This window comes from Bos taurus, chromosome 12 (genome assembly GCF_002263795.3).
Source record: "Bos taurus isolate L1 Dominette 01449 registration number 42190680 breed Hereford chromosome 12, ARS-UCD2.0, whole genome shotgun sequence".
Taxonomy (NCBI): domain Eukaryota; kingdom Metazoa; phylum Chordata; class Mammalia; order Artiodactyla; family Bovidae; genus Bos; species Bos taurus.
This window is the reverse complement of record NC_037339.1, coordinates 20,332,380-20,474,063: the sequence shown is the minus strand read 5'-3', so window position 1 is coordinate 20,474,063 and position 141,684 is coordinate 20,332,380. Positions and strand designations below refer to the sequence as shown.

At 43.7% G+C, this 141,684-nt stretch overlaps 3 protein-coding genes across 13 annotated transcripts; 1 reads left to right on the top strand and 2 right to left on the bottom strand.

Moving 5' to 3' along the window:
• The first annotated feature begins 12,199 nt into the window (after positions 1–12,199).
• On the top strand, positions 12,200–32,866 carry LOC112449027 (guanylate cyclase soluble subunit beta-2-like). The gene is made up of 7 exons (XM_025000013.2): positions 12,200–12,924; positions 14,538–14,686; positions 15,427–15,573; positions 19,444–19,598; positions 22,566–22,717; positions 24,757–24,849; positions 32,505–32,866. Exons 1-7 carry the CDS (start codon positions 12,609–12,611, stop codon positions 32,648–32,650), a joined length of 1,158 nt encoding a protein of 385 aa, XP_024855781.2. The 5' UTR covers positions 12,200–12,608; the 3' UTR covers positions 32,651–32,866.
• Positions 32,867–50,639: 17,773 nt separating this feature from the next.
• Positions 50,640–127,122, bottom strand: RNASEH2B (ribonuclease H2 subunit B). 11 transcript variants are annotated; one of them, XM_059892014.1, is made up of 13 exons: positions 126,790–126,909; positions 105,232–105,393; positions 103,354–103,545; positions 103,135–103,206; positions 101,120–101,227; positions 98,238–98,314; positions 94,002–94,125; positions 84,298–84,362; positions 82,408–82,513; positions 79,634–79,715; positions 78,120–78,162; positions 67,038–67,118; positions 64,189–64,622 (listed from the first exon to the last, which is right to left on the bottom strand). In XM_059892014.1, exons 4-13 carry the CDS (start codon positions 103,178–103,180, stop codon positions 64,515–64,517), a joined length of 840 nt encoding a protein of 279 aa, XP_059747997.1. In that variant the 5' UTR covers positions 103,181–103,206; positions 103,354–103,545; positions 105,232–105,393; positions 126,790–126,909; the 3' UTR covers positions 64,189–64,514. The 11 variants fall into 11 exon arrangements, with proteins under 11 accessions (XP_024855598.1, XP_059747998.1, XP_059747997.1 ...); XM_015473765.2 differs by lacking the exon at positions 103,354–103,545; XM_024999826.2 differs by lacking the exon at positions 105,232–105,393.
• Positions 87,563–93,978, bottom strand: LOC101904962 (U11/U12 small nuclear ribonucleoprotein 35 kDa protein-like). Its single transcript, XM_059892219.1, has one exon. The coding sequence runs from the start codon at positions 88,802–88,804 to the stop codon at positions 88,235–88,237; it is 570 nt and encodes a 189-aa protein (XP_059748202.1). The 5' UTR covers positions 88,805–93,978; the 3' UTR covers positions 87,563–88,234.
• Positions 127,123–141,684: the final 14,562 nt, after the last annotated feature.

The following is a 141,684-nucleotide window of genomic DNA, read 5'->3' as shown; positions in this document are numbered from 1 at the left end:
GGCTCGGTGGTACAGAATCCACCTGCAGTGCAGGAGATGAGGGTTTGATCCCCAGGTCGAGAAGATCCCCTGGAGAAGGAAATGGCAAGTCATTCCAACATTCTGTCTGAGAAATCCCATGGACAGAGGAGCCTGCTCGGCTAGTCCATGGGGTCGCAAAAGAGTCAGACATGACTTAGCGACTAAACAATAATGCGAGAAGCAATAGACTAGAACTTCTCTGGTGTCAGTGAGGACATTTTGCACATAATGAGATAAATGAAATATATAAATGTTATATGAGCTGAAATAAAATGTATGCAATGGTGTCTGATAGATTTCCAGGGAAAAGATTATAGATTATCTCTTTAGGCAAAAATACAATAAGATAAAGCTGACTTTTTCTTTATGTCTATCTCTAGTAATTTGGTAGAATCTTGAGGTTTATATTTTTGGTTTTAACGGTGCCATTAATCTTGTTATTTTTTAGTTGACTTTCATTTGAGCGCCAATTATGAGACAGATGTTGGGCTAAGTAGTGTATAAACATTGAATTATCCTCTTACCCCTAAGATTCAGTTCAGTTTAGTCGCTCAGTCGCGTCCGACTCTTTGCGACCCCATGAATCGCAGCATGCCAGGCCTCTCTGTCCATCACCAACTCCTGGAGTTCACCCAGACGCATGTCCATTGAGTCAGTGATGCCATCCAGCCATCTCATCCTCTGCCATCCCCTTCTCCTCCTGCCCCCAATCTCTCCCAGCATCAGAGTCTTTTCCAATGAGTCAACTCTTCACATGATGTGGCCAAAGATTAGGCCCTCTTATTTTTCCCATTATACAGATGAAAAAACTGAGGTCCAGAAAGGCAAAGTAACTGTTCCAAATCACCCAGGTTGTGGGGGCTGAGTCAGGACGCATCCCCAGGTGTGTCTGTCTCCAAAAACCATGTTCTGGTTGGCTTCTCAGTATTTTCCCATTTCCCTGATTCTCCACTTTTATAAAACCACATTTCAAGTAAAATATAAAAGCACAATCTTAATATTTAGAGAGTTGGAGACATGACCGGAAGGATTAAAACACCAGCTTCAAGAACTGTGTCTAGGAAGTAGCTGAGGCTTGGGTGCAAAGTGAGGGTAGAAATGCTAGAAAAAGCTTGTGTTTCATTTCAGCCCTTTTGTATTCTATTATTATTGTTATTTCTCACTAGGTAGGATTTGGATATAATTTTTTAAAGTAACTTTTTCCTGTTTTATCATTTTTTTACATTGCACTGCCTCCAATCTTCTTCAGATTACTCAAATGTAAGCATGCCCATCCATACTCTATGTACATGCTTTTGGAAAGATAGATATTCAGGGGAAAACCCTCATTTTAACCAGCACCCCCTCTTTACCTCCTTCTGACTCTCTCACTCCCACCCTCCACTACCACCACCACTGTGGAAGAGAGCAAAAATCTCAGAAGGAACCCACTTCCTTAATCTCTTCCCTCACTCAGGCCAAAAGCTGTGAACCTGGGTACTGAGCTGCTTACTACCCAAGCGAGCAAGAAAAGAGCTTCTTTCAGGGATTCCCCTAGACATCCCCGCCCCCCAAAAAAACCCCCAAATTTTCACACATCCTTAGGGATTATCCTGACATCCTGGCACCATCTATCATGAGATGGTACATACTTGGATGTCAACATTTATTCCCAGAGCAAGATGGTCTCTTCAGATGTAGCCTTGATTTTTCAGATGTGCAACACTGCAGCACAGATGGCCTTATGTTTCCAGAGCAAGAGATGAACTTTATCCATTTGCCAATTCCTCCAAGCTCCTGATCATTCAGACTGAAGATTCTCATGGTCACTTGGTCACAGGCCAAGCACGCCTTGGAGTATGGATAGAAGCAGCATGGCATGGTGGAAAGCCTCATTTGGGGGTCAAGAATGTTCTACAGTGAATCTGGCCTTAACCTCCCTGAGCCTCAATTTCCTCCTCTTTACACTTGGCTTCCCTGGTCCCTCAGTGGTAAAGAATCCTTCTGCCAATGCAGGAGACATGGCTTCAAACCCTGGGTCGGGAAGATCCCCTGGAGAAGGAAGAGGCAACCCACTCCAGTATTCTGGCCTGGAGAATCCCACAGACAGAGGAGCCTGGCAGGCTACAGTCCAGGGGGTCACAAAAGAGTTGTGCATGACTTAGTGATTAAACAACAGCAGCAATAATACTTGCATATAGAGTTGGTTAGGTGATTAGGTATAATATAAAATTCCCGACTTTAAGGGGCTGAAAAATCGTGGGTGTTTTTTTTCTGGGGTGGGCAAGGCTTTATTGGAGCCGCTACTGCAGCAGGGGAGGAGGGCACGGCAACTCACTCCAGTATTCTTGTCTGGAGAATCCCAGGGACAGAGGAGCCCGGTGGGCTACAGTCCATAGGATCTCCCAGAGTCAGACACGACTGAGCTTATTAACACTGAAGCAGTGGGGAGCAAGAGCAAATAACAGGTTCCCTTGCATGCCTACTCCCCAAAGAGAGCAAAGCTTGTTCCTCATATGGGGTGAGGGTAGGGTGTGTGTCCAGGGGTCGAGCTGGGGCGGGGCTGGCTTAGGCATTTTGCCCACCCCTCTGGTGGTGTTGAGTGCAGAGGCATGCTCAGGACCCTGCTTTTGCTCCTGACACCCAGTTTTTGCTCCTGGCTCTTCAGAAGTGGCAGTAGGGGATTTCTGGTCTCTGTATCTTTTGTCCAGAATTTTCCCCAACCGCTTGCATGCACATGGTTATTTTTAACCCCATACAATTTCTTTGTATTTTGTTGCTCGAGAAGTGGTGTGTATAGGTGTAAGCATTGTAGCAACTGGAGCAAAGGGTCCCAGCTTGTCTCATTCCCCTGGAGAGACTCTATACCCTTGTTCTTAAGGGGTATGGGGATGGAGGTCTTTTCTTATGGAACCTCTTCCTGCTAGATAAGGGTCAAAGACCCGAGCCTATCCTAGAGGTGTAGAAAGTTCCTCCCTGACTGTTCTAAGGACCTGTAGGGACCTAGGCCACTCTCCACTGGATGTGATTGGAAGGGGTTTGGGGATACAGTTCTATGTGACATGATAAGTAGGTACTGTTGCTTCACAAAGTCTTAAGACCATAGTTATATAACCTGTATCCACCGGGAAAAATGTGCTGTGTCTTTTAAACAGGAGATGAATGCACCATCCTTTCGTGTGGAGAGAGGGGCAGAGGGGAAGATGCTTCTCCATTACTACTCTGATAGAAGCGGTCTGTGCCACATTGTACCAGGTATGGCGGTGGCTTAACCAGACCCAGAGCTGTGAGGTCTATGGAGTAAGGATGTCTTTCCCCATAGATTCCCCAGGATGAGTAAGAGTCGGCTGTGGGTAGGAAGTTCAAGTCCCATCTCTTTCGTAGCCTGACTTTTTGCTATCGTGACCATAACTCCCAAAGTTGAGCCTTAAAATAAGTTTGCAAGTACCAGATGAAGGGATGATTTTCGTTTCAGCATTTTCATCATGGGAGTTTTCACATAATTGTGATAACCGTGCATATTATTTTGTATCCTTTTGTTATATTCAGTATTATAGAAAAGGGATCCTTTCAAATTTTCAGTCTTTATTGTTTTTCAAGATTTTTTTTTTTTTTTTTGCTGTGGATCATTTTTAAAGTCTTTATTGAATTTGTTACAATATGGCTCCTGTTTTATGTTTTGGTTTTTTGGCCAAGAGGCATCTTAGCTCCCAGACCAGTGATCAAACCCACACCCCCTGCATTGGAAGGGAAAGTCTTAACCACTGGGACCTCCAGGGAAGCTCCTCACAGAGTCTTTAAAGCCACGTCTTCAATGGCTGAATCATATTCTATATCATAATTAATAGTCACCTATTGTTGAATTTTCAGTGGATTCTACTCTTTTGCTATTGCAAACAGTGCTGAAATGAACATCTTCATGCATGCTTTTCTGATGTTTTATATTAAAACCCTGGGATAGATTCCCAGAGGAACACTTTAAAAAACATGATCGTTAATACTTTTATAGTTGACTTTTTCTTACATTTTCTCTAGTTTATTTAATGAGTTGCATGCCTTCCTGGAAAAAACAAACCAATGAATAGATGCCAAACTAGAAATTAGAGTGGTGGGAATATATTTAGTACCTAGTTATAGAAATCACCACCTTTAAGTTATTATTTTTAGTTTATTAATCTGTCATGTGCTGCCTGCTTTGACACAGGGCCTAAGCTTGGTGGACTCGGGAATATTTATCAAAAGTTGTATAACTTGATTTGCTTTAAGATTTTGCCTTCTGCCATCCCTCACCTGCCCTTCTGCTGCAGGGATCATTGAAGCTGTGGCCAAGGACTTCTTCGATACTGACGTGACCATGGACATCCTTGACGTGAATCAGGAGGAGGAGAGGATGGGGAAGAAGGAGCACGTAGTGTTTCTGATTGTGCAAAAGTCCCACGGACAGATGAGAAGGGCAAAGCCAAAGGGATCACAAGACAGTCAGGACAGCCAGAGAGACCGAGAGGTACTGGGTGTGCTGTGTTTTCAGAAAGCACAGTTTCTCTGGGGAGCGACCAGTCTCAGAACAATCGATGCAAAGAACTCCACTTCTAAAAGTGGAGTTAGTGCGGGGTGTTCCAGTCTCAGCCCTGCTGACATTCTGGACCAGATAATTCTTCGTTATGATGGGCAGTCCTGTGGGAGTTTAGCAGCATCCTTGGTCTACTCACTAGATGATAGTGGCACCCAGCTCCCCCCACCACCCAGGTTGTGGCAATCAAAAATGTCTCTGGGCACTGCCAAGTATCCTCAGGAAGGAGTGGGAAACAAAGTTACGGTTGGTTGAGAACCACTGGGCTAAGGTCATTTGAATAAAAATTGGGAGGGTCTTTGGGAATGGACCTTAGCCTGGAACATTTTTGCCTGTTAAAAAACTATCAACGTAAAGGCCTTGAAATTTGGAGCTCGTGGCTTATTTTGCAATTCCCATGATGCAGATTGACCTTTCAAGTCCTGAGTGCCCATTTCTGCAGCTGGGGCCAGACTGGGGGCTGGAGTGAACTCAGAAGCCTGCGATTGGCTGTCTCGATTGCAGCTTGTGGAGTGACTGTTACCAGTTTAGGTACCATATCTACCAGGTGCGTGGCTCTCTGTGTCCACAGAGCTCATAGAGAAGTCTGTGATTCCTGGAGCACACAATGTCTGCATCTCAGAGTGTTCAAAGCTTGCTTTGCTCACTGCAGAATCTTCTCCCACAGGAAGAGAAGTCACCAGGTGATTTTCCTGTCACCAACACCACCCCCCTTGAGATTTTATAATCCCCTGCCTTATATAATGGTGCCTTTGGTGGAGAAACAGCATGAGGATTAATTGGATAACAGCCTTGGGGCTTATGAAATCTAGCTAAAGTTGACCTTGCATTGGCCCCATTGTTCCTCTAGCCCCATCCTAGCCAAAGGGGCTCATGCACCTCCTGTCACATGACCAGTCACATGACCAGTGGTGTATGCTTCTCTCCCTGCTATCTGCAGACCCCGGAGGCAGCTTTCCTTAGGATGAAAGAGAAATATTTGAGTGTCACTATTCATGCCGTGAAAAAGTCCCGCTGGGAAGTTGTGAGGAACATAGTCATGTTCGGAAAAGGTGAGCGGGCTCTTCTCCTGACCTCAGCTCTGAGACCAGGGTAATTGTTTCCTGCACACAAATGGGCCAAGTCCTCTGTCATCAGGATGTCACTGATTTCTTTTTCAACCCTGGATTCATCTGGTTTATTAAATCAATTGAAAGAATTTTAGAGGAAATAATCTAAAAGAGAGGGGATATATGTATGTGTGTAACGGATTCGCTATGGTGTACAGCAGGGTGGCTCAGATGGGAAAGAATCTGCCTGCAATGCAGGAGACCTGTTTAATCCCTGGGTCTGGAAGATCCCCTAGAGAAGGAAATGGCAACCCACTCCAGTATTCTTGCCTGGAGAATTCCTTGGACAGAGGAGCCTGGCGGGCTATAGTCCATGGGGTCACAAAGAGTGGGACACGATTGAGCGACTTTCACCCCACCTTGTGACAGCAGAAACTAACACATTTTAAATCAACTATACTCGAAGAAAAAAAAAAAAGACTTTTACTGAGAAGCAATGGGAAAGAGATACGGAAGGTTATCCTATCCTTTGGGTTAGGGTACAAGCTGGTGGAAGACCCACCTAGCGTGAATCCTGAGGATGGTCACTGATTTCTGCAGAGCTTGGATTTGGTGGGCGTGGATTATAGCTTCAAAACACTAGCTCTAACTTGCCTTCCTTTGCCCCTTTCACTTGTGCTGGGGGTGACACGGAGGCACAGTCTCCCCTGCAATCAGGGGAAGCTGCTGGAGGGGAGACGACTGAGCTCCCATTGGTGACTATGTTGAAGAGGAGGCAGATGAATGTTGACGTATCAATAAGAAGAGTTTGTCGCAGCTCCTCAGGCCTTCGGGACTGCGAGGCATTTCTGGCCCGGAAGTCTGTAGATAAAAACCATGATGTCCAGGAGTGTGAAGGATAGTGTGTCGGGACCCCGGATCGCAGAGTTCTGGCCGTGTCCCTGGGGAGCCTAAGTGCTCCATCTTCCAACTGTGAAGCGAAGGTATCAGGCTCTCGAAGGCACGACCCCGCTGATATTCAGTCTCATGATCAGCACCTAAGACCTGAGTCAGAACAGGGGGCTGGAGACCCCTGGTCATAAACCATGGGTCATGATGACATGTGTCTGGGAGAAGATCAACTGCGCTCAAAGGACTGCATTTTGAGTCCTTCAAGCCTCCGCAAGCGAGTCAAACATGCAATTGACATCCTTTGTCTAGGAGATTTTCATATCAAAAAGGCTCCATTTCGAATCTCCACACCCTGCCAAATAGGGCTGTTGGATGAAATTTTCATGTGCCACCCAAAACTGTCAGTCTGCAGAGCTCCATGGCAAATGTCCCTGACGCCGGCCGGGCGCGCACGCTGCGCTCAGCGAGCTCATTGTCTAGCTGTCAGCGTTTCAATGCCGGCCCTGTTTTCATGGCAAGACACACTCAATTGGCCCAGGAACCCTTGAGCGGCGGGCAGAAACTTGGCAGGGGGCAGGGGGGCGCTTCTCAACCTGGTAGCAAGTTTTCTGTTTGTTTTAATTTGGAAGCAGAATTGCCGCGGCCATCTGGAGATGTTGAGGGAGCTTGAGATGCTGAGGGGCAGGACTGTGCTTTGCCGGGAAAACATTTGAGATAGTCTCTGGGGTTGGTGGCCCGAGTGTTGTCTGTGAATGAATGGGATTCTTTTTCTCCATCCAGGGCATCTCAGGGACACCTTTGAGCCGATTTATCCCGAGCGGCTCTGGATAGAGGCGAAGACCTTCTGCACTGCTTTTCCCTTTCATGTGATATTTGATGAATCAGTAAGGGGGACTTGTCTCTCTTGAACGGGGGATAGGCTGGGGAGGGGAGTAAGTCTCATAGTCTTCGACAGCTGGTGGAGACTTTCAAGTCCCCGAGGAGTACCCAGGGTTTGGGAGGCTAGGATTTAGCCTGGTAGGACTGCTTTTCATTGTGGCATCTTCCAAAAATGAGAATGCAGCATCTTCTTGATGGATGCGGAAGGGAGCAGTTCTAGGGGGTTTGAACCAGTGGGTGCATGAGCAAATTTGCCATTAGAGAAAAGAGAAAGGACACTGAAGTCACTCCAGCAAGAGGCAAAAGCCCACAGCAGCAGTGGCAGGGTGGAATTCTAAATGTGACCACTCCCCGTCTTTACGGCCACCATGGATGGCTCAGTTCCACCAGGCTTGTCTTTCTGCATCTTGAAGGAGGAGGGAGAGGCCTGTACCCACTGTTCTGTGGGAGGGGTGGTGGACAGTGATCATTTAAGTGTGGTCAGTTTCCTTGGATAAAAGTGATTGATAAAATTGAATTATAAACTCATTTAAGGGCAAAATGAATTTGGTCCCCAAACTGCCAGTTAAAAATGCCTTCAGCCATTCTGACTTCCTCTGATATTTATGTGAATGCATATATATGTCACATGATCCCTTACCAGTAGATGCTGGATACAGATTCTGTGATGTTTGAGTAAACATCACATGAGGGTCATCTCTGGCTGCAGAGAATTTGTGATCTGAGAAAATCAAACACCCCTGGGTGAAATAACTATACATTATAAAGCTATGTATTGTGACTTTCCCCCAATGCCATGAGGATATTAGTATTAATTATTATTATTACTGCTACTATTAATATTTAAAATTCTGATCTACTTAAACACTCCCTTTCTTTTTAGGTTTTGGGCATAGAAATAGACAATTTAATGACCCTTATTCCATATAGTTAGGTTGATTTCTATAGCCTGACAGAGTGAAGTTAATTTAAGTGTTCCTGGATAACCTTGGTTGGCATTGGACTTTTTATGTAAAGGACACTTACTTTGTTTTTTCCTTCTGTGTGTTTCCTGGAGATGGCAGTGAAAGGTGACCCCATCTCCATCATGAATTCCTTTCTTCATCCAGATCTGGGTGTCAGGTCCAAGCTACAGAATTTTCTCGTTCCTTTATTAGTTAATTCCAAAGAGACAGAGACAAAGACAGAAGAGAGGACTAAAGCTCGGAAAGAATTATTATCCCCATGGACAGCTTTAACCTCTTTCTTGGGAGCCAAGAAATGAATGTGCTCTCAGGCACTCCCATGCTGTTCTTTCCTCTTTCAGAGGTCAGCTGCAGGTTTGCCTTTTAAATGTTTCATTACTACCGTGGTGTTTATTTCATTCCCTTCACCCCTGGCAAGTCACACAGCATGGTGGGGTGTGTCATTTCTAGGGGAACATTTACTGTTCGGGTTGCTGTCTCTTCTGCGGTCTAACGTGTGTCCCCTGTGGATAGCTGCAGGTCAAACAAGCTGGAGTGAGCCTTCAGAAGTACGTCCCGGGTCTCCAAACCCAGAAGGTTCGATTAGATGAGTACTTCTCCATTGTCCATCCCCAAGTCACCTTCAACATTTTCAGCATCTGCAAATTTATCAACAGTCAATTTGTCCTGAAGGCGCGCAGGGAGATGTTGCCTGCAGCCTGGAGAAGTCAGCCCGCGCTCAAACTCCGAGGTAGTAACTTGCTCCTTCCTGGTTGCTGTCTGCCCTGGGAGACCAGACAGAAAGGGAAGAGGCAGTTTTCTAATTTCCTCAAAAAAGTTGGCTAAAAAGTAGGGGACTACATTGACAGCAGCGTATGTTTTTTCCATTTGGCTTCACCTGGTAGCAATATATTTTATTTCTTCAAACCATGTCTAGTTTAGGCATAAAGGAACTCTGATTATATTTACATGTAATTATAAAGTTCTGGTTTTTGTTACCAGAATTTTCAGAATACAGGTGGTACTATTTGTACTCAAGTAGTGGTCTGTCCTTTATATGGTAACGTGATCATCTGCCCTACTGTTATAATAGGGCACACATTTTTGTTTTGACTTTGTTTCAGTTATAATAAAATTTACAGAATGTGAAGTTTACCATTTTAACCCTTTTTCAGTGTACAGTTCGGTAGTGGTAAGTGCATTCACAAAGTTGTGCAAACACCACCATCCATCTCCAGAAGTTAATCATCTTGCAAAACTGAAACTCTGTGCTCATGAAACACCAACTCCTTGTTTTCCCCAACCGCACATCCTGACAACCACCACTCTGCTTTCTGTCTCTATGAATCTGATTAATTTAGGTACCTCATGTAAGTGGGATCATGTAGTATTTGTCCTTTTGTGGCTGTCGTTTTTCACTTCGCATAATGTCCTCAAGGTTCATCCATGTTGTCACATGTCAGAATTCCCTTCCTTTTTAAGGCTGAACTATTATTATTCCCACATGTATAGACTATACTTCACTGATTCACTCATCTGTCAGTGGATTGTTGCGTTGCTTCCACTTTTTGAATAATGGATAATGCTCCTGGGAACATGGGTGTGCAGATGTTTCATTGAGTCCCGACTTTCACTTCCTTTCAGTTTATGTCCGAAAGTGGAATTGCTGGATCATACGGCAATTCTGTTTTTAATTTATTGAGAAACTGCCATACCCTCTTCCATAGCTGCTGCACCATTTCATATTCCCATCAGTAGTTCACAAGGGGTCCAGTCTGTCTACTTTCTCATGGATACTCGTTCTTTTCTGTGATTGTTTTTTTTTTTTTAATAATAGTATCCTAATGGGTATGAAGTGGTATCTCACCGTGGTTTTAGTTTGCATTTCCCTAACAATTAGTGAGGAAGGCAATGGCACCCCACTCCAGTACTCTTGCCTGGAAAATCCCATGGACAGAGGAGCCTGGTAGGCTGCAGTCCATGGGGTCGCTGAGGGTTGGACGCGACTGAGCGACTTTACTTTCACTTTTCACTTTCATGCATTGGAGAAGGAAATGGCAACTCACTCCAGTGTTCTTGCCTGGAGAATCCCAGGGACGGGGGAGCCTGTTGGGCTGCCGTCTATGGGATCGCACAGAGTTGGACACGACTGAAGTGACTTAGCAGCAGCAGCAACAATTAGTGATGTTAAGTGTCATTTGTATATCTTCTTTGAAGAAATGTCTGTTCAAATTATTTGCCCATTTCTCAATCAGGTTGTTTGGATTTTATTGTTGTGTTGTAAGAATTCTTCATATATTCCGGATATTAACCCCTTATCCTTTGCAAATATTTTCTCCCACCCTGTGGGTTTTCTTTTCACTCTGTTGATTGTATTGTTTGCACACAAGCTTTTAATTTTTATATTCTCCAATTTACCGATTTTTCCTTTTGTTGCCTGTGGTTTTGGTGTCACATCAGAGAAATCATTGCCAAGTCCAACATCATGAAGCTTTTCTTATGATTTCTTCTAAGGGTTTTATTGGTTTAGCTCTTATACTTGGTCTCTGACCCATTTTGAATTAATTTTTTAACATGCTACAAGGCACACATACTTTGAGCTTCCTGTTGGGCTAGTAGGTATTGTAGGCATAAACACAGGCAGAGTGGTGGGGACATCTGAGGGGAAAATGACATGTTCTGGGAACCCTGATTGAACTTTAGAGTTTATGATGGGAGAGAGGCTGGTGAGATGAGGACTTGAGCTTTATCCTGTAGCTGGAGACATTTTTTACGTGTCTACCGTGATCAGATTTGAGATTTAGAATGGTCATTCTGGAGCCACGTGAAGGATGGACGAGGGGTGTTGAGAAGATGGAGCCTGGGAGGCCAGGGGATGCTGCCCCCAGAGAGCAGGAGGGAAGCTCAGAGTGCTGAGTGCAGCCAGGCAGGGACTCTGGGGTGGTGACAGGGGAACAGACTCATGAGGGAGTTAAGGCAGAAATTGGTGACTGGATGCACAGGTTAAAAAAGAGAAGATTTGGGTAATTATTAGCTTTCTTGCTGAGGTAACTGGTCATGAAGCTGTGATTAAGGAAAGATGGTATTGACAACTTGAGTGCAACTTTGTCAGTTCGAGTCACTGCTGTATCCTCTTCCACACCTACAGCAGTGTGCTCGAGTCATGGTAGGAACTAAAAATGTCTGTGATAAAAGAGTTAAGAAAAAAGAGATTTGTAGATGGGACTAAAGGTGAGTCCAGTTGGAGACATCCATGTATAAACACCTAATAGACAATAATAATAATAATAAGTCATTGTAACAAGGACTGTAAACTGTCACAATTTAGAGGGCAATTTGGCAATATGTATCAAAAATCTTAAAATGAGCATATTTTTGCCTAAGAATATATCCTTTAACAAAATAGCCACAATTATGCACAATGATGTACTTTAAGGTAATTCACAATATATGGAATGATGAAATAGACATAATATAATCAATGTTAGCTTATTGCTTAAATACAGTACAGTATAATCCATGTACCCAGCAAACAATGACACCTATCTATATTTAATGCTATGAAAGAATACCTATTACAGAATTTAAGTGAAAAATTGAGATTACTCAAAGAAGATGGCTGATAATCCCATTTTTGGGGAGTAAAAAGATATACCCCCAAATAGTAACAATAATTATTGGTGGTGTGATCATGGGTGATTTTTATTATTTTCTTCCACTTTTTTGCATTTTCTGCAGTGAATGTCTACTGCTTTTATAATAAGAGAATAGACATCAATTGTTAAAAGTAATAGGTATCTTGAGCCCAGGAAGCAAGGTTTTTCCACAAATTCACTGTGGGAGTGCAGTTGGGGCGTGCTGACGCCAGCATCTAAGGGATGAGTGAAAGTCCTAAAGGAAAGATGGAAAGAGGTAAGAGAAATAAATGAAAGAAGGGTCAGAAAAGTCCCCAGAAGTGAGATAGATTCCAGGAAGCAGGATTAGCTCTACGCCCTTAAATGGCAGAAGGGCCCAGCGAGGAAAACACTTGTGTTACAGGAGAGGTAGTTTGGAGGTCATGGACGGGAGTCCCTTCAAGGTAAGAAAAGCAGCCGTGGAGAGAGCTGCTGTGGACAGAGCAGGAGTGCAGGACATGGAGACAGACAGAAAGGAGAGGACTTTGAGGACCTTCGGCGGAGAGGGGAGGAGCACGAGCAGGGCGGGCCACGGGGGTGACGGTTGGGCGCCGTGTGACATGCCACCTTGTCCTATCTCTCTCCCGGGCGGGAAGGCCAGATGATCTGGATGGAGCCCCTGCGTTGCATGATGTACCTGTGCTCCCCCAGGCTCCGCAGCCTGCAGGAGCTGGAGGAGCGCCGGATGCACCTCTCCGACATCGCCCCCCACGACCCCACCAGGGACCTCATCCTCCTCAACCAGCAGCGCCTGGCAGAGATTGAGCTGTCCAACCAGCTGGAGAGGAAGAAGGAGGAGCTGCGGGTCCTCTCCACGCACTTGGCCGCAGAAAAGAGGAAGACCGAGACCTTGCTGTACGCCATGCTGCCTGAGCACGTGGCCAACCAGCTGAAGGAGGGCAGGAAGGTCGCCGCAGGTGAGGGGTGCCCGGCCCGCACAGGGCGCCTTGATGGCTGGGGGCGCCAGCTCTGAAACCAGGAGGATCAGGGTTTGGAGTCTGTCTCCATTGCTTGTTAGCAACTGTGGTCTTGGACTTACTACTTAAGCTCCATAGCCTAGCTTTCTTCTTTCTACCTTGAGAATAATAATACAGTGACCACATAGGGTTCTTCACCACAACTGGAAATGACGTGGTAATGAAAGTGTCAGTGGCTCAGTCGTGTCTGACTGTCTGTAACCCCTGGATTGTAGCTGGCCAGGCTCTCTGCCCATGGAATTCTCCAGGCAAGAATACTGGAGTGGGCAGCCCTTCCCTTCTCCAGGGGATCTTCCCAACCCAGGGATGGAACCTGACCCAGGTCCCCGGCATCCCGCATTGCAGGCAGATTCTTCACTGTCTGAGCTACTAGGGAAGCTGATACATTCACGCTAAATAAATAAAGGGATGTCCCTAAGGACCATTCTGGGAGAGCAAGATTTTCTAGAGGGAAGAAGGCCATGTTCATTCCAAACTCACTTTCCGCTGGTCACCAGCGAGTGTTCATTTCACCAGGCAAGCATGGGAAGCTGAATGCCAGGGTGCTGTCCTGGGTGCTGGGACTCAAAGAAGCTTATAGTCTTGTGAGTTTGACTGGTACCTACAGAATACATTAATGGGGTAACCGAAAAAAAAAGGAAATTTATGTGCATTAAGGAAAAGTTATCTTGCCAGGATCTCTGTTAGATAGGTTATATATGCTCTCTCATTTAATTTTCTGAACATTTCCGGAAGGGAGGTGTTATTAGCTAAAATGGTGGAGCAAGTTCACTCCAGTTTATCAGTAAAAGAGCAGGAAACCCATCAGAAGTCCATTTAACTCCAAATTTCGTCCTTCTTTCCCCACCATGGAAGTTACTCTGGAAACATAGATAACACAGAAATTCATGGTTTATAAATGTCAGAAGAGAAAGAGACAGGGGTTAGGCGTGGGGGTGAAGGCTGATATATAGTGTGTGGTACCTGAGTTGGGCCACCTTGAGTTCTGCAAAAAAAAAAAAAAGGAAAGGCATTTCAAGAGAACAGCATAGCAAGAGTCAAGGTAAGGCACTCCGAGGGTAAACACGGCAGGGTGTTGTGCCTGGCACACAGGGGTACATGGTGGAGGGTTGCCTGCTGAGTTCTGAGCGGGTGCACCTCTGGGAATAATCTCCCCTCCATGGAACTCTCCCTTCCCTTCGTGTCTCCTGTGGTTCAGGCTTTGCTTTAACTCACCGACCTCTCTGTAAGCAGTGCCCACCCAGACCATCCTGACATCCCCGGTGGTCTGCACACCCTATTAAGTGTTTGCACTCTGTCTGCTTCCCTAGACCAGGCACTCCTTATGGGCAAGGACCCCTGTCTGCTTCATATCACACGATTCCACCAGCATGATGACCAGCTCATAACAGACACGCAACAGATGTCTGGTGGGTGGATGGTGAATGGTGATGCGGACCTGGCTCCTTCTCCCTGTGCCACGGTCAAATTTGGTTCCTAAAGGCTACTCGAATCCAGAATTAAAAGAATTGTTATTCTACATCCTTGGCTCTGACACCTGGTTTATGTTGCAGGAGAATTTAAAACCTGCACGATTCTCTTCAGCGACGTGGTGACGTTTACGAACATCTGTGCTGCCTGCGAACCTATCCAGATAGTGAACATGCTGAATTCAATGTACTCCAAGTTCGACAGGTTAACCAGCGTCCATGAGGTCTACAAGGTAAGCGTGTGGTGCCTTGGGCTGTGTGTGTCCCTGTGTGCCGGGGCAGGGTGCGTACCTGGTGTTGGGTCTTCATTTTTCCTCTCCCCTCACTAGTCTAGGGTTTGGTGTGGATGCCAGAGGGGATGGGAGGAAGAGCTAAAAATTTAAATTTTTCAAAAATCCTTCTATACTGCCCAGTGCTAAGGTTGCCTTCAAGAGGCATACTGAATACTATGCCTTCATTTCAGCAGCAAGTCTAACCTAAATGTGTATCTAATATATGCATTATATGTGGATCTAATAGACAGCTTCGTCCTCTCTGGGACTTGCCTCTGCCAAAAGCAGAAAGAACTTTTGGCTTCCTCGTGGCACCTCCTGAGTTATTTTTTTTCTCACCTCACCCTCCCTCATGCTCCTCACACCCATAGAAAATAACCACCAGCTTTTAATATGGTCCTTCCATCAATGTGTGTGTGTTAGTCGCTCAGTTATGTCTGACTCTTTGTGACCCCAGGGACTGTAGCCCACCAGACTCCTCTGTCCATGGGATTTTTCAGGCAAGAATACTGGAGTGGGTTGCCATTTCCTTCTCTGGGGGTGGGGGGCGGGCAGTCTTCTCAACCCAGGGATCAAACTTGGTTCTCCTGCATTTACAGGCAGGTTCTTTACCAGAGAATGACCAAAAAAAAAAAAATGTAGTGTTTTATTTAGCACATTAAGAAAACCCTCTGAATTCCCTCCTATTTCCCCCCTTATAGGTGGAAACAATAGGAGATGCTTATATGGTGGTGGGGGGTGTACCAGTGCCCGTTGGAAGCCACGCTCAGAGGGTAGCGAACTTTGCCTTGGGGATGAGGATTTCTGCAAAAGAAGTGATGAATCCTGTTACCGGAGAACCCATTCAGGTAAAGAGCAACCAAGTTCTTTGCTTAATACCTGTTACCTCACACAATATAGTAGAATTCTATTAGTCTGCTCGGATGGCTCCTGGGTATGTGACAGTAATTAAAATGGATCATTTCTCCCAACTCGTCTCTTCTTTTGCATACATTAAAGTAACAGAGATATTAGGGTGTTATTTCCTCTGCTGCTACTGCTAAGTTGCTTCAGTCGTGTCCAACTCTGTGCGACCCCATAGACGGCAGCCCACCAGGCTCCTCTGTCCCTGGGATTCTCCAGGCAAGAATACTAGAGTGTGTTCCCATTTCCTTCTCCAGGTTATTGCCTCAGCTTCTCTCAAATTTGAGAAGAGGCTTCAGAGTTCGGGGTTATGATGGGGTTAACGCAGGCTTCCTTTGTCCCTAACCCTGGCTTAGTGGATTTCCATCCTTAGGAAGCCAGCTCATTTCCAATTCCTGCCTTTTTGCTCGAGCATTTTCAACAAGTGGTTCAGGTTGACTAAACAGCCAACTTCTCTTTGCTTAGGGAAGTTGTGTATCCGACATGCCGTCTGACGGGTTCGGAACTCAGGCTGAGGTGTGAAACTGCCTCCAGCCAGCAGGCCAGACACCATGGTGCCGTAAGATATTCACAATAGCTTTCCCTCCAGCACGTGGCCACGAGCGAGACATCTGCTTGCCTTTCTCACAGGAACACAGGAAGCTGCTTTTCCAAGTATGGAAGTTTGTTCACACTATAAAAGTTGGACGCTTTTGATGATGAAAAGTAAATGCCGTCTTCTGTCTGCTCGGCTGAGCCCAGCGATCTCGAGGTGGTTTGGAACAGAGTCTCTGTCCTCTAAAAATCGAAATCCCTTCACAGCTCCTGTCAATCAGATCTGTGCAATCAACTAAACAACCAGCTAAAAACAAAGCCGGCTATAAGATGGAGTAGGATTTTCCCTAGCGATAGCCCCTGTATAGGGGATTCTGAGATGTGCCACATTCACCATCACCTTAACGATTTAGAGGCTGAGAAGCACTGCAGGTACTGGCAGTGGTGTCTGTGGCAGTCTTCACAGCAAAAGCTGGTCACACGTCATGTCCGTGATACTGGCCCATTGCAAACACACAGAGACAGCTGTTGTATAAAATCCCCAATGTCATAAATAAAAAATCAGGAAGGGAGGTAATGAGAAGAGAAGAGACAAGAAGGTCAGAAATGAGATAAGTGTTTTGGTTAAAGAATTCTAATGAAAGCCATGCGCACGTTTGTGCATGCTAAATCCTTTCGGTCATGTCCAACTCTGTGTGACTCTATGGACTGTAACCCCCAGGCTCCTCTGTCCATGGGATTCTCCAGGCAAGAATACTGGAATGGGTTGCTATGCCCTCCTCCAGGGGATCTTCCTTACCCAGAGATCAAACCCGGGTCTCATGTCTCCTGCACTGGCAGGCAGGTTCTTTACCATTAGCGCCACCTAAAAACCTCCAGTGAAAGCCACTGAAGAATACGGAAAATACATTGTTCTGTAAACAGAGTGTCTGTGAAAAGGCATGGCAACAGAGATGGTAATAGCACTACACCAATATGACTGAAAATGAACAATGAATTCCTAGAAACTTGCATAGTGGACTTACCAAGGGGGAAAAAAAAAGAGGAAAAGATGTTATCAATTCTAAGGATAGAAATAGGGAATAGGGACTCCCCTGGTGGTCCAGTGGCTAAGACTTCATGCTCCCAATGCAGGGGGCCCGGGTTCAATCCCTGGTTAGGGAACTAGATCTCACATGCAGCAACTAAAGATCCCATATGTGCAACTAAGACCTGGCATAGCCAAATAAATAAATATTAGAAAAACAAGAATAGTGACATAGGAGCCTCATTAAATATCTATCAGAAACTGCATATCATGTGAGTTTATTTAAGGAAGTAGAGGAAAGGGCTGGAGACATCCTCTCCCTTAAGAGAACTGTGCTGCTACTTCTACAGTTTTAAAATTAATACTCATTGAGCTTTTTCATTCTGTCACTTGTAAAGCCTATAATCCACATTTGCTGAGGTCACCCTTGCATGAAAGTAAGGTGCTTTAAAGAATTCAGAGAAACGAGTTTAAAACCTTATTTTAAGGAAAAGAAAATCTGGCATGGAAAGATGAAAAAGACAAGTAAACCTGATTGGGATGTAGAAAGCTGCAAGAGAATTCTGTTTCCACGTGCACGCTCAGTTGTGTCCGACTCTTTGTGACCCCACGGACTGTGGCCCACCAGGCTCTTCTGTTCATGGGATTCTCCAGGCAAGAATACTAGAGTGTGTTGCCATGCCCTCCTCCAGGGGATCTTCCTGACCCAGGGAATGAACCCAAGTCTCTTTGTGTTTCCTGCATTGAGGGCAGATTCTTTACTGCTGAGTCACTGGAGTAGTTAAAAAAAAAATCACATAGCAAAGAAATAGAAATGAACCAAATTCCAGAAAGTGGCAAGACCTTTCAAGAGGACACCCATGATGGTTCTTCCCCAGGAGACAGTAGAAGAAATAAGCCACCAAAGGGGAGACTAAGACGAAACCCACCTAAAGTTTAGTGACATTTTCATGGCCACCTTGGAGCTGGAATGACGGGTTAGAATCCCAAACAGCTCGACTTTGATAAGTTCTAGCCACAGAGTCTCTACCCACTTACCAACATTTTCCCCAGAGATCTTCACAAATGCATAGGTTCATTCGGTCAAAGGCTATGGATAGGGGAGGAGACCTGAGAGAGAGCTCCAGTTCCAGAAGTATACTGGGCCTTCCCCAAACACAAGTTGCTGGCCCATGGAAGAGTATTGTTAGGGAAAGAGAACCATGACACATTACTCCAAGGTACGTATGGAACTCATATGCTGATGCTTTAATCCCTGCTACCTCATGAAGGTGACTGAATTGGACTGCATTGGCAGACAGGGCCGTATAAGAGGTGAACACATCAAAGTCAGGCTGTTAGGGTGAGTTCTACTCCAATCTGACTGGTGTCCTTAATAAGAAGAAAAATCTGGAGACAGGAAGAGATACCAAGGATGTGTACACACAGGGAAGAGACTGAGAGAACACAGCAAAAAGGCAGCCAGCTGCAAGCCAAGGAGAGGGACCTCAGGATCAAACTGGCTGACACCTTGACTTGCATTTCCAGACTTCAGAGCTGTGAGAAAGTAAATTTTTGTTGTCTAAACCACTCAGTTGTGGCATTTTCTTGGCCCCAGCGGACTAATATATTCATCAAAAATTTAGATGTCTGCTTATTAAGGAAAAATGTATATATAAAGTCACAGAATGGGAAAAAATATTTGTCCTTGTGATTCAAGAGTTCCATTTCTAGATATTTTCCTAAGAAAAATGAAAAATGTATGTCCACAAAAAGATCTGTATGAGAATATTCATAACAGCTCCAAATGGGAAATAACCTAAATGTTCGTGAAGAGAAGACTGGACTAATACATTGTGATGTAATTCTTACAACAGAATAGTATTTAGCAGTAAAAGAATGAACTGCTGATACATATAATGTGGGTGAATCTCAAAAACATGGATTTTGATAAATGAAGTCTGATACAAAACAGAATATGCTACCTGACTTCATGTATGTGAAGTTGGAGAACAGGAAAATTCCTCCTGGGGAGAGGAAATAAGAAAGTGGTGACCTCTGCAGGGAGAGATGGAACTTAACTGGAAAGGGACAAGATAATTTTGCAAGGTGATGAAGACAGTCTGTGTTTGATTTTGATTGGTGGCTCAGGGGTATTTGCCAAACTGTTGGAGCTAAATACCTTGAAGTCTTTTTTATTTTATGTAAATTATACCTCAAGAGTAAAAGCAAGGGTATTTGATGGCCCCTTTTCAGTCTGGTTCTCTCTGTGCAGATCAGAGTGGGGATCCACACGGGACCAGTCTTGGCAGGTGTCGTGGGGGACAAGATGCCACGGTATTGCTTGTTTGGCGACACTGTGAACACAGCCTCTCGGATGGAAAGTCATGGGCTTCCCGGCAAAGTGCATCTCAGCCCCACGACCTACAGGTACCACTTATTCATGCCTCTCTTTGCCCCTTCTTCTCCCAGAAGGTACAGAGTGCCTCACAGCCATCAGATGGGGGCAGTATACTTCCAGCCACGCTTACAGGGGACCTTGAGGCAGACAATTAATGTTGTTGAGCCTCATCCATGAGATAATTTTTCCCCTCAAAGAACATGTGGTCCAGTTCAGGAACTGACAAATTATAGTCAAGGGCCGTTATCTCAGCCATTGCTTGTTTCTGTAAATAAAGTTTTATTGAAACCCAGCCAGGATCTTTATCTGCATCTTATCCATGGCTGCATTCATGCTACCACAGCAGAGCTGAGTCGTTGTGAGAGAGACTGTGGTCCCTAAAGCTGAAAATATTTCCTATCTGGTCTTTTATGAAGAAAAAAAGTTTGCTGACCCCTGGTGTAGTGCAGGAAGAAAGAAATATTCACAGATAATTATTTTTAAAGTGTGAGAAGTGCAGTGGTCATGTTATGCATGAAACAATACTTACAGTTTGCTGAGAACTTGTTAGAGGCCACATTCTCTAAGTTCGTCAACATAAGTAAGTTAGTCGCTCAATCATGCCTGACTCTTTATGACCCCATGGACTGCAGCCCATGAAGCTCCTGTGTCCATGAGATTTTCCAGGCAAGGATACTGGAGTGGGTTGCCATTTCCTTCTCTAGGGGATCTTCCTGACCCAGGGATCTAACCTGGGCCTCCTGCACTGCAGACAAATTCTTTACTGGCTGAACTACAAGGGAAGCCCTCGTCAACATATGTTAGTCCATTTACTGTTGCAACAACCCTATGAAGATATACTATTATCGTTCACATCTACAGATGAGAAAAAAAATCAGGCACAAAGAGGTAATTCACTCACTTCAGGTCACAAGTTGGCTAGGAAGGAAAATGGCCTGGATATAACCCAGGGAGTCAGGCTTTAACCATCCATTCCCATGCCTGTGGGAATTATTGTGTGTTGTGGGGCACGGGAGCCCAGCCCAGTAAGGAGATTCTGAGTGGAGAAGGGAGTTTCCTGAGCTGGGTCTTGAAACTCCAGAGCAGAGTTTAGCCCAAACTGGGATATTGGAGTGAATATCCAGCAGTACGAACACAGACGTAGAATAAGGGCAGAGAACTACAAATGATTTAGCATTGCTGGGGTGGAAGCTGTGAGGCAGAAAGTGGGGAGAGCTGTGTGTGCCTCCCTGAGGGGCAGGGCTCACACCGACGGTGAAGAGTGTGAGCCCCTAAGGAGTGTGAGCTTGGACACAATGGCAAGGTCAGGGTCCTGCTTGACACTGACCACTCAAGGCCATGTAAGGGCAGATTTGCGCATCAGGAGATGGGAAAGACAAGACTTGTTAGGAGTTTGGTTTGAACCAGAACATTCGTTGGTAGGAATCTAAGGATAAAATCAATTAAATTTGGTAATTGCTAGAAATGGGAGCTGAGAAAGAGGGAGGAGCCTTGACTATCTCCCAGGTCTCCATCTTGGGCAACTCGAGCCTAAATCTCATCATCTGAGATGCAACAAGGGAGAGGGATTCCAGTCTAGGAGGCAGATGATGATCTCAGGTTTGGAAGTATTGAATAAAAGGAACTGGGAAGCATCTAGAGAGAGGTGGCATTAACTCGCTGGGTGAGATTTGGAGTCAGGCTGTTGGTTGGGGAACCAGACTTGGAGTAATAACACGGAGGTGGTAATTAAACCATGAGAGTTGGTGAGATCACCTGCAGAGGGATGCCATGTGAGAAGGACAATGGGAAGAACTAACATTTCACTGGCAGATGGAGGAAGGAGTCATGGAAAAGGCAGGAGAAGCAAGCAGAGAATTCAGGAAGAGAGGCACCCTTCTGGCTATTTTTATGGAGGAAGAATGGAACAAAAATATCAACTATAATTGGGCTTCCCTGGTGGCTCTCTGATGGATTCCATGGAAAGGAGTGAAAAATAGTCAGAGGTTTGGAAACATTATCAGAAGTTAACTGTGGTCAATGAGGGGTGGGAGAATGAATAGACACTGGATTGTGGGTTGAAGGATGAAAGGAATGAGCATTTGTATGGCATTAAAGCAGATGAACAAGTAAGAAGATTTTTACTTCTATTTGGGATGAAAGAGACCTTAGCAAGCTGGTTAGGCTTAGGGGAGGAGGCAAATGGAGAGGGAGCTGAAGATCAAAGAAGAGGTGGTCCGGGGGCTGGGCCTTGAGGAGGTGGGAATGGATTTTGGGTGGGTGCCCTTCAACAAGATACTTCAACCTCTGAAGTTGGGGGAAAGGGCAGGTGTGGTCAATGGGATGAGAAGGCACAGGGTCTCGGCTCTAAGGGTTCCCATTAGTGGATAGATCAGGTCACAAAGTGGGCTTCGCTGGTGGCTCAGTGGTAAAAAATCTGCCTGCAATGCAGGAGACACAGGTTCAATCCCTGGGTTGGGAAGATCCCCTGGAGGAAGGCACAGCAACTCACTCCTGTATTCTTGCCTGGAGAACCCCCATGGACAGAGGAGCCTGGTGGGCTACAGTCCATAGAGTTGCAAAGAGTCAGACACAACTGAGCAGGTAAACAAGTCACGCAGTAGGATTATGGTCAGCAGCATGTGAGCGAGGAGCTCAGGTGCCTAATGAGGGGATATGAAGAGCCTGGCGAAGGTCTGAAATCTCCACGAAACCAGCCAAAGCCAAGGACAAGGGAAGACTGATGAGTGCTAAGCCCTGGCTGAGGCAGCTAACTGTGAATTGGACGCGATGTTAGTCTGCACTGGTCTGTGGTGTGCCTTCGGCATCTCTCTACAGCCAGTAAATGCATAAACACATGCAGTTTCCTAGTCACTCTGCAGCCCTGTCTCTTTGCATGGGCCCCTCCCTGTTCACTTGGGTCTCGGACTTCTCGCACATCATCCTGCCCACTGCAGCCCACTCTCGAGTCACAACTCTGTGACCTGGGGCATTTTTTTTTTCTCTTCTCTGTGCAGAGCCCTGGAGAATCAAGGGTTTGAAATAACCGAGCGGGGTGAAATCGAAGTGAAAGGGAAAGGGAAGATGACCACCTACTTTCTGATCCGAAACCTGAAGGCCTCAGAGGATGAGATCATGGGGAAACCTCAGGCTCGGCTTGATTCCGAGGGTAAGCAAGAAAGAGAAGCCTCATCAATACTCCTATTGGATGTTTTTTCCACTAACAACTTCGGCTCCGCTTAGTGGGCTTCCCTGGTGGCTCAGTGGTAAAGAACTCGCCTGCCGATGCAAGAGATGCAGGTTCGATCCCTGGATCAGAAAGATCCCCTGAAGAAGGAAGTGGCAGCCCACTCCAGTGTTCTTGCCTGGTGAATCCCATGGACAGAGGAGCCTGGCAGGCTACAGTCTATGGCGTGGCAAAGAGTCACACAACTTAGCAACTGAAGAATAGCAACAAACGTATTTGAGGGCCAGCCTGGGTACCATCCCGCCCACCCCCAGGCTATGACCTTCTACTCAGTCACGGCCCCTGATGAGTCATGTGACCATTGCACCTGAATCCTCTCTTGCTGATGCACGCAGCCTCAAGAGTCCTGCATGCGTTCATTTTTAAGGCTCTTCCCTGTCTAAGAAAGGGGCTTTCCACCCTCAGCCTCTACTGCGGCTGGGGGAGGATTTCAGAGCCTCCCTCTGCTCCTCAGCCTCCAGGGAGGCTCCAGACAGGGTTCCCCTTCACACACTGGAAGGTTCCACCTTCCTCATTGTCTGCTGGCTTCCAAAACTAGGAAGAAAGATAAAATCTGTGACTCACTTGGTTCCAGGAATGGCAAGAGGGTGAGTTTAGGTTAAAACTAATCCAGTAGGTAATGCTTCCTGAACGTTTGAAGCAAACTCGTGAAGGAAATGCATTTATTCTGATTGGAACTAATCTTTAGTTGCTCCTGGGGCCTACAGAGAAAAATCTCTAAATCCACAGGTTCCCCATTTATGCAGCTCATTTATGCGGGAGGTCACTTGGGGATGCATGAATTACGGTTCCTATTTTTAAAAGTGGGGTTATACCAATGGAGAGATGGGAATTTGAGAACTGTTTCAATGGCTTTGGTGGGGCTGTCATTCTAATACCAGCTCACTTTAGTGTGCCTGGCAGCTGTGATTGATTTTGGCCACATTTTATTGCTGGACACACTTGAGATAGAAAGATCTAAATGAAAAAGTAGAAAGAGTTTTGGTTAATAAAGACCAGGAGGTACCCTAATTAGAGTTTCTGAACTTCTAGGCTCTGAGTGCCTCACCCACCTAACAACATCTGTCCTTCTCACCAGCACGTCCTCCCCGAAGGATGGAGGGCTGTACGGGATAAACAGACTAGGTGTACCTGGCTCAAACCACGGACTCTTCCCATTTTCTCCCTGTGGGGGTGCTTGAGCTGGAAATTTGAGAAACAGGATTCTAGTACCCGGTCTGGGCCAGTAGAATCCAACCCACTTTCAGTTCTGAGCTGGAAACAAAACAGGAATGAGTAAAGGGTCTCTTGGTTGCAGATCTCACAATGGACCCAGAAAAAGAGGAGGAAGAGAGGATGTGAAAAAGGGAGGGGACAGCCCCTCCCAGACCCCAAACAGCATGTGGGTATAAAACGGGAAAAGGCACTCTTTGGGCATAGGTTGTCCCCAGACGTGGCTTATAATAGAGGAAAGTCACCCCTTCTTCTAGGTGAATGCCAGCCCCAGCCAAACCCCTGGTTAGGAATCTCTGTGCAGAGAAACACAACCCTGTGTGTGGAAACCAGAAGCAGGGGGATCTCTATCTCTTTTCATTTTCACGCTTCTCAGTATCTCCCTCACCTTTCCCCCCATCAGCCTAGGATTTCTGATGATGAGCCTTGGTTGTCAGGCTCTGGGGTGTCTGCCCCTCCTATCCCCACCAGAAACAGGAAGACTGGGATCCCTCAGGAAAGACCCCATGCTGACACTGCTCGAGGTCTGGGGGGACTCGAGAACGTGACCCCTGAACCTCCAGGGACAGTGGGAGTTTCCCTCTCATGGCCAGATAGGGTTGGACTGGAGGCGTCTCCAGTGTGCAGTGGGGGAGGGGTCTGGGCACCCTCCGTGTCCTGTGTGTGTATTTAGGGGGTCCCCAGGGGCTCAAAGAAAGGCCCCACCTTGACCCACACTCACAGCCTTTCCCCTCACGCCTTTTTTGCAGAAGCAAGTGATCAGGGAAGTCAGGACGGCAAGACTCTGGCGGTCATGAGGTATGCGGACAGCTGGCAGCTGCACAAGAGTGACACAGCCCGTGGTAAGTACCCCAGATGGCTGCAGAGACCCCCAGACTGCACTGGGCCAGAGGCCTGGCTCCCGGGGGAGGGGAAAGGGCCAGAGAGGGGCCCCTGGGCGGGATGCTTCTGATGGCTGTTCTCTGTGTTTTGAGCAAGTTTTTCTCTATGCTCCCCACCCTACCTGCCTCCCCATCCCAAGTGTCCCAAGTAGGGGCCCCCTCATTCTGAAAGGGCCCTCGCTGCTCAGAAAAGCTTATTAGTCCCCATGAACCCACAAAATGAGGTTTCTCCGGACATGGTGCCCTCCATACAAGTCACGTTATACCTCAGTCACATGGCTAATCCCCTAAGAGGTGGGAAGCTTGAATTTCAGAATGGTTATATGATTTATCGAAGGTCCCACAACCAGCGAGTGAGTGAAGCTGGACTCGCCCCTCAGCCTGTCTGTCTGGGGCAGACCACGGGCGCCATCCTGTGGGAACGCATGCAGTCGAGGTCCCCAGGCAACTGTGCTTGGACTTCTTGGCTTCAGGACGGCCATGTTTCTGTCAGATCCTCTGGGCCCCATGTGAATGGATTTCTGATTGTTGGGTGTGAATAGCGGAGGTGTGGACAAGGAACAGCCCCCACGCTGTGGGTGAATGGGAAACGGTGCTGTGTGAGCCAGAGGCTCGGAGAAATGAAGACCCAGCCCCGGGCTCCTCTGTGGGCGTCATCATGGTAAGGGCTCCTGTCAGGAGCCACCCATCTGTCAGGACTCCCTCTGAAGGTCAGGCTGTTGGACCTCGCTCCCTCAGAGACCCCTCTGTTCCCCAATCTCAGGACTCCAGTTGAGGCTCTCCTCACCGATCACGTCTGCCGTCAGCCTGGGTATTAAATGTGGGAATGCTCTCTGGTGGCTCACATTTCCCTTGCTCTGGGCTCCGAGGCCTCACCTGTGAAAACCCTGGCTCCTGAAGACCCTCTCAGGGCCTGGTCAGCACCCCCCGGAGCTTCAGGGGTGAGGAGCTGCCCCCCCAGAGTCCTGAGGCCAGCTGAGAGGTGATGCCCGCCCACCCCCAGCCATCTCTACGGAGGCGGGCCTTGGTGACCTCCTGGGGTTGAGGGGTGGGGCAGTCAGTGCAGGAGACGCTTCAGCAGGACCCAGGCTGCACCCAGGACCTGATTTCCTCATTTGCACGTCAATGACACGCTTTTCTCTCCCTCCCCACTCAGTATTTGGGTGTTAGATGCGTCAGTGGAGAGACTCCCCAGAGCAATTAAACGGGAGTATTGAGCCGGAGAGAAAATCTTGTGTATTTGACTCGGAGATTTAAGCAACCACCTTTCAGTATTGACTGAAAAATTGGCCTTCCAGCTGCCCCTGCTGGCAGGCTCTTCTGGCTTCCCTTCAGACCCCTGTTAATGTGTTTTTTTCAAATTTCAGCTTGCTTCAACTTGTCTCCAAGCTGATTCTCCCGACGATTATTATAATGGGTTCCAGGCTGACCCATATACGGCGCTCAGGCAGGGAGCCCGGGCTCCCCCATAAATCATGGGCTGAGGGTGTCCACTCGCCAGGTTCAGGGCACATTAGGTCAGCTCTGAGGACTTCTTACACCAATTCCTAATTGTCCTGGAGACTTGAGTGCTGAAGATCTCTCTCCTCACTGAGCTCTTAGCAGTCTGCTTGCTGGGGAGTCTGCCCTCACATTTAACATGCTCCTTCCCGACGGGAAGGACTTTCCACCATACACAAACCCTCCACCCTCCATGGGTAATTCTTGGATGGGTTTGTGGTCACTTGTCAGGGTCTTTGTCCCTGGCTTTACAGAGTCTTGAGAACACAAGGGTCCTTCCCAGACCTGTCCCAGTTGGAGCTGAGGTCCAACTGCTTTGGAACCAGGCTGACGGACCTGGGCCCTTATTCTCAGCTCCAAAGCTTTTCAGCAGCTTTTCTGAGGCCTTCATAAGCACGGCTGTCACCTTCTCCTGACCCCTTCTGCTGGGGGCTGATGAATAGGCATGGTCATTTTTAACCTCGGGCTTTCTAGAAGTTGAGCTGTTAACCCAGCGATGTTCTAAAGAAGGAAAATCCTGGGAGGTGTAAATGAACTGGCTTTCCAGGTTAGGGCTAGCCTGTAAAGTTGCTGGTTGTCAGCTTTGGTGTCACAGATGGGGGTGCAGCGTCAGAGCTGGGGGTGTGGGGAGGCGTCAGAGTCACCTGTGGTTGACAATGTAGGTGGCAGGGCCTCATGCCGAGTGTCTCCACAGGTCCAGAGCAGGGTGTATCCCACCCTGGTTTCTCTGCCATCTCCCCAGGGCAGTCGGATGAGCTGCCAGGCTTCAGAACCACGGTCACAGTGGCGAGAGCATTAGCCCCTAATCAGAATTCCCAGGTCTGCTCCCAGGAACTAGCTGGGTGGCTCTCAGCCACCCTTTTTGCTTCATTTTTCTCATCTGGAGAGCAGGGGTGACAGAATGCCTGCTTTAGCAGGTTGAGGTCACTTTGAGGAACATGTGAGATGCTGTGTATCATCTGAAAGCTGTAAAGTGCTAAAAAATAAAAAGGTCAAGGATGCCAATTCTTCATCACTTAGGGACTCTATTGTTGAGAATCCTTCCACTTAACAAATAGTTGAGTGTTGGCACAAAACTGTAAGAGGTACTACAGGGGTTAAAAAAAGACTAGTCTGCCATACACAGGGAGCTTTAGATCAGCGGGTATAGCAGAGCCCCATGGAAGTCAGGACCACTGCCCAGCATGAGGTGTTACAGGGCCAACAGCAAGTACAGGAGAGGCTGAGGCACACTGAGGACCTGAGAGTCTCTTGGGGAGGTGCAGGCCTCCCTGGTGGTCAGATGGCAAACAATCTGCCTGCAATGCAAGAGACCCAGGTTCCATCCCTGGGGTAGAAAGATCCCCTGGAGAAGGGAATGGCAACCCACTCCAGTATTCTTGCCTGGAGAATTCCATGGACAGAGGAGCCCGGCGGGATACAGTCTATGGGGTTGCAGAGTCGGACACAACTGAGCGACTAACACAACAGCGACACCATAGGGAAGGTGCAGGTGACGGCAGGAAAGGGCCGAGCAAGGACGGGGCCTCTGTTCTGATCCCTGGAGAATGAAGGGGCTTCCGGAAGCATGGTCTCTTTTGCTCATGGACAGATGTAGGAAGCAAGTTGGTGGGCGATCCTAGAATGGCAACACCTGCCCTAAATGTGGAAGCTCCATCAAGCCCTTTTTATGAACGGGATAAAATTCCCTCACCAACGGTGTCTCCCTCCACAAATATTCCCAGAACCCGTGGCCGAACATTATGGTGTGGTCAGCTTGCCTTTTCCTCAGAGCAGGTCAGTCTCTTGGAACATTAACCCTGATGGAACCAAGGGGGAGGAGATGACATGCCCCTGACACGTGGAGACCCTGGAGAGTAAAAGCCGGGGCGGGAGGAACCGGTGGGACAGGAAGTCCAGCAAGCATCCCTGTGCTGGGAAGGACCAGGACAGGGTCCTGGGGAGACCTGATGGGGTCTGACTTCAGGCTCAAGCCAAACCCCCTCCCCTCAGTGGGGGAGAATCAGGATTGAAACCAAGAAGTGGTTTCCCATATCTGATTCTGTCTAGGAAGTTAGAAACAGATGCAGAAATGCAGACAAGGAATTGTTCTCATTGCAAATGTAAGAATCCCTTCTTGTGACCCCAAGATAATCATATCCTTTATAACTCGCAGAGCCCTGCCTGTAACAACCAGGCGATGACCCAAATCCCGTGTATACTCCCCAAGGCAGCGGCAGTCCCCCAAACTCCACCTCAATATCACTTCCCCACTGCCCTCCCCAGCCAAGTCCACGTCTGACAACACGGCTCATGTGATGGTTTTTTTCTGAACAGGAAGGTTTCTTCTGCTACTATTCTTTTCATTTAATTCATTCTTAATCTACATTGAAGTGGGTTTCTGTGCTGCCTTTAATTATTTATCGGGCCACGTTGGTTTGCTCAACTAAGGCTATTTGTTTATTCATTTACATTATGGAAGGAATATTTAATTATTATCTTTTATAACTAGAAAGTGTAGCTAAAACAAAAGAAGAAAACAAAAGCTTCTCTAATTCCATCACCCAGAGAGACTATTGTTAAAATTTTGGTGGCTATTTTCCCAGACTTGAGTGCATGAGGGTATGTGTATATGTGTGTACATATATACTTTTTCTTACAGTCCTGGGATTATTACACAGAGATTGTTTTGTAAATTGGCAGGCCATGAATTTCTTTCCTTTGAACACTTAAACATTTCAAAACATTTCAAATTTTGTGTGTGTGTGTATATATATATATATATATAAATAATGTGCTTGAAATGGTGCACTTATTTTCGCTCCCTGATGCTACACACCAAAAGCTACATTTACTTTATATCCAATGGAAACCCCAATTATCTTGTCCTTCTGCCGATCTGTACCACTTCTGTGGTGATCTTGATGTTCCATGAGTCCTGAAGTTGCCTCTGAGTTTTCCAAGGACTCACCTAGTTCATTTAGGTTTGGCATTTAGATTAGAAGATGTACATTGTAATTTTCAATTAGTCAGAACACGAAATTAATCAGGCTGCTGCATTTCCTAGCTGTGCACCATAATGAGCCTTCGACTGTAGCAATGTGAGGGTCCTACGAGGCAGTCCTTGAGGGCTATGAGCAGTGGTCTCATGGGAACAAAGGATGATGGGTGAGAATTTATCTCAAGTAAACAAGGAAATTCTTCCACCATCCGGACTGTGGAATTGGATTTGGGTAAAATGTCAAATACATATGTGTAGAGATTCCAAGAGAGTCTTGCAATTCTGTGCTGACCAATTCTCATTTGACATTGTCAGGCAGCATCATTCAAATTGGGCCTGTTTAGCTTTCAATAGGCAGTCTCAGCTCTTTCCCCAACACAGCCCTAGTTTGTCGTCTTGGTCTCACTAATGATCAAGGAGCTTTTCCTCAAGGAGAGAAAGGAAGAGGGGAAAACAGGTTTCATAGGCACAGGAAATGGCAGTAGAAATGGAAGAGGAGGCAGAGGACCACAGTTAAGACATAACCGAGAAAATGAGACACGTCCAAGTGCGATGAGAGAAAACTGTGCTGTGGATACAAGAAAAGGAAATCAGAAGGGAAAAGCTATGTTGTACTTTTTTTTTTTTTTGACAAGAGAAATTAAGTGTTGCATAAAGGGGAGACTAAGAGGTCTGTAAATGTTATTTCCTAGTGTTGAGTTTACTTCCAAGATTATCTGTGAGAGGTTAAGTCATAAAATAGATTATTCATCTTGGTTACAAAAGAAGTCTTGGTGCCATCTCCATGCTGGAGCGCGTTAGACACAGAGCCTGACTGCTGATAGGGAAAGAGACAGTTTTTCTTTGCTGTATTCCCTCTTTAAAAAAAAAAAAAAAAAAAACACAAAACTCCAGCTCCTTCTTGTTCAGTTTTTATCAGGGTAACCGCTACTTTGGGTATAATTACAAAGACACAGAATACATTCTGTGATCACAGTACTGTTTTGTGGAGATTTACTCTCGCCGGTTCTCATAACATTTCCATGGGTTGAATAGGAGACGATGTATGGTCTAGGATCCCGTTACAGGGAGGCCCAGGGAGAAACTAGATGGGGAGGGTTCAGCCTTTCCTGGTGCTGATGGGCAACCTGGAGGCTGTGCTACACTTACTAGAAAAAAAAAACCCAAAACACTACAATTTCTGTCTGTAATCAGTTCCTTTTTTCCTTTACTTGCGATGATGCCCAAACAAAACTGAATTCAGCTTTTTCAAACACACTGTCCTTAACATTTATCCTGAATGTTTCCCTTTTTGAAAAATTCAATTCCTTTTTAAATCATACTTGGGCTTCTATGTCAAAGAAAAACAATACTGCAATCAACTCTGTAATTCAAAGTGAAAGGGATAAAGGCTATGTGGAATAATAAAACTAGCAGAGAATTAGCAAAAACAAAGCAAAAATCCCACCCCATATTGGAATAATTTATTTCCAAAGACCATAAAATACTGGCTGAACAGGAGTCAGTCTTTTGTGTGTGTGTGTGTGTGTGTGTGTGTGTGTGTGTGTGTGTGTGTGTGTGTGGAGGGGGGCAGAGTGTGGAGTGGGCTGTACCACAATGCTCAAATGAACCTGTAGTTTATGACATCGTCACTTAGCCAGCTCTGCTCTCAAGCCATACCTTATACAAATGGTGAGTTTGAGGGGTTTATGGACCTTATCAGGTTAGCACCAGCTTTTGCAGGAGTTAAATACTGCATATGAATCATCACTCAGAGTTGTCCCAGTGACATGGTTCTAGATCTGCCAATTTTTCACCTTATCCTGAGCCTGAGCGAGCCTGGGGACAGGTCCAGTCACCCACATTTTTCCACGTGTGTGTCATCACTTACGTTCATTAATGACCGGTCCATTAGCAAATGGAACTTGCCATCTGATGAAAATTGCCCATAGTTTTTAGAATCTAAAAACAGAGGTAATAACGGATCCAGGTTGGGGAGGAAGGGAGACACTGACAGCCCCCAGTGGTGAAGGAAGTCATTCATTCACCTGAGGATAAAAGGCTGGAGACAGAAGCCCCGCCTGCATTTCCTGATTTCTAGACTTATTAGAGCTTCAAATTAAATACAGTAGCCCCTCTGAACTTGAATGTCTCTGGAACAATGATGAGTGTGAAAAAAGAGAGAGAGAGAAAGAAATGGAAATGATGAACGACTTTAAAATCTTCAATGTGGACGTTTCCCCAAATGAAATTGCAGGGCAAGCAGGAGATGCATCTCCACCTAGCCTCCTGGTCTCCATTCCTTCTGAGTCCCGCTCCCTCCCACTCCTTGCTGAGGCTCATAGTCCCAGGTTCTTTCCCAGTACCTCCTCCATGGGCTCCTTCCCACACTTCAAAATAAGAATTGGCATCTGAGTTTGTGCTGTGTGTGGGGCATGGTGTATTCACTTTATAGAAGGCATCTGATTGAATTACCACAACAACTCTGGGAGGAGGGTATAACTGCTGTTGTTCAGTTGCACACTTGTGTTTGACTCTTTGTGACCCCATGGACTGCAGCACACCAGGCTTCCCTGTCCTTCAGTGTCTCCCATAGTTTGCTCAAACTCATGTCCATCGAGTTGGTGATGCCATCCAACCATCACATCCTCTCTCGTCCCCTTCTCTTCCTGCCCTCAATCTTTCCCAGCATCAGGGTCTTTTCCAATGAGTCAGCTCTTTGCATCAGGCGGCCAAAGTATTGGAGCTTCAGCATTTCCCTACTTTTCAGATGAGGACAAACGAGGCCCGGAGAGGGTACTGATGGGCAGTGGCAGCCGTGGCTCTGAACCCTGTGAGTGGTGATGCTCAGGCTTCATGTAGACAGTCATGAGGCAGCAGGTCTGGAGGCTTGGGGCTCTTAGGAGAGCTGTGCACGAGTCAGGATTTGATAAGTGGCCAAAAAAGTGATACAGTGTTAGAGCAATAATTGAGCAACAAGGCTGAGGTCTGAATGGACGTTTCTGGCCTCACTGGGAAGATGTTCTTGGCCTCAGGAGGTGGTATGGTAACCCCACGGTGCCCACACTATACCCCAGGGCTGGGCGCAGACAGAACCCCCCTGCCCGGGGATCGGTCTGGGGCCAACTGTTCAGCTCACCGCTCTGTCTCGTTTCAGCTTCGGACTGGTCGACACCCAAAGGGAGTCCAGTGGAGGGACGGGAACCTGGGGAGGCAGCAGCCAGACCGCGGCCTTCAGCTCAGACAGAGACACGCGGCCTTCCCAGTGGGCCGCTGCCGTCTGGCCTCTGCGCTTTGTTGTAACAGCGAAACATGAACCCCTCGGCTTCACTCTTCCCCCTGCTCGGTTTAATGGCGACAAAGAAAAGGAACTTCATTTCTCAGCCCAAGACTTCTTAAGCTGCGTCTCTTTCTCATTGTCCCTCGGAGAATAAAGGTCTAGAAAGGAAACATGATCCCGACAAGTTTGGAAAAATGTGCTTTCACAGTCTCGGTTCAAAGCCAGCCCCGACACTTGGAGACTTCAGGCCGTGTTTGTTCTTTGGGAGGAGAACGAATGGCTCTCATCACGGTGATTCGACCGAGTCCTGGCCTCAGAGCCAACTTGAGAGGACGCCCTGGCCTTGGAGCCGGTCGTGGGCATGGTCGTGTTCTAAGTGATGGCGGGAGCAGGGAGGATGGGGAAGGAGCCCCGGCCCCTGCCATTGATAAATCACCCCACAACACAGCCGGGATGTGAAAGGCACTCAGCCAGGGGTTGTGAAAGGAAATCACTTTCATTCCCAGCCCTGGGAATTACATGAAGCCACAGAATAAAAGCTGCCTTCCCCAGAGGTTTTCTGAACGTAAAAGGGAGGAGAAAATGTGAAAATCACCGGAAGGGCAGAGTCAGGAAAGATGGGGAAATAAGGCAGAGTGCGGCCGGCCCACCAGGTCCCTTGTCCCTCTTCAGACTCAAGTTTCCTCTCCTGCTTTAGCTGCAGCGTGGGGCCCCCTGGATGGTGGTGAGTGCTGGACACGCTCTCAGAGGCCTGGGGTGCGGGAGGCTGAGAAGTGGTCTAGGGGTCTCTGCATCTGCACATGGTTTTGGTGAAAAGACAAGTATTTTTTAACCCACATGAAAGGCACCCGGAATTTTGCGATTCATTCTTGCCAGAACCTTACTTGTCCCCAGAGGCGTTAACTGTCTTCCGGGAGGGCAGACTTGACTTCTGTGGCCAATCCCGGGAGCAGGAGGGGAAGAGAAGGTGACAAGAGCTGAATTCCTTGCTCTGCTGTCCTTCTAGATGACAGCGGTGTCTTGTTTCTAGAAATAGGGGGTGCGGCCTGTAGTTCACAGCGAGTTAGGATTAGACTGAATGCAGCTTTGAGAGATATGGGTTCTTGTCCAGACTCTGCTGCTGGATGTCTTGGTACCTCAATTTCACCACCTGTAAAATGGGGTTAGCGGCAGCTGCTCCACCAAGCTCACAGTGAACTGCAAAAGCACAAAGCTGCCCTCGATATTCACAACAGTAGTAACTACTAACATGTATAGATCTTCGACCAAATGCTAGGCACTGGCCTTGCACGTATGTGACTCATTACTTCTGTTCTTGGCAACAACCCCATAATAAGCCAGGGTTTCCAGTCCCTGATTGACAGATGAGGACGTCAACTCTGGGAGACTCGGTAGCCCACAGTGCTGGCACTGGCTGACAGCTTAAGTGGAACACATCCCAGTGTTACTATAAGGTCAAAAAGGCAGAATAGCCGGGATGTGGACCCTGGAGCCAGGTAGAGCCCAGTTTGAATCCTTGCTCTACCATTTGGCAGCTGCGTGTGTTGGGGGAAAGTTGCTTAACATCTCTGTGCCTTAAGTTTCCATCTGTAATATGGGAGTAATCAGAGGACCTGCATTGTAGGGGTGTCATGAGGATTAATGACATATCCACAAAGCACTTCAAGTTACTGACATTTAGTTATCCCTCTGTAAATGTTATTTTTTAAATGCTCCTCCTGTTGAGTGGTCGTCTTGCTCAAGTGGGGCCAAGGAGAGCTGATCCACCTTGTGATTCCTGTGGCTTTCCCTGTGGGCTTTCTTTTCAAAACCCTTCAGCCCAGTTGTGAGGGAGAGAAGCCCGCCTAGAACTAGGAACATGGTTAGGTGGTAGCACTGCCCGAGAGATGAAGGGCAAAACGGTTGCTTGGTTGAGTAGTGGTTTTTTGTTTTGTTTTTGGAAGGAGAAAAGCTGGAGCCTGCGGCCCTGGCTCCCAGCTGGCAGCTCGCTTTGCCTCCTTGGCCCAGACAGACTATGCCAGTTTAACGCTCAGCTCCACCGAAGGCTGCCAGAAATGGCGAAGCAGGTGTCCCGGGCCTGGCTGAAAACGGGGCGGATTTTGTTCCATGTTTATTATGATCAAGGTAATCTTCTCCAGCTGTAACCGAATGACTACAGCCTGCATTTGGCCTCTCCTGGAGCCCATTATTTATTCTTCGGAGTGAACACTGGTGGAGACAAACTTCAGGTGCCCAGGAAACCTCGCCAGGCTGACTGCGAGCCCCTGCCACTCCCAGGGGAGCATTCTTTCTGGGTTGGAGCCCTTGGTGCCAGGCTGGGGGTGTGTGCACACTTGCTCAGAGGGCACATTAGATGAGCTGGCGGGACACCTGCATGCGCTGGCTCCTACCAGGGCTGTGTGTGGGCACCAACATCTGATGGCCCGCCTCGTGGCCGGCGGTCCGAGGTCTGGTTGTCACTGCAGGTAACAGACTTCTATAAGCAGTGAATGCTCCGCTCAGCCGGGGAGGTGGAGTGCCTCTGGAGGTGCCCCTTCCCACACCCACAACCTGTGAGAGGTTCCTTTTCCCCAGTAACCCTGTCTGCTTTTCCAGCCCCTTTCCCAGGATGCCATGGACCGGAATCCCAGATCTCTGATCCAGCTCTCCTCGACCTTGTCCATCAGGTCAAGGACTATTACAAAGTCTGGCCTCCAGCCCTCAGAGAGAGGTGGATATGAGGGTATGGCAACCCACTCCGGTCTTCATGCCATGGACAGAGGAGCCTGGCTCCTGGGCTACAGTCCAGAGAGTTGCAAAGAGTCAGATATGACTGAAGTGACTTTGCAAAAATTTGAAAACACCATCCACTGTCCTTCCCAAGGGAGCACACAGCTTAATCCCACCGCTTTTAAACCCTCCTCCAGCCTCTTATACACCACGCCCCTGCGGACAAGTTGGTGGACGTGTGCAGAGGGGCTAACAACGTGCCAGGGGTCTCTCCCGCCTCCCATGCCTCAGCGTAGCTGTCCCTTCCGTGGACATCTGAGCCTGCCTTTCCGAAGCCCCGGGCTGGCCAGGGAGCTTGCACCTCACCCTCCTCTGGGCTCTGACCAGCTTATTCTTCAGTGCAACCCAACCACCACCACCACCACACCCCCTGCCCTCTCTTCTTTTTTCATCCCTTCTTCTTTTCCAACTTTCCTTCAGCTTGAGTGTGAGAGAAAGAAGGCGAATCATGTGCCTGGCTGAGGCGTGAGATCATTTTTCTCTCCTCTTAGCACGCTCGCTGTCTGCTGGTCGGGGTTACTGGAAGAAGGCGGGAAAGATCCGTTTCCACAGAGAGCCATCTGGCTCCACCAGACTCACGCTGATGCTAATCTGCTGGTTTCTTTTTCTTTATTCTTTTCTTTTTTTTGTTGTTGTTCCCAAGGCACACTTCATCTGCAGCTGTAAACTCAGACCTGGTCCATCTGAAGGCGAGCATTCATCTGGTGCCCATTTGTTATGGCATCAGGCCCCCACCCTCACCCCTGCACCCCTGTCCCCTTGTAGGTGTCGGGACATTATTGTGATCATTGGTGGGTCTATGCGGTAGTAACGTCAGGGCTGTACTTTCAAATGGAAATCAGGCAATTACGCTGCACACACAGAAATCTGACAGATGCAGGGGTTTTACACCACTGGCTGTGTCATGGGGACAAAGGCAGCCCGCGCTCCCAGGGGATGGTTAAATAAACAGAATATGTTTCAAGAGCGCAGCGAAATCCAGGAATAATTAACTGTGTGATGAGAGTTCATGGATCCCGTGGCGGTTTAACTTCAAAATGTGATAATGATATGTCAACGAACCACTTAACTCATCCTTGTAAAGGCGCCATCAGCCCACCCGTCACATGTGCAATTGAAACAGAGGAGCTGCTCTGCACATCTGTTTTCCAGCTTCCAAGTGCAAAGCCTTGCAGTATTTTCTCTTGTTTGGCTTTCCATGTACAGAGGGCTGTAGCAGGCTTAAGGAGAAGAGGGGCTGGTCGTGGCCTGGTGTCTACCTGATAGAGCAGCTTCCGGTCAATGGCAGCGTTAAACACAGGCTCTTCTGCAGGAAGCTATGGTGGTAATAACATCATGGTGGCTACTGGGCCAGTAATTGTTACTTGCTGGGCACCAGTACGATCCTGTGTGTGTGATGTAGGTCCACGATTACCCACATTTTACATATGGGGAAACGGACACAGACTTAAGAACTGGGCTTCAGGTCTGGCCCTGCCCGACTCTGGTCTTAGCTCTTGGCCAGTGGTTTGTACCTTCCTAACACATCAGACACACAATAGCTCGTGCACCCTTAGAAAGGACCTAAGTCACATGCATAGAGTTGGAATGACTCACTCCAGTATTCTTTCTTGGAGAATCCTAGGGACAGAGGAGCCTGGCGGACTATAGTCCATGGGGTTGCAAAGAGTCGGACACGACAGAGTGACTAACACACACACATACACACACAGGAGAGACCTAAAAAAAAAAAAAAAATTGAAGTTGAATTTTCCCCCTAAAATATCCAGCTGTTTAAACAAATGGTTAGTTTGGAGCCTGAAACATGCAGTAAGATTTACTGCTCAATGTGTCCCAGACTGGATTGGAATGAACCATATTACCAAAAAGTCAGGTGTCTCCAAATCCTGGCCACTCGGCAGTGTCCTGGAGGAAAAAACCCAGAGCAGGCTTTGGTCTGAGGCTCTGGACTTCACAGCCTGTGAGTTCCCCCACTACGTCATGGCCTTGGACTAGGCTAGGCTGATGCCAACTGGAACTGAGAAAAAGGAAGGACATTTTATCTTCTATAAAAGGCATTTTGTAAACTAAGCATAGGGTAAAATAAATAAAATAGGTTTATGTGGGAATCTCTAATGCTTTCTCAGATCAACAAATGCCAATGAGGTCCCATGATAGAAAGAATATAGCAATCAAACAAAGCAGGGCGTGTCCAGAAACCTCCACTAGTTTGCCAGCGACTAATAAACACCAGTCCAATCGTGGCTTGTTTTATCTTATTCAAGGGTAGAAAAACTTTTAAGGAGATCCGAAATCATTTGGAGCATTAGCTTTGTCAGGAAAAAATTTCCACTTACAGAAAAGCTAGTTTGACTTTCTTCATCTCTATTGAACACATTTGTTTGGAAATACTCTTATAAACTTGCATTGCAGGAATGAAAAACATCATTAAAGTATCTTCTTCAATAAAGGCCTGAATTTAAAAGGGTTGAAAACATGACTGACAAGCAAAAAGGAGACCAAAGTCACAAATCAAGAAATGGACCTCTCAGGAGCTCAACAAAGCAAGGAGAGTATCATTTCATTGGTGGAACCGGCCAGACTGAACCACCCCCATCACAGGAAGGCCTGATGAACACTAACAAACTAAAAGGAAAAAAATCAGAGCAAAGAAAATGGGAAAACCAAAAAATCAGGAACTTAACAAAATTTTTAAATCAAGAAGTAAATCAAGAGATTGCCTCAAAATATATTGTCATAACTAATGTGATTCAACTGCTTAACGTCTGTGATTAATTATTAGTATATCTTTCCACAAAGAAAATTGTCATTATAAGTTCTTCACACATCAAGAAGTGTTTTTTAAATTAAGCATTTGACCAAAAGAACCATCAGTTTACAGAGAAGGCTCAAATACTTTCTCAGGTTCAACAAGTGCCATTTTGAAAGGTCAAGATGCCCAAATTTCCAGGGATAATTAATTGAACCTGAATAGTCTATGAATTTGCCTGTGATTAATGAGCATCAGAAATTTACACACACGCATAAAATCATTAGTCAGTTTAGCTTCCCAAATATCAAAACACATTTAGAAAACCATTCAAAATTTGTGGCCATCAACTTATGACAGAAAACAATTTAAAACCCTCTGATTAAAAAGGAATTGGTTTTACCTTTCCTCTTTAACACATTTGAAAATATTATAATCTTGTGATTGTGACTGGCAAAATCAGAATTGGTGTTGACCCAGCTCTTCCAAAAAATGTGTGTGTATTTATATATTAACCAAACTCTCAGGTAACGTATGTATTGTGACTCTATATGTATGTGCATACTCTACTATAGCATCTTTTCAGCTGCGCTGGGTCTTAAGTGCAGCATGTAGGATCTAGTTCCCTGACCAGCAATTGAACCCAGGCTCCCTGCTTTGGGAGTTTGGAGTCTTAGCCACCAGACCACCAGGAAGTCCCCACCTTAGCATCTTGAGAGAAGTAAAGCAAATTGCTGGCCAATGAAAGTACCGATAAATCAGTATGTGCCTGCAACCGTTAAAGCTTTCCATTAGCCATCCTAATAAAATCATATCAAACTTCTCCACATGTGATCATGGGCAATGTGAACTTTGAAAAACCATGCCCTTTATTGAAAGAAATAAAATGAGATGGGGCAGACCACATAAAGACCACATGTGGGATTTTTCAGATTTCAGTCTTCATACCCTGGAGAAAATCTATTTAGACCGAGCCACAGTTACTCATGGAAGTGTCACAGTTCTCAGATGGACCAGGGTGGAGAAATGGTCGGAAGCCTCTGATTTAGATCAAATGTTAATCGTGGTCATCGTTAGGAACAAGAATTACGGGTGACTATTTTTCTCCTTTATGTGTTTGAGTTTTCCAAATATAATGTAATGGGCTTTCAGTGAGATATCGAAGTGAGGGGGAATGGAGCCAGGCCAGCAGATTCGGATTCTGGTTCTGCTGCTCACTGTCACCTCCCACCTCTGGACGCTCAGTTTTCTCTCTGAGGAATGGCAACCATCACACTGACTACATCAAAAAGTTATGGTTACTAGCAAGATAATGCTAGCAAAGCACGCAGTGCCATGCACATTAACTATGCCATAGAGTTAACTTGTTCAAAAAAATCGTCGTCCAGCCCCTGTCTGTATGGTTTCTTACAAAAACAGGAAAAAAGTGGCAATCTTGTCTCACTGATGAAGACTGTGTTATTTCCATGTGCCACACTGCCTGATTTCCAGGTATAAGTGAGCGCTCCCTCCAGTTCCTTCTCCGATAGGCTTCCCTGTGTTTTTAATTCATAACACTCAATGCAACCTGAAACTCATTTCTTTATATACTGGAATCAGCCATCATGTTGATGTTAAGCTACCAATTGTTTTTAACAAGTGGCTTGTGAAACTGTGAATATTTAACGAATGGCCTTCATGAGCCAGCACTCCGCTGGCTATCTTCCACTGTGACAATTTTAACATTTTAAATTGCACTTTAAAGGGTAGTTTGGGGTTGACAATGAAAGACAATGGCCATAACCTCAGGCCAGTGCAAGTATGACAGTTTGTAGGCAATATTACCAGCTGTAACTAGCCATAACTGATGCACCATTTTCTGAGTTGATTTTAATTATTGTGCAGGTAACCAAAAGAGAAGATTCCTTGAAAATGTCTAGGATTATAAAACAAGTAAGACCCGATGTTACTTTCCCATGTAGCTCCAGCGCTCTAAGGAGAAAGGTTGAGCAGCTTTGGATTTAAGATCCAAGTATTTTATCTGTCAATTCACTTCAAAAGTCGAAATAATATAGAGGGCGTATATTACGAGGTCTCTCTTCTATCTCCACACCTGTGCATCCATTGTTCTCATTATTTTATTGCTTTGTGTCTATTTTAAGAAAACAGAAGTAAACACAGAGGCATTTGTATTCCCCACCACTTCCTGTGTTACTAAAAAGATACTATTTACACTGTTCTCCACTTGGCTTTTTTCAATCAACAACAAAACCCAGAGTTTTTCCATGTTGGTATATAGAGGATTTATAACTGCATATGCTTTCCTAGGTGGCTCAGTGAGTAAAGAATCTATTTGCAATACAGGAGATCCAGAAGATGCGGGTTTGATCCCTGGGTCTGGAAGATCCCCTGGAGGAGGGCATGGCTACCCACTCCAGTATTCTTGCCTGCAGAATTCCATGGACAAAGGAGCCCGGGGGCTACAGTTCTGCGGTCACAAAGAGTCTGACTCGACTGAAGTGACTTAGCAGGCATGCATGATTTCATCATGTGGCACGTTAAAGATGGCCCCCAATTCTTTGTCTCATTGAGAGGTGAATTCTTGAATATGTGGTGGCCTTAGTGACTTCTTTGGCCAACAGAATACAGTGCAAGTGAGGCTGTTTGTAGGTCAGGAGTGAAGAAGCTGTCTGTTCTTGCCTCCCATCACTTGAGTCAGGAGTCCCCGGGGAGAAGTCTGATGCCCCTGAAACCTGCATGCTGTGAGGCAGCCCAAGCTAGCCATGTGGAGGGACCTTGAACAGAGATGGTCGGCTGGTCCCCAGCTATTTCAGCCATGCCGGCTCACACCCCAGACAGGGCAGGGAAAACTGGAGAGCTCATGAGTCCAGCTCAACTACCAGCTGTTCTCCATGTGAATTCCTAAGTGAGAATTCCCAGCTGAGCCCCATCAATCCATGGACCCCTGAAAGAAGACATGGTTGTTCTAACGTCTATATTTTGAGGTCCTTTGTCACATAGCAGTTGATAAACTGAATACAATATGCAGGTACATGTGATTTATTTAATTAACCCCTCATAGATGAACATTCATGTTGTTGCCAGTTTTTTATTTCAACCAAAGATATAATGGTTAATCTTGTTGCCTGTATATCTTTTTATGCTGTTGCAAGTATATAATTTCCCAGAACTGAAACTGAGTCAAAAAATGCATTTGGAATCGGCTTTATTTCTGTTCATTTAGTGTCCATTTCCTTGCCCGTTTTTCTATTGGCTTGTTCTTTTATGTCTCAGTTTCTAGAAAATCACTTCTGTGTGATATGAGGCATGTATTTTTTTCCCACTTGTCTTTGAACTTTGCTTATATTGATTTTTGCAATAAATAATTTTGTCTTCCAAATTTCTGTTACTGTTAGTATTTGATCCATTTGGAATTTGTTCTTATGCATACATGTAGTTTACTAGTTACAAAATTATCTTGGTAGTATTATACACAGGGACATTTAATTTAGGGAGATTTGACATCTTTATGAAATTCACTCCTTTTATTCAAGAATATGGTGTACCTCTGCATTTTTTTAAGTCTGCTTTTGTATCTTTCAGGATCAATTTAAAAAGCTTTTTTCATATAGATCTGGAACGTTTTGGCAACCCATGCCAGTACTCTTGCCTGGAAAATTCCATGAACAGAGGAGACTGGTGGGCTATAGTCCACGGGGTCGCAGAGTTGGACACGACTGAGCACACATACTGGAACATTTCTTCGGTTTATTCTCAGTTACTTTAACTTTTTTTGGTCCTTACTGTAAGTATAAAAAAGCCTTTTCTTGGGTTACATCTTCTAACAAGTTGTTTAAATGCATAAAAGCTTTTGAAAATTGTATATTGATTTTCTATTAAGCCACCTTACTGAAATCTTTTTATAATTTTCTTCAGATGATCCCTTTGGGTTATCCAAGTATAAAAATTATGATTACTTTTCAATTTTTATATGCCTAATTTCTCTTTGCTAACTGTTTATAACATTTAAATCTTATTCCTGACTTTAATAGGAATGCTATTGGTATTTGTCCTTTAAACACGCTGACTCCCAATTTGGTTTGTGTTAGGGAAGAACACATCTGTTCCTAATTGCTGGATTTACATCAATAATGGACACTGAATTTTACTTTTAAGCATCTAAAGAGATTAGTACATATTTTTCTTTGATCATTAATATGGTGCATTCATATAACTAGACTTCCTAATACTGAACTGAAACAGAGCAGGGCCCTCTGGTCCTTCCCCCACCTTCGCTATGTCCTTAGCCTGCCTTTTGTCTGTGGGAAAAATTTAGCCAAAGAATTAAGTTTAATCAGAGAAGTAAGAAAATGCAGAAATAAAGAGAAGCGGTCAAACAGGACAAGAGAGTAATAGTTTAGTCAGTAAGCGAAGTCAAGGACCTTCCTTCTCAAGGGCTAGAGAGAGTATTCTGAGCCCCTGTGAGCGGTCTCGTGGAGACTGAAACCCCTACCAGATGGAAGAAGTTAACGACACGGATGGCCAGGCTGGAGCCAAGACATAAGCTGTCACAATTCTAAGAATTAGCCTCAAGGAAATGGGAACGAACCAACCCTGCAACTGAAGACTAACTGTACTTAATCAAGGTGACACTGGTCAGACCACTGATGACTGTCAGAGCTGACTGCTGCTTCTGCATGGAACCCCCTCCCTTTGTTCTGTCTATATCGGGGGCGGGGAGTCGGCCTTTGACCAGGAGTTCCCCACCCCACCCCCTCAGCCCAACTGGTCACCAGCCTCCAAAATAAAGCAAACTTTCCTTTCCACCAACCTTGCCTCTTTTTTAGCTTTTGAGTGGCGAGCAGCCCAACCCCACTTTTGGTAACAGAACTGCCTTTGCACTGAAAAAAACCCCACTTTGTCACACTGCGTTATCTTTTGAGTTGCTGGAGTCTATTTGGTAATTTTTTTTTTTTTTTTATCATTTAGCAGGCAGGGCACCCAAGGCATGTGGGATCCTAGTTCCCCAACCAGGGACTGAACTTAGGCCCCTGCATTGGAGCATGGAATCTTAACCACTGGACCGCCAGGGAAGTCTCACATTTGGTAATATTTTGATCATATTTTTGCATCAGTTTAAGTTTTTGTTTTCCAGTTGTACACGTTACCAGGTTTTTATATAACTATTATGCCCACCCTTTGTGTCCTATTTAATAAATCTTTTCTATATTCATATCCATTTCATTTTTCTTGGTTTTTCTCATTTTGATTCTCTAAGTTCCTTACTTAAAATTTTCGTCTCTTTTTCCTTCCAATTCACCCGTTTCTTTCTTTTCTCCCCATCTCTACCCTGGACCCTGCCAGTTCACACACTGTCTCATCTTGTTATCACTGCCAGTAGATTTGTGTCTCTGTTTTGTGCCCAGCTTTTGTAGTGGTAACTGCTTCATTAAATATTTAAATTTGTAGTAAAATTTATAGTAAAATATTTTACGGTTTTTTCATCAGCTCTCTGGCAATACTTTATCTGCCATTTACTTTTCCTGATCTTTTCTGGTTTTATATCTTTGAAAATAAGCTGGGTTTGTTCTTTTTGATGTCTCACCTTTGAGGCAGGTGAGTTTTTCTTGGACCAGTAATTTGCAGACCACGTCCTAGCCTAGTAGAGATTGTCATTATGAACCAAGGCCTTATGCTGGCTATAGATACTAATATCTTGTCCCCAGCCAGTGAAGATAAGCAGCTATGGGGTTTTTCAAAAAGCATCTTTTTCGGTTTATTTATTTTAAAAAAGTATTTCAAATTGGAGGATAATTGCTTTGCAATGTTATGTTGGTTTAGTCTACAACAAAGTGAACCAGCTGTAAGTTTACATACATTCCCTCCCTCTTGAACCTCCCACCCACACCCGCCGTCCCTTCCAATGCCCCTTACACCTCAATTTTCCTCCACCTGCCTTCCCCCACCCCCTCGGTCAGAGCACCAGGCTGAACTCCCTGTTCCATACCGCGGTTTCTCACTAGCTCCTTCACACATGGCAGTGCATATACGGCAATGCCACTGCTTGTCCCACTCTCTCCTTCCCCTGCTGTTGCCACAAGTCTGATCCCTATGTCAAAAAGCATCCATCTTTTCCCCTGCTGCTTGTAAGTAGGGCGTTCCCTGCAAATGTGTGATTTTTAAAACCCCATCACCTCTACTTTACACAACTAAACTGAGTCCAGGAGAGTTTTTGCTGCCCTGCTTGTACGTTGTCCCTCTGCTGTAAACAGGAGGCTTAGATTCTGTTCCCCACCTCTTTTACAAAGGCGTTTTGCTGACTTCTCCTGATACCTGCAGTCAGGCACTCACCTCTCCTCTCCCTCCTAACTGCTCCACGTTTTTTCTAGCCCATCCACCTGCTTTGTTGTTCTTAACTCCCTCCTACTTTTTCCCGAAAATGGAAACTTAATCTTCATTTCTTGTTTTCCTTTTGCTTTTTACAACTTCAAAGAAGAAAGACAGCTCCCCTCCTTCATCTTAAACCAGAAAACTACATAGATCTTAATCTTGCAAACTCTGGCATGAAAAGCCTAAAGGCTTGAAGCAGCTAATTCTCAACATGTTTTAAAAAAAAAGAAAAGGATAGAGGATTCATTTGTCCAGAGTATGTAGACATCTTGAAGCCTCAGGTAGATTTGTTGCTGAGCCAGGTTCATTTCCCTGTCGCCCAGCAAACCAAAACGCCAAGATGCCGAGGCCTGCAGCAGAGAGGCCGGAGAAGGCAATGGCAACCCACTCCAGTACTTTTGCCTGGAAAATCCCATGGATGGAGGAGCCTGGTAGGCTGCAGTCTATGGGGTCGCTAAGGGTCAGACACGATTGAAGCGACTTAGCAGCAGCAGAGAGGCAGCTGAGCAAAGAGGTCTCCAATTTGACTGTCAAGGCTCGGGGCGCAGAGACTTACGGGATAAAGAATAAAGCTGGGCGGTCTGGGGGCGTGGGGAGCTCGCGACAAGGTGATTGGTAAAAGGTGGGTAACTGCAACTAAACTACACATTCCACAAGTTCAAAAACGTAGGCACTTGGACTGATCTGAGCGTGGGGTTCTTAGCCCTCTAACGTCAAAAGGTCACCTAGAGGACACTCGCATATGCCCAGTTGGAGAGTTGGTGGTCCGAACCAGTCTTAACTGGCTTGGCTCCAACTAGACACAGGTGAAGACGAGTTTCTGGAAGACAACTCTTGGGCAAACCTTGTTTAGGCTCCACACTTCTTGGAGGACATGCAAGTTTTGTAGCAACAATTAAAACCACCTTGATGTGTGAAGACGGGTTGCAGGTGAAATGGATTAACTGATGATTACACGGTTTCAGGGTTAAAATATTCAGGGTATTTTCTTAACTTATCCTTTGGACCTCATTTTTCCAGTGAGGGGAAGGGCTCTCTAAAAACTTCAGACAGGACGGACAACCCAAGGTTTAACAACAAGACACGATTAACAACAAGACACGAATCTTGAGCTGTGGAGTCTAGGCTCCAGGCTACTTGGATGTGGGAGCAGCTTGGGGCTCTGAAGTGGAAAGCAGAGAACTTAACTTGTGGAGAGAAGTTACTAGGACCTGGCTCTGGGCTAGGAGCTTTACATATGTTCCTGGGAGCACATATTATTTTCATCTCCATTTTAGAGGCATGATAACAGGGGCTCAAGGGGTTAGAGAACTTATTCACAATGGTAGAACCAGGATTGAAATCCTGGCTTTCCTGGTTTGGGGGCCAAATGTTCTTCCCAGAGCAACTCTCACAGGTGTGTAAACCTGCCCTGTAAAGACATGCATGGGCTGAGGGAACATTCCCAGGCTCCAGGACCCTTGCTTTCTGCCTTCCTTCCTATCTCCATGGCAGTTATTTAAAAACCAGGCCTTTTCATACTTTTAATATGTATTGACTTAGCTTCTAATCCCAAATGCAACCAAAATAACAAGATCCCCTCTGCTCTTGGTTCCTTGATGAGTAGATCCCGACTGTGTTAAGGTGAACGGGTTCTGCTTATTCAGGCCGGTGCTCTGGAAACAAGAGGGTAATTGAGTGAAGTCAGGCAGAGAAGGAGAAATATCGTATGACATCCCTTATATGTGGACTCTAAAAAGAAACGGTAGAAATGAACTAATTTACAAAATGGATACAGACTCGTAGGCTTAGAGAACCAACTTATGGTTGACAGAGGGGAAGGATGGAGGGAAAGTTAGGGAGTTTGGATGGACATGTACACACTGCTGTATTTAATTATGGATGACCAACAAGGGCTTACTGTACAGCACAGGGAACTCTGCTCAATGTTATGTGGCAGCCTGGATGGAGGGGAGTCTGGGGGAGAATGGATACCTGTACATGTATGGCTGAATCCCTTCACTGTCCACCTGAAACTATCACAGCATTGTTAATTGGCTATATCCCAATACCAAATAAAAAGTTAAAAAAATAAACAACAAGGTGTTCATTTACAAACACTTTACCAAATTATTTAGCCAAATCATCTGTTTAAAAAATAGACCAAACAGATACCTTTGAAGACACAAGGTATATTTTACCCAGATCATTTCTTAAAAAAGAAGACACAAACCCACTGGTGCTTTTGAACATGTTAAAAGAAATAAGACACTGCATTTTGACCACTTTTCATTTGTTCACTGATAAAATCAATGCAAATTGTTTGATATTTTTTTAAAAAGTAAAAAATTCATTTCCTAGAAACACATTTACTTAGAAATTCATTTTACCTTATGAACTTCCTTGGCCTTATAAACTTGTCAGCAGAGCAAACTGGGAGCCGGTTTCCTGCAGCCATAAACTCCAACAGTCTTTTTACAAGTCTTTATTCTCTGCAAATGTAAACGCTTGTGTTGAAAAGTATTCGCTGGGGAGATACATGAGCCACAAAATGATTAGTGCCTGCTCAATGATTTGTCAACTCTGCCCTCCTTGTTAAAATGTAAAAGCAACTGGAGGGCTTTGAAAGGTGAGCCTTTCTTAGCACCTGAGTAAATGAGGTCTCCTGACTTTGCTTCTGTTCCCCCTGGGCTGCTGGCCCCAGGGCCTCTGGACAGGCCATGTCCTCCAGGCCTCCTCAGTCGCCTTTGCGGACTCTTCCAGGGCAGAGGTCATGACCACAACCTACCTTGGCGTTTCCATCTTTAGGCCACAGCATCCAGCAGAAGAAAAGTGAAATCATATTCTGAAGGGATTTCCACTTTTCCATCTGAGCAAAGGGCAGGTGGGTGCACAGTAGGTGTGTGTGTGTGCTAAGTCGCTTCAGTCATGTCCAACTCTGTGCAACCCTATGGACTGCAGCCCACCAGGCTCCTCCGTCCATGGGGATTCTCCAGGCAAGAATACTGCGGTGGGTTGCTATTCCTTTTTCAGGGGATCTTCCCAACCCAGGGATCGAACCTGTCTCTTAGGTTTCCTGCATTGGCAGGCGGGTTCTTTACCAATAGCGCCACCTACTGGGAGCCCACACAATAGGTGTATTCACTGTTCATTCTCTCTGCTCCTGTGAGCCTGGCCTGAGGCCATGCCTGCCTAAATCCAATTTACAGCCCAGGTCCAGTTTCTCCACGGAGCCCTCCGTCTTTTCATAGCTCCTCTCTTCTGTTCAAGAACCTACATTTCCATCCACTGACAAACCAAACTCTTCTGCTGACTTTCAAGACCCGGACAACCTTCCTCACCCAGTTTATTCCCCTAAGCAGCCCTGCTGGATGTTCCAAAGAAGAGAGGAGTCACAGCTTTGCCGAGTAGCACTGATGCATCTCAGGGTTGGCTGTCTTTCACAGAGAAGAGTGGAGGACTGGCAAGGGATGGGTTTACAGTCACTGGACAAGAGCACTTTCCTGAGACAGTAAATGACATGTACACCCTCATCATGGACAATGAGCTCTTAGCAAAAATTCAAAATAAAATTAATTAACTTCACTTCATAGGTCAGTGAAGCATGCATGGGGGAGAGGGGACAGCCATGAACTGTTAGAAACTCCATTCTCAGGAATGACTTTGTTCTGCACTGTCATGTTCTTAGTTGTGACCCACTCTGACACGGATCTGATTTTTAGTTTTGAGTTCGCCTGCTTGCCCTAGTGGCTCCCCCCCGGGTGCTATTGAGATTAAAGGACTTATTTCTCCCTCTGATCCCTGTGCCTGCCTGTTGGCTGTGAGCTGGACCAGAAAACAGAAATTATAAGAAATCTTCCAAAAATAAGAATCAGTTGCCCCTTGAGAGTGAGCTTGGACCTTGGGAAATATGATTGTCAAGGTGGAGATGGGGGGAGGCAGGAAAGGAAGGGGAGTGGAGGTATAAGGAGGGGCTGCCCACTAATTATATCCAAATCTCTAGGGCTGCGGCCCAGCATCAGTCTTTTTTAAAGCTTCCAGATGATTCCAAAGTTGCACTGCGCCCAATACCGAGTTTCACTCTGCCTGATCCAGTTGGCTGACAATGTACAGACGTGGTGAGGGAGGGAGGGGACAGGGAAGCTGCAAACTGCCTGACTGGGGAGCGGGGGCGGGGGGGGGGGCCCGCAGGTCCTGGCCCAGGGCTCCCCCACCCCATCACAAATAAAGAACATTCATCTTCATGAGAAAGACATTCTGACAGGCTTTGACGCTGCTAACTTTCCTGAATCATTTTTTAGTCTTCCTTTCTCAGAAGTATGTACATTCTTTATTTGGCTCATTAGAATGTAGTTGATAACTTATATTTCTTAGTTCTTTTGAGAATTTCCTTGGGACAGACTTAGCCCTTGGCTTCTGAGGTCATTTTTGTTTCAAAAAATAGGTAGTAAATCATTTGCAAAAGTAAAAGTATTTAGTCGCTCAGTCGTGTCCGACTCTTTGAGACCCCATGGACTTAACTTTCCCCTAGGGAGCACACCAGGCTCCTCTGTCCATGGGATTCTCCAGGCAAGAATACTGGAGTGGATTGCCATTTCCTTCTCCAGGGGTTCTTCCCAACCCAGGGACCGAACCTGGGTCTCCGGCATTGCAGGCAGATTCTTTACTGTCTGAGCCACCGGGAAAGCCCAGTCCATCATTTACGAGGTGTCAGATACTGTGCAGGGTTCTGGGTTACCATGGTGTGTTGAGCAAAACCATTCTGACATTTGAATATTTGCTGTGGGGACTCACAGGAGTTGTGCAATTGTCCTCACAGCGGAGATTTATGCAGTGGTGTGAGGAGGACACAGAGCCGAGTAGCAAGCGAAAAGAACAGGTGGAGTGGGAGAAATCGGGAGCAGGCTTCCTTTGGCTTGTCTCCCATGGAGAGGGGTCACTCGGTCCCCTGAGAGCGCACCCCATGGCCAAGAGCGGCCACAGGCGTGCGGTGACCCCTTGGGAGCCCACTGAAGACTCTGGGCTCAGGTCTTTATTGGGGGGGCTGGGCACCCCCGGCCAGCATGTTCCCAAGTTCCGAGCCCTGGAAGGACATCAGGTGCTTCGTACACACCACAGAGCCGGAGGTTCGGCAGGCAAGGCCTTGAGGTCCCGGGAGGACGGGGTGCTTCACCATAAACGAGGAATCGCTGAGAGACCGGAAGTGAGGCAGGGGTGTGGGAGGGACAGGGGACTTCAGTTCCTACTGGCGAGTTGTCATTTGGTTATTGTCTGCTAGAGAAGGAAACTTGGGGCCAAAATATATGGCCACTTACCTCCAAGGACAGTTTCGGATTGTGCAAGGAGAGGGCAGAAAAGCTGGATTTTAACTCCACAACTGTGTATTAAACTATATGTTGTTAGGCTCTTGACTCTTATCCACATGGTCTGGCTTATCAAATAGATGCGTTCTCTGGAGCGCCCCCTCTTGGAAGCCTGTGGTACATACATCCTGAATTCCACAACAGACTTCTAGAACTGGGTCTTTAGAGATGAGTGTGTGTGTGTGTGCTTAGTGGCTCAGTCATGTCCGACACTTGGGACCCCATAGACTGTAGCCTGCCAGGCTCCTCTGTCCATGGGATTCTCCAGGCAAGAATATTGGAGTGGGTTGCCATTTCCTTCTCCAGGGGATCTTCCTGACTCAGGAATCGAACCCAAGTCTCCTACATTGCAGGCAGACTCATTACCGACTGAGCTACAAGGGAAGCCCTTGGAAGTGAGGATTCCCTACAAATACAACATAGCATCAACCCCAAAAGCCTGGGAGTGTTGAAGGTCCCTGTGTGTAAGAAGTATATAAAAAACTACAGTGTACTTTCCAGAACCTACTTACCTGATGGAGGAAGACAATCAGAAGCAAAATTATTTCCTGAAGAGGTTTGGGGTCCTGTCTGAGGCATGAAGATCACCCGCGTGGCTTCCACCTCTTGAAGAGCAAGCTCACCAGGTTCATGAACTCCCTGACCTGTTTGCACAAAACCTCCCGCCACCCCTTAATCATACTTACTACTCACAGAATTCTCCGCCAAATTACTTTTTGGCATCTACTTCTAACTTTCCCCCATATCTTATGCCCTCACTGTAAATAATAATAATAATGCACATATTGGACAAGTCTTTTAAAAATGAAGCAAAGTTTACAACCCCAGCAGATCATAAAATGCACATGTTCAGGTATTGTTATGAACTAGAAGCTGCCAAAATTGATAAGGAGTAAAGAAAGGTCAGGCTTTTTTTTTTTTTAACCACACTGAGCAGCTTGCAGGATCCTAGTTTCCTGACCAGGGATTGAGCCCGGGGAACAGCAATGAAAACTTCAAGCTCTAATCCCTGGAATGCCAGGGAAATCCCCACCCCCCCCCCTTTTTTTTTCTTTTCTTAAGTAAGTCTAGAAACTTGGTTTGTCAAAGCTTCTGGTGTGGAACCTAGTACTTACAGTCACCACATGCCGACCTAATAGTGCTCTCTTAACCCCAGGAAAGCAGAGCAGGTCAATGGGGTCGGGCATAAGAAATGACCCGAAACTCACAAGGAGCCGTCTGCCCCCGATGTGTTGCAATCTGAAGCACTGGGATGTAAAAATCCACAGCTTTATGGCGGGTAGATCAGCAGAGCACTGATGTGGCCTGAATTCCTCAGGGCAGGTTCACATTTGGGGTGCTTTCTAGTTCCATGACAGTCACCTCCATGGGGAGTTGCCTCTGCTCGAAGGGACTAGTGGTGTTGCTCATAGAAATAAAGCATTCGTGGTTAGTCCTTTAAAACGCTTCTTTTGGCATTTGGTGATTTTCCAGGAAGTGCAGAAGAAGTTGTATGTAGCCCTTTGGGAGAGTCTTAGATCACAGGAGAAGCAGAAGAGCCTTGCGTGGATCTGCGGTCACTTGTCCCTTTTCTGTCTTTGTGCTGCCACCTAGGGAGAAAAGGAAAGCAGACGTTGCATCCTGGTGAGGAGACACAGTCACCTGCAACCCCAAGGACCGTCTGTCTGCACTTTCACAACAGGAAAGCAAGGGTGGCGGGTTCAATCCTGAGACCAGCAGCTGTGCACTTGGGCTTCAGAGAGAAGCCCTCAGGGCTTCCCTGGTGGCTCAATGGTAATGAATCTGTCTGACAATGAAGGAGAGGTGGGTTCATCCCCTGATCCGGAAAGATCCCACATGCTGCGGGGCAACCAAGCCTGTGCGCCCCAACTACGGAGCCTGCGCTCTAGAGCCCGGGAGCCCCAACTACTGAGCCTGTGCGCAACCGCAAGAGACGCCACCACAGTGAGAAGCCAGTGCACTGCAACGAAGAGTAGCTGCCACTCGCTGCAACTAGAGAAAGCCCACGCAGCAACTAAGACCCAGCACAGCCAAAAAACAAATAAAATATATTGAGTGATAGTTGTTCAGTTGTGTCCGACTCTTCGCGATCTCATGGACTATAGGCCACCAGGCTCCTCTGTCCATGGAATTCTCCAGGCAAGGATATTGGAATGGGTTGCCATTTCCTCCTCATATATATACACATATATATACATGTGTATATATATATATGCATATAAATGGGCTACCCTGGTGGCTCAGACGGTAAATAAAAAGAGAGAAGCCTTCAGACAAAGGAAGGGGTTTCCATCTGGTGACATTCGAGGGTCAATGTTAGACTGCAGGAGGTGGGTGAGACCCAGTTTCCTTCCCGTGTTCAAAGAGAGTGAAATGCAAAATAACAGTCAGGTTGCCCATAGTCTGGGAATGGACACCCTCATTTTAGGGAAAAAAAAAAGAAAATTCAAGAAACACATGAAAAAAGTTCTAAGATGGATAATTCTTAATAATTTTTCTCTTTTCCTCATGCAGATCAATGTATAAAAAAATGAATACAGACTTACTGGTAGAAGTAGTAGTCCTTAATATCCCCTGAAGAATGCCACGGAACAAGCGTGACTACTGAAAGCTGGTTTCTGAGGACTAAACTTCAAACATAATTATTGTGGAGCTATGTTATCAAAAAAAGATGTTGATGGAAGCCAGGTTTCCATGCCATAATGCGGATAAGATGGGGCAGAGGTGAGACCTTTCCTGACCACCGACCTCACCAGGACTCTGGCCACCTCCCAGTCTGGCTTCTTCCACAGCCCCCAGCAACGCCTGACAGCCCCTGTCTCCACCTCCCTAGAGCAGAAACTTCTTGAAGGCAGGTATTTTTGTCTGCCATGTGGACAGCTGCATTTCTAGTACCCAGACAACACTGGCACAAAGCGGCTGCTCTTAAAAGAATAAATGAATCTAAGCCCTATTCCTTGGCTCCTTTTTTCTTTTGAAAGAACTAAGAACTTGACTAACTTTAATTTTACACATTCTGATCAAAACCCATGTGTAAGGCAACAGTTCTTTTAACGTCGTGAAGAGGCTCCGATTATCTGTAAATTTGGTGCTTCTCTCCAGCCCCCTCCCTGCCTCAAATAGCCTTGATTATGTGAGACCATCAAAAACATTTATTAACCAAAGTACAGTAACAGCTAAAAAGCTGACAGCTGAATTAGAGACTTGACATGCAAATGCATGGGCTAAGTGGAAGCTTTACTTGAATTCTGGCTCAGCACTGCTGAGGATAAAGTGACCTGCAGAATTCATTATGAACAGAAGCAGGATTAAATCTGATTTTCCTTTCTTAGGATAAAATTCACGATTAAAACAGAATCCTGAGGGATCTGTGCTCAGTCATGTCCGACTCTTTGTGACCCCAAAGATTACAGCCCACCAGGCTCCTCTGTCCATGGGATTCTCCAGGCAAGAAAACTGGAGTGGGTTGCCATTTCCTACTTCAGGTACTGAAGGATAAACAGCCATAAAGCTGTACACACAATGATAAGAACCTTGTGGAGGCAAAAAACAGAGAGGGCTGGGCTTGAGGGTGGAAGAACAGTGTCTGGCGCGGCCACTCAGTCTGGGTGACCTCACTTTGACCATCTATGAAACAGGGATGCACCCCCTTTCTGGTCTGCCTTAGAAGGTTGTGGTAAAGATTAATTTAACTAATGATACAGGATTGCTGTAAAACCTGTAAAACTATTACATATAAGGCACTTTTCATCAGTCTAATGACCCCAAGGAGTATATAAATCTGTGTATAAAAAGGTGTATGAATCTAATCATTTCTTCCTTATTAAGATGAGGTCAAAGCCTGTGGACATCTTCCAAGGACAGTAAACAACAGCCTTTCACCTGTCTTCCTAGACTCAGAGCTGCTTGTTTTTCACCAAGAGGTTCAACTCTATCATGCAGCGATATCTGGAGAGCTCCAAATTGTGGGTTAGTCCTGGAGGAAGGACTGTTTGGGGAAAAAGAAACAAAACACCCAAAAACAAAAAAGCGTGATACAAGGCAGCTAGTTTAAGTTCAACCAACTGCAAGAACCGAGAAAGTCAATCTTAACCTATGTGAAGAGGTTGTCTTTCAAATCTGGTGAAGGGGGCGACTTCTCAGGATATAACAAAAGTCAAAGTTAGGGGAAAGGGAATTAATTTGGCGTGGAGGGTTTGGGAGACAGAAGTCCTAAGTTTAGCTTCTGACGCCTTTATTAGCCATGCGATTCTGGGCAAATAAGGTGACCTTACTTTCTCAACTGTAAAACGAGGGAAATAATACCAATTGCCACATTGGTTTCTGGAAGGATTTCAAACAGATAAATGCACGTGAGAAGCACTTAAAAAGGGCAAAACACGTTGTCGATCTTTATTATAACTTCTCAAGAATTTGCTTTCTTTCCACTGCAAAGTAATGTAATCTATGGAAAATGAAGACAAGAAACAAATCTATACCAGGAACACAACAGCCAGAGCGAGCATGCTGGGGTATTTCCTTCCAGCGAAATAGATGAGATAATCCACCCAAGGAGCTCAGAGGAGGGCCTGATGCTCGGTAAGCCTGAGACAGATGCTCTCCTAAGAGCATCCTCCTCACAGTATGGAGAGGAGGCTTCTGGAGCAGCCAGCGACCACAAGGCAGAACATCAAACAACCCAGTGGCCTAGTCTCATCTCACACAGAGGACACCACTGAGGGTCAGCCCTGCTAGTAGCTTGTCCACAGGTCAGCATTGAGGCAGAAGTAGGAATATAAACCCAGTTCTTTTAAATTAATTGGTCTTTTCAGATCAATTATTTTACTTTTTTAAAAGTAAACTTAATTTGAAACATGGCTGGTCATTTTCCCCTTCACTCACTTCCATCCATTTACTGTTATTGTTGTAAGTTTGCGTGCAGTGTAGACACTGTGCATTTAGTAAGTAAATGGGTACATTTTAGTTCCTCATTTCCAAATTGCCTTGGTATCTAACTGCTGCTGCAGCTGCTGCTGCTAAGTCACATCAGTCGTGTCCGACTCTGTGTGACCCCACAGACGGAAGCCCACCAGGCTCCTCTGTCCCTGGGATTCTCCAAGCAAGAATACTGGAGTGGGTTGCCATTTCCTTCTCCAATGCATGAAAGTGAAAAGTGAAAGTGAAGTCGCTCAGTTGTGTCCAACTCTTAGCGACCTCACGGACTGTAGCCTACCAGGCTCCTCCGTGCATGGGATTTCCCAGGCAAGAGTGCTGGAGTGGGGTGGGTGCCATTGCCTTCTCCGTGGTATCTAACTAAGGCACCCCAAAAGAGAAATAGGGTCCTGGCAATGGACTGTGGCCCAGTAAAAACAGACCCGAACCGATGAAACAAGAGTCCCATTTGACGTCCATGTTAAACCTGATGGAGGGGAATCTCCTTGGGAGTCAGAACCAGAGAAGCACAAACCTGGAAGATGAGAAAGCCTGAGAGCCACAGCACAAGGAAAACTTAAACTGAAGATAAATCAGGCACGAAAAAGGAGAGAATGCTGCTAATCTGAGATCAGTTTCAGAAATGCATATGGTTTCTGAAAAGAATGGAGGCTCTTGTGTGTGTACACACGCGGTTTTACAGTTGGCAGAAATTTTTCGAAGCTTTCTCCAAACTCGGCACATTAATAAAAAGGATAAATGATGTATACCTGTGGTGGATTCATTTCGATATATGGCAAAATCAATATAATATTGTAAAGTTAAAAAATTAAAATAAAATTAAAAAAAAAAGATAAATGAAGTAGATAAGAGAAGCAAAGTGCCGAAGGATTTGAGGAAGGTATGGAACCCCAATGTTTGAGTAATAAAGTCTAAAAAGTCTCTAGTTTGAAATTCTTTACACTCAAAAGAAGGATAGGCTATATATGTGTATACATGTAAGTCTGGTGTGTGCATAAGTGTGTCTATTTGTGTATATTGGCATGCTTACATGAGCCCACGTTGATTTGTTCCTCATATTATTCCCCCAAAGAACACGTGGCGTGTGTAACACCTTTAGTATTTCATTTTTCAATTACGAGTCAACGCAGAGTCAACACTGCAAGTAAGAACTTCACCTTGACATCACAGGTAAATTCAAATATGGAAGACAAAACTGATGATTTCACAAATTCCCATTTAATCTACAGCTAAGTCATGTGTGAGCATTTATTTAAAGCTCCTGGAATCTAAGGTATAGCATAGTGACTACAGTTAATAACACTGTATTATATACTTGAAATTTGCTGAGAAAACAGATCTTTAGGGTTCTCATCACACAGATAAACATGTGATGTAATAAATACGTTACTTAGCTTGGTTGTGGTTATCATTTCACAATGTACATGTGTATTAGAGTATCACATTGTACACTTTAAATATATAACATAAATTTGTCAATTATACCTCAATAAAGCTGAAAAAAATAAAAACTTCTTGAAGACAGGAGTATACAGACCACATATATTTTCAAACTTCAATAACTTAGGTTATGGGCTTTATATGAATAATCTCTAAATGTCACGTAAAGGCAAATTTATTAACACTAACACAGATATAAATGACGTATTCTAACTGTGGATGTTCTGACACAGATAAAACGATTACAGTAAGAGCAGTTAATCAACTGACAGAAGAAAATTCACAGCCCTTTATCCAAAGATTAAAGATTATACTTATTTATTTCTATTACACCCTGGAGAAGGGATTGACTACCCACTCCAGTACTTATGCCTGAAGAATTCCATGGACAGGGGAGCCTGGCAGGCTACAGTCCATGGGGTCACAAAGAGGCAGACACAACTGAGCAAGCACGCACATTTCTAAGCCTACACGAGAAGTTTATGAATATGTCCTTAGACTTCAAATTTAAGCACGCCACTGAAAACGAATCAGAATCAAACTTGAATTTCAAAGTTCAGCCATAACATGTCAAGGAACCCAATGTTGTACTGCAGATCATTTTTGAAGGTGTTCAGTTCACACTGATTAATTGATCAACTGATTATCTCATGCCATTATAGAAGGCCTACTCTGTGCTGCCCCATGTGAGATGCTTTGGACATTAACTGTGACCTAGTCAGGCAAGGCTCTGTGCAGGGTGAGGAGGAAGATGGGATGGACAAGTAGGAGGGTTGGCAGCAAGGGAGGAAGGTCAGGAACTGGGTCTCTGAAAAAATGGTGTTTGAGATAAGAAGTAACGGCATGATGGAAGCAATCAGGTGAAGATCTGGAGGAAGGGTATACAAGATAAACTGGTCACACGATGCCAATGATGTGCGACAGTGCGGCACGTTCAAGGACCAAACAGACGGCCATATAATAGCTTAGACATTTTAAAAGACCAAGACAGACCAAGATCATGACTTTGACCCTTGGGGGAAAAAAGTTAAGTCTCAATTAGTGAGGATACTGGTTAGATTACTCAACCTGCCCACCTGTCATGTATTACGTTGGCCCCAAAATTTGGATTTTTCCATAAAATGTTATGGGAAAACCCAAATGTGAATAGTGCAGAGTTCCTGCTCTTAAGGAGCTTACCTACAGCAGGGCTGATAATCCAGAAGTTTAAGTAGCCTTTCTCTCAACCTCTGCCCTTTGGCTCCTATGGCACCCTGCCTTACAACTATAGACGCTGTGGGGATTAAATGTTATTATTTGTAAAATGCTCAGAACAGTATCAAACACATAAAAGCTACACAGTATTTGTTGCTGTTAGTATTATTAATTACTAGTATTATGAAGGCAATGGCACTCCACTCCAGTACTCTTGCCTGGAAAATCCCATGGACGGAGGAGCCTGGTAAGCTGCAGTCCATGGGGCCGCTAAGAGTTGGACACGACTGAGCGACTTCACTTTCACTTTTCACTTTCATGCATTGGAGAAGGAAACGGCAACCCACTCCAGTGTTCTTGCCTGGAGAATCCCAGGGACGGGGCAGCCTGGTGGGCTGCTGTCTATGGGGTCACACAGAGTCGGACACGACTGAGGTGATTTAGCAGCTTAGCAGTATTATGAAATGATCACATGAGAATCAGGACAATTTCAAGGTATCTCAAAAATTAAGAAGAATGTCAGAAAACAACAGGATAGTGCTATCAAAGCGTTAAGGTCATTGAAAGACAAAGACTGAGAGACACATTATAAAAAAAGAGGGGATATGCTCACTAAATGCAATGGGGAAGGATGGATTGGATTCTGGAATAGAAAAACAACATTAGTATAAAAATAGGTGAAATTCAAATAAGGTAGGAGATTAGTTAATAATTCGGTATTACTAATAGAGTTTGCCAAGAGAACACACTGATCATAGCAAACACCCTCTTCCAACAACATAAGACAAGACTCTACACATGGACATCACCAGATGGCCAACACCGAAATCAGACTGATTATATTCTTTGCAGCCAAAGATGGAGAAGCTCTATACAGGCAGCAAAAACAAGACCGGGAGCTGACTGTGGCTCAGATCATTAACTCCTTATTGCCAAATTCAGACTGAAATTGAAGAAAGTAGGGAAAACCACTAGACCATTCAGGTATGACCTAAATCAAATCTCTTACGATTATACAGTGGAAGTGAGAAATAGATTTAAGGGACTAGATCTGACAGAGTGCCTGAAGAACTATGGATGGAGGTTTATGACACTGTACAGGAGGCAGGGATCAAGACCATCCCCAAGAAAAAGAAATGCAAAAAAGCAAAATGGCTGCCTAAGGAGGCCTTACAAGTAGCTGTGAAAAGAGAAGCAAAAAGCAAAGGAGAAAAGGAAAAATATACCCATTTGAATGCAGAGGTCCAAAGAATAGCAAGGAGAGATAAGAAAGCCTTCCTCAGTGATCAGTGCAAAGAAATAGAGGAAAAACAATAGAATGGGAAAGACCAGAGATCTCTTCAAGAAAATTAGAGATACCAAGGGAACATTTCATACAAAGATGGGCTCGATAAAGGACAGAAATAGTATGGACCTAACAGAAGCAGAAGATATTAAGAAGAGGTGGCAAGAATACACAGAAGAACTGTACAAAAAAGATCTTCACGACCCAGATAATCACGATGGTGTGATTACTCACCTAGAGCCAGACATCCTGGAATGTGAAGTCAAGTGGGCCTTAGAAAGCATCATTATGAACAAAGCTAGTGGAGGTGATGGAATTCCAGTTGAGCTATTTCAAATCCTAAAAGATGATGCTGTGAAAGTGCTGCACTCAATATGTCAGCAAATTTGGACAACTCACCAGTGGCCACAGGACTGGAAAAGGTCAGTTTTCATTCCAATCCCAAAGAAAGGCAATGCCAAAGAATGCTCAAACTACCACACAATTGCACTCATCTCACACGCTAGTAAAGTAATGCTCAAAATTCTCCACGCCAGGCTTTGGCAATACGTGAACCGTGAACTTCCAGATGTTCAAGCTAGTTTTAGAAAAGGCAGAGGAACCAGAAATCAAATTGCCAACATCTGCTGGATCATTGAAAGAGCAAGAGAGTTCCAGAAAAACATCTATTTCTGCTTCATTGACTACACCAAAGCCTTTGACTGTGTGGATCACAATAAATTGTGGAAAATTCTTCAAGAGATGAGAATACCAGACCACCTGACCTGCTTCTTGAGAAATCTGTATGCAGGTCAGGAAGCAACAGTTAGAACAGGACATGGAACAACAGACTGATTCCAAATAGGAAAAGGAGTATGTCAAGGCTGCATATTGTCACCCTGCTTATTTAACTTATATGCAGAGTACATCATGTGAAATGCTGGGCTAGATGAAGCACAAGCTGGAATCAATACTGCCAGGAGAAATATCAATAACCTCAGATACGTAGATGACACCACCCTTATGGCAGAAAGTGAAGAAGAACTAAAGAGCCTCTTGATGAAAGAGAAAAAAGAGAGTGAAAATGTTGGCTTAAAGCTCAACATTCAGAAAACTATGATTATGGCATCTGGTCCCATCACTTCATGGCAAATAGATGGAGAAACAGTAGAAACAGTGGCTAACTTTATTTTTTTGGGCTCCAAAATCACTGCAGATGGTGATTGCAGCCATGAAATTAAAAGATGCTTACTCCTTGGAAGGAAAGTTATAACCAGCCTAGACAGCATATTAAAAAGCAGAGACATTACTTTGCAACAATGGTCCTTCTAATCAAACCTATGGTTTTTCCAGTAGTCATGTATGGATATGAGAGTTGGACTATAAAGAAAGCTGAGTGCCAAAGAATTGATGCTTTTGAACTGTGGTGTTAGAGAAGACTCTTGAGAGTCCCTTGGACTGCAAGGAGATCCAACCAGTCCATCCTAAAGGAGATCAGTCCTGAGTGTTCATTGGAAAAACTGATGGTGAAGCTGAAACTCCAGTACTTTGGCCACCTAATGTGAAGAGCTGACTCATCTGAAAAGACCCTGATGCCGAGAAAGACTGAAGGCAGGAGGAGAAGGGGAAGACAGAGGATGAGATGGTTGGATGGCATCACGGACACAATGGACATGGGTTTGGGTAAACTCCAGGAGTTGGTGATGGACAGGGAGGCATGGCGTGCTGTGGTCCATGGGGTCGCAAAGAGTCAGACACAACTAAGTGACTGAACTGAACTGAACTGTATTACTGTAAGGATCCTGGTTTTAACTGTACTGGTTACGTAGGATGTTATGGTTAGAGGAAACTGGGTAAAGGGTGTATGTAAAGTCTCTACTTTTTTGCAACTTTTCTGTAAGTCTAAAATTATTTCAAAAGATAAAGACAAAAGAGAAGAAAAATAAACACAGAAATGTCATCGATTTAAGCAGCTATTGCCAACGTAGGAGATATAAGATGGGTTTGATCCCTGGGTTGCGAAGATCCCCTAGAGAAGGGCATGGCAACCCACTCCAGCATTCTTGCCTGGAGAATCCCATGGACAGAGGATCCTGGCAGGCTACAGTCCACAGGGTCACAAACAGTTGTACATGACTGAAGTGACTTAGCACACACGCATTGTAACTATAACAAACTATCTGAAGGAAAACACAATGAGGAGAGAAATGGGAAGATACAAAGAAAAAGGAACATCTAGAGAAGAAATTCCAATATATGAAATACAAATTCACTAGCTGAGGTTAATAGAAGATGAAACGCTAAAGACAAAGTAAAATTGAACATGAAGAAGAACAGAAATCAATGAAGGGATCTATGGGACATCAAGTGGTTTAGCATACCTGTGACTGGAGTCCCAAAAACCAAGGGGGTGAAGAGAAAAAGGGGGACAGGTGAAGAACAGAATAGTATTTTAAGAAATACTGGCCAGAAATGTTCCCAATTTGATGAGAATAATCAAGAAAACAGAGAAACAAATAACCAAAGCAGGTAGGAAAGAAGGACTATCACTACAGGTTCACAGACATAAAAATATAAAAAGCAACTTATGCCAATGAAGCTGACACTAGATGAAATAGATACCTTTCTTGAAAAACATAAATTACTAAAGCTGGCACATGAAAAAGGAGAACATTAGAATAGTTCTATGTCTAGTATAGAAATTGAACTAGTAATTAAAACAATTCTCAGAAAAAATAAAAATCACAGGCCAAATGGCTTTATTGGTGAATTATGTCCAACATAAAACCAATACTAATCTCACAACGTTTTCAGGAAACAGGTGATGAGATAATACTCCCCAACTCATTTAATAAAGCTAGTATTACTCTGATACCAAAACTAGACAAAATCATTACAAATAAGGAAAACTAGACCAATATCCCTCAGGAACAGAGATACAAAAATCCTTAACAAAATATTAGGCAGTAAAACACAATACTAAATATGAAAAGACCAAGTAGAGTTTATCCCAGGAGTGTACAGTCAACATTCAAAAATCAATCATTGTATTTCACATATTGAAAGACGTTGTTGCTGTTCAGTTGTTCAGTCGTGTCTGACTCTTTGTGACCCCATGGACTGCAGCACACCAGACTTCCCTGTCCTTCACTATCTCCTGGATTTTGCTCAAATTCATGTCCACTGAGTTGGTGATGCCATCCAACCATCTCATCCTGTGGCCCTCTTCTCCTGCCTTCAATCCTTCCCAGTATCAGAGTCTTTTCCAATGAGTTGGCTCTTCCCATCAGGTGGCCAAAGTATTGGAGCTTCAGCTTTTAGCATCAGTCCATCCAATGACTATTCAGGGTTGATTTCCTTTAGGATTGATTGGTTTGATCTCCTTGTTGTCCAAGGGACCCTCAAGACTTCTCCAGCACAATTTGAAAGCATAAATTCTGTAGTACTCAGTCTTCATGATCTAACTCTCACATCCATACATACATGACCACTGGGAAAACTATAGCTTTGACTAGGTGGACCTTTGTTGGCAAAGTGATGTCTCTGCTTTTTAATAGGCTGTCTAGGTTTGTCATAGCTTTTCTTCCAAGGAGCAAGCGTCTTTTAATTTCTTGGCTGCAGTCACCACACACAGTGATTTTGGAGCACAAGAAAATAAAGTCTGTCACTGTTTCCACTTTTCCCTCTTCTGTTTGGCATGAAGTAATGGGATCTTAGTTTTTTGAATGTTGAGTTTTAAGCCAGCTTTTTCACTCTCCTTTTTCACCCTCAAGAGGCTCTTTAGTTCCTCTTAACCATGGGCAGGCTCCTCTGTTCTTGGGATTTCCCAGGCAAGAATACTGGAATTGGTTGCCATTTCTTCCTCCAGGAGGTCTTCCTTGACCCAGGTATGGAACCCACGCTCTCCTGTGTCTCCTGCATTGGCACACGGGTTCCTTTCCACCTGGGTAGCCCTATTGAAAGATATTCCTAGATATTCCTTTACTAAAGGAACAATGTATGATCATCAATAGATGATGAAAAATTATTTGACAAAATTCAATACCTGTTCATGATTCTGTTCTCAGTGAACAGAAAAGAACTTCTTCAGCATGATAAAGGAAATCTACAAAAAAATCACACACATAGATCAATAGTAGCAATGAGCACACCTCTTGCCTGGATCTTGGTTTCTAAACACCATTCTTTTCTAAAAGGAACTCTGACTCCTTAGGAAAAAGGCTGATTCCAGGGCTTGGATAGGGAAAATACACAAAGAGCCTGGGATACCCTCTTACAAAAGAAATAATGAAGTATTTAAAAATGATGGAAACACAGCAAAAAGATACAGGGGCCAGCTTGAAGGGACTCTCACTGACCCTTCTGGGACAATATGAGGAACAGAATATTGTAATTTAACTCACTGGATAAAATAACCTACAAGTCCATATTAACTCATAAATGAATAAATAAATGGAGTGCCAACTAAATGTAAAAGGAATAAATACAGAAGAAATGATGGAGTTGGAAAAACTGTTAGTAGGTTTATTTTAAAACATGTAGGTGAGTGTTGGGTGAGGAATAGAATACTTCTAAGTCCCAGAGTATTTGCCCACAAATTACTTATTAACTGCAAAGAGAAAAATAACATTATGGTGAATGAACCTGGTGGACACCACCTTAACTAAGTGATTAAAGTTAACATCTCTAGTATTGGGTCATGTGACTCTTGACTTAACATGGTGCATTAAGAAAGACACAGCATTACTTCTGTGGGTGCTCGAAAGGTAATCTAATCAAGAGGATACACAAAGTAAGCTGAAAAGCCCTGGAATAAAATGTAACTCTCAACTTGTAGGTTGTGTGGGTTTTTCTTCAACTGACATTACTAATCAGGAAAATATAAGTTAAAGTCACACTAACATGCCTTTTTTCCCCCCACTAACTTGCAAAGATACTGTTCAAAGCTAATAAGATAAGAACTCATACCATCATTTGTTAGAGTGCAAGATCCTATAAGCTTTCTGTGAAATATATTCCCACAACTATATATTTGAAAAACTTAGTTATGAATCAGTAAGCCCACATCTAAAAAAAAAAAAGGGCCATGATTATTAAATAATGAAACACTCAAATAATTAAAAATTACTGTCACTAAAAAGCATATTTATGAAGAATAGTGGTCTAGGAAAATGCTCATCAAATGACATCAAGAAAAAAGGTTATAAAATTACCACTATAATTCATTTAAAAATTATTATATAAGAAAATGCATCATATTATCTTCAGGTAATAAATAGGACATTATATTTTCTATTTTGTAGTTTTATCTATTTTCTACAAAGAACATATATTCATAAAACAGAAAAATATATTAAACAAAAGATTTACCAAAAATTAAACTTTTAAAAATGAGTAGTTAATCTGATAGTTGTGTTATCTGATTTCTGTCTGTATACTGAAAACCGTGTTGCCATAGCTACCATGTGCAAAGTGGGATAAAATAACAAGCACACACTCAAACATTGTCACATGTCAGTTTATTGAGGAATTTGTGATGCTCAAGGTTAATTCTACTCACTTGATTACTTTTCATGGTGTCAAATAAAACTCCAAAGGCTATAAGCCATGATGTTTCACAATTACTTTCCCATATTTTGTTCAGGAAACACAAAATTCAAATACAAAGAAATGTTCAAGTGAATCTGAAAATTGCCCTCATCCTACCTTTTTTCAAAAGGTGGTAATTAAGGGTTTGGAAGTACAGTAGCAAGGAGGAAGGACAAAAGTGGGACATGAAGAAGGCAGATATTTTTGTTCAATTTCACTTTCAAAGGTTCAAATCTTTCCTATTTTTTTTTAACATGTTTTGTACCAAAAAAGGAATCAATACTTTTCATTCCACTCTTGTCAACTTTAGCCAAAGCCTTCTGAGCTGCGGTCATTTTGCTATTTTTCTGTTAATGAAAATAAGAAGAGAAAAATCATTACAAATGTAACACTTATAAATCACACATGCAAATCAGACAAGACCATGCATGTCTCAAGGTTCATTCAGGGAGGTAAGCATGCTGCTAAAAACATGCCTCATAAGGAGTGATTCTTTGTAAAAGTTCTGATTTCTGCTCAGAATTCATACCTGAGACAAAGTATGTCAACAGGCAGGAGCTAAAACTGCTGCCTTCTAAGGAGTGGAATGTTACAACTGATGGTTTACTTGTGGGGAGAAAATTCTGGAGGGTGCATTAAGTGCAATAACACAAACAATCGAACTGACACAGGCAGCAATTGTCAGAGGGAGGAATTATAGCCTTGTATTACCACGTGATGAATAATTCACAGCCTGCTACCATCTGACTTCATTCAGAGGCTCTCTGGGACACCAAGGGCAGAGCGGTTACATTCACAAGATAACCTGTGCTGCTCCCAGGACCAGCAGGATAGCACTCCCTTTTCCTCCAACCACGAAAAGCACCTTCCGAAAAGCTGACTCCAAATAACTCTGCCTTTTAAAACTCTATCTCTTCCTGGTCAATGTTTTTGTTTGGTTTTGTTTTGCCGTGCATGTCCTATAACAAAGCACTGGCAGAGGGAAACAGCAGCTGATTGTATGTACTTTAGTGTTCAACAGAAGCGTAAGTGATGGGAATCGGCAAAGAAGAAATCATCTGTCTCCCGGCGAGCTGTGAGACAAAGTCACTGCCAAAGTATCTTTTAAGGGCACAGTCAGTATATGATCCCTGGAAACTTGCTTCTTACATTCTGTCACTTATAATTTACTAGGCTTATGTTTTGGCTGGATGGGGAAGAGGGACAGTCTCTCTGAGACAAGTTATCCTCTGTCCCCTGCACTTAACTCACATCCTGGTTCAACCTCTTAGCTCACTGGTGCTGCACCCAAGGCGACACGCTGGGAAGCAGCACTGAGAAGGGTGGGGCGGAAATATTCCTCATGGAGAAATTCAAAAACATCCCTGCTCACGAAAGCACTGACACAAACAGCTATTTAGTCAAATCTCAAGTTGGATTATTCCCTGATATGCCATGCCTAGATAAATACGTGTAAAGAATACAAATTTTAGAAACTATGAAACCTAAGGGAGAGTAAGTGTTGCTAAAATCTAAGTGGAATTAATTTACCTTGGGGCAGGCAAGGTCTAAGCCTAAAAATAATGAGAAAATCATAAAAAAAACTTTGATATTTAATCCTCAGAAAAGCTTAAAAAACAGTTCAAAAGTTGAATGAAAAGGCTAAAAAAATTGGAAAATGATTTGTACTTTATATGTCATGAAAAGTGTTAATAGCCTTAATTTAGATTGAGCTCTTACAAATCAACAAGAAAAACATTACTATCCTAATGTAAAATCAGGCAAGAGACATGAACTGAAAACTAACAAAACTGCAGATAGGCAATAAGCATTTGGAAAAACAACCTTTCTACCCAAAGAAATGTAACCTAATTAGACAGGCGAAATTTTAAAGAATAAAACCAATACTCAATGCTGTCAAGACTGTGAGATGAACACTCATCAGCAGTAATGGCTGGGAGGATAAATTTCTGCTACCTTTTTGGAAAGCTTCTTAGCTATGTATGTGTCTCAGTAATCATGGAAAGAGCTCATGTTTTCTAAGCCTTTACTCTTAGTTTTAAATTGTGTCTAATGAAATAGAGATGCAGACTGTAAGTAAGAATGTTTTATCACTTCATTTAGACAAAAAGAAGCAGAATAACATGTGTCCAAAAATAGGGGAATTAAATAGATTATATTCTACATGGTGAAATAAAGTAACAGTGACTGAATATCATGAAATCATTTCTAATTTTTCAAAGAAATCTTAATGACATCAATATTTTTACAATACAGAGCTAAATGAAAAGGGCACAACTCCAATACATATGTATGCCAATTCTGAAAGCTACATATGTATTTATAATGAATGATGTGAAGGATAAAGCTTAGTAAGGAATGTTATGAAAATATTTGCTGGGGTGATTGCTGAGTTATGTGTTAATAATTGTTATTGTCATAATTTCTGGAAGCTACTAGGCAGTTGAGTTGACAAAACATTACCTTTGAAGCCTGTTTCTCTGCCCCACCCTACCACTCTGGATATACTATATTACGAAGCTTAGGCACACTCTTGCTAATAACTCTGCCTTTCTTTGTCTGTAAAAAGGTCTTCCTTGCTTGATACTTTCATTGTCACTCACAATTTTGAAATAGTTCTAAAGTCACTGAAACTCAAGTTAATAATTCTTCACAGTTAAAATGATAAAATCACAGTCAAGCATGCAGTCGTTCCTGGAGTCCCCACGCAGCAGCATCAGCCACGGGATTCAGGAGTACGCTACTAACACCCGGACACGTACCTTTACAGTCTTGAAATCTTTGGAGTTAAACTTAGTGTAATCTTCTTTTGCCATTACGGGCTCATCTGATAACTTTGCTTTCTGCAATGTTAGAGCAGTGAACTGTCAAATGTCACCTTGACACTTACATCAATCCATTAAAAAAAAAATATGAACAGTTTGGAACCCTGTGGCAGCCAAATGGAGCTGCAGACTCTGCAGAGCGCTTATTCTTTACAAGTCCCTTCACTTTTTACCACTTTTCTAGGAACGTTCTAAGCCAGACGTCCCTTCCGAGAAGCAGCTTTGGTGGTGACAGGGTGTGAGCACGCAAGCCCATGACCCAGTCCTGAGGTTGTCTAGCAGTATGATCACATACTAAAAGGACGGGGGGCATCTAGATGAACGTGGACTTCCAGGACAGTGTAAGGGGGCGCATGCAGACACATAAATCAAAGAAGAGAATTTCCTTTATGGTGGCCAGGGGTCCAGCCAGAACCCCCTTTATTCACCTGCAGGACCAGTGTGATGTCCATCTAGGAGTACGGGAACAGTATTCTTATTATTTCCATCTTTGTGTCCTTTCCGTTTATCTCATTTTATCCACGTAAGAACAACCTTGCAAAGCAAGCAGGCAGCAGAGGGAAGCACAGCGGGTACGTGAACAGGCTTAAGGTCGCCTAGCAGAGGACTTGAGGTGAGATCTCACCTTTTGTTACAGGTGCTCTTTGCATGGGACCCAACGCAATTAAGTCAGCCGTTCCCTCCTGCTTTCACCTTTCACATGAGCATTTTGCAATCAACAAATGTGAGAATCAGGTCGAGAGCCAGACTGTGGCCTCTGTGTTTACAGTATAGCAGGAGTTGGGACATGCTTATTTCGTAGAAGGCACAAGGCAGGCAGGTGAGTCTTGATGTTTAATGTGGGGAACTGATCACAACTGGGACTCTACAGATTTTCAAGCTCCTTGTGGAGACGCTGATATGATCCAACATGGACCCACACTAGGAAATGCAGGCTTGTTCCCGGCTTCACTCTGCTCACCAAGCTTTCACTAAACAAAGAACTGTAAAGTCAGAGCTAGAGCCGCCACAGCACATGTGTAACACAAGTGGGCAGAATGACACATCTTGAAAGTTTTCACCAGCATACCGTTGAGTATGTTTATATTAACTGTAACATCTACTTAAATTTTTGTTATGTAAAAGACTGAATCACTGCAGATTTAGGCGAATGCTTCAGAAGAAACAGAAAAGTGGTTCAGAAAGACAGGAACAACGCATCTGACTGAATGGGTACCGCTCTGGAAAGAGAAGGGCAGACAGCAGACAACACAGGAATTAACGCTAAGCTTGGTCTTATCATTCCTACAAGTGATTTGCAGAGAAAACTCAGCCACATCCCCACATTCAGCTCTGTGAGCTGACACTGGCCAAGTTAAAAGACAGAAGGGGGTGAGGTTTGGAAGCTGGCCTCAAAAGAAGCAAACTTAAGAGTTATAAAATAATGTGAAACATATTAAGGCAAAAGAGATGCAAAGATACCTAATGGCCACTGGAATGTTATTTTCTGCAAATGATCAACTATATTTCTGTAAGAATCAAGCAAGTCCTGGACACAGATGGGAAAGTTAATAGACATTATCCTACTGTTGTTTAAACTACAGTACATTATCCAGTGCAGTTTGCGATGTACACGCTAGAGCCCCAGGAAGACACAATAGAGCAGGAAACCTTAGAAAGCAACTAAAATAATCCTGAAGATGAAGCTGAGATGTAGGAGAAATCTGGGCTTAGCAAGATTTACCTTACTGCCCACAGGCTATCTGTCTGTTTTTACAAATGAAGATTTACTGGAATACAGCTGTACTGATTCATTTATGAATTGTCTGTGGCCGTCTTTGTGTGGCCAGAGGGTAGGTTCTTGTTTTGTTGCAGAAAGAATTTGGGAGATGAGACTCGGAGGCCAAGTAAGCAAAGATGTATTGAACGACAGTGCACTCTCAGGAGGGAGTGTGGCCAGGCTCAAGGGACATGGTGACATCCTTCTGGCAAGCTGGTTATATGGGGTGTGAAGGACTGGGTGGAATATTTATCCGGGAGGAAGGAGTTCAGGGGGTAATTTCTGGGTTATTGTCCCAGCCCCACTTTCCCAAGAGAACGGGGAGTTTCTGTCCTTGTGTGGTCTTGCTCGGATCTGTCATGGCACCAGTGCATGGTGGGCACTGCTCTGTGCAATGCTAATTCTGTTGTAATGTGGGCATAGTGAGCAAAAGGTTACATTCGGATCAGAGGTTCCTGCATTTCTTTCTTTGCCTCTGGGACCTTGTTCTCATAAGATGTATGGCTTCTTGTTAGCTCAGAGGTTCCCACTTTTCTGTTTGCTCCAGGGCTCCTGTCATTGCGAGATGTATTATGGTCACCTGACCCATGCCTCCTTCTCTGCTCATGTCTGGCTAATGGTCTGCTCTAACATTTCCCTTCTCAAGGAATCTGAGCCCTTCAGATACTTTTAAGAGTCAGAGGGTCCATGATCTGTCTTCTGGAGCTGCCTCAAGCTAAGCAGGGGCATTGTGCCTGCCTGCGGGGCCCAGATCACCTTGCCCTCTGTCAGAGATGAGGTCTCGGGGTCCTTGACAGTGGCAGAGACAGAGAGTGGGGAGTAGACAGAGGCTGCGGCCCTCTCCCGCGGATGTTGGTGTTCCCTATTGTCATGAAGGATGAGTTGAAATCCCTGGTGTATCTTCATCTGTAGCTGACACTGTTTTAACCCAAAGAAACGAACTTAACAAGCAGGTTAAAAAGGGATGGGACCCAAAATCAGCAAACGCATTATTGTGATCAGAGGTCCAAGCAGGGGCAGTAACTAGGTTGTATTTGATAACACCCCTCTGACTGCAGGCCAGAAGTGGGTGGCACCGAGGTCACCCTTCCTGAAAGTGTATAGCCTTGGGGCCTTTTCATACGTGCTTTGGGCACCTTCCTCCACCTGGCCGGGGTGAGTGTGGTGCAGCACAGTTTACTGATTACTGCACAGACCCTTCCTGTTCAGCTGGGAGACAGTCCAGGCCTATCTGTTCTCCATCACTATATTTGCTATGGAATTAAGGGGTCCCCCGTGATCCTGGCCAGAGTAGACAGAATATCTGACAGGTTACAAAGTGCTGCCTCAAGGCAGGTAACCCGGCCCCCACACGCCCATGAAATCGCCTGTTGAGTTTGTCCCCAGTTAATCAGTTACTTAGTGAGCTCACCAGTTCTGGTGTCCACCAAAATATCTGAAGGAACAAAGGGCCTACCTGCGGCCAGTCATTCCAAAGGGGCTGAGCCTTAGCCCTATTTTGGGTGCTGCCCTGATTCTCAGGAGGGCTGTGGGTAAAAGCTTTGTCCATGGTTCCGATGTCTCTTGACAAAGTTTAGCCAGGGTTCTTTTTAAAGTCTGATTTGCCTTTTCCACTTTCCCTGACGACTGAGGCCTCCAGGCAGTGCAGAGGTGGGGGCAAGTGCCCAGGGCTGGAGAGACTAGTTGGGTGACCCGAGCCACAAAAAAGGGACTGTGGCCACTCTGTATGGACCGTGGAAGTCTCAACTGAGGAATTATTTCCTTAAGCAATGCCTTTATTACCTCTTGGGCTCCCTCGGTCTTAACTGGAAAGGCTTCTAGCCATCTGGTAGAAATTAGGGACACCAATGGCTGACTGGAGGCCCCCCTCACAGAATGTGAGGCAGCCAGAGGCCACTGGGTCCAACTGCTTGGAGAAATATGCCATCAGCCATGGGACTGGTCCCACCTTTGGGGCAAGAATTCCCAGGGCTAATCCTGTTTTTCTGGGGAAAACAGTAAAGAGCTTGTTTAGATCTGGAATCTCTAGGGCTGGGGCACTAGTCAGAGCCATTAAAAACTTTTTTTTTTTTTTGTGGTACAAGTCACATAATACAGAACATACTATTCTAACCATATTTAATCTCTGTACAGCTCAGTGGCACTAAGTACATTCACATTCTCTCCATTATCCAACTCCTAAATTCATCTCTCTAAATGAAAACTCGGTGTCCATTGACAGATGAATGGATAAAGATGTGATACACATATAAATGGAATATTGGCTTGGGACTTACTGGCATTCCAGTGGTTAAGACTCTGAGCTTCCACTGCAGATGAAGTGAAAGTTGCTCAGTCATGTTCGAATCTTTGTGACCCCATGGATTATATGGTCCATGGAATTCTCCAGACCAGAATACTGGACTGGGTATCTCCAGGGGATCTTCCCAACCTAGGGATCGAACTGAGGTCTGAGGTCTCCTGCATTGCAGGCAGATTCTTTACCAGCTGAGCCCCCAGGGAAGCCCAAGAATACTGGAGTGGGTAGCCTATCCCTTCTCCAGCAGATCTTCCTGACCCAGGAATCAAACCGGGGTCTCCAGCATTGCATGGTGTGAGACAAAACCCAGGGACCCAAATCCTTCAAAATCCAGCCACTTCTAAGAAGATTCTGAGCTGTCTCTTTGAATGTGGTGGTTGTAGGTGGAGGACTGCTGTTAAAGATGTACTCTCCTGTGCTTAGAACATGTCCCAGGAAGGTGACTCTCTGGGAGGAAATTTGGGCCTTCCATGGGGATATCCTCTGGAGCCAGGAAACTGAGGATCTGTGCAGTGGTTTAGTCTGAGGCTTCCTTCAAGGGACTGCAAATAACGAGGCCATCTATGTATTGTAATAATGCCCCCATCTCTAATTTAAATGCCTGCAGTTACTTCGCTAGGGCACTGCCAAGCAGGTGTCAGCTGTCCCAGAATCCCTGGGGAAGGACAGTTCAGGTATATTGTCGGGTCACATTGGTGTCTGGATCGGTCCATTCAAAGGGAGAGAGGTACTGGGAATCAGACTGAACAGGTATAGAGAAGGAGGCATCTTTAAGATCAAGGACTATAAACCAGGCCGTGTCCTCCGGGATCTGAGAAAAGCTGAAGTATAGACTGGGATGATTAGATGGAGAGGAATCACAACTTCACTGATGAGTTGAAGACCTTACAGCATTCTATATGCCCCATTTCCTTTGAGGACAGGCGGGGCTGGGTTATTACAAGGAGACTGGCACAATACCAAATGCCCACATTTGATGAATTTTGAGATCAGGGTTTGAGGCCCTGTTGAGCCTCTGGTTTTATGGGGAACCGACACTTAGAAGGCAAGAAGATACTAGCTTCCTTAACGGTGATTTTTAATGAAGTGGCAAATTTTGCCGATCCTGGGATTCTTTGATCCGAGATCTGTGGATCTGTAAGTTTTCCAATTTCCGGAGAAAATATGGGCTAGACTGTCTGAGTCTTGTATGACACATAGGTTCAGCCAAAAATAGGCCTTAATTTTCATTTTCAGGAAGAGCAAAAGTTGCCCCCAAGGCTGAGAGAAAGTCTCTTCCCAATAATGGGCTAGGGCGCTCGGGCATGACAAGAGGCTTGAGAGTTATGATGGTCTTTCCCCAGGTATAAGTTAGAGGGGTGGTCAAACGTTTTTGTTTTGGCCTTCCTTCTACCCCAACAACAGAGCAGGTTTCGGGGACAAGACGCCCAGCATGAGAAATGAGGACGGAGTAAGCGGCTTCTGTGTCCACTGGAAACTGGACGAGAGTACCTGCCCCGCCAGTGGTCCGCCACGTCCGTCCCATGTGACGGTCGCTGTATTCTGAGGGGCCCTGGCAAGTCCTGGATCTCATCAGTCAACCACGGCCGTGACTGGCTTGGGGGAGTTCCTCGCTTCCTTCAGAGCTGAGGGCTTCCTCTCGTTCCATGGCCCATCTTCCTACAGAGTGAGCCTCGGGTTGAGGCCAGGACCTATTTCCTGGGCATTCTCTGCTCCAGTGTTTGGGGTTCCCACTGCTAAAACAGGCTCCTTTACCTGGCGGGGGTCTTCTGGGAGCACCTCTGTGGTGATCAGGAAGAGGGTTACATCCCACCATGACGGCTGCTGACGTCTGGCCTGCCAGTGGGCCCTTCTTAAGTCATGCTGCTTCTTCCTTTCTTCCTCAGCCTGGACTCTATTGTTAAAGACACTGAAGGCCGCCTCAACAAAAAGGCTGAGAGGGGTTGGGGACCCCAGGGTGAGCTTTTGAAGTTTCTAACAGATGTCGGGGACCAACTGGTAAATGAAGTAAGTTGCAAGCACAACACGTCCCTCAAAAGTGTCTGGTCCACGTTCATATACTTTCTGAGGCATCTACCAACCGGGCGGGAAACAGGGTTCATTCTGACCTTGGGTGACCTCTTCAACCCTATCACAGCTGACAGGTTTAACTGTGCACCATCTTGTCCCTTCAATGAAGCAAAGGGTTGTGCGTGCTCTTCTAGGGACACCGGGCTGGCCTGGTTCATAGTCCCACTTGGGATCAATCAGTGGCACTGCCGTGATGCCCACGGGGCAGTAAGTGGGTTAGATGATACATAATTCATCATCAAATGCTTGAGGCTGTGCCCAGATAGGGGTCTTTTCCTCAGGGGCGCGGCAGTGGGAAATGACAACATTCAGGGTCCTTCCAAGTAAGGTCCAAGGAAAGATCAGCTCCCAGAATCCTTCAGTGAACCGGCCAGGGGCCCCTGAGAAGCAGCCTAAGTGAAGGCAGCGCTGGCTGAGGCCAGACAAAGCAAAGGGGTACGGACTCCGGTATTTCCCTGAGGTCTGCCTACTGCTTCTCAGGGGGTGGGGGGTGAGGGGGCACGGGCACTCTGCTGCACTTCTTGCACGGGAGAGTAAAGAGGATTACACGGTGCTGGAGGGGTGAAGATGGTGAAAGAGCATCAGGACTTAGGTGCTTCTGTCCAAGACTTACTTTCCTCCAGAGATGCTACCAGAGAGGGTTTTTGTAGAATCTGAACCAGTCCCAACTGACAAGCTTCCCCAACACAGGACGTGCATAGCTCTGGATTCTCTCTTAGGGTCATAAGGGACTGAACATAAGGAAACTCTATCCAATTTCTCTGCCTTTCATAAAACCTATTCATAGGATGCTATTATAGTTGAAGCTCCATTTTCTAGCCAGGCTTCCTTGTCCTCAAGTTTACACTGGGGCCCGGCTGTATTACAAAAGACGATGAGCTTTTCCTGTTTTAAAAACTTCTCCCCGGGACTGAGAATGCACCCCAGGGGTGAATCCTTGGGGATGGAGAGGAGACTTCCCGTGAACCTTCAGGGACAGGGCTCCTGTAACAGAGAGGAGCACTACCATTTGGGGGCCCTGCAGGGGCCCCTCTGTCGGGACTGGCTACAGGCGCCTAGTCCTGCCAACCTTGGCCAACGTGGAGGTCGCGGCCGCGTGGCAACCCTGCCGGCCTCAGAGTCCCATGACTTGTGTCCTACCGCGTCTTCACACCTCACAACTGCTCTCATAATGGTGGGCCTCTCTCCAAGCTTCACGGGCACCCCTCTCGGACAAACCACTTAAGGAGTTTCTCAACTCCTCTGAAGTGCGCCAGGCATGCACTTCCTCCAGGTATTGGTCCCTTTGTGGCTGAAACATAAGCCACTTCCCTCCTCAGAACAACCAACCCCAACTCCTCTGCCTCTCCCTGGGATCGGCTGTGACCTTTCCTTGCATGGGCTTCCCTGGTGGCTCAGCTGGTAAAGAATCTGCCTGCAATGCGGGAGACCTGGGTTCGATCCCTGGGTTGAAAAGATCCCCTGGGGAAGGAAAAGGCTACCCACTCCAGTATTCTGGCCTGGAGAATTCCCTGGACTATATAGTCCATGGGGTTGCAAAGAGTCAGACACGACTGAGCGACTTTCACTTTCCTTGTATAGATATTGCCTTGCTTGTGGCACACTTGGCCAACCCAGTAATCAGAGGAATGCAGGTGTAACCACCCATACGGGCCACATACTGGAAGGCACTGGGGCTGCTAGTAGTTTGGTGTGTCCCCATGGCGGGGGAGGGGGCTTTGCCTCCCTTGAGGCAATGCTCTGTAACCTGTCAGATATTCTATCGACTCTGACCAGGATTACAGGGGATCCCTTTATTTCCTAGCAGATGTAGTGATGCAGAACAGAGAGCCCTGGACTATCTCCCAGCTGAGCAGGGAGGGTCTGTGCAGTAATCAGTAAACTGTGCTGCACCGACATCGACACCCCTGGCCAGGCGGAAGAAGGCGCCCAAAGCACACACGAACAGGCCCCAAGGCTACACACTTTCAGGATGGGTGACCCCAGTGCCACCCGCTTCTGGCCTGCAGTCAGAGGGGTGTTATCAAACATAACCTGGTTCCTGCCCCTGCTTGGACCTCTGACTGCAATCCTACTTTTACTGACTTTTGGCCCTGTCCCTTTTAACCTGCTTGTTAAGTTCGTTTCTTCAGGTTACAACAGAGTCACCTACAGATGATGATACACCTGGAATTTCAACCCATGGCACCCCACTCCAGTGCTCTTGCCTAGAAAATCCCATGGATGGAGGAACCTGGTAGGCTACAGTCCATGGGGTTGCAAAGAGTCGGACATGACTGAGTGACTTCACTTTCTTTTCATGACAACAGGGACCACCAACATCCGCGGGACAGGGCCGCAGCCTCTGTCTACTCCCCACTCTCTGTCTCTGCCACTGTCAAGGACCCCGAGACCTCATCTCTGACAGAGGGCAAGGTGATCTGGGCCCCGCAGGCAGGCACAATGCCCCTGCTCAGCTTGAGGCAGCTTCAGAAGACAGATCATGGACCCTCTGACCCTTAAAAGATTTGAAGGGTGCAGACTCCTTTAGGGGAACGTCAGAGCAGGCCATTAGCCAGACGTGAGCAAAGGAGGGGGCATGGGTCGGGTGACCACATACATCTTACAATGACAGAGGTCCAAGGGGCAAACAGAAAAGTGGGAACCTCTGGGCTGACAGGCGATCGTAAGTCTTGTGATGACAAGGGACCTGGCAGCAAACAAAGAAATATGGGAACCTCTGGTCCGAATGTCACCTTTTGCTCACTATGCCCACGTTACAACAGAATTAGCATTGCACAGAGCAGTGCCCACCGTGCACTGGTGCCATGACAGATCCGAGCAAGACCACACAAGGACAGAAACTCCCCCTCATCTCTGGAAGGTGGGGCTGGGACGAAAACCAGGAAATCACCCCCTCAACCCCGCCCCCCTGAATGAATACTCCACCTAATCCTTCACATCCCCTATAACCAGCTTGTCTAAAGGAAAACTGCTGCTTTCCATTGCTGCTGCTCTGAGCCTGCCCAGGCTCCCTCCTGACAGCATACTGTCACTCAATAAACCCTTTGCTTACTTTGCCTCCGAATCTCATCTGTGAATTCTTTGTGCAACAACAAAAAAAAAGAACCTACCCTCCAGCAACCATATCAAAGGCTAAATCCTTCAAGGGCAGTTTTAGATCTCTGTGTTACTAAGGAAGACAGATATTTGAGAGAAAGAAATATGCCTCGTTTTTGGAAGGAGAAAAATAAGAAAGAAACAAATATGCCTGTTACCTTAATTAGAGCAAGACAGCTATATTTATGTCCCCTGGTGCTGCTGTGGGTCTGCCCCAGATCTAAAGACAACTTTAGATCTTACACCAACTGCTTCCTTCAGTGAGGAAAAGATGAACCTCCTTGGACACAATTTGCTAAAAAAGGTCCCCAACTAACAATGATGCACTTTAAATTTTATGCCCTTTCCTAAAAGTCAAAGTATTGAATGTTTTTAGAACCATCACCACCTTCATACAGTATACAAATGGGAAAAAAAAAAAAAAAAAAAATCCTGAGAATGTTGGCCACCTAGAAGGCAGGGAAGAAGGAAAGTTCTTTAGCATCCATGTTTCATTCATTCACAAGGTACTCATTATTCTGCTGCTGGAGCATGATGGCCTCACGGACAAGCTGGTGCACGTGTTTATTTCCCTGTGTCTGGGCAGCACTTACTAGTCTGCAGCCAGGCCCGGGCTTAGGGATGCTACTCTTTGCTCTCGGGTGTGGTCTGTGAATGGCTTCTCTACTCCCTGTATCTCAGAGTCCACAGTGCAGAGGAGCTGCGGGTGGCGATTTGAAAACATCTAGCAGAGGAAAGGTTTTTCACTGATTCACAAAGATTACACACAAACTGCATTGATCATTTCGAGTATAGACAGTAAAGTGTGGTCATCCTTGCTCAAAGAACTCTGTGTTGCAAAAATCATGTTCTATGCACCTCTGTGCCTATGACAATTAAATTTGGCAAAGTGAGTTTATTTTAGGGGCTCCAAAATCACTGCAGATGGTGACTGCAGCCATGAAATTAAAAGACGCTTACTCCTTGGAAGGAAAGTTATGACCAACCAAGATAGCATATTGAAAAGCAGAGATATTACTTTGCCAACAAAGGTCCGTCTAGTCAAGGCTAGACGGTTTTTCCAGTGGTCATGTACGGACGTGAGAGCTGGACTGTGAAGAAAGCTGAGCGCCGAAGAATTGATGCTTTTGAACTGTGGTGTTGGAGGAGACTCTTGAGAGTCCCTTGGACTGCAAGGAGATCCAACCAGTCCATTCTGAAGGAGATCAGCCCTGGGATTTCTTTGGAAGGAATGATGCTAAAGCTGAAACTCCAGTACTTTGGCCACCTCATGCGAAGAGTTGACTCACTGGAAAAGACTCTGATGCTGGGAGGGATTGGGGGCAGGAGGAGAAGGGGACGACAGGGGATGAAATGGCTGGATGGCATCACTGACTTGATGGATGTGAGTCTGAGTGAACTCTGGGAGTTGGTGATGGACAGGGAGGCCTGGTGTGCTGCAATTCATGGGGTTGCAAAGAGTCCAACACGACTGAGTGACTGAACTGAATGATTAATAAAGTTAATTATAGGATCTAGCTCATGCAAGAAGACTTAATTTTAATTATGATTCTCTAATATGTCAATGCAGATATTGAGCTAGAACCAACTCTTCCTTGATTTTCATAGCACCTTATTTATGATTCACCTAAAATCCATGAAAATAAAAATACTGATGGAGAGCAGTATAATCTTGATTCCACATAAGGTGGATTAAGATGCTTTAACATATACTAGAGTAAACTAAATGTATGTGGCAAAAGTATACTATTTTTCCACGTGCTCCAAACATATCTTAGTCACAGTTTCTTACCTTTGAGGGAGGGTTTCGGACTGAAGCTGGAGGTTCTGGAAGCCTGAGGAGTGAAAAATAAAAATCAGAGTCATGGTTTTTCATAGACAAGCAAACAGAATGACCAGGCCAACTTAAGACTTAGTAAGTCCTGATTTCATCTAATAGTCTCACCTCCATATATCTTACTGTTCGATCACCTCATTATAAAGAGTGAAATTTTTCTAAGTGAAAAAATGTGCATTTAGCTACTTAATTCTCTGTACTGGAATTCTGAGTTAAAAAATAAAATTCAAAGTCACTGGTTGCAATGGAATTGCTTTCCTTTAGTCTCTATAAATGTATTTTGGTATGTATTTTTTCACCATAAATGGTGAATCTAGCATATACTTAAAAGTGAAAATTATTCTGTTGACAAGAAGTCACAGGAACTTTACTTTTCTATTAAAGAAAAGTTTAACTGACACATCCTTCTCTCAAGTCTTTAACTGAAACTTTAAAATTTCAGCAGAAAAGAATCTAAAAAAATAATGGAATACAAAGATATAAAGTCTCTAACAAGATAAGCAGGTACAAAGAGACTCAGGAAAATAATAAACAGAAGGGTATCTTTATCAATTCAGAGCAAGCTTTCAACATACTATATTATACTACAGAAACCAGTTTCTACTAATTGTTCTTTAAGTAGGACCAAAAATACAATTTGCTAAAAATGCAACCATAGCTATTAAAAACTCATTTTATTTCCACGTATCAGAGGAGAAAATTATTCTAAGAATCAGGAAAAGCTATTAGATCATCACATATATGAAATTTTAACAGTGGTTGCTAAAATATAGGAAAAAACATATCTTTTTCAGCCTAAAGTAGAGTTTCAAGTGCTGGGCATAATAAAAATACATAGTGAACAGCTAATGATTATAATAATAAAATAATAAAAATGGTACACAACCTTTAAATGTAACTTTCAAAAATATTTTACTCTGCTATCTACTCTTTCCGTCCCATGAATCAAATTAGTTAAGTCTGGCTGGGGATAAAATTTTAACACAATTTATGCTCTAACATTATAACAACTCCTAATTCTAATTGTAACACTCAGGGGTTCTTGGAACCAGTATCCATTAAATTAATTTGTTCCAATCAAAAAACTGTCCATTAAAAATCACCTCCAAACCATAGAGTCTGTGACGCAACTCAAGAATAACCTCTTATCAGAAAAAGTGATACGACAAGCCATACTTGCTTGTGCACTCTGTCGTGTCTGATTCTTTGAGACTCCATGGACTGTAGCCCGCCAGGCTCCTCTGTCCATGGGATTTTCCAGGCAAGAATACTGGACTAGGCTGCTATTTCCTCCTCCAGGGGATCTTCCCAGGGATCGAACCCACGTCTCCTGTGGCTCCTGCATTGGCAGGCACATTCTTTACCACTTGAGTCATCTGGGAAACCTTATATAAGCCATAATGAAACCCTATTTCTAGGAAACCAAGCACAATTATGCTTAATTACGACTAAAGATGGACCATACTTACTTTAAATATTTAGATAAGTCATCACTTAATTGTTTAGGGATGTAATCAGATATCAGACCATGGGCATAACGAACATAATCCTCTGAAAGAAACAGAATGGAGAAAAAAATTTAGTAATAATTATGGTTGCTTCACAGTCAAACTGACTGGAGTTCAAATTCTGGCATTATCTAGCTTTGGAGAGGCACTTAAGCTTTTTGTGTGTGTGTGTGGGGATGCTCATATCCACCTGTCAGAGTGGTGGGGGGATATGATGTATGAGATATATACGATGACATTGAAGATATGATGAGATAATAAAGTATAATACAATATATGCCCACTAAATAACAGATAAAAATTCAGGGTTCTTCTCTTAGTTGAGGCCCTTGAATACAAATAAAGTTCAAACATCAGATGTAACAAGATGAAATAGTCATCTTTTCTAGGTTGGTTTCAATATAAAATAAACCTAATTACTGAATAATAATGAGTATGCTCATTTAAGAGAAATAATATACAATGTGTCTCTATTAAGCACTTGCTGAATGTTACATATTACCCCAAACTAATGGGATGAAGTTGCTCAGTCGTGTCCATCTCTTTGTAACTACATGGACTGTAGCCTACCAGGCTCCTCCGTCCGTGGGATTTTCCAGGCAAGGGTACTGGAGTGGGTTGCCATTGCCTTCTCCAGGGTATCTTCCTGACCCAGGGATTGAAGCCAGGTTTCCCACATTGCAGGAAGACTTCACCGTCTGAGCCACCAGAGAATCCTAAACTAATAAAACGCCTTAAAAATGTAAAAAACAAAACTCAACAGAGTGTATAATCATGACGTCTACAGCATCTGGATTTTCAGTACTAAAATGAAGCTCTGGTATCAATTAGATACAGTTACAAAAGAGAAAATCTGTTTTAAAGCCCTCTTCCTCAATTTAGTCTTTTTTTTGTAGACTACTAGGGGATAATCACACTCAATAGATGGGATAATCACAAGGGGATATAAACTACCAAAAGCACTATCTCAGGCTTGCTGCTGGGATATTCATTTCCATCTTTTTTCCCTTTTCTACATTTGACATCAGGATAACAACCTGCCTCAGTATTATCAACAGTTAGAAAGGGACTGCTGCCTGGATGCCCTGATCTCAAAGTCTTTAGGAAGAGACTTTCACTGCCAGCACTGAGAACTGAAAGTTATCACTGGACCCTTCTTTTTTAAAAAATTAATTTTTTTTTATTGCAGGATAATTGTTTTACAGACTTTTGCTGTTTTCTGTCAAACCTCAACATGAACCAGCCATAAGTACACATATGTCCCCTCCCTGTTGAACCTCCCTCCCATATCCCGCCCTATCCCACCCCTCTAGATTGATACAGAGCCCCTGTTTGAATTTTCCGAGTCATACAGCAAATAAGAAGGCCAACATATCTGTTTGCTTCCTCTGGCACATATCAAGCTAAAGGTCTAAAAAGGCGAGAATGTAAAGAGTATAAAGCTTACTTTATGGCTGGAACACTAAATGGCAATATAGCGAAGCCCAGACTCTTAGATGTAGATATTCGTTTGGTAAAAACACCAGACTCAGAGTAGACAACCTGGTCTGCTAGCTAGGATGGGTGACCCTGAGTAAGTGATCTACTTCTCGGAGACCACAGTTTTTCATTTTTAAGATGAGAACATCTGTCTAAACAACCACTAACATCTCTTCTCCTGCTTTACTGAAAATCTTTGGTTTTATGTATCCATCCATCACCCATGATCTATCCATCTATCCGGCCAGCCAGCCATTTGACTCAGTCTCTCTCTCCTTCTGTTAAGCCTATCAGAGACACTGACAGCTAGTTAATTCAGACGCCAAGGGCAGTCCACCACTCCCAGAATGGCGGGAGCCAGCCATCATGTGTGTGTGTAAGGTACTGTGAGGTGGATCTCTGCACATCAAAGACTGCCTGAATCACAGCCAATCACCAACAGGCTGCTTGGTATTTGTTTTGTAAATGACGAAACTCAGATGTTTTGGAATCATATATTTAGAACAGGGGAACACTGAATTAGAGTTTAAAGTCAGGAGAATTACTGTCCTACCATTTCAGAAAGTAAATTGTATCAGATAGCTTTTGTTATTCAACTATACATATAAAGGTAAGAGGACACTACAATGAGAAAGGCAAAAGAATGTATCTTAAAGAATTAATTGTCCAGTGAATAAATTTCATCTAAAATCACAATATTGAGACCTACAGTAGGACTTATGCTTCTGGAGAGAAAGATGCAAACAGATAAGCTCTGGAAATCCTTGCCCCCAAGAACAGTACAACAAAAAGGTTATGAGTGTGGGCTTAAGTGCCGGGCGAGCTCCATCAGTAGTTCAGCTCTGCCGTTTACTAGCTGTGTGACTCGGTACACGGCCTCCAAAGTCGCTGTAAAATGAAACTTGGAGGGGGGCTCAGATGAGCTAGTATGTGCACGCTGGCAACTTAGTAAAAGGCGTGGCACACTACACACCCTCAATAAAGGATAACAAGGGTCGTTATTACTATTAGTGCAAGATATAGATTTTGTGAATGAATGACTTAAGTATCAATTAGTGATAGAATTGATCTACAGCACAAGTACTACTTGGTTTTGAAATAAAATGCACACCTGCCATGAGATCCAAGAGAACACATTGGCAAGAATGTGAAGTTTCTGAGACATTAAGGTTTTTAAATCCTAAGATGGGCATTTACACATTGGCGACTTACTCCAGACAAAACAAACAAAACAAAACAAAAAATGATTCGCTTACCGTCCTTGTCACTGGAGACCTGGCCCCCAGAGAAAAATGCAGTAGACTGTACCCGGGCACTGACATTTACCTTATTGGTTTTTAATGCTGCCATAGTCTGATTAACCTATGAAATAACCAAAGGGAAATATCAGGATATTTTCAACTAACTTTAGACACCCTGACTTTTCAGACTTTCTAAACCCATGATTCCAATCCATTTAAGGTCCAGGAAGAAGTAGTACGGATCTAGATGTATCTTCAGAAGATAAGAGATGGCTTCGTATTTGGAGACGGGTGAGGGGTAGTGACTACGCTGCAGGATGAGCTCAGTATGTGGGCTTCCTAAGGCCTACACCGTGCGAGAGCACGGACTCTGGAGGCAGGCGGCTTGGGTCTGCTGTGACCACGGACTGCTTACTGAACCTCTCTGTGCCTCCACCTGTGAAAGGGAAAGAAAGATAGCACCGATCTCACAGGACTGCTGTGAGGACTAAATGAGTTAATGGATGTTAGGCCCTTAGGACAGAACACGGCACAAAACTTGTGTTTTATGATTTTCTAAGGAGAATAAATAATATAAATTTCTCACTTTCTAGGAATTTAAGAAAGGAAACACAATAAATATAAACTTCACCTCATTATTTCATATCATTATCATTTGCTAAGAGCAAAAACTAAATGCCCAGTTTCTGCTCAGCACTTCTCATTCTTCATCTACACAGAATCCCACAAATGCAAAGACTACTGATGATGCAAATGAAGAGTGAAACACACGCACTTTTTAAACCTTTTCCCTACTTCGCCCAAACGAGCCTGATTAATACTGCAAGGCTCATTTCCATGTTCCCAGGCTCCCAATGTGCCCATTAACATGATGTGACAATCATGTTTTTCATATAGAAGACAGAAGAGAATCTTAGGAATCACTGCTAGAACTGATATCCACAAAACTTGCAAAAACTTTGTCATCCACAGATCTGGTCTGGTGAGATTCCTTATCACTGTGAAAGTAAGCGATGGCTTTTTGTTTCTTCACTATATGCACAGTAAGAAATACTCAGCAACCGAATACCCCAAAACATATATAAATATGTTATAGTCATACTTAACACTTGCCCTTATCTTGTGCTTTTTTTAAAACAATATAAGAATATATATTTGATTATACGGAATAATCTCAGTTTTTTCTTTTGCAAATTCTTTTCCATTATGGTTCATCACAGGATATTGAATAGTTTCCTGCACTATACAGCGGGACCTTATTGTTTATCCATTCTATATATACCACTTTGCATCTGGTAATCCCAATTCTCAATCCAACTTTCCTTTTAATTCATCCTCATCTATCCTAGCCCATTCTATTCCATTCCATTCCAAGAGAAATACTGGTTGTGATCCACTAAATTGATTGGGAGAACACTGCAAGAGATCTTATATTGAGTTTAATTCTTAGGATCACCAAGACACAGGGCTTGCCTGCGAGAAGACCCATCTTCAGCATCTAGACGCTAAACCCGAACCCCGTCTGCCTGGCCCCTGCAGGTCGTGTGTGAGCAACGTCAACTTCTGAGATGCCTGCAGGACCCACAGAGAGTACACGTGGCCCTGCTGTTACCTGGCTTGGAAGACTCAAGTCTACACCAGCAACTAGCAAGGACTTCTTCATTCAGTGGTGAGGGTCACAGGGAAATGGGAACAAGCACGTCAAGCTAAGTCCAGAGCCGCCTGAGTTAGGAAAAGTGCAAAGTCAAAGATTCTTCTTGCACTTGGCAGATTTTTGTACAGCTTCTCTCTTGTAGGTGGACTTTCAAGATGGTTTTTGGGGTCAGGCTTACTACCTTCTCTCTTAACATTTCTAAAAAGGAACATTAAACTCTTTCTGCCACAAGGCACTGAGAGGTACTGTACCTTTTTTCCTAGCCATTTTAATGTCTTCTCTTTGCTGTACTTGTAATATTTCTTCTTGTCTACTTCTGGATTAAAAGAAAAAAAAAAAAGACAGTGCAGTAGGTTAAGCAAAAAATAAACTCATAAAGCTATTTCATATACAAGATAACAGTTTAAAAATTTCAAGGAATTCTCTGGTGGTCCAGTGGTGAGGACTCCGTGCTTTCATTGTGAGGGCCCTGGTTCAATCCCCAGTTGGGGAAGTTAAGATTCCACAAGTTGCAAGGTGCAGCCAAAAAATAAATAACATTTTATATACTTGAAAACTCAATTAATAACCCTGAGAGCATTCTTGAGACACTGGGAAAAAAAAATTCCTAAACAGAACTGGGACATCTTAGGTTTCACCAAATATTAAATGAGTGAGAATTTAAGAAAATTATCAAATTATACAAATAGTTCTCATCACAAGGAGAAATTTTTGTCTCTTCATTGTATCTATATGAGATGGTGGATGTTAACTAAATCTACTGTGATAGTCATTTCAAAATACAAGTAAATCGAACTATCATTCTGTACAATATAAACCTACACAGTGACGTATGTCAATTATTTCTCAATAAAACTGAAAACAACTGTACCAACAAATCTGGAGGAAAGGTAATTTTTTAACTGAATATAATTGATGTACAATATAGTACTGGTTTCAGGTAGAGTGATTTGATATTTACACATACTCTGAAATGGTCACCACAGTAAATCTAGTTATTGTCTGAAAAGGTCATTTTTAAAACTCAGCAAATTAACACACCAAGCCATCTTCATTTTTCTGAATAATTTTAAGATCACCCCAATGTTCTCAAATGAAAGACTTCTTTTCTAAAATAAAAATGGAAATCCCAAGAGAGAAAATTGAAGCTAAATGCAGGTGCCTAAGAAGTTCATTGCATACATTCAGGAAAAGAACTGTGTTAACTACTTAGAACTGTGCTGGTGGGACTGGTGGAGAAAGAAGAAGAGATTTATCTTTTAATGTATTACCAATATAGCCATAGCTATTTCAGGGGAATTTAGATTTATGATAGGCTCAATTTGGCCCTTTATGGGGATAAAAGTTTCATCTCCTATAAAGTATACTTCCTCTTCTCACAATCCAGCTAGCTTTATGTAATCTAACGGCTTAATGTCACGTATAGCATATATATGGTATATGACATTAAGCTGTTATTTCCTTGGTAACACCTCATTCACGGGGTTTCTTGCTTTCTGTGCAATCAGCAGGGGCAGCTCTTCCCTCCCGCCTCCACGCAGGAGTTAGCTGCAGGAGCACTGGGATTCCTAAGGCCAGATGCAAGCTCGCCTTTCTCTTTCCTCCGTAATCATGGTGGGAAATGGAAACTGCTTACTCAGGGGTGGTTTTCTGCAGACGGTTAAACTGCTGGAGTTTCAGTAAGACGGTTTGTACGGGGAGGGGCTGGCCTGAGTCAGCTCTCACTGTGTCCTCCCCATCTCAGCCTGCGGGCACTAACTAGAAGGCAGAGAGTCGGGGCTGGCCCTTTGCACCCGTGTCCGCAGGATGTGTCACCGGAATAACGAAACGGCCTGCTGGGGAACCAAGGCATGTGAGACTAGACTCAGCCTCCCTGGAGCTGATGCACTATTTCTTTGTACAAAAGGAGGGCCGCTTCTAAGAGCACACAGCCACCACTCAGAACATGTGTGCTGCTGAGTCTCAGACCTTCCGACTGTTGCCTGAGGCAATCTCCCTAGAGGCTCCCATCCACGAATCCCACCTTGACTCTGCCGCTCGCTTGTCTCTGCCTCCAAATTTCGTGAAAGGATGATCTACAACCTGCCACAGTTTTCCTTCCTCTTGCTCACGGTCTGAGCCCCTTGCAGGCCCCTTCGCTCTGGAAATGCTGGTTCAGAAGAGGAGACCAGGCTCTGAGCTGTACTGCTGGGGCTCCTACACCCCCAGTGCGTGACGTCACCTTGGGAAGTCACCTATCAAATGAGGGCATGGCACAACATCTGGCACACAGCAAGTACTTCATATTATTTAAGAAAAAATGAAATAACTCATTAGTGATAATAACATCACATCTTCAGGCCTGTGCTAAGTTCTTCACACATGTTTTCTCACTGAATGCTCAGAATGAATCTCAGGTGGAAACTACTATTTGTCTCCACCTTAAAAAACTAGGTTTGAGTGAAGTTAAAATAAATTGTCCAAAGTCACTGAGCTGGTAAACAGGAGCACTGGATTCCTTCTCAACCTGGATGGTGTCTGAGAAGCCATGGATTTGGTGGTGTTCATTGCGACCTTATGGACTACAGACTGCCAGGCTCCTCTGTCCCTGGGATTCTCCAGGCAACAACACTGGAGTGTGTTGCCATGCCCTCCTCCAGGGGATCTTTCCAACCCAGGGATCAAACCCATGTCTCTTACACCTCTTGCATTGGCAGGTGGGTTCTTTGCCACTAGAGTCACCTGGAAAGCCCGGATATCATTTTATTAGTGTGTTAAGAAGTCTTTATACATTTGGAATACACACACACACACACTATCAGATATTTGTCATGTAAATATTTTCTTTCAACTGTAGTTTGTCTTTTTTTTCTTAATGGTATCTTTCAGAAAACAGGAGATATTAATTTTAATGAAGTGTAATCTATCATTTTTTTTAATGGTTAGTGGCTTTTGTGTTCTATGAAATCTTTGCCTATCCTCAGGGTCACAAAGGTTTTCTTCTATGGCTTTTTCTAAAAATTTAGTAGTTTTCATTTTTTGCATTTAAGTTATTAATCCATTTCAAGTTAATTTTTCTGTATGATTCTGAGGTAAGAGTCAATGTTGTTTTTCACACGGATATCCAATTTTTCCAGGTCATATGTTGAAAAGATTATCTTTTCTCTCGTTGAGTTGTCTTGACACCACTGAAAAAAACAATTGGCTACATAAATGTCGGTCCACTTCTGTTCTCTCTATTTGGTTCCATTTAACTATCTCTCTATCCTGTACCAATGCCATACTTTCTTATCTGTTGTAGTTTTACAGTAAGTCTCGAAATCAGGTTGTATAAATTTTCCAACTTGTTCTTCTTTTTCAAAATTGTTTTGACTACTACAGATTCTCTGCACAGTTTTATAAATTCTAGAATCAGCTTATCGATTTTTACCAAAAAAAAAAAAAAAAAAAAAGCCTGAGAGGCATTGCATTATATCTATAGATGACTTTGGAGAAGATGGACATCTTAACAATACTGAGTCTTCCAACTCATGAACATGGTATCTCTCTCTATTTATTTAATTCTTTTATTTCTCTTTGCAATGTTTTACATTGTTCAGTGTACTGGTCTTACATATATTGTGCTACCTTTATCCCTACAACCTCATGATTTTTTAATATTACAAATGGCATGCTTTTATTCCACTGTCCAATTGTTCACTCCTAATATACAGAAACAGAATTGATTTTTGTATATTGACCTTATATCCTGGGAACTTGATTATTGGTTCCAGTGATTTTGGTTTTGGTAAATTCTTTTGAGCTTTTTATATACATGACCCATACTGTTGATGTAAAAAGACAATTCACTATTTACTTTCTAAGCTGTATACCTTTAATTTTGTTCTTATCTTTTTTTTTTTTTTTTAAATAAATCTGACATCAGTAAGTTTTATTCAACCACTGGACTTAGACTCTGTACACAAGCAATGCGGTATCCCTGCACTCTTACTGGTCCTGCACTTTCCTTTGGGTTTGGGGAGGAAGAGGGGGAGGGATGGTCTACTTGCTTCTGTCCCTCTTCTCCCTCCCCTTGACCCTGTCATCTCTGAAGTCCCTCTCTCTCTCCCAGTCACCTTCTGGCCATGCCCTGGCTGGTTCTCTCTCCTGCCACCTTTTTTCCCGACCCCTGTCATGGTGGTCCCTCATCCTGGAGTCCCAGTGTCTTTCTCAGGACCGAGACCGCTCCCTCCTCTCCCTCTTCCCCTCTCGGAACTGGTCATTTTTCACAACTGGCAGGTTAATGGGTTTGCGAAAAGGCCGATCTCGCCCCCCAAATCTCAGCTGCCCAGATTCCTTCTTCCCACCCAGACCTCCTCCGAGTCGCCGAGGAATCCACCCTTTGAGAGTCCTCTCCAGCTCATAGTCCACAAATATTTTGTGCTGGTCAATGACCAGGCCATCAGCATCCCGGTAAGCTTTGAGCAGAGAACGCTCGTCTTTGTATTCGATGAAGGCGTAGCCCTTCGAAAAGCCTGTGACCAAGTCCCTCACTAGCCGAAGCCGCCGGATGTCCCTGTAGCGGGAAAACACTTCCTTTAACTTCTCCTCTTTGGTCTGCAGGTTTAGTCTCGCCACAAACAGGGTGAGGAGGGGGTCCCCTGTGACGCCTTTGGTGGGGGTGTATCGTGCCAGCATCGCCCTCCAGACAGCGCAATCGTGTGGGTCTTCGTCAGTGCCATCAATGCTGCCAGCTTTGAGCGGGTCATACTCCTTGGCAATGGGCATCCAATCATTCATGTTCTTTCAGAAACTTTAAAACAGTCCTAGGAAAACCAGCCTGGGAACTTCTATGGAAAAGGGGGTTTTAAGATACTCTTTACATGTGGTCCAGTGGTTAGGACTGCCAGGGCAGGGGTTCAATCCCTGGTCGGGGAACTAAGATCCTCCCTCAGCAAAGCTCGGTCTTCCTTTCCCACCGAGGCCTGCCCCGAGCTCGTCGCGACAGAAGATTCTTCTTCTTAGACCGACCGGACCTTAACATCTGAAGCAGCAGATTCGTCCTGTTCTTATCTTATCAAAACTGCTAGGACGTCCACTACATTGGTGAGTAGATGTGGAGAGGACTGACATCCTTATCTTGTACCAATCTTAGGGGAAAAGTGCGTTCAGTCTTTCACAATGAAGTATGATATTAGCTTAGGTTTATCATGGATGTCCTTTAAAAGAATGAGGAGGTTCCTTTCTATCTCTAATTTGCTGAGAATTTATATAATGACTGAATTTTGTTAAGGGTTTTTCCTACATCTATTGAGATGATCATACAATTTTTTTGTTATGCATAAATATGGTGAATCATACTGATTGATTTTCTAACATTCAACCAACTCTGCATTCCTATGATAAACCTCACTTGATTATAACATACTGTCCTTTTTACACAGTTAATTTGCTATATTTTAAAAGTATGTTTCAGTCTATGATCATAAAGAATACTAAATTGTAGTTTTCTTTTTGCTACTCTGATTTCATAAAATTAGTTGGGAAATATGCCTTTCTCATTTAATTTCTAAAATAATCTAAGTATCATTATTTCTTTGAGTATTATTTTTTCCTTCAAGTATGGTAGAATTCACCTAATGAAGCCAGGTGGGCCTAGAGTTTTTTTTTCTAAGAAGTTTTTAAACTGCAAATTTATTTTGAATTAAACATTCCCTGGACAAGAAGATCACTAAGAAATATCCAACTTGAATACCCCAAAAAAGCTATACAAGGACCAAGTGCATAAACTATCACTTAATTTTAAAATTTACCTATTTTGATAAGCAAAGTGGCTTAAAAATTCATTTAAAAATTCATTAAATTCATGAAGGCCACAGATTACCCACGATTATGAAAAATACCACAACATGTTCTGTCAGTTCAGTTCAGTCACTCAGTTGTGTCTGACTCTTTGGGACCCCATGGACTGCAGCACACCAGGCCTCCCTGTCCATCACCAACTCCTGGAGCTTACTCAAACTCATGTCCCTCAAGTTAGTGATACCATCCAACCATCTCATCCTCTGTCGTCCCCTTCTCCTCCCGCCTGCAATCTTTCCCAGCATCAGGGTCTTTTTCAATGAGTCAGTTCTTTGCATCAGGTGATCAAAGTATTGGAGCTTCAGCTTCAGCGTCAGTCCCTCCAATGAGTATTCAGGACTGAATTCCTTTAGGATGGACTGGCTGTATCTCCTTATAGTCCAAGGGACTCTCAAGAGTCTTCTCCAATACCACAGTTCAAAAGCATCAATTCTTCAGCGCCCAGCCTTCTTTATAGTCCAACACTCACATCCATACATGACTTCTGGAAAAACCATAGCTTTGACTAGACAGACACTTGTTGGCAAAGTAATGTTTCTGCTTTTTAATATGCTCTCTAAGTTGATCACGGATTTCCTTCAAAGGAGCAAGAGTCTTTTAATTTCATGGCTTCAGTCACCATCTGCAGTGATTTTGGAGCCCCCCAAAATAAAGTCTGTCACTGTTTCCATTGTTTTACCATCTATTTGCCATGAAGTGACTGGACTGAATGCCATGATCTTAGTTTACTAAGAAACTTTCTCACTCTCCTCTTTCACTTTCATCAAGAGGCTCTTTAGTTCTTCTTTACTTTCTGCCACAAGGGTGGTGTCATCTGCATATCTGAGGTTATGGATATTTCTCCCAGCAATCTTGATTCCATCTTGTACTTTATCCAGCCCGGTATTTCGCATGATGTACTCTGCATATTAAATTAAATAAGCAGGGTGACAATATGCAGCCTGGATGTACTCCTTTCCCGATTTGGAACCAGTCTGTTGTTCCATGTCCAGTTCGAACTGTTGCTTCTTGACCTGCATATAGATTTCTCAGGAGGCAGGTCAGGTGGTCTGGTATTCCCATCTCTTGAAGAATTTTCCACAGTTTGTTGTGATCCACGTAGTCAAAGGCTTTGGCATAGTCAATAAAACAGAAGTAGATGTTTTTCTGGAACTCTCTTGCTTTTTCAATGATTCAACAGATGTTGGCAATTTGATCTCTGGTTCCTCTGCCTTTTCTAAAACCAGCTTGAACATCTGGAAGTTCATGGTTCACATACTGTTGAAGCCTGGCTTGAAGAATTTTGAGCATTACTTTGCTAGCACGTGAGATGAGTACAATTGTGCGGTAGTTTGAACATTCTTTGGCATTGCCTTTCTTTGGGATGGGAATGAAAACTGACCTTTTCCAGTCCTGTGGCCACTGCTGAGTTTCCCAAATTTGCTGGCATATTGAGTGCAGCACTTTCACAGCATCATCTTTCAGGATTTGAAATAGCTCAACTGGAATTCCATCACCTCCACTAGCTTTGTTTGTAGTTATGTTTCCTAAGGACCACTTGACTTCGCATTCCAAGGTGTCTGGCTCTAGGTGAGTGATCACACCATCGTGGTTATCTGGGTCATGGAGATCTTTTTTGTATAGTTCTTCTGTGTATTCTTGCCACCTCTTCTTATTATCTTCGGCTTCTATTCTATTGTATCCTAAACTTAATATTTGCAAGAGTTTGTGAGTTAGATAACATGTAGATATGCTGGAAAGGTTTCTTTCCCTAATGTATCTGTTGCCTGTAAAACTGGTCTTGAACATCTGGAAAGACTGGGCTTACAAAATAAAGATGGAATAAAAAGGAGTCCACAATCAAATAACATGTTCAGCAATTGGGTAATCGGTTCTCAAACTTGAATTTCCCTGATGTATTGTTGAACAAACTGCCTGGAGCACATTTTCACATCTACTTTCTGAATGTTTTCCACAACTGAGAAACTCATATGGTCTCTTTTTTTTTCTCTTGCCTCCTGGGAATAGAAACTTGGCAATGGTGCTTGGGGTATTTTAATCAGGTAAGTTTTCCTGGCTCTTCCTGTTAATCATATCTGACAATGCAGAGCAGCTTTTGCTTGCAATATGAAACAGAGCATTACACTCAAGACGAAGTTCATAACCCTTTATTAGTCCTTTCCCCTGTCAACTCTCCACTGAATGGGAGCTTTTTTGGCAAGAAACATGTTGAGCCCCAGAGCTAGCAGAGACACATCATTTCCTTCACTAAAAAAGTGAACAGTGCTAACTAAAGCCACCACCATCACCATTCAGGATACAAGCAACTGGGCTGGGTTTATCCAGTGGGGAGAAGGCAAGGGGTGAAGGTTCTCATAAACCTAGCAGGCTTAAGTGTTAGTTGCTCAGTTCATGTCTGACTTTTTGCAACTCATGACTGTTGCTCACCAGGCTCCTCTGTCGGCAGAATTCTCCAGGCAAGAATACTGGAGTGGATTGCAATTCCCTCCTCTAGGGGATCTTCCCAACTCAGGGACTGAACCCAGATTTCCTGCATTGCAGGCAGATTCTTTACCGTCTGAGCCACCGGGCAAGTCGGACACAACTGGGCCATTAACATCTTCATTTTCAGACATTTTTATTATTGTCTGATTATCCCCATTCTCCTACTTAAACCACTTGACTATATAGTCATCAATGGACCATCAAACAAGTGTGTACTGGTCATTTACTACATGTGTGCGTGCATGCTCAGTTGCTCAGCTGTGTCAGACTCTTTGTCATCCCATGGACTGTAGCCTTCCAAGCTCCTCTGTACATGGAATTCTCCAGGTAAGGATCCTGGAATGAGTTGCCATGTCCTTCTCTAACAGATCTGCCCAACCCAGGGACTGAACCCAGGTCTCCTGAACTACAGACAGATTCTTTACCATCTGAGCCACCTGGGAAGCCCCACTTACTGTATACCTAGTACTTAAACATCAGGAAAGAATTTAAAATCTCTAGTTAGAAGCCTTAATGATACTAACATTTACTGTGCACCCAGCACTCTCTGGGCACTGATTTACTTGTATTATTTCATTTAATTCCTGAAGTATATCTTTGTGGTAGAAACTATTAATTGCAATACTTAAATAATGTTCATATGCTGGTCATTAGAGATCTCAACACTCTAAAGCTAAGAGAAGGAAAGCTTCATTTTATGACTTAGAACAATTTTTCAGGCTACTAATTATAATGTATAGCAGAATATGAGGAGTACTCTTAACCCTTCAAACCCTTCATCTGGCATATCACGGATGCTGAAAAGTTGGAATGATTTGCTCAAAACTATGTAGCAAATGCTTTTTAAATTTTTCTTGTAGGCCATCAGATCCTGTAATCAGATTACCAGGTTTTTCCTAAAGAAATTCTTTCCCTGAGATTTAAAGCAAACATAACAACATATTAACAGTGGTTGATAATTGGGGTTGGGGACAAACAATATTTGTAGTTTTTTACTCTGAGTTTTCCATTATTTTTAAATTTTTCAATAAAAAAAAATTGCTTCACCTGACCATGTATTTTTGTTTTCAAAGCAGATATATCATCAACTTGTATACTGTGCATCCCCGCAGAACCCAGTTTTCACTTCCCTTACCCTCTACTGCTGTTGCCCTAACTTGTCATTTGTCTCCATCAGAGTCAAAGCAAAGTAAGAAAAAGACCAGTATTTTACTTATGACTATCCCTAGAGCCTGGCTCTAGTGCTTAATATATGCTTCTTAGTAGGTGCTCAATAAATGTTTCCTGAATCAATAAAGGCATAGATTTTATGCAAGTTTTACAAATGGAAGCCCAAGGCAGAAAGCAGTTGAGGGACTTACGCAAAGTCACAGCCTCGTTCAAAGAACTGAACTAAAGCCCTAGCCTCGTGAACCCTGGCCCTGCAGGAGACAGGCCACCATATTTCACTGTTCCAAACTGCGCAGGCTGAACAAGCAGTGCAGTAGAGGAAGAATACTGACAAACGGAAGGGAATCTGAACCAGAACTTTTCCTATAACCCACACGAATAAGCATCATCTTCTGCGGGCCTTCCAGCTTCTGTGTTCTCAGACAGACCGGCTAGCCTCCCCAGCAGCCATAAGCCTGACTTCACAGGCCACATGCTATACCTTTCTCCTCTGTCACGTGTTGAAGTAACTTCTCAAGTTCAGGAAGTTTCAGCAACAAGATGCAATCCGGGAACATGTCATCCATCACAACTTGATCCAGGGGCTGAAACTTCCCCTGAAAAGACTGTAAGTCAGTCAGGAGGCAAGCACTCCAGTCAACAGACTCATACATTATAAAAAAAAGAGAGAAAAAGATACATAATTTCATAGCTGGAACTGTAAACTAAGTTTCAAGCCATTTGTTCCACCTAAGAACTCCCTCTATGGGGACAAGCTCCAGAACCGACTCTCAGCTCCCTTTAGAAAGCTCTTGAAAGCACTGGGGATCCATTGACAAGTGGCAAGAAAGGCTTCAATTTAAATATTCTCTTTTTCCTAGATAGTAAGAATAATCCACAGGCTTCCCAAGTCTCACTGTCTTCAGATTCCTAGCTTAGTCTATTTTCTTCTATGATCACCCGAAGTGTTAAATATTTAACTACTTTAAAACAATGATTTACTTATATGTAATGAACTATGCAGTCATGACATAATCATTTCATAATAAACTAATGTTTCATTCTCCTTTTCTTTACCATGTACACACAAAAAGGTTCTGAAATAAGAAGTGTGTTTGAACATAAAGTCAGTAACAGCTGGGAGAGCTAGACAGAAGAATTATTTTTTACTGATCTTAAAATAAATTGTATTTTTTTTAAAAAATAGGTCACCATTTCAAAAGTGAATGAAAGTGAAAGTGCTAGTCACTTAATTGTGTCCAACTCTTTGTGATCCCCATGACTGTCACCCACCAGCTCCTCTGTCCATGGAATTCTCCAGGCAAGAATACTGGAGTGGGTTGCCATTTCCTTCTCCAGGGGATCTTCCTGACCCAGGGACTGAACCTGGATCTCTTGCACTGCAGGCAGTTTCTTTACCGTCTGAGCCACCAGGGAAGTCCCAAGTGAAAGTGTTAGTTGCTCAGTGGTATTTTTCTTAATTAAATAGAGACAAATCACATTTAAAATATAGAAGAGGAATATCTGGGTGCCTCATGGGCTATTTCAAGGGGCACTAAAAGTATTTGGGAAGAGACAGCAAAACAGTTTACAATGAAAGCCAATCACCACCATGAGCTTCATTCTGCATCTGCCAACCTGAGCCAGTCACACCACCCCCAGAGCCTCCCAGAGGGCCACGGTGAGGATTAATTCACCAGTCAAGTCAGGTTCTTAATGGGAAACAGGCGAACAGTCCCCCGAAATGGGGTGAAGGCCTTTAAAGGTGCATCACCTCAGGCACTGAGGCTGGTCAGTGGCTTCCTCCCTGCTGGTATACCCTAGAGAACACCAGGAGCGGAAGCCCCTGGAGTTGCCATCTTCTTCCCTGAACACTTCCAGGGCCTCCCTGGGGGTAACTAGAACCATTTCTGCTCCTCAGATATACATGGCTTACCAGCCTCACTGCTCTCATGCCCTAATTATACTGGTTATCACAGCAGCCTCCAGATAAGGGAAAACATGACTAAACTAAGGAACAAAACTTCACTAAACCACACTAGAGAACAGAGTGAAGATTCAGGAGAGGGGGAGAGTATGAGAAAACAAGAAAGCACAATTTCGAATTTTAAGTCAGTTTCATTACTCAGTGTTTATCGCAATTAAATTGATATAAATACAAAACAGGAGTTTTGGAAAATGGGTCTAAGTACTCAGTGAGAACCCATCAGCTCTTAAACTACCGGCAAACACACTGAGTGCAAAAAGAAGATGTGGCTAAGTGTTTGAATAACACTATTCCCTGATGTTGTTATTTCGAAGGTTTTCAAGCTGTGGTTGGAGGCCCCTGGGGGTCCCCAGAACCTTTGCAGGGGTCCACAAACTTCAAACTACTTTCATAATAATGCTATTATGCTGTCTGCATTTTCACTGTGTTGACATTTGCACTGATGACTCCAATGCAAAGGTGGGGAGAACTGCTGGCTTTTCAGCACCAGTCAAGGTGGTGCTGCCGAACTGTCCAGTGGTCACTGCGTTCTTCACTGCCATGGACAAGCAGTTATAAAAATGTCAGTTTACCTAAGGATTTCCTGGACCAAGCAGCAAAACAATTACTTTTATTTAAATCTTGACCCTGAGTGCAAGTCGGTTCAATGTTCTGTGTGATGAAAGTGAAGCATGGCTAAAGCACTTCTGCTGTCGCTGAGGCTCAAGGAAACACACTGTGGAACTGTCTGAGTTGTGAGCAGAGCTAGCTGCCCTTTACTCAGATTTTCCCCTGAAAACATCACTACGGACTATTGTTATTCAGACTTGAGTATCTGACAGAACATAAATGCAGTCAATCTGTCACTTAAAGGGAAAGACTAACAGTATTGTAGCCAATGAAAAAATTTGAACTTTAAAACAAAAATTAGAATTGCAGAGAATTTGTATCTGTCACTATGACATGCTTCCCAGCATTCAAAGAGTTTTCTAAAGAGATCACTCAGTTCAGTTCAGTCGCTCAGTTGTGCCCGACTCTCTGCGACCCCATGGACTGCAGCACACCAGGCCCCTCTGTCCATCACCAACTCCCAGAGTTTACTCAAACTCATGTCCATTGAGTCAGTGACGCCATCCAACCATCTCATCCTGTCATCCCCTTCTCCTCTAGCCTTCAATCTTTCCCAGCATCAGGGTCTTTTCCAATGAGTCAGTTCTTTGCATTAGGTAGCCAAAGGACTGGAGCTTCAGCTTCAACATCAGTCCTTCCAATGAAGATTCAGGACTGGTTTAATTCAGGATGGACTGGTTGGATCTCCTTGCTATCCAAGGGACTCTCAAGAGTCTTCTCCAACACCACAGTTCAGAAGCATTAATTCTTCAGTGCTCTGCTTTCTTTATAGTCCAACTCTCACATTCATACATGACAATTGGGAAAACCATGGCTTTGACTAGATGGACCTTTGTCGGCAAAGTAATGTCTCTGCTTTTTAATACACTGTCTAGGTTGGTCATGGCTTTTTTTCCAAGGAGCAAGCGTCTTTTAATTTCACGGCTGCAGTCACCATCTGCAGTGATTTTGGAGCCCAAAACAGTCCATCGCTGTTTCCCCATCTATTTGCCATGAAGGGATGGGAACAGTTGCCACGGTCTTAGTTTTTTGAACGCTGAGTTTTAAGCCAGTTTTTTCACTCTCCTCTTTCACTTTCGTCAAGAGGCTCTCCAGTTCCACCAGTAATATTAAATTAACAAAGGCGTGTGTGTGTGCACGCGTGCGTGTGTTCTGCTGACATTTGGAAGACCTGAAAAATTCAGTGAGACAGTATTTTCCAAATGGGCTTATGACTTTTATTTTGAAAATAAATAAATAAGTAAATAAGGCCATTTTTAAATTTCTCAGCCTTAATTTCTGATGTAGTCAATGAAACCGTACCGGCACTCAGTGGTGTCTGACTCTTTGTGACCCCATAAACTATAGCCCACCAGAGTGCTCTGTCCACGGAATTCTCCAGGCAAGAATATTGTAGCGGGTTGCTAATCCTTTTCCAGGGGGTCTTCCCAACCCAGGGATTGAACCTGGGTCTCCAGCACTGCGGGCAGATTCTTTACCATCTGAGCCCCCTGGGAAGCCCAATGTAGTCAATATTGATAGATAAAACACACAGGAACAAAAAGCTCTTTGGGATCCTTAATAATTGTCAAGTGTAAAGGTATCCTGGGACCAAAGTATTTCAGAACCTCTGTTTGGAACTATTACTATTAATAAACTCTGTCTTTATATTACAAAGGTAAATTTTATTGTCTGGGATTCCTTAAGTCTTGGCTATAGCTTCCCCATTAATGAGCTTTTTGCTGGACACACACTCCAGTGTATCTATTTCACAGTCTCTCAAAAAGAAGAAAATGAAAGACAATAAATCTACTTTCTGCTCTTAAGGATTGAGGTCTTAAACATCTGCACTGTATTCAAAAACGAATGAGGTTTTTGTTGTTAGGCTCTGTCAAACAGGGAAGGGAGGTAACACAGAGGGTGAGGCGGTTCTCAGAAGCCTCTGGTGAACCAGTCCAAGGCCATGGTGCAGTGTCCCAGGTCTGCCGACCAGTGCTCCCGTCTACACCGGCACACGCGAGGCAGGTGTACTACATCAACCAAGTTACACTCAACTGTGGGGAATCTGCACTGGGACCACTGTACGGAGAGAGAGGAGGTTAAACAAACAAAGCCAATCTATGCTATTTCCCCACTGTCAATACCTCAACCTGGGAAACTCACCTCTTTATCGGCCTTTATAAGGTAGTGGAGAAGCAGAAACAGAGGGTCCACAGGTGTGGCAAAGTGAAGAAGACCTCCTATAGATTAAAAAGAGAATTCAATGTTCTGGAAAGACAACTGAGTCATTTCATCTTAATCCTAATGTGGAAACCATCCACTGAAAAATATATGTGAAATTCCAAATTCAGAAGCTCCCCCTATTCAGGCCCAAGAATCTCTCAAAGACAGAATGTGGTCCCTGAGGTTCTACTCCAAAGAGCTTCAAACCCTGGTATAGAGAGGGAAGCTAAGACACTGAACTGGATCTTCAACTTTCCACTTCTTCTTCAGAAATCATTTTTAACAGAGGCCCTCCTCTCCCCACCTCCCATTCCTCCCCCCACCAAAATAGCAGGGTTGAGGGAAGAGAGACAGAATGTGAACCAGGCAAATATTAGGAAACCAGTGTAAGTCCATCTACAGAGCTGCAGTAAAATGTAATTTCCTGTGCTTTTGAGCACGAAGCCATGGGAAAGCGCTATTAGTCCCTCTGTACATGGCTCCTTCTATGTGCTCTGGGCTCACGGTCAATGACTCAAAGCTCAGAGGTTGTTACCCACCCCAGATTCTAACCATCCCCCAAAGAAAAAATGCAGGTGGGTAGGCATCTAACAAGACTGAACATAGGAAACTGGGATCTCTGCAGTTAGATGGGTGATGCTCACCAGGCTGAAAGGAAAAAAGGCAAATCAAACCAACTAGGCCGCCTAGACCTTACTTTTCTTTAGTCTATCACATCCCCTCCAAACATCCTGGAATCCTTCCATGGAAGTGACACAGAAGAGCAATAAACAATTCATTTATCTCCATACTTACTGATTTGGTTTCAGGAAACATGTACTGATTTTTATTCTCTAACACTGCAACCCAACTATACAGCCAAGAAATTCTAACCCTAAGTTATATACATGAATGCATTTCATAGTATGTTTAAAGAAAAAAATTAAGGACATAATTTTATATGATGACCCTGCTGCTGCTAAGTCGCTTCAGTCGTGTCCGACTCTGTGCGACCCCAGAGACGGCAGCCCACCAGGCTCCCCTGTCCCTGGGATTCTCCAGGCAAGAATACTGGAGTGAGTTGCCATTTCCTTCTCCAATGCGTGAAAGTGAAAAGTGAAAGTGAAGTCGCTCAGTCCTGTACAACTCCTAGAGACCCCACGGACTGCAGCCTACCAGGCTCCTCCATCCATGGGATTTTCCAGGCAAGAGTACTAGTTAATGATTTTTTTTTAAAGTAGAAGGAAGTTTATGAAAACAATCTATCAGAAGCTCTAAGCCCAGTTTATATGAGACATCTATTATATTCAGAAATTAGAAACAGGTTTCTCAATCTGAAAATAATATCCTAGTGGCCATTCTTAAAAACAGCTCCTTCTTCAAGTTTATGTTTAAAAAGAAGACTATGAAAAAAAAAACAGTACCTTTGTTGAGAACCAAAAACTAAAAACAAAAAAACAAAAAAAACAAAGTCTATTAAAAAACAGCAGGTACCAACTCAGACAGTTCAGAAGAGGTGATCAGTCACTGCCTCTGAATGTTTTCCAGTTTCATCTGGATGTTACTGTGTCTATGCAGCCAAACCCAAAGGCAAGTATATTATACTAGAAGCTGGAACTCTCATGTATTATCAAATGAAAAACAATAAATGGGAACAATAAAAAGGAATGTATACTTGGCATCTACCACAGTCTACCATTGCTTTTTCGCACCTGAAAACCACTTCAAATGTTCTCATGCACACAGGTATATGAAATTCACTGCCAGCAATAAACCCTTCTTCTGGATGCCTTACAAGAAAGGTCAAGAGGCCTTTCAACCTTAGCACTAGGTGGCGGCTTAGACACTCGACAGAAAGCAGGGGCTTAGGAAGCAACGGAACCAAGACAAAGGAACAGCGGGAACTGAGATGGCCTCAACCACCCCAGGACACCCCCCACCCCACCCAAGCAACAGAAAAAATGAGACAGCGGGAACTGAGATGGCCTCAACCATCCCAGGACACCTCCCCCCTCCACACCCCCGGCACCCCAGAACTGTCAGGGCTACATTTGGTATCCTGTCTCCTTCAGAGTCCACAATGACCCAAAACAAAGGAAAACAGAGAGAAACTGGGTGTTGGGTGTGTGTGTTGGGGGGTAGGGTGAAAGTGAGAGTCATTCAGTCTTGTCCGACTCTTTGTGACCCCTTGGACTATACAGTCCATAGAATTCTCCAGGCCAGAATACTGAAGTGGGTAGCCTTTCCTTTCTCCAGGGATCTTCCCAAACCAGGGATTGAACCCAGGTCTCCTGCACTGCAGGCGGATTCTTTACCAGCTGAGCCACAAGGGAAGCCCAGGGGATAGGGAGGGTGGGGGGTTGCAATGATAATTTATATGACAAAGCATTAAAAAATATCTTTGTTCTATTCTATTCTACTTTATCGATAGAAGCTATATCAGTATCCATTTGCAATGCAAATAAGATGTTAAAAAACTTGAAGAATCTCAAAAGTGGCTAAAAGAAGAGCAAAGAGTTTCAGTCAACTGTTCAGTGTATTCTCCATCAAAAGTCATCTTACTTCTGACTCAGGGTGTGAGTGTTTTAGGAGAAAAAAATCAGAGTTGTTATTAATAGCTAAAAATTTCCGGCCACCTACCTAAGACACAAAGTTGGTGACCTAAACTTGTTCAAACCATCTTTTCTTTCTCCTTGATCAAACCCTGCTCTGATGCCAGCAACAAAAAACCAACTCTGGACTAGACTCCAAGCCAGGCGGACTGACTCAGACTTCCATGCGTGAAGGATGGCAAAGTCAGTGTATGTGTTTAGTTAATGGAAATATATACACTAGTCACTTACCTGATTGAACTGATTCATTTATAAACCAAGAATGGTTTTTTTCCTTGAAAACTTTTATTTCAAACAGCTGCGGTAGACACATGTTGAACAAGTAAATGGTTCCTTCCCCTGTTAAGACAAATCTGTTTTTTATTTGTAAGTTTTCACACACACATACACATACTCAAAAGACTAATAGTTCTGAGGAATGTTCCTAATATGAACATAAACATACATATACAGTCTATACAAAGTTACTCCAAGGAAAGCTTGTAGCAATTACACACAAATGCTTGTTTCCCAGCTCTGTAATCCTCACTGAACTTAGACCAATAAATACAAAAGGACAAATCATTTATCTTAACGGCTCCAAAGCCTCTCATTGAGTCCTCCATCACTCCTAAGCCACCCAAACCCAAATGGCTCGGCCAGATGAACTGAGCTGGCCTGTCGGGGGTTGCAGCCTCCCACACCGAGGGATGAGACAGGGTCCGCACACCCTAGAGGGGTGGCCTCCGGGAGGAAGGCCAGGGCCCACGACTGCAGCACACTTTCAGCCATGAGGAGTGAGGAGAGCCACGTCAAACTAGATGAAAATTTCCCTTTCCTCAGAGTCCCCAAGAAAATGACCAGTAGAAGGGGTGAGGACTGCACACATCTGCGTGCATCCGAATGAATGCAGGAATTTCCTTCCAAACACAGCACAGTCAGGGCCCTGAATTAGAATCTATCTCGACCACATCTGGGCGCATGCCCTTGGGGAAGTGCAGCCACCCTTTCTGTGCCTGTTTGCACGCCTGTAACGTGGGAGCAATACTGAACTGCCTCACCAGAGATTTTTTTAAGGATTAAAAAGAGAATATGGACACGTAAAGCTCCTAGCACAGCACATAAGTTAGTGCTCAGCAAAGGTTAGCCTTTATCTTTCCATAGTCAGTAAAGCAAAGTGTTGTCCATGGACATTCAGAATTTTCCAGGAAGCCTGGCTTTTATTTGTATTTTACCTTTGTTAAATGTTTTACTGGCTAAGACGTCTCTTGCAAAAACACTTCACACCTCATCTTACATTTATACATATTAAGGAATTTCAAACAATATAGCTGACCGATTACATCCAATTTCGTTTTGAGGAAAAGGAAACTGGAATTTCTGCCTCTCTTGCTACTTCTATTTACAACACGGCACCACCCGCTGATGTCTCTTGCTTTCACTATTCAGTATGACAGTCCCAAGAGGACGGCCTAATCTGCTAAATATCAGATAGCTATTTAAAACCTTGTAAAATGAAGAAGAATCCTATAAATCTTGTAAAATAAACTGATGGAAAAACAATTTCACAAAGATAAATAATGTCATCAATATCACCATATATTTAGTGTATTTTATACTTTTGCCTAAAAATGATAAGACAAAGGAAAATACACTGAGTGTAGAGTTAAAATTATTCCTGATAAAATGTGTATTTCCTCAAAATACAATGTTTTTTAATGAAAAAAAAAAATCACCTTGACAGGAAATATATATATATATACTACTTTTTGGTCTGAACAAAATAAGGGAAGTACAGCTAAAAATGAAAGTATTCAAAACCTTGGCATGTCCAGTAAAAGCCTCCCCTGCCCCTTTTTTAAACTCAGGTTATTTATTTTACTTTATAACATGAGTATAAATGGAATCTTATATTGGATAACTACTTTAAGAAAAGCTGGCTTTAAAAGGCCAAGGAAAACTCATCTGTTTTCAGAGAGAAATCAAACATGCTCTGCTTTTTTGTTTTGCCAGCATTTCTGATGAATAAACAGTTCTATGGATTAAAATTACGCAGAAATTTTAAAAAATGTTCGGGTCAAGTGAATTATCTTAGAAGACTGGTTATGTCATTAGCTTGCTTTTGTCATCATGTAATATTGTTTTACCTTTAAAAGCTAGACAGGAAGAAAAAACATGAGAAGACAAATAAATGTACACACTTTTCAGCCACAACGTTTTAAAAATGTTCAAGTTATCAGAGGAGAAGGGAGGAGAGGGGCACCTACCTGAACATGGGTTAGCCAGTTTTACAAACACAAGCCCACTTTTCATCTTCTTTGAATCATCCTTCAAATATTCTGGAAAGAAATACATTGTAGAATTAGAAGACCGCTGCTTTGTTGCTCACTTTGCTCTTTTTCCTTCTTCTCTTTAAATGATTTTTCTTTCTAAAAATCTTAGCTCTGTTCTATTGCTTACAAACTGTGTGATCTTGTACAAATTACCAATTTCTCTGCGAAGTGCAGTGGAATCTAAGGTAGTTTTAATTTACTTCTTGGAGAAGTGACGAGGAGCAGGACTCAGATGGCCGGTGTAAAGCTTGGCTCAACCACCTGACTGCTCTGTCATCTCAGGCAAGATTCCTCATGTCCTGTCTCAGGTGTCACATTCATAAAATGATGATGATGGATGGATACCTGCATTTCAAAGGATTAAATGAGCTAATCTGTTGACAGTTCTTAACAAATTCAGACAAACAGAAACCCATAATAAATGATAGCTTTTGTTACTTTAATTATTTTATTGTTACTATTATTATGAAATAGAACATTTAAAAGATAAATATTTCCCAGAAACTTATGTTTTTTGTCCCTAATTATGATTACCTAACTCACGTTCTCTGCCCATTTTTTTAGTAAGACATTTATATTTACTACCTTATTAGGAGTCTTTATACAGTAAGGATATAAACTCAGTTTTTAGTGATTTTTTTAAGGGGCAGGGGAAGGGGCTGCGTGGTGTGGCTTGCAGGATCTGTTCCCTGACCAGGGATTTGACCTGGGCCAGAGCAGCAAAAGTCTCCAATCCTAACCAGTAGGCCATCAGGGAGCTCCCTGTTTTTAATGATTATTTTGCCACTTAGGAGATAAAAAATCTTTGTGTAATCTCATCAATATTTTCCTTCATGGTCATACCTTTTGTGTCATACTTAGAAAGTCCTTCTCTTCCTCAAGACTATCTGAATTGCCTTATTTTCTTCTAATGCTTTTAAATTATATTTAACCTATTTGGAATACATCCCCTATAAAATAAGAGGAGGAGATTTCCAATTTTCACTTTTGCAGTGAGTTGTCCGCTTGTCTCCACATCATCTACTGAGTGCACACGTGCTAAGTCGCTTCAGTCGTGTCCGACTCTTTGGGACCCTCATGGACTGCAGCCCACCAGGGCACCTCTTCCATGGGGTTTTCCAGGCGAGAATACCATAGTAGGTGGCCATGCCCTCCTCCACATCCACTGAATAACCTAAGCTAAATGTTTAAGACACATTTATAAGTCTGTTTGCAGAATGGCAACCCACTCCAGTGTTCTTGCCTGGAGAATCCCAGGGACAGGGGAGCCTGGTGGGCTGCCATCTATGGGGTCGCACAGAGTCGGACACGACTGAAGCGACTTAGCAGCAGCAGCAGCAACAGACACTATACTTTGACCCACGAGTCTGTGGCTGTATTAGCATTAGTATTTCAATATCTTAATTACTGTAGCTTTAAAAGACATTTTAACATCTGCTGAGCTAAATCCTCTCAGTGCTTTCTCTACAATATTTTAATGTTAAAGTTTAAATCACTTAGATTAAAACATAAAAACCATGACAATTTTATTTATAGCATTCTCACATATTTTCAGTGGTGTATTTAAACCCATTGAAAGAATCTCTCTCCAGAAGGAACCAAGGGACCCTGATTAACAAGGGAGCAATAACCTGCCAAAGAGTAAATCAGAGAACTGTGGGGAAGGAGAGGGACTCACAGTCACGTTTACTCTCTACAGCCCCCTCTTTATTCCACTTCAGATCTTCATGAACTTAAGCACAGCAAACATGTTTAGAAACTAGCTTAGGTAATAAATGGTTTTAATACAACATTTTTCTCAATAGTGACAAATATACAAACAACAACAACAACAAAAAACTCCTAATTTTGAGACTTTTACTTGCAACCAAATGGAATAAAAGAAACCCAATTTAACAACCAAAAACAAAAGCGAAAAGGACAAAAATAGGCAAAACAACTATTTTCAATACACTGAGGATGAGGCGATGCAGGAGAGTGGTCTCTGAGAGATGAGAAACAAACGAGGGGAGCCCTGTCGCCCCAGCTTACTGCCATGAGAGGGCTTCCAGGCCACGGTGCAGAATGGGAGATCCCGGCTGGAGCCCAGAGGACTCCCTGAGCTGGAGAGGAGTGGAGAGTTCTCAGGACGCCACGGCTAGAGTTCCCAAGTCAGGAAAGGAGCGAGCTACAAGCAGAGAAAACCCCGGAGACCTGCAAAGGGTACACAGCTTGAACATTCAACAGAGTACTGCTCAGTGCGTGCATGGATCTGCCAAAGGGTAGGAGAAAAACCGGCCGAACAGATTAGAGGGAACAGTGCCCCAGATTCACATGGGGTCCTGCCCTGGGCCTATTCCCAGGCAGACTGGAGAACCTTACGATTCAGAAGACACTGGGTACAGCACTCCAAAGGGTCTTGCCTCGGTGGTAAGGGGTCAACAGCCCTTGACGGAATGCTGCCAGTCCCACCGAACGAATTCTAAAAGCAGGACCTAAGAGAATCAACTTTTCAAGTATCTCGACTATGTCCCAGAATGAAGCTTGAGGTTATTTATAGGAATACAAATACATTCATTTGGCAAAAAGGTAAAAGTCACAAAGTCTGGTGTCTAATCAAATATTATTTGGCATTCAAAGAAGCAAAAAATGTGACCCACAATGAGAAAAAAAATAAAGAAATCAGTTACTGAGAGGGGGTACAGATGTTAGATACAGATGTTAGAATGTAGAGATAAAAGAATTAAAAACAGTATTTATTCCTCATGTACTAAAAAAGTAGAGACAGAGAAGATTTTTTTAAGACTCAAGTTGAGATGAAAGATATACCAGATGCAATTAATGGCAGAAGAAAAGGTTAATAAACTTGAAGACACAGCAACAGAAACTATCTAAAATGAAAACATGGGAAAAAAAAGAACTAAAAATAAAATATTAGCAAACTGTGGGACAAGTTCAAGCATCCTAATAATATATGTGCAATTGGAGCTCCTGAAAGAGAAGAGGGGAGAAACAGAAGAAACTTGGAGAAAGTACGGCAGAATATTTTTGAATTTAATGAAAACTATAAACCTAAACATTCAAGAAATTCAACAAACCCAAAGCACAAGAAACAGGAATAAAACTATACATCAGAATCAACAGTTCAAAACCAGTAATAAAGAAAACATCTTAAAAGCAGAGAGAAAACAATGACACTATGTACTGAAGCACAAAGTTTAAAATGAGCAAATTTCTTATTGGAAACAATGTAAGGCAGAAGATAATGGAGAAAAGTCTTTAAAGTACGAAAAGAACACATGATGAAACCACAGAAAATACCCTTGAAAAGTGGAGGTGGTCAATAGATAATTTCAGACATACAAAGGCTGGAAAAAATAATCATCAACGGACCCACACAACAAGGAATGCTAAGGGAAGTTCTGCTAGAAGGAATAGGAAACCCCAGGAAAATACGAATCTAAACAAAGGAATGAGGAACACTGGTAATGGTGACTGCAGGGGTAAATAACTTTTTTTATTATTTAAATCTCTTTAAAGATCACTGGCTAAACAAAAATAACAATTTAGGGCAGCAGGGTTTATAAGCTATGCATAAATGAAATATACGACAACAATAGGGAGAAATGAAAACACACCATTGTACGTTTCTTGTACTATATGTGGGGTGGTGTTACATCACTTGAAGGTAGATGTAATCATTTAAATATGTGGACAGTAAACCCAAAAGCGCCAGTAAAAACTACAAAACAAAAAAATGCTATCACTAAAAAGACAACAATGGAGATGAAACAGAATCATAAACAGCACTGAATTCAAAAGAAGGCAGAAAGGGAGTTAAAGCAGCACAAAGAACAGACGAAACGAAAACAAATAGCAAAATGACAGACTCAAACCCAAGCACACCGATAATCACGTTCAAGGTAAATGGGGTGAACATTCCATTGAAAGGGCAGAAACTGTCAGACTAGATAAACAAGTAAGATAAAATTATATGCTCCCTATAAGAAACACATTTTATACAGAGAGACACATGTTGATTAACAGGAAGAAGAATGAGTATGGTTATCATGCTAAACTAATTAAAGAAGAGATGCAATGGCTCTGTTAATAACAGACAAAAGATATGGCCAGGGATAAAGGAGTCCGTTTCATAATGATGGAAGAAGGATCAGGAGGATACCCAGATGTTCACAGTTACACACACAGAGAGCTTTAAGATACACAGAGCAAAAACTGATAGAACCGTTTGCCCTACCTCTAATCCTGGGCAACCGCTAATCCGTTCTCCATCTCGAAAATGCTGTCATTTTGAGAATGCTATGTAAACGGAACCATACAGACTCGATTTTAAGAAATCTTTAAGGCTTTCTTTTCTGCAGCTTACAAAAACGTAAAGGATAAGGGTTAGCACTGTTAACGACGTTTCCAGGAGACTACAGCAGGTCGCGGTCTCCTCTCCTTCCCCCTCCTGCCTGCTGTTTCTCACTTCCCCAGCTCACATTTCTTCATTCTGTCTTAAGGCAGAGAAAAGGTGACCTCTCTTTTTCAGCAAGACAAACTTTATTTTATTTTGGTATGACAGTGAATATTTCAACTTTAACTTGGCAGATTATTATTGATTCTTGTTTCTTTCTGTTTTTCAATTGAAAACTTTGCTTCTAGTGATGGCTGCCAGTTCTCCACCTTTCCCTTTCCCTCCCAGAGCTTAAAATAATCAAACTTTATAAATATCCAAAATCTAAAAAAGATATTTTTAATAACCATTCAAGGGAAGCAGTGTTTCTATTTTTCCCAGGAAGAGCAGTAAGTCCAGAGGATTAGCTATAGCCTAACATGTCAGACTATAAGAACTCTGGAATTACTAAGTACAAATAAATACTGACATTAATGTGTTCTGCTGCAAATGCCAGAGTTCTCTGAAATATGCTTTAAGATATATTAATGTAGATAACAGTGAAATGTCTGTGTAATGGGGGAAAAAGTCATCTTTTCTCATCTAGAGCTAACAAAACAACTTACTGGATGTAATCTTTCAACACAGAATTCCAAGTAAGATGCTATACTCTTTAACTAAAATACAGAATGCATTTCAAAATTCATCTCTCTTGTTCAATTTATTCATTTATTTGTTAATTACTGGTTAGTAAAAAGACCCAGGTCCTGCCCATGGGGAGTGTTTGGATGTCCTATGGAAGAGACATATCTTGAATCAAACAATCACACAAATGTAGACTACAAACGTAACGACTGCTGAGAAGAAGAAATACATGGACTATGAGGTCTTATGACAGGATATAACACAGCTAAGGAGGTCTGCGAAGGAAGGCTTCCTGTGTGTAGCACCGGTTGAGTCCTTTGCTTTGATGCCTAAGAGTTCAAAGGAAGTATATCTTCACTTTACCAGTCAGACATTCCGTTGGCTTTGGGGCCAAATCCAGTGTATAGGCAGGTTTTGTTTGATATACACATTAAAAAAAATTGAATTAGGTGCCAATATTTGGAAATCAGTTAATTTTACATCAGATATAATCTCCCTAAATACTTAAAAAAAATTATTAGGCAAAGATTTTGCCTTGTACTATCAAAACACCTGGCAACACCAAAGATTTTGTTAAAGGGCAGCTCCCACTGTCTAGTTTCCCTTAGTCCTCCAAGGCATCTGTACACTCACCTCATGGCTGGATGCTTATCAAACGCCATGTCTGTGCTCACTAAACTGCACTATTCTCATTTTCTAGATTTTAGGTACCTACAGCAAAGATCAGATGCTGACTAAATAACCATTTAGTAATAAATATTACCCTCTTATTGAAACCATTCTATTACCAATTTGACTATCCAAGGCATTGAGGATAGAGCCGTGAATGAAACAACCCCGCAGAGAAAAACTGCATTTCAGACGCCCCTTCATCTTCCTGTCTGCGGCTTCTTCACCCGAGCCCCTCAAGCCTCTGCCCTGTGTCTCATAATCCTGTCCTACAGGGCAGGGGGTAGGACTCAGATCTGAGAGGCCCCGTGTCCAGAACTGCACGGTCAAACACAAATAAAATGCATCCGTTAAATATGAGCCACAAATGCAATTAAAAATTCTCTAGAAGCCACATTAAAAATACATAAAATAAATTTTCAGCAATATATTTAACCAATGTATCTAAAATATCTTTACTTCAATACATAAAAAATATGAAATATGTTAGCTGTGGGGATTTTTTATGGATGCCCTTCAACAGACTGAGAAAGTTTCCTATTCCTAATTTTTTGAGTGTTTGTAATCATGAAAAGAGTATTTTCTTGAATATCTTCCCTATGGCTACTGAGATGATTATGTGGTTTGGGGCCTTTTTTTTTTTTTTTTTTTCCTGAAATAGTATATTACATTAAGTGATTTTGGTATGTTGAACCAACCCTATATTCCTAGGACAAATCCTACTTGGTCATGACGCATAATCCTTTTTACACACTCCTGGATTTCATTTGTTACTTTTTGAGAATTTTTGCATCTATGTTCATAAGGGATAGTCTGTAGTTTTCTTATGACATCTTTGTCAGGTTTTGGTATGAGGGTAATATTGGCCTCACAGAGTAAATTGAGAAGTAGTCTCTCTTTATCCATTTTTGGAGAAAACCTTGTAAAGAGTTGGTATTAATTTGTTCAGTGTTTAGGTTTTACCAGTGAAGCACTCTGGGACTGGGGTTTTTTCTATGGAATGGTTTTAATTTACTAATCTCTTTACCTGCTATGTGTGTATGTGTGTGTGTGTGTAATGTCACTTTAGTCATGTCCAACTTTTGGTGACCTTATGGACCATAGCCCACGAGGCTCCTCTGTCCATGGGATTCTCCAGGCAAGAACACAGGAGTGGGTTGCCATGCCCGCCCCCAGCGGATCTTCCTGACCCAGCGATTACATCGTCTCTCTGCCATGTCTGCATTGGCAGGTGGGTTCTCTACCATTAGCGCCACCTGGGAAGCCTCTTTACCTGCTCCGTGTGCTCAGCCGCTCAGTTGTGTCGGACTCTTTGTGACCCCATGGACTGCAGCCCGCCAGGCTCCTCTGTCCATGGGATTCTCCAGGCAAGAACAGTGGAGTGGGTTGCCATTTCTCATTCCAGGGGATCTTCCCGACTCAGGGATGGAACCCACGTCACTTGCATCTTCTGCACCGGCAGGTGATTCTTTACCACTAGTACTAGCTGGGAAGCCCTTTATCGGCTACAGGTTTGTTCAAATTGTCTATTACTTCTTGAGTCCATTTTTGTAGTTTATGCTTTTCTAGGAATTTATCTATTTCATCTAAATTATTTACTTTGTTGGTTGTTCACAGTATTCCCTTATGTTCCTTTTTTTATTTCTATAAGATCAGTAATGGTGCACTGGCTTTCATTCCCGATTTTACTGATACACAGTAATTTAGTTTTCTTTTTCTTGGTCAGTCTAGCTAAAGATTTGCAAAATTTTGCTGGTCTTTTCAAAAGGGCCACTTTTGTTTTCATTGATTTTTTTTGTGTGTGTGTGGTTTTTCTCTAATCTTTATTTCTTCCCCTCTATTACTTTGGCCACCTGATGTGAAGAGCTGACTCATTTGAAAAGACCCTGATGCTGAGAAAGATTGAGGGCAGGAGGAGAAGGGGACGACGGAGGATGGCTGGATGGCATCACCGACTCGATGGACATGAGTCTGAGTGAACTCCGGGAGTTGGTGATGGACAGGGAGGCCTGGCGTGCTGCGATTCATGGGGTCACAAAGAGTCAGACACGACTGAGCGACTGAACTGAACTGATTGCTTGGGTGTCAGTTTGTTCTTCTTTTTCTAGTTTCTTGGGATGAAAGATTAGGTTACTGACTTGACATCTTTCTTCTTTTTTAATATAGGCATGTACAGCTAAATATTTTGCTCTGAACACTGCTTTACTTGCATTCCTACGTCACTGTGCTTCATTTTCTTTTATTTCAAAGTACTTTCTAGTTTCCTTTGTAATTTCTCCCTTGATTCACTGATTATTTAGAAGCATGCAAACTTAAAATTTCCACATAGTTGTGAATCCCCCACATTTTCTATTAATTGCCTATGTCACGTCACTATCTTTAGAGAGCACACGTTGTACAATTTCAGTCCTTTGAAATTTATTGAGGTTTGTTTTATGGTCTCGAATAGGGTCTGTTCTGGAGAATGTTGTTGAATGAGCATTCTATAGATGTCTCTTAGGTCTTACTGGTTTATAGGGCTGGCCAAGTCTTCTACTTCCTCAATGATCTTCCGCTTAGTTGTTTTGTCCATATTGAAATGGGTGATTGAAATCTCCCACTATTACTGTTCAAATTTCCATATCACCCTTCAATTCTGCCAGTTTTTGGTTCGTGCATTTTGGGGCTTTGTCACTAGGTCATACGTTTATAACTGTTATATCTTCCTAATTATCATTATAATGCATCCCTCTTTCTGTCCAATAACAACACTTTAAAGTCTGTATCATCTGATATTAGTACAGCCGCTTCAGTTCTCTGTTGATTACCATTTACATGGTATATCTTTTTTGTCCATTTACTTTCAACCTGTTTGTGTCTTTGACTCTCAAGTGTGTGACCTGTAGAGAGCACACAGTTGGATCACGTTCCTCCCTCTCCACCTTTTTAATAGGAATGTTTAATACATTTACCGCCTGCAAGAGTCTCTGCTGATGGGCAAGGACAGCTGAAGTGGCTATACTAACAGCTTTTCAAAGTCTTTTATGGAGATTTTATTCTCATATCTTCCTTTTAAGTTTTGGGTCAGGTTCTTATTTCCACAATTGCTACTGACCCCTCAGCAGCTGAGTATCAGTTGCCACTGATTGTTTTTGACAAAGGCCCTGAGGACAGGGTTTTCCTGCAGATCAAGTTCTGAGCTCCAGTCAGGTCAACTGACAACAATGAAACAGGGCTTTTCCAGGGAGCTGGACAACAGGTCAAATAGGGACAGTGCTTCGGAATGGCCTTTTTTTTTTTTTTTTTTTTTTTGAGGCGCCCCAGCAAGCCCTGCCCATCCAGTGGCTGCAAGCCTGCTGGTTTTCAAGGTTACTGCAGACCTGAGCAAAGAGAGATGGGAGCAGTTCAAGTTGCAACGCCACAAACCCTGCTCAATGAGATTCAGCAGTTTTTCTTGAATAAATACTCCTCAGATTGTTGGAAGCCTTTGGCAAATTTCAAGAGTTCTGAAATAGCTGATTTTGGCCATCTCTGCCAATGTTTTCACTGCTTTTAAGGAGGGATGGATCTACCACCATCAGATTGTGAAGGCTTGGTATGAAAAAACAACTCATATTGCTTCAATGCTTAGTTGATAATTTTGTGTGTGCCTGAAGCACACAAAGTTACTTGTGACTCTAAACTAAAGGTTCTGTCAAAGATACAGAGTTTAAAATTTTTCATTTAAATTAGGAAAATCCTGGGTCATCCCATGGGCTAGTCCCTCACCTATCAAGCTTGAAATCTCCGTTTTTTCCTTTAACTTTTGTGTGTACCTTCAGCACAGCTGAAAGACAGCTAAATTAATTAAGGAAGAAAAAAAATCTGCTTTTAGAATAGTCGGGAAGAATCAGAAAAGTAGAAGGAGTGTAAAGAAGGGTTTTCCTCTATAAACTATTTTTAATTGATATCTATTTCTTTAATCATGTCTTAAGTCAGACAGATCCATAATCTATTCCCAGCTCCTCTTCTTACTCAGCAGTGCAGCCTTGGGCAAGATATTCAATCTCTTGTACCTCACTTATTTCATTTACAAAATGGGCACAATAATTATTTTATAGGTTTTTGTTAGGCTTAACTAAATGTGAAAGTGCCTAGAACATGCAATAAGCACTCAACTAAGAACCGGTTTCCTTGCTCTTAACTCTGTGGAAACATTAAGAGTGTGCTAGAAATATTCAGGTCAAAATATAAAAGTCAAAAATCCAAGCACAGAACTGACCAAAGGGCCTAACAATTAGCTTTCTAAGAGGAGGCTAAATTAGTACCAGTAGAGGAATATCTTAGAGATATTGTGGCTTCAGTTCTAGACCACTGTAATAAAGTGAATATTGCAATTAAGTGAGTCACACAAATTTTTTGGTTTCCCAGTGCACATTAAAGTTATGTCTATTAAGTGTATAATAGCATTATGCCTAAAAAAGTATAATTTAAAAATATTTTATTGCTAAAAAGCTATCATTTGCTCTTTCAGTCATAATCTTTTTGCAATAGTAATATCAAAGATCACTGATCAACATTAACAAATACAACAATAATGAAAAAGTTTGAAATACTCTGCTGCTGCTGCTGCTGCTAAGTCGCTTCAGTCGTGTCCCACTCTGTGCGACCCCATAGACGGCAGCCCACCGGGCTCCCCCATCCCTGGGATTCTCCAGGCAAGAACACTGGAGTGGGTTGCCATTTCCTTCTCCAATGCATGAAAGTGAAAGTGAAAGTGAAGTAGCTCAGTCGTGTCCGACTCCCAGCGACCCCATGGACTGCAGCCCACCAGGCTCCCCCATCCATGGGATTTTCCAGACGAGAGCACTGGAGTGGGGCGCCATCGCCTTCTCCTTGAAACACTCTAAGAATTACAAATGTGACATAGAGGCATGAACTGAACAAATGTTGTTGGAAAAATGGTGCTAATAGACTTACCCAAAGCAGAGTTGCCACAAACTGTTAATTAAAAAAGAAAAGAAAAGAAATGCAGTAACTGCAAAGCACAGAAAGCAAAACACAATAAAATTATGCCTGTATAGTCTTCGCCGCTGGTTCAGTGGTAAAGAATCTGTCTGCAAATGCAGGAGACACAGGAGATGCGGGTTCAGTCCCTGGGTGGGGATGATCCCCTGGAGAAGGAAATGGCAATCCACTCCAGTATTTTTGCCTGGAGAACTCCACGGACAGAGGACTACAGTACGTGGGGTCGCAAAAGAGTTGGACACAACTTAGCAACTAAACAACAAAAACATATTCAAGAAACCAGAACGCAAAGAATTTTATGTGCAAAAAATAGGATAACATATATTAAACACTCAGCAGTTTCTGGCACATGCAATGTGCTTGATAAATGTTACATGAATGTGTTGTTTGATTTTTAGAAAATTTATCAGTAAGAAATGATAAAAGAAACTTTTTAAATTTAATGAGCCAAACTTCATTTATATGGAATATTTACTCATGTGAAACACCTTCTAAAACTATGCTGAGTAAAATAAGACTTCACATTATATTTTTTAAAAAGCAAGCTTTACTCTTTCTTTTTTTGACTGTTTTCTCTTACATAAGAGGTGACATCATAAGCCATGCTGGCTAAAACAGTTTTCACAAAAACAAAAAATTCAGACAAATCAGAAGCAGGTACTGAGTCTTTTGTGCCACTTCAGGTTCAATAATATCTTAAACTTCCCCATTATCTCAAGCCCTGCCACTTAAGTTTCTTATGTCTAACCAATTCCACATAGTTTCCTTATGGTCTCTGTCTTCTCTGTAAAGATCCAATTTTATGTCTCACTGCTGCTGCTAAGTCGCTTCAGTCGTGTCCAACTCTGTGCAACCCCATAGATGGCAGCCCACCAGGCTCCCCCGTCCTTGGGATTCTCCAGGCGAGAATACTGGAGTGGGTTGCCATTTCCTTCTCCAATGCATGAAGATGAAAAGTGAAAGTGAAGTCGCTTAGTCGTGTCCGACTCTTAGCGACCCCATGGACTGCGGCCCACCAGGGTCCTCCATCCATGGGATTTTCCAGGCAAGAGTACTGGAGTGGGGTGCCATTGCCTTCTCCGTTATGTCTCACTGGTCACCATCCACTCTACCAGCAAACCTTCCATCTGTTTACCATCCCGATCTAAAACCCTCAACAAAAAGGGAACTCTGATTACTACTTTCCTGACATGTGAACTTTAAAGAAAACATACAATGACACAGAGACAACTGTGTACAGTAAATGTAAAATAATAGCTCATTTGTATGCAGCATTTATACCAAACAACATCCTTAATAACATGGGCTTCCCTGGTGGCTCAGCAGTAAAGAATCTGCCTGCAATGCAGGAGCTGTAGGAGATGCAATTTCAATCCCTGGGTCAGGAAGATCCCCTGGAGGAGGGCATGGCAACCCACTCCAGTATTCTTGCCTGGAGAATTTCATGGACAGAGGAGCCTGGCGGGCTACAGTCCACAGGGTCACAAAGAATCAGACACGACTGAAGCGACTGAGCACGCAGATGTGCATACGCACATATACATATACATAATATACTTCCATGCTGCTGCTGCTAAGTCGCTTCAGTCGTGTCCAACTCTGTTCGACCCCATAGACGGCAGCCCACCAGGCTCCACCGTCCCTGGGATTCTCCAGGCAAGAACACCGGAGTGGGTTGCCATTTCCTTCTCCAATGCATGAAAGTGAAAAGTGAAAGTGAAGTCGCTCAGTCGAGTCTGACTCTTAGCAACCCCATGGACTGCAGCCTACCAGGCTCCTCCATCCATGGGATTTTCCAGGCAAGGTACTGAAGTGGGGTGCCATTGCCTTTTACAATACCTCCATGAGGTAGGTACAATTTTAACTTCCAATTTTTTAATAAAAATTTGACAGAAGTTAAGAAACCTGTACAAAGTCATAGAGCTATTCAGCTATACAGAGAGCCAATATTTAAATCAGGCAACAAAATTTTTAAACTATGATGCTTTAGAGAAACTCTTAATCTGAAGACTCATCCTTCTTAACTCAGGAAATGAGACGGAAGCTCTGAAGCACAATAATTATCTTATTGTGATAATTGGTATAACTGCTCTCCTGTGACACTAACACCTCAAATCCCTATCCTGTCCTTCTTAGAGTCTTCTTGCTGAATCAGCTGCCCTCACTCCAAGCCAGCATGTACCTCACAATGCCAGGGGTGAAGCAAAAGGAAGAGGAAGGAGGGGGAGCTAAGGAAAAGGAGAAAGAGAAAAAGACAGGATCAAAAAACATATAAAAGAAGGATGAGAGAAATCTATCGTGAGATACAAGAAACATCTGGTGATAAAAACAGTTAAGTGTAGTTTGGTAAAAAAAAAAAAAAGAAACTGATCTTCCTATTATAATATCCTATGCACAGCTGTATACAGCCCTGCCCCCAATTATCTATGATATTTTAATGCTTAAAAATTAGTGTACAGCACATAATCAAAAGCACAGACTTAACCATTCAGTAATTTTTTTTTTTTTTATTTTATTTTTTTTTTTAATTTTATTTTATTTTTAAACTTTACATAATTGTATTAGTTTTGCCAAACATCAAAATGAATCCACCACATTCAGTAATTTTTAATGAATATGTGTAGATGGTGATTTTAGAGGGTAAGAAAAGAACAGTACATGATAAAACATGTTCATTAGGAAGAAAACAAAAGTTCAATATTTACAAGAGGTAACTGACATTGCTTTAAATAAGTGAAAGCAAATTCAGTAGATAACAGTAAATACAAAATATAAAATAATTCAATGTATCAAATCAAGGTATTTTTCAGTTACATGGTTATGTTCCTCTCTAAATATTTAATCTGTAAATAAAACCATTCAGTAATTTTGAAAGGTTACTTGTAAAGTATTACACAAGCCAAAATGGAACATTATTTTTCATCTGCAGATATTTATCAACTAGTTTTTAAACCTGGCAGCTCTTTCTTATCCCTCTCTTGGTTAAGACAAGCTTCTTCATATCGTTCAAAGACACGAAACAGGGGAAAAGAGAAGAACCACCTTTTTGCCAAGTGTCCTCATGACTTGGAACCCATGGGCATTTGTTCCTGACCCTGTCTGATTTTTGGCACATAGCAGATAAGCACTGAGCAACACACACCCACTGTTACACGGAGAAGAGGGAACAGACATCAAAGCGCCACTCATTTTGTTTTTAGATACCATATCAAGGCTATTCAGGTTTCTTAAGAAGATCCAGCAGGGGAAAAAAAAAAAAAAGATTATCACTCTCATGCTCATGTAATGCTGTGCTCTAAAATAGGTCTCAGTTCGTTTTCTTTAGACTCCAGCCATCAGAATATACTCAGATCCGCTGGTTCCTTCTGCCTGATAGCCAGAGATATCTCCATGGGAAGGCTTTGCTAGGACACAAGAATAAGGCATGCAAGACAAATCAGCACAGTTTTCAAGCTACTTGCCTGCTTCCAGGAATGCTAATTTCAGTAATCCTTCCCAAGATGTCAGCACTATTATCAAAGAGATCTGGGTCATTTTCCCTGCTTTGAAGCTCTCTGCTTGCTCAAACACTACAGGAGGCAAACCAGGAAAAGCTGGAGTGGCATGGACTAGGGAAACAATTTCTTAGTAATGGGTTCCTCTAAGAATATCTTTTCATTTTGAAGTTTTGAAAAAAAAAATAAAAGTGCCAAAACCTCCTGAGCCAAGACCATAGGAGATACAATCTCTTTTCTTTTAAGGCTGATCTATCAGTGGCCATGTTTCTAGGAATGGCTTGTGCATTAGAGAAACCAATGCAAAACTCCAGGTTTAGAGCCATTCAAAGCCACAAAGGTCAGCAACGTAAGGAGATGGAGCCGAGGCCTTGAAATACGTGGGACGCAGAGAATCCTGGAGAGGTAGAAAGGAGAGACTTGGCTGGGATGTCCAATAACAGCACTGGTTCATGGAAAGGAGGTGAGTCTGGCTCCTGGTCACCACACTGACAACAGAGGGCACTCAGCCTGGCCCTCCCACCGCCCCCATCGGGGAGAGGACCATCAGCTGCAGGCAGAGTGGCCTTGCACAGAGCAGGGGGCCTGGAGGACCTGGGAGAGCTGGCGGTCTCTGCCCCTTAACTCCTACTGAGTGTTGGGCAGATTACTTGACTTTTTGAAGTCTTTAAAATGGGGAAAGCCTCTGTGGACTACTTCCCATGGTTGCTGTGAGGGTCAAATACAATAACATATACCAGTGTGTATTACATCAGTGTAAGAGACGGAAGATAGGGGCCTAGCAGATGAGTTTCCTAAAAATGATATAAACCTTGGCAAAGCAAGGAGAGTTGGATACAACTAAAGTGACTGAGCACGCAGGCACTGCCGTATCTCTATGCCATTCAAAGACCACCAATTACCAGGACAGGCCAGGTCACGTGTGCTGAGGCTCCTGGCTGGAGCTGGGTCTCACTGCTGAGTGAAGGCAGGGGCTGGCTCTTGGGCCATCCGCCCTGCACTTTTTCCTTCTTCCAGACAAAGGGGACACCCTCAGCACCCTCTGTGGTCCTCCTCTCCCACCTGCGCTGCTCGTGGAGCTCACAGCTCCTCAGGTACAACTCACAGCGGGTGGAGGCTGGGTTACAAGCAGTCACAGGGAACCGGTCACAAGGCTGTCTTGAAGACAGACAGCTAAGAGAAGGGGGCAGCTTCTGCCAGCCGACACCAGGAGGTTTGAGGCCTGGGTGCAGGGTGCGTGCAGCCTGTTTCATACAGACTGGAGGAAGTTGGTTTAAGAAGACGAAGTGAACGCTGAGAGAGGCAGACAGCCTGGACCTCCGGGTGCTGGGACGCCCTACTCCCGAGGTCTCAGAGCTCTCCACCACCCCGCCCCACACAGCCGGCCCTTGCCAAGCACACGTGGCCCTGCTAAGGAAGTCCTGAAGAAGCGTAAGTCAGGTTTTCTAACACACCATCAGGATGCGTTGGTCCCACAATAAAGAAAGAGTAATTTCCAGACTAAGGTAGACCCACGGTCCGTTCAAACAAGCATCCTACTTATGGCAAACACACCAGGGTCGTTTGCAGGAAACCACACTTGTCTTCAAAAATTCAAGCTCAAATGAGTCTTTAAAATGGAAGTCTTTGAAGTCTTGCAAAACATCCTAGCCTGGCCATATGTTCACTACGGGTCTATGAATTTATCTTCACCCTTCTGGCATCTAACTGAATTTTCTGTCTTTGTCCACTTGTAAAGATAATCCATTCCTAATATGTACTGCCTACTCCGCAAAGGGACAATTCTTATTTGGTTGATTTCTTACAGTATAAATAAACTCGTCATAAGCCCCTTCAATGCTCAAAGTATGACCTACAGATTCTCTTCGTCAGCTTATTCATGTCACTGAGTTTCTGTCTTTCTCAAAAAAAAGGAGAAAAAAATTTTGGCCCCCTAGAAGATGCCGTGGAGAAGAGAATGGCAACCCACTTCAGTATTCTTGCCTGGAGAATCCCATGGACAGAGGAGCCTGGCAGGCTACAGTCCATAGAGTCGCAAAGAGTCGGACACGACTGAAGTGACTCAGCACACACACAGCTCTGCGTTAAATCAGTCTAGCCATCTTTCCCTAATGCTATGGAGAAGTATCGTACACAGAGCCACAGAGTACTCTTGTGTAACCTCAATGTCCCTGAGTGTTTTAGTCACTGTTCTAGCAAATAAGAGTAAACAGTGAAAGAAAAGCAGGAATAGAAAAATGAGGGGAAAAAAATACTACTGGGATTTATTCTGACACCAACAACACAAAAAGGTTAGAAAAAATATTCCTAAAATTGTTATTTTTGAGTGGCTGGATGATGGACAAATCCCCTTTTACTGTATATTTTTCTGCATTAGTAAAATTTCTACACTGGCTATGTACCGTCCTAACTTAAAAAATGTTATTGGAAAAAAAACCACTGGAGAACAATGTGGTTAAATAAAGAGTTAAATGGTCAAAACCGAGGTTAAATGAGCAGCTGGAGACGGCAGACAGCCCTGTCAAAAGCTGCGGGGACATCAGGCCTTCACAGGGGGATCGACTCTGGCTTGAGAGCCTTCAGTGGCCCGGATCCCTGCAGGCTCAGGAGGCAGAAAACGGGCTCAGAGCGGGTCAGAGCCTTTCACCAGAGGGCTCATTCCACTTCAGCAAACAGTCACACCTAGAACAGAAAGGTCCTTCCTTTTAAAGGTATTTTAAAGGTACATATAAAGGACCTCAGAACAAAAAAGGCTGGAAGGGTGTGGTGGCATATGTGCTTTCAGAGGCGAGCCTACCACTGAGGAACTAATGGGGCCACCGGAGAGAAAGTGCCTGGATCCTCCCCAGCTACAGGCACACACTGGGCACCCAACACATACTCATATATAAATGACAACGAACTGAGCAACCACGATGAAAACGTGCAGGTGGTGGGAGAGGCCCAGAAGGCAGGCTTCCTGCAGGAGGTGACACCTGCGCTGGGTTAAAGAGAGAAGATTTCTTCAACGTTTCTTTGCTAAGCAAAGCATGTGAAAAAGAGTGTGTAGGGGTCCAGGCAGGCACAAATCATGGGCACTCAAAGAAAGAGAAGCTGTGTAACCCCAAAAGAGTGTTAAGTATTTCACTGAGGAATCCAATAAACACATAGTAAGAGTAAATACGGAAATCAAGGCAGAGATAGAAAAAAGAACACTGGAATTCATTTTGTGATACATACAAATGGCTTAGCTTCAGGGAAGACAAAGGTGAACCAAGCCTTGAATAAAGGGTAGAATTTGGATGGAAGTAGAAAGGGAAGAAAAAGGACAGTATGAGCAAAGACAAAGGCTGTGGGGAGAAATAGAATGAAAGACCTTTGTTCTTTCAGCAAATGTTCATTGCATGCCTCCTCTGTCCCAGGTCTGCATCCCAGCTTGGGGTGCAAGAAGGAACTGACATTTAATTCAAGTCAACAGACAACAACCCCGTGAGACCAGTACTATTCTTCCCACTGCAGAGATGAGGAAATGGAGGCTTTACAAAGAGCAGTTTTTCCAAGGACACAGAGCTCATAAATAGTGTACATCTACTTTTAGCTGTGTTTTTATTATAGCCAGGCTTTTGAGAACGTTGATGAGCTGTTTGTTTCTGAAAACATCATGGTTAATGCTCAGAGCATAGCGGGGAACCAAGCAGTCCCTATTCTGCTATTCAAGTGAAAAAAAAAATCATGAGCATGTCTTACTTTCCTTTTATGAATTCTTTTCTGCCCTGGAGGATAAATATGTGGGAGTCTTGAGTCCTGACTTACAAACATCCAAGGCCTTTTGGAACAATTGTTGCAGGACCGGATCAAGCTCTGGAAACTGCCGGATTATACTGACTGGCAACTGATTTGAGTCCATTCACTCCAGAACGTGCTCAGAGAGCAAGGGGAGCATGTTCAGTGAGCGGTCATCTGAGAAAGGTCAGCCGGGTTAACTCCAAAAACGTTTCATAAAGTCAAAACCAGATTGAGGATTTGTGTGGAAAATGTTAAACACACCCTGCTGGAAAACTCAGAGACTCCCTCACGGCCATCGGCCTTACTAGTCAGTAAATGACACATTTTCCAGGAACTTGAGCTGAATGATTCGAAGTTGTCGAAAGTCAGCACGTGAACCCGCCAGGTTCCCTGTCTCTGGCCAACTTAACACAGGTTACCCCCAGGTGATCAAGCTCTTCTGGAAGTAGAGAAGCTTTCAGCCCACAAGGTGCAATTCTAAGCACAGACATACATACATGCAAATAGTGTTGACAAAGAACAAAATAAACTGCTTACTTTCTTCCGAGGCTAACCATATGCCTTTAGGTAAAAAGAGGAAAAAACTTTTTATTTTTTTTAGGGTCATTGAAAAGTCATTTGGGTCTACAGTAATTCTTTCTTTGCCACATTAAACTTCTACTTTTCAAACAAGAGGTGTTTCTTGTGGGCCTATTAAAAAAAAGCTATGAGTCTCTAATCAAACGTAAGATTAATATAAATTTTCTTCATTATTATTATAGGAAATTCGTTTTTCCTTTTTAATTTAATTTCTTTTTTAATCCATTAATTAGAATATAGCTCTAAAGCTTGCAGTCATACAAATCTATTTTTGTGTTTCTTCTGGAGAGATGAATCTGATATTACTATGTGTGATTAACATGGCGCCTCACAAGCAAGGGTCGTTTCTGTACTTGGAATGTCTAAGGCAGGCAGGCCTGGAATAATCTCCCAGACAGCACTCCATCATCTACCCTCCAAAAGCTGGCATTGCTAATGCGATCTGTGGGGGAAAAATACCAAATACCTAAAATACTTTAAAACGTGTATTTCCATAAAGTAAAGGGAAATAACTTTATTGCAAAATTTGTCTACAGCTGAAGATGTTATCTAAGGTCCAGTCTGACCTGAAAGTGAAAGTGTTAGTCGCTCAGTCATGTCTGACTCTTTATAACCCCATGGACTGTAGCCTGCCAGGCTCCTCTGTCCATAGGATTTTCCAGGGAAGAATACTGGAGTGGGTTGCCATTCCGTTCTCCAGGGGATCTTCCTGGCTCAAAGATCAAACCCAGGTCTCCCACATTATAGGCAGATTCTTCACCATCTGAACTACCAGGGAAGCCCTAGTTTGACCTGGAAACTCTCCAATCAGGCAGCGGCTGACTAAGGCATGATTTCAGCGTAATCTCTGAGATCCCTGAGATCATTTCTGTACTTTCTTTTCCCCTCATGTAACGTTAGGGTTTCCCAACCCTTTCATGCTTCCTTGGGGATGGCTAAGTAACAGAGTTTATCCACAGGAGCAGTCCACCCAGTCCTCTCTCCTGCATTCACTGAATCCATTCCTGCTGGCATCCAATCCAACTTATTAGGACCGACAAGCATACAAAACTTGGACTAGAGAAAAATATTAAAAATATAACTTAAAACATTTACTTTTAGGGCAGCAAAGAGAGATGGAAACTTCTACCTTATTCCAAAAAGTAGAGATGTTCACGGTCTCTTATAGCAACTAAAAGTGGAAACCAGCTAGTGTTCCAGGCCGTGTGGGAGAAATGTTGAAGACCAACCCAAACTGCAAGAAACGCTTACCTTGCTGAAACAGGAGGCCGTTCTGTCACCACTGGCCTATAAGAATCAAGGCCCCACATCTGACTACCTCACAAGTATCCCTTCCAAGTTTCAGCTCTTGTTTTTCTGGGATACTGGACTTCTCAGACAAACTGAAAACTAGCAGCAGAGAGACCTAACTAGTACTTTTTAATATGTCCTTTACTGTATCCTTTCAGATATAAGGATATCTTACAGCCGTATGGCAGGGTATGGGCTTCCCCGCTGACTCAGCGGTAAAGAATCCACCTGCAATGCAGGAGATGCGGTAGGAGCCATGGGTTTGATCCCTGGGTCAGGAAGGTCCCCTGGAGAAGGGAAAGGCAACCCGCTCCAGTATTCTTGCCTGGAAAACCCTATGGACAGAGGAGCCTGGCAGGCTACAGTCCGTGGGGGTCACAGAGTCGAATGTGACTTAGCGACCAACCAACCAACAGTGGTAGGTATGGTTCTCCTCCGCTCAAATGCATAACTTACTGGGGCGGACTTTCCATCTACTGGAGAAAAACAAGAAGTCTGTGAAGACTCATAACCTGTACTTACACGTACTCCCGTGACTGTGGAAATTCTGACTCACCATAAAGATAAAGACAGCTAAACCTGAGGCTGGCTGTGTCTATCTCCCAATCCACTCCCTAGGGCTGGCCTCCTACAGTGGTTCCTAGTGGAACCTCTGACCAGCAGCATTGGCATCACTGGGTAACTTGTTAGAAATGCGCATTCTGCCCCCAGACCTACTGAGTCCGAGACTCTCCAGGGTTCAGTCCCCCAGGTGACTGATGCCCCCAAGTTTGAGAAGCACAGTTGCACAGAGGTAACGATCACACCACCAGCATCTGTAACTCCCAGAGCCTACAGGTGGCAGTAAAGGCCAGTTAGAAGAATTACAGGCACTAGAAGATCAAGTTTTAAGTGTTACAGAGCCAGCCTGCCTGACCACACTGTTCAACAGTTTCTTAACAGCTGGCTCAGCCTCCTCCAATGAGTTTGAAGGTCACAGTAAGTCCCAGCTTTGAACAGGAACTGGACTGAAATTCTTGTGGTCCGAAAGCAGACATATTGAACCTATGAATTTCAGGGATGCAATCAATATTTAATTATCTTAAAGATTTTAATACTATGAGGATACAAACATATTTAAGAATGAAAATTTCAATACTTATTAAATAGAACAAGAAACTCAAATTATTCTCAGCAATTATGTATATCTGAATTATTTTCATGCACTCTGAATGATTAGAGTTCCCACCATTAAAATCTCATTGAGATAACATGTTAACAGTGAGAAGAGAAATTTTCTACTGTAAAGCATGTATCAGGCATCCCTTTACTATTTACTAGACTCTATGAAAACCCTGAATTTTGCATTAATTTGCCTTACACAAACTACAAACCTCCAGTGAGGGTGTGGAGCAACGGGAACTCTCATACAGTTGGGGGAATAAATCGGTACAATCACTTTGGAAAACTGTTGAGCAATGTCTACCAAAGCTAAATACACAATATCCAGGGCCAGCAATTCCACTCCTGGGTTTGCACCACAGAGAAGTGACCACATCCAGCTACTTAAAGCCTCATAAACGTGTTTGTAGAAGTCTAACTCGTAATACGGAGCAGGCAATGGCAACCCACTCCAGTGTTCTTGTCTGGAGAATCCCAGGGACGGAGGAGCCCGGTAGGCTGCAGTCCATGGGGTCGCAAAAGAGTCGGACACGACTGAGCGACTTCACTTTCACTTCTCACTTTCATGCATTGGAGAGGGAAATGGCAACTCACTCCAGTGTTCTTGCCTGGAGAATCCCAGGGATGGAGGAGCCTGGTGGGCTGCCATCTCTGGGGTCGCACAGAGTCAGACACGACTTAAGTGACTTAGCAGCAGCAGCAGCAACTCGTAATAGTTATAACCAGGAAAAAATAATTTGAATATCCATTCTCAGCAGTAATATGACTATGCATACAATAAAATAGACACAGCGAGGAAAACACGAATGAACCAACAAACCTGACCACAGCTACAGACTACGGATGAGCCTCACAGATGTAACGCTGAGTAAAAGATGCAAGGGATTAAGAATCACATGCTTGACCAAACAGGCAGAACAAATATCTGGTGACAGAGGTCAGCATGGAGGTTACTGAGGTCATCTAGAACAGGCAAGAGGAGCTCACAGGGTAAGATCTAGGTCTTGATATGTGGAATGGTGACAGGGGTGTATACATATGAAAAGCTCACAGACTTGCACACTTAAACGTTTTACACTTTACTATATGTATATGGGCTTCCCAGGTGGCTCAGCAGTAAAGAATCTGCCTGCCAGTGCAGGAGAGGCAGGTATGATCTGGGTCTGGGTCAGGAAGATCCCTTAGAGGAGGAAATGGCAACCCACTCCAGTATTTTTGTCTGGGAAATCCCATGGACAGAGGAGCCTGGCCAGCTACAGTTCATGGGTTCACAAAGAGTCGGACCAGCCATGACCAAGTGATTAAACAACAATATATATGTTATATTTATTTATAAAGGGACAACAATATGTATGTTATACTTCTTTACAAAGAGAAGAAAAGTTAAACACACACAAAATACCCTTGACAGATTATCCTGTAATAATTTTCAATATCCATCATAAAAATCTTCCCTGATGGCTCAGAGGGTAAAGAATCGGCCTCCAGTGTAGGAGACATAAGAGATTCAGGTTTCATCCCTGGGTCAGGAAGATTCCCTGGAGAAGGAAATGATTACCCACTCTAGTATTCTTGCCTGGAAAACGCCATGGACAGAGGAGCCTAGCGGGCTATAGTCCAAGGGATCACAGAGTCGGGCACGACTGAGCAACTAAGCACACATGAAAATCCAAATTACTGGGCAACTACACCTGACATCAGAGTCTCATTTACTGCAAAAATACTGCATTTGCTGAGCTACATCTCAAAATTAGATACAGAGAACAATGGGCTTTCCGATATTCAATTATGCCATCAAATCAATGTATCCTCCTATGAAAAGGCCAAAACTTTCTGGCTTGCACTCCCTGGTCCCAAACTCCATTTATTCTGCCACTTCATGCCATCATAGGTGCCAACTGATGTCCACCATCCCTAGCCCCTGCAGGCCTGGATGTGGTCACCATCCTGGAGAGGCTGACAAGGCTGGCTCCAATCCTTAGCTACCTGCCTGAATCCCCTGCCACCATGCAGCCTCACAAATCAAGGCATGTCCCAGTGCAGGATAAGTGTTAAGACAGTACCGCCTTCAGGTCAATGCGGACCTATTGGATTCTAGGTTCCCATCTAGTAAGGCTCAGACGCTAAGCCAACTGTCGACTAGGAGATACCAAATTACACCCCAAGAGCAGACACCTCCAGGCCTCGCGGCTGGCCCCCAGGTCCTGAACCCGCGCCGCCCTCCCCAAGCCTGCGCCGCTCCCTCCAGGCCACCCGACCCACAAAGAACCCGAACCGGGAAAATCAACTCGGTCTGCTTTTGCGCTTCCGGCTCAGGTTTAAAAAAAAAAAAAAAGCTCAACCGAGGGCACTGTGACCAAGAGGAGGAACCATGTGTTCCGGGCGACACTCGGGTCCCCCACGCGCGGCCGCGGGGGCAGGGCCAGGGTCGGCGGCCCCTATACTCGGCGCTGACTCGGCAACAGTCAGGACTCGCCCGCGCGCGAGGGACCGCGGGCCAGAGGGGGCGCGCCCTGTCGCCGAGAACCCGCCTAGCGCGCTCTCGGGCGGGGCCGCCCAGGGCAGGAGCCCGGGCCGCGCGCGCCCGCGCGCGCGCCGCCGCCGCCCCAGGGCCGGCGTGGTTACCTGGGAGCAGGAACACGTGCTGCCAGACGCTAGCCCCGTCCCCGCCGTCCGCGCCGCGCGCCATGCCGCTCGTCCGCTCCCGGCCGCCGTGGGCCTCAGCCCTCGGAGCGCGGGCTTGGCGAAAGGCGGGTGGCAAATGGCGGGAGAAGAGTCGATTCCGGGAATGCGGCGGGGCCTGGGGCGCGGGGCCGGCCAGGCGTACGTGGTTTCGTTTCCGGAGTCCGCCAGCAGCCCCGATTTCAGAGTTTAAATTGAGCGCCGGGCCCAGGCTGCCGGCCCCCTGGCTCGTCGCCCGCCGGCGGGGAAGGGTCGCTGCCTCTCCCCCCTCCGCGGCTCGGCCAATGGTAGCTGCTCACCCGCGGCGCCTAGTGACGCGGCCCGGGGGCGGGGTCGCCTGGGCCCCGAGGCTCCGGGTCCGCGCTCCCAGTGGCCTTCCGCGCGTGCGGCGGGGCGCAGCCCTGGGGAGATCGCGGGGAGGCCGGGTCCCTGGGCCGTGGGGCACCGGGAGGCTTGACGCTCGCCGCCCCAGTAGGCTGGCGGACGCGCGCACACCTTGCAGCGCGCAAAGCCTGGCGCAAATCCGTTCTGAGGACAAGAACCGTCACACCCGAATCCTCCTGCCGCTGTTCCCCGTCAACGTTTCTGGATAGCGCTTGCATCTGCGTTGGAATTAATGCCAGAATCTGGTGTGCTTTGTGATTCATGACAAAATGCATGCAAAGCAGACCTCAAATTGTGGTTAGTCCTCATTACTCCAAAGAGGGGCACAGTTTGAGGCCCAAAATGTACATTTGTTGTTTTGGAAGACGTTGATTTGTAACGAGTTAAAGTCAAGATTTTTAAAAAGCGATGTTTACAAAGTCAGAGTCATGATATTTACGTATTTAAACTTCTCAAAAATAAAATTTTAATCGTACACGGTTTTAGAAAAGGTACCAAGTGTGTATCTCATACAAGAATAAGTTTGACACCCTGCTTCCCCAGATCCCCAATCCCCCTCCGCCGGGGTAATTACTGTTATCAGTCTCTTATCTGCTCTTCCAGAATTTTTCCATTCACAAACAAGTTCCTGTGTCTTACTCTTTGCACAAATGAAAGAGTAATATGCATAGCTCTTAAGGCATTTAACGTTTTTTGTTTAATCTTGAAGACAGTTAAATGCTGCAGCACTAGATCATCTCGGCCTTCTGAAAAGATTCTCTGTTTCTATCCTACTTCCCACCAGGGCAGACAAATGCAACTGAAGGTGACTGCAAGAAACACCTGGCAGAGAGGAAGCCTTTCTGGTAGAGCAGGGGCACCCGGAGGCCAGCTCTGGGGCAGGCAGCAGAGCAGCTATCTTCATCTTTCTCTGATCCTTCCCAGCCGTTGGCTGTTTGAATATGTGTTTTTATGTGGTTGTTTTCACAGTCAGTTCAGTTTAGTTCAGTTGCTCAGTTGTGTCAGACTCTTTGCGACCCCATGAATCACAGCACACCAGGCCTCCCTGTCCATCACCAACTCTCAGAGTTCACTCAAAACTCATGTCCATCCAGTCGGTGATGCCATCCAGTCATCTCATCCTCTGTTGTCCCCTTCTCCTCCTGCCCCCAATCCCTCCCAGCATCAGAGTCTTTTCCAATGAGTCAACTCTTTGCATGAGGTGGCCAGAGTACTGGATTTTCAGCTTTAGCATCATTCCTTCCAAAGAACACCCAGGGCTGATTTCTTTTAGAATGGACTGGTTGGATCTCCTTGCAGTCCAAGGGACTCTCAAGAGTCTTCTCCAACACCACACTTCAAAAGCATCAATTCTTTGGCGCTCAGCTTTCTTCACAGTCCAACTCTCACATCCATACATGACCACTGGAAAAACCATAGCCTTGACCAGATGGACCTTCGTTGGCAAAGTAATGTCTCTGCTTTTCAATATGCTATCTAGGTTGGTCATAACTTTTCTTCCAAGGAGTAAGCGTCTCTTAATTTCATGGCTGCAGTCACCATCTGCAGTGATTTTGGAGCCCCCAAAAATAAAGTCTTCCACTGTTTCCCCATCTATGTCTCATGAAGTGATGGGACCAGATGCCATGATCTTTGTTTTCTGAATGTTGAGCTTTAAGCCAACCTTTTCACTCTCCACTTTCACTTTCATCAAGAGGCTTTTGAGTTCCTCTTCACTTTCTGCCATAAGGGTGGTGTCATCTGCATAGCTGAGGTTATTGATATTTCTCCCAGCAATCTTGATTCCAGCTTGTGCTTCTTTCAGCCCAGCATTTCTCATGATGTACTCTGCATATAAGTTAAATAAGCAGGGTGACAATATATAGCCTTGATGTCCTTCTTTTCCTATTTGGAACCAGTCTGTTGTTCCATGTCCAGTTCTAACTGTTGCTTCCTGACCTGCTTATAGGTTTCTCAAGAGGCAGGTCAAGTGGTCTGGTATTCCCATCTCTTTCAGAATTTTCCACAGTTTATTGTGATCCACACAGTCAAAGGCTTTGGCATAGTCAATAAAGCAGAAATAGATGTTTTTCTGGAACTCTCTTGCTTTTTCCATGATCCAGCGGATGTTGGCAATTTGATCTCTAGTTCCTTTGCCTTTTCTAAAACCAGCTTGAACATCTGGAAGTTTATGGTTCACATATTGCTGAAGCCTGGCTTGGAGATTTTTGAGCATTACTTTACTAGCGTGTGAGAGGAGTGCAATTGTGCAGTAGTTTGAACATTCCTTGGCATTGACTTTCTTTGGGATTGGAATGAAAACCTTTTCCAGTCCTGTGGCCACTGCTGAGTTTTCCAAATTTGCTGGCATATTGAGTGCAGCACTTTCACAGCATCATCTTTCAGGATTTGAAATAGCTCAACTGGAATTCCATCACCTCCACTAGTTTTGTTCGTAGTGATGCTTTCTAAGGCCCACTTGACTTCACATTCCAGGATGTCTGGCTCTAGGTGAGTGATCACACCATCATGATTATCTGGGTTGTGAAGATCTTTTTTGTACAGTTCTTCTGTGTATTCTTGCCACCTCTTCTTAATATCTTCTGCTTCTGTTAGGTCCATACCATTTCTGTCCTTTATCGAGCCCATCTTTGCATGAAATGTTCCCTTGGTATCTCTCATTTTCTTGAAGAGATCTCTAGTCTTTCCCATTCTGTTGTTTTCCTCTATTTCTTTGCATTGGTTGCTGAAGAAGGCTTTCTTATCTCTTCTTGCTATTCTTTGGAACTCTGCATTCAGATGCTTATATCTTTCCTTTGCTCCTTTGCTTTTCGCTTCTCTTCTGTTCACAGCTATTTATAAGGCCTCCCCAGACAGCCATTTTGCTTTTTTACATTTCTTTTCCATGGGGATGGTCTTGATCTGTGTCTCCTGTACAATGTCATGAACCTCCGTCCATAGTTCATCAGGCACTCTATCGATCAGATCTAGTCCCTTAAATCTATTTCTCACTTCCACTGTATAATCATAAGGGATTTGATTTAGGTCATACCTGAATGGTCTAGTGGTTTTCCCTACTTTCTTCAATTTGAGTCTGAATTTGGCAATAAGGACAGTACAAAACTATTTTTGTCTGCTTTTCTCCTTAACATTGCCATAAATACCTTTCCCATGGCATCCAGAACCATCATTGGAGACAGGCTATTTCACAGTGCTAATGTACCATGGTTACTGACCCATTCCTTAACCTGCAATATTTAGGTTATTTCAAATTGTTATTCTGAACAATGCTATAATGTATACTATATATGGACTATGCAGTGGGAGTGTGTGCTCAATCACTTTAGTCGTGTCCAACTCTTTGCAACCCCATAGACTATAGTCCACCAGGCTCCTCTATCCATGGGAGTCTCCAGGCAAGAATACCAGAGTGGGTTGCCATGCCCTCCTCCAGGAGATCTTCCTGACCCAGGGACCAAACCTGAGTCTCCTGCACTGCAAGCAGATTCTTTACCCACTGAGCCCAGCAATGAACTAGAGGTATACATGGTGAACTAATGTACACATGGCAACGTGGATGCTTTATATCAAGAGGGAAAAAAAGAAGTAGGAAAAGATTTAGGGCAGAAAAAAAATATCGGTAAATTAAAAATACATAAAACAACATATCTTTTAGAAGGATACATGCATATTTAAGGCCACATATCAAACACACAAGAAAGAAATGGGTGTCTTTAAACGGCAAAAGAATGGGATAAGGAATGAGAAGGCAAGAAATATCAAAAGAGGGGTTGGAGGGGCATGTGGATGACTGTCACTATGTCCTGTGAATCAGAGTATAATTCATTGTAGGTCCAAGTTTGAAAACTTTCTTTTTTTTAATGTGCTGAAACAAACATCTCTATGCAATTTCCTTTATCCATTAAAAAATTAGTTAAGTACCTTCTTGGAACCCTTGCTGTCTTGGACAGCAAGATCAAACCAGTCAATCCTAAAGGAAATAAACCCTGAATAATCATTGGATTATTCTGAGGTGGCTCAGATGGTAAAGTGTCTGCCCACATGTGGGAGACCCGGGTTCGATCTCTGGGTTGGGAAGATCCTCAAGGAAGAAGGGAGAAGGGAATGGCAACCCACTCCAGTACTCTTGCCTGGAAAATTCTATGGACAGAGGAGCCTGCTAGGCTAGAGTCCATTGGGCCACAAAGAGTTGGATATGACTGAGTGACTTCACATTCACATGCCAATCATTGGAAGGATTGATGCTGAAGCTGAAGCTCCGCTACTTTGGCCTCCTGATGCGAAGAGATGACTCATTAGAAAAGACCCTGATGCTGGGAAAGACTGAGGGCAGGAGAAGAAGAGGGCGTCAGAAGATGAGATGGTTGGATGCAAAGGGCATGAACTTGGGCAAACTCAGGAGATGGTGAGGGACACCAGGGAGGCCTGGTGTGCTGCAGCCCATGGGGTGGTGAAGAGTCTGACACAACTGGGTGACTGAACAACAACCTTCTTGGAAGTGGTGATGTTCCAGATGGGTTCCAGATGCCTACTGTCCTCAGGGTAAAGTCTAAGGTCCTAAGCTTGGAACACATGGCCCATGAGATCTGGTCCTCACATGCCCCTCCCGTCAGTTTCCACTGCTTCCCTCCCTCCCCACCTTGACCACGGTCTGGCAGGTCCTAAGAAACTGCTCTCTGTCAGCACTTGACACTGTGTCCCTCATGTTGGAACTGAGCTGCTCTCAACTATGGACTAAATCTTCCCTGGTGGCTCAGATGGTAAAGAGTCTGTCTGCAATGCAGGAGACCCAGGTTCAATCCCTGGGTTGGGAAGATCCCCTGGAGAAGGAAATGGCAACCCACTCCAATATTCTTGCCTGGAAAATCCCATGGACAGAGGAGCCTAGCAGGCTACAGTCTATGGGGTCACAAAGAGTCGGACATGACTGAGTGACTAACACACACACACACACACACACACACACACACAACTATGGACTAAGCTCTCAACTCTGCCTTTTCTCTCACTCTCCACTTAGCCTGGACCCTCACCCATCAGGCTCACTTCTCATTAGGACTCCTCTTCCTCTCTCCAAACACCCTCCCCATGAATGAGTGAGATGCCCCCTTACAAGGGAGTGAGCCTGACTTTCAGTCAGTTCCTTGAAGAAGGACAGCATCTAATAATTCAACGATTTATCCTCAAAAAAAAAAAAAAAAAGAGAGAGAGAGAGAGAGGGAGATGACTTTTACCGCATACTAACTGTGACAAGCACGGCAGTGAACATGTAACTGATTCTTTCAGTCCTCCCAGTGTCTTAAGGGGAAGTAGCAGTGTGATCCCCACATTTTACAGAGAAAGAATGTAAACTTTAACAAGGTCAACTAATTACCCAGCAGTGGCAGAGCAGGAATTCCAACCCAGACATTGGACTCTTGGCCTCCCCTCTCTCCTTCCTTAGTGTCCCAATGCCTGGAACAAAGCTGTATGGGCACATAGCATATGCCCCACAAATATTTTCTGAGTAGACATGCATGTGGGTAGATAGGCAGTTATGGTAAAAGTCAGTGTGGCATTCCTAAGTATTATAAGCAAGAACAATGTGATTATATTTAGTATATCATAAAATATTCCATAAATTAATTTTTGTACTAGTTATACTGACACACAAAGAGACCAACAGGTCATTCTCCAAGGAGTAAGAAGGGAACAGCAACATTAATACCTCTGAGTAGGGAAACAAAAAAAAACTCTTCTAAATACCAGAAATAAGAAATGTTTGTTTTCTAGTGGAAGAAAAAAAAAGAACTGGGGAAAAAAATTTTTTTAAAGACAGTTCAGAGTCCAGTGACCTCTAGCAATGGTTAGTAATGATCAGAACACAGAGTCTGAACTGATAATGAAACAAAATTCTTTTCCTCTTATAAATTATTAAACACTTATGAGAATTCTTCTTTCAAAACAAAATGAGAATGAAAATCCTAGCTTATCATCACTTTTATCCTGAGAAAGGATTGTTGCTGTGTTTTTGTCCTGTTGCCAAACATTCATCTAGGGATAACGAGGAAGGCAATGTGGTACCCAAGCAAAAGATGGGGAGGAGAAGGGCACCAGTTCTCAAAAGGGCCAACTGTTTAGATGGGAGACCAAAGAGTAGTACTGAGCTGTTCTTTCTGGGGATAATATTTCCTCTTATATTCACTCTCTTACTCAACCCAACAGGATCGTACTTGTTGCAAAAGGCTGCATATCTTATATGCAAATACCCACATATAAAACTGAGATCTGCCAGTTATAGAACAAGAATGACTAAAGCTATTGAGAGAGAAAGAACAGCAGCCTCAGACATTCAGAAGCTGGCCCCCCTGGGTCCTGTGACTCTCCCAGGACCATACCAGCCTCAGACAAGGCTGCCCTGAGACCACGATAAAATGAGAGAGTAAGGCCGCTTCACGATTTGGGGGAAGCAAAGACAAAAACAGGTCACTGGGTGACCTGCAAAATCCTGAACACCTCCTCTCCTAGCCGAAATGAGTGACTGCTACTTCTTTGCAATTACTGCTTCATCCTCTCCCAGCTTCCCCTCCTTGTAGAGGAGACACCAATGGTAGAACTGCCCTGTCTTCTCATAGCACCAGAGCCAGAGTGGATCCCTGTGCCCTTAGACCCTCCCCAGGTCAGCCAGCCAGAGCCCAACGCTCCCAAGCTTCCTCCCAGCCCCCTCCTACCCAACACCCCTGACTTCCCATGGCCTGTGCTCTGCCTCCTTCGATTGAGTATTGGATCTGCTTGATCAACCGCAGGTTGCTCTTGGGCTAAACTTGAGCTTGACACCGTGTTTACACACTTCCTCTCTGTGTGTGCATACAGTCATAAACCTTACATATATTTATGTAAAATTAAGGTAGTATGAAAATTCAGGCAATTTAAGCTCCAAAATGTACTTTTGCAACCTATAGAGCTAGGCTTGCCACGCTTCAGTGAAGCAGTAGGTCAGTTGCACAGTCGTGTCTGACTCATTGTGACCCCATGGACTGTAGCCCCGCCAGGCTCTTCCATCTACAGGACTCTCCAGGCAAGAACACTGGAGTGGGTTGCCATTTCCTACTCCTCAAGTGAAGCAGACAGTCGAATAATTACATATTTTGCTTCCTGACAGCCTAAGCAATCACTTCAGAAAATTTCAGTAACTTGATGTTCTATTTATTCCCACTTTGCTTTTATATGTGCTTTTAATATTTTATATAGTGCAGAGTTTTTGAGATGTATCTTTTAAGTTATGAGTTATCTGACAAGGAGAAATGGAGAAATGCCAAAATGTTGGCTATTTTTCAGTTAAATATTAATTTTCAAAAGCAGGATACAAACTTGTATATAGGGCATGATTACAACTAAGAAGAATGATAAAAATAAAAGATTGGTGACTAACATCTAACTGCAGTTGTCCTTTAATAATTTTTTTCTACTTTGATATATTTTTAAAAATTGTTCAGTTAATATTTTTAGTTTGATAATAGCAATATTATTCATTTCTAGTTTTTTTTTTTAAACTCTGTGCTTCATCCTAGCTACTAAAACAGTAACATTCTGGTTCTCATGTGGTTAGTTCTGATAACTTTTACTGATGATCTCAATTAAGAGGCTTCATGGAAATCAATCCTGAACATTCATTGGAAGGACTGATGCTGAAGCTGAAGCTCCAATACTTTGGTCACAGGGTGTGAAGAGCTTACTCATTAGAAAAAACTCTGATGCTGGGAAAGATTGAAGGCAGCAGGAGGAGAAGGGGACGACAGAGAATGAGATGGTTGGATGGCATCACAGACTCAATGGACATGAGTTTAAGCTCCAGGAGATGGTGAAGAACAGGGAAGCCTGGCATGCTGTAGTCCATGGGGTCACAAAGAGTCAGACATGACTGAGCAACTGAACAACAAAAAGATACACATTCATTTATAAGATCTAAGCAGTACATTTCTGCTGTTCTCTCCCTACAAATAAAATACTTTTCAAATAGTAATGTGATACTTTATTAATTCATTCTGTCAAACTAGCAAAAAATAGGAAATGCAATTGCTAAATATGGCTGATCTGTTGCAAAAGATTAACAATATTCTTAGTAATGTGAATTCCACCTGATTTTTTTCAAAAGAAAAAATAAGTAATGGTTGACTATTTAAGGAAGAACTGCTGCATCTTCAACAGAATAATATTCAATTTCATATTGACTTTAGTAGCTACATTGACCATGTAACGTTGCTGAAAACTTAAGAGTCTTCTTCATTAGTTTATTAAGTATTCCTAATTTTTTAAGGAAATGGTAACCCACTCCAGTACTCTTGCCTGGGAAATCCCTTGGACGGAGGAGCCTGGTAGGCTACAGTCCATGGGGTCACAAAAGAGTCAGAAACAACTTAGTGACTAAACAACAGTTCTTTAAGAGTGTCATAAAGCAATTGTCCTTTAAAAGTGCTTACAAGCATCAGTGTTCAGAAAGTTTTGATAAAAGGCAGGAAATGACCTCATAATGCAATAACAATCTCCTGGTTAGGGGCTTCCCTAGTGGTTCAGATGGTAAAGAATCTGCCTGCAATTCAGGAGACCGGGGTTCAATTCCTGGGTTGGGAAGACCCCCCTGGACAAGGGAATGGCTACCCACTCCAATATTCTTGCTTGGAGAATGCCATGGACAGAGGAGCCTGGCAAGCTACAGTCCATGGGGTCGCAAAAGTGCTGGACATGACTGAGCAACTAAGCACGCACGCACGCAATCTCCTGGTTACTTTGATGCTTGGTCCTTCTCATTCTCTCTCTCTCTCTCCCTGCATGGGCAAATCTAAATTAATTCTATAATATTGCTGATACCTACTCTGTTTCAGACACTGTTCTGGTGCCTTGGGCTGTATCAGTAAATAAATAAAAATGCCTGTCTTCCTGTATTTTACATCTAGTGGAGGGAGACAGACAAGCAACACACATAATAAATAGATTTTATAGTGCAATGCTGCTACTGCTAAGTCACTTCAGTCGTGTCCGACTCTGTGCGACCCCATAGACGGCAGCCCACCAGGCTCCCCCATCCCTGGGATTCTCCAGGCAAGAACACTGGAGTGGGTTGCCATTTCCTTCTCCAATGCATGAAAGTGAAAAGTGAAAGTGAAGTCGCTCAGTCTGTCTGACCTTAATAGAAGGGGGTTAGTCCTCTGTAGGTGGAGAAGGCAATGGCACCCCACTCCAGTACTCTTGCCTGGAAAATCCCATGGACGGAGGAGCCTGTTAGGCTGCAATCCATGGGGTCGTTAAGAGTCGGACACGACTGAAGTGACTTAGCATAGCATAGTCCTCTGTAGGAAAGAAGTACAGAAGGGCAAGGGGCTCATGAGGACGAGGAGGGTTGCAGTTTTAAATAAAACAGTCAGTGTCAGCCTCATTAAGAAGGTGAACTTTGAGCAAAGACTTGAAGGAGAAAAGGAAGTTAGGTATGTATATATCTGAGGGAAGGGACAGGGAACAACCAGTGCAAAAGCTCCAGCCCACAGCTTTGACGGCATATTACAGGATAGCAAAGAAGGCTGTGTGGCTTGACCGAAATGAGCAAGGGGAAGAGAAGCAGGAGACAAGTATGGAGAAGTGAGGACCTTATATGCCAGAAAGAAAGAAAGAAAGTGAAGTCGCTCAGTCACATCCAACTCTTTGCGACCCCATGGACTGCAGCCTACCAGGGTCCTCCGTTCATGGGATTTTCCAGGCAAGAGTACTGGAGTGGGTTGCCATTTCCTCCTCCTGGGGATCTTCCCAACCCAGGGATCGAACCTGGATCAGGCAGAGGCTTTACCGTCTGAGCCACCAGGGAAGCCCTTATATGCCATGGGAAGAGATAAAATGGGATTCTCCAGAGGGCTGACCAAGGAAAGCTAAAAGAGTGTAATAAAGGATAAGAAAAGGGAAAAGGGGAGAACAATCAAGAATAGTTGCAACTAAAAACACGACAGAAAAGCTCAGTGTTGCTCAAAATATTTCCACTGTCATCCACAATAAGAAATATATTTTACAGCATGAAGCCATCACACATACAAATAAAAATTACACGAACCAAAACTTACACACATCAATGTTCAGTGGACTCTAAATCTAGGCTATTAGGTTTCTTTTCCTTATTCCTGGTAACATCGACTAAGTTGATTTTACAACCTAGTAATGGGTTGCAATGTACAGTTAAAAGAGCATGGCTAATTGGTAATGTGATCGTTCTGGCTACACCCTAGCATGTGGATGACATAATCAACATCTTTGTCAACTCTGAGTGAGCTTTGGCTGAACACACATAAGGCCTAATGACTTGCAACATGGAACCACCATTAGCTCATTAATCAAAAGTCAATGTATATATAGGATACTCTGCTTTCATAACAGTTGTAGTCATATAAAAATATTGTGTGAGCTGGGTCACTATTAGGAAATGTAAAACATGTGAAATTCGGGCACATCATTTCTGACAGGCAGCCAATATTTATGGTAGCTGACTAAAGAGACTTTACTTCAAATAAACAAACGTTTAATGTTTCCATAAAAGTGTAGACATGACCCTAATTAGTAAATTTGCTAATAGATTTCTGTTCATTATCTCCAGACCAATGTTTAGATATAGTTGTTTTAGAAAACAGTGCAAATTTTAGAACTAGATCTCAAAAACCTTTTTAAAGTTTTTCAAAATGTTTGAGAACAGCTTGGTTTTATGAATATATAAGCACTGGTACTTTTCTGAACCGTTAAATTGCCCTTTCAAAACTCGGAATTCATTTTCAACAGGTTGTACTTAAAATTTTTTTTTTTTTTTTGCCACTGAAAAAAATTCTTAGATTTGTCATTGGATAGGTTCAAGTTTTATTGTACACTGGATATGTCCCTTCCAATCGACTGACCACACAGCAAGAGTGGCCAATTTTTTCCACAGTGTTACCCAGTGGATTTTTCTGCAATGATGGGAACGCTCTATAGCTGTTTTTCTCTGTTAGGGTAGCCACTATCCACTTATGCTTTTGAACACTGATGCGGATGGTGTGAAAACCTGAACAAATCACTGCCTTGCCTAAACGCCTTCAGCGGTTTCCAACAACGTTTCAAAATTTAAAATCCTCAGCTTGGCATTCAAAGCCAAGATGAACCAACCCCAGCCCAACACTATGTATGTGTGTGTGTGTGTGTGTGTGTGTGTGTGTGTTAGTAGCTCAGTCATGTATGACTCTGTGACCTCATGGATTGTAGCCCGCCAGGCTCCTCTGTCCGTGGAATTCTCTCGGCAAGAATACTGGAGAGAGTTGCCATGCCCTCCTCCAGGAGATCTTCCCAACCCAGAGACTGAACCCAGGTCTCCTGCACTGCAGGCAGATTCTTTAGCGTCTGAGCCACGAGGGAAGCCACTGCCCACTACCTACTAGGTCCCTACAACTCCAGTCTCTTGGTCTTCTTTCTGCCTCTGCAGCATGCCATGCTCCTTCCAGCCTCAAAAATCAGGCATGTGTTTCCTCTGCCAGGAAATTGTTTCCACTCCCATCCGACACTCCTCTCATGTCCTCCTTTCCTGGACAAAGCCAGCTCATTTCTTAGATCTCCTTCTCTTCTTGGCTCATGTGTTCATTCACCCACTTCGCAAGTTTGTTGAGTTCCCTCTGTGAGCCAGGCATTGTGCTAGATGTTGGCGAGGGTCAGCAAAGATGACAGGACAAGAGACAGGCTCTGTGTCCTTGTGGGGCTCTTAGTCTAGTTAGGATGAGAGACTGTCTAAAAACACCCACATGAGAGTAAGTAGTGATAGTCAGGGGTCTGAGCTGGACCAGAGCATAGTCGCTGGTGGGGAGAGGATTCTTGGAGAACATGACAGTTTCACTGAGACCCTGAAGGAAGAAAGGAGCCACATGTGTGAAGAAGAGGAAGAGGGTGCTGGAGGGCCCTTGTCACAGTACGAATTAAACTTGTCCCTGTGTGACATATTTCCTTGAGGTGTGTAAGGTCCATAAGGGCAGGGACCCACCTATCTTGTCTTATTTCCTCACAGCACAGAGTCTGGTGCATAATCAATGCTCAGTAAATTCTCGTTAGTGGATGAATAAGCACATTTTTTGAAGTCTAAAAATTAGAATAATTGCTGTAGAATAATTATGAAGGGAAAATTCATCAGTGAGTATTAATTATGATTTCTTTTGGCTAACAAAGATACTTTTATCTAAAGGTTTTAAACTTTTCAAGGACAACCTATTGAATCCAAATAATAATTTCTCAAGAATCAAAAATTTGTTGATACTCTGTGAATTCTTAGAATGTCTTGGTGAAGTGACTACTCATTGATTTCATCTTCTGTGCCCAAATTCCCACTGGTTATTAAATTATTTAATAAATTAAGCCTCACTGAGGCCATGCCTCTCATTCGTCCTCCAGATCCCTCTTGGCTATGCCAGTAAGGAGCGAGTCAGGGCACACTGCACTCTGGGTTCACACTTCAAGTCTCCACCTACACTATTCCAAACAGACAGCCTTTATAGATATTATGTAAAGACTGAAAAGGTACAGCTCATGTTGTAAAGAAGATAGCCTGATAAAAACTTTTTTTTTTTTTGGTCAGTTTTAGGGTGTGGACATGGTTTTCAGCAAAGAAAGCCCTGTCTCTATTTCTATCAATCCTTAGTGTTGTGATAAAGGAAACAGACTTCAGTTGAGGTCAGAGAGATTTGGATTAGACATAAGAAATAATTTCAGATCTCTGTAAGACTTTCAGGACTGCCTGGGGATTTTGAGAATAAGAGCTTTGCTGAAACAGCTTAGATCCTAGCCTACTTGGAACTAGAAGGGATTACCCATGTCACAGATGTCCTCTGAAATTTGAGATTCTGTCCACCAACTCTATAGACCTGATCTTTATGATCTACTCTTTACTGATCTTTACTGATCTACTCAGAATGTGCAACAAAGAAAGAAGGACACTGAGGAAGAGAACAAGAAAGCTTGGCCATCAGTCCTCATAAGAGCTTATAACATAAGAGATGCTAGTGGTACCTGAGCACGACCAAGGCAACCAAGGCTCTGGGGGCCAGTGATGCAGGGGAAGGTGCCTCTTCATCTGTATTCCAGGTTATTTCTTTCCATCATCAACAAGCATTTGTAGAGGATCATTCACATTCCACACTGTGTAAGGTGCTCTGCAGAATGAATACAGGAAAGAATACCATCACTGCTTATTCTTAAAATGTGTACAGTCAAATTTGAAAAGGCCCACACATAAGAAATAATTAAAAAAACATGACACAGCAATGGATAAGGCTGAGCCACAGCAAAGCATGTGGGCTCACCAGTAATGAAGAGGGGGTTATGAGGATTCTTGGGGTTAGTTGTAGAAGGGTAGAGGGCATTTCAGATGTTTTCTAAACGGGGGCTAAAACCGGATCGAGTATCAGAGTATGTTGCTGAATCTGTCTATAGTGCAGATATGTTGGAGAGCACGGGAGGTGGTGAAGTGGAATAATTGATTAGTGGTGTGTGGTCACAGAATGCTTTGAAAATCAGCCAGAGAATTCTAGACTTGAGGAGGGAGGGAAAGAAGGAAAGAAGCAGTGTGTATTCTTAAGTAGGTCAGAGATATATTGTAAACCACGTTTCCAGATTTGTTTGGTAGCAATTTTTTACAATCAAGTATTTCCTATGGATTAGGTATAAAGTGGGATTCCCAGGTGGCTCAGTAGTAAAGAATTTGCCTGCAGTGCAGGAGACACAGGGGACACTGGTCGATCACTGGGTCAGGAATATCCCCTGGAGGAGGGCACGGTAACCCGCTCCAGCATTCTTGCCTGGAGAGTCCCATGGACAGAGCCTGGCGGGTACAGCCCACAGGGTCACAAAGAGTCAGACAAAACAGAAGCGACTGAGCACAAGCACAAGGCATGAAATGAAAGGTCCACATGCAGAAAATTAAAAGTCTACTTCTTTTTTTCTGTTAAAATATAAAATTTTATAAACAAAATAAATAAATAAAAATTTTATATTTTAACGGACATGGAAGCAACCTAGATGCCCATCAGCAGATGAATGGATAAGAAAGCTGTGGTACATATACACAATGGAGTATTACTCAGCCATTAAAAAGAGTACATTTGAATCAGTTCTAATGAGGTGGATGAAACTGGAGCCTATTATACAGAGTGAAGTAAGCCAGAAAGGAAAACACCAATACAGTATACTAACGCATATATATGGAATTTAGAAAGATGGTAATGATAACCCTGTATGCGAGACAGCAAAAGAGACAACAGATGTATAGAACAGTCTTTTGGACTCTGTGGGAGAGGGAGGGGGTGGATGATTTGGGAGAATGGCATTGAAACATGAATAATATCATATAAGAAACGGAAAAAAAAAGAAAGTTAATTACAAGAAGTAGCTAGAAATTTTAAAATTCTACTTTAACAAATTATATAAGAGTAA

Coding starts and splice junctions, on each gene's coding strand:
- LOC112449027 (XM_025000013.2), top strand. CDS start 12,609: ATGATCTGGATGGAGCCCCTGCGTTGCATGATGTACCTGTGCTCCCCC. Junction 12,925..14,537: donor GGGCAGGAAGGTCGCCGCAG/GTGAGGGGTGCC, acceptor TTTATGTTGCAG/GAGAATTTAAAACCTGCACG. Junction 15,574..19,443: donor TTACCGGAGAACCCATTCAG/GTAAAGAGCAAC, acceptor CTCTCTGTGCAG/ATCAGAGTGGGGATCCACAC.
- RNASEH2B (NM_001166566.1), bottom strand. CDS start 126,853: ATGGCGCGCGGCGCGGACGGCGGGGACGGGGCTAGCGTCTGGCAGCAC. Junction 82,514..84,297: donor TAAAATGGCTAGGAAAAAAG/GTACAGTACCTC, acceptor GTTATTTCATAG/GTTAATCAGACTATGGCAGC. Junction 79,716..82,407: donor GGTCTCCAGTGACAAGGACG/GTAAGCGAATCA, acceptor TGTTTCTTTCAG/AGGATTATGTTCGTTATGCC.
- LOC101904962 (XM_059892219.1), bottom strand. CDS start 88,804: ATGAATGATTGGATGCCCATTGCCAAGGAGTATGACCCGCTCAAAGCT.